At 39.6% G+C, this 115075-nt stretch overlaps 1 protein-coding gene, 1 long non-coding RNA gene and 2 pseudogenes across 9 annotated transcripts; 3 read left to right on the forward strand and 1 right to left on the reverse strand.

Annotated features, from left to right (window-relative positions):
- Window positions 1–229: 229 nt before the first annotated feature.
- On the forward strand, window positions 230–103197 carry TMEM150C (transmembrane protein 150C). Of its 8 annotated transcripts, none has more exons than XM_036027459.1 (9): window positions 230–467; window positions 1080–1246; window positions 83209–83298; window positions 84699–84752; window positions 84884–84916; window positions 85357–85424; window positions 94124–94251; window positions 97991–98168; window positions 100980–103197. In XM_036027459.1, the coding sequence occupies exons 3-9, from the start codon at window positions 83219–83221 to the stop codon at window positions 101186–101188; spliced, it is 750 nt and encodes a 249-aa protein (XP_035883352.1). In that variant the 5' UTR covers window positions 230–467; window positions 1080–1246; window positions 83209–83218; the 3' UTR covers window positions 101189–103197. The 8 variants fall into 8 exon arrangements, with proteins under 8 accessions (XP_035883352.1, XP_035883360.1, XP_035883356.1 ...); XM_036027444.1 differs by lacking the exons at window positions 230–467; window positions 1080–1246 and adding exons at window positions 621–699; window positions 36765–36832; XM_036027441.1 differs by lacking the exon at window positions 230–467 and adding an exon at window positions 36765–36832 and having other exon boundaries at window positions 853–1246.
- Window positions 64492–66150, forward strand: LOC114492787 (annotated as a pseudogene).
- On the forward strand, window positions 93143–94117 carry LOC114492786 (annotated as a pseudogene).
- LOC118500940 lies at window positions 95572–96552 on the reverse strand. The gene is made up of 2 exons (XR_004903525.1): window positions 96132–96552; window positions 95572–96097 (listed from the first exon to the last, which is right to left on the reverse strand). It is a non-coding gene; the product is annotated as an uncharacterized LOC118500940 (long non-coding RNA).
- Window positions 103198–115075: the final 11878 nt, after the last annotated feature.

A 115075-nucleotide genomic window follows, 5' to 3' on the forward strand; every position in this document is an offset into this window, starting at 1 on the left:
GTGGGGAAGCTATTAAAATGCTGATGAATACAGTTTTGAAACAGATCCGGAGGAGTCTCCGGGAGGAAGACAGCAAGCTATTATGGGGAGGGGGAGCGGGGGGAGGGAGCGGGGGCGGGGATTGGAGGTAGTAGGCTTGGAGTCTGCTCTTTATTGCCAGGGTCATAAGTTGGCCCTGTGTTTGTTCTTTACGATGAGAGAAAATCGCGGGAGAGTGCTGAGTGACAGAGAGCTACATCTGCCGGTGGGCATAAAGATTAATCTTAGCTGCTGTGTGCAAAACCCCTAGGTGTGTGGACAGAGGGAACCAGTCAGAAGGTTACCACTATTCGGGAATAAATAATCACCAGGAGGAGAATCCCTCAGATTCCGTCCTTTCTTTTGTCGGATGAGGTGCGCCAGGCAAACGCGTCCATAAAGGCTTTAGAAAGAAGCGGTTCGATTGTCTGCACTGGGATCCAGCCCCGGTAACTATTAGGGACCCTAAGGGGTGGTAGAAACTGAGGCCCGGAGGGCTCAGCTCTCTCCTGGAGGCCTCGCAGCAGGGACCCCAGAATAAGTCGGGGGCGGGCCGCGGTTTGGCAGGCGGGCAAATCCCACCCCTTCCTGAAAGAAGCGCTCTGCGCGCCAAGACTGCAGCCGCCACCACCGCAGGTCAGGGCCCCGCGAGGCGACTGCGGCGCAGCCACCCCGGAACAGGTAGGCGCAATGCTCGCGGCGTCCGGTTCTCTGCCCCTGCCCGCCGGGCAGCCAGGGGGCGTCGGGCCCAGCTCCGCGCCCAGCCCGGAGGCGGAGACCCAGGGCTGCGGGCGCGGCAGCTGGGTTCGGGCACCGGGGTCCTCCGGGCAGCGGGGCCCTGCCGGGTTCCTGCTTCCTCCCTATAGAGCCCCGGGTGCTGGGCCTCCCACCCGAGCCACTGTGAGCAAACGCCCAGAGCCAGGCGCAGGTACCGGGCGGCGTCCCAGAGTCCCTGCGGACGCTCCACCTCGGACTCAGCGCCGGGCGGGCGACGCCGCATTGGCGGCAGCCGATCCCCTGCGCCGCCCGCCGGCTGTAGCTCCAGTCCTGTCCTTTGACAGGTGCCCTCACCCGCCGCCCCAGCCAGATACCCAGGCCTTTTGTTGTCGCGTGGACTCTGGTCAGAAGCGACCCCAAGTTTGGCCTCCCAGCCTCACTGCCTATTCACGGTTCACTTTACCGTTAGCCAAGTCAGGCTGGCTCAAGGAGCAGGGATCTCGGGAAGGAGGTACCCAACTTGCCTTGCCCTGTCCACCGCCCTCCACTCTAAATGCACAGTCTTGCTTTTTTTGCTTTTTATTTTCCCCCTTGGGTGCGCACTGGGAAAGAAACGGGATTTTCGGTTTCCCTGGGGAGACGGCGGTGTGGGGGTTACCGCGGCTGTTTTGGGGCATCCGTTACAATAAAAAAAAGTGATTACCTTGGATTATGGAGAGAGCCCTTGTTTAGTGGTTTTTCTCTTCAAATAAATCAGTAGAGGATGAGAGGGTTTCCCCACTTTTAATTCATATTCCTTTTCTCTCTACTCACCCACTCTCGTCCGTCCACCCCTACCTCCACTGCACTTTATTATATCGCCAAACACTTCACTGGTTTTTTTGGTCAGGTTTATTCTGTCCAGATCTTCTTTCACAGCTGAGCCAGGATTGTGACTATGAATATGAATGAGAACATAGCCCAGTTGGGATGGAAGCCCCCCTTGTTGAGTGAACCCATTCTGACATGCAGTCCTGTTCGGGAACCAAATATATCAAATAATATGTTTTGCTTTGCTTTTTAAAGTTCTTGGATCTATCTTGCACCTCACTTTTCACTTTAAATATATTTGGAGAATTTCCCATGTTAATGCTTAAAGAGTTTCCTAACTGTTTATATAGATGCTTATTACTCAGTTGATAATAAATTACTATAAATGCTTCAAAAACAAGTTATTGGGCCTATTACAATAACAAACCTAAAGGGTAATGTTAGTTTGTGCTCTTCATTTCTCTGCTTGAATCAAAGGCAGATTTTTAATAATGCAGGGCTGTGACTCCATTCTGGGCTGGAGTTCATCAAAAGGCTAGGCAAATGTGGATGTATAAACTCCATGGTAACAGTTAATAAGTCGACCTACTTAAAATTTTCAAAGAAAAATTGTTAGGTTCATATATGTGATATTTGCAGGTCAAAGAATCTTGGAGTCTCAGCTCTTGTGCATTAAATCCCAAACTTTTTCTTCTATGTGTCCCTAAAGACATCATGTTTCCAAGATTAACTATAGTTGTCATCTCTTAATGAGCTGGAAATGTGATCTTCAAGGCATACAAGCATAGGAATTTTAGTGGTGTGTCCTTTGCTTATACACATTTAATAGATGTCTTGCAAGCTCCCCAAGTTGGAACTAAAAAAACTGCACATGGAAATAAAAAACTGAGTAAGTTTTGCTAACAATAATGACTAGATGGCAGATGTTATGACACTGAACAAAAATAAAATACTTGGAAAATGCACAGTAGCCAAAGCCAATCTGTTTGAATTATTTACATCAACATTAAAGTGTCTTTATAATAATTGGTTAATTCAGATATTTCACATCAAATGCCTTTCACAGGTTGCTTTGCAGACAAGATTTGCTCTGTGGCATAATTTTTTTTGCATGAACATAATAATGCCTAGTGGCCTGATGGCCTGATGTTAGGCTTTGTTGTAGACCAGTAATTTTCAGCCAGTGTGCTGCAAGGATTTTTAAAACATGCAGTACCTGACTATTTAGACAGGGGCACTGACCTCTTTTCCCATAGATTATCAAATTAAAAAATGACAACAGCCAACACAACAATAGCTGTCTGGTGTGAATGAATCAAAACTATACCTATTTTCTTTGTCTGATTGGCAAAAAAACATAATATAACTTCTGGTGTGCTGCAGAATTTTAGTAGTTTATGTGTGCCATGAAATGAAAAAGCTTGAAAAATTGTTGTTGTAGAACTATCACAGTTGTTCTTACAACATGTTTGGGGGGGTGGGGTTTACACTCTTGTCTGTCCTCCTGCTTTGTTTCCCCTGTGACCTAGGCACAGCACTGCAGTACAGTGGCCAGATTTGCAGGGCACCTGGAATCATGACAGAGGGAAAACTAGTTGGCCTATATCTTAGGTACATGGTTTCTCTATAATCTGGCCACTTGTGATCAGTTCAGTAACCAGAGAAGCAAGACAGACAGAGACAAGATACTATATTCCCTCTCAGTCTTCCCCTTCACGAGAAGGATCTACAGCACTAAGAATCCACGTGATAGTGGTGATTAGGTTCTCTGCGGCTCAAATGAGATATGTACTCAAGTTCTCAAAATGTGATACAAAGACCAGACATTGTTCAATCTGAGTCTAAGTTTATGAAAAGGTTAGGGACAGGCCTAGGTGTGTAATATTTTCTTTATCCTAATGATAACAGAAAAGGGTCCCTATTTATTTTAACTGTAAACTTTTATTCTTGAAGCTGATGATTCCACATATTTTTATGTTTTTTGATAAATTGCTCTAAGCACTTTCAAATTAAGTTAGTAGAACTTTAACAAGTTATTGTGATCATCCAATAATCATTTCCTTGGCATGCTTGGATTTTGAAAGACAACATGTGGCAATGGAAAGTTGAAGCAAAGAGATTTTTAGACAGGTTGGTCAGAATGATATTTTGAGATAACAATGGAATCTTTGGCAGTAACCTTTAAATTCAACTATACAGTATTCAAAATCAAGCCAGTTCTGCTAGATAGGGCTTGGAACTCTTTTACCAAATGAGACATGGACAGTTTTGGTTTTAGCATCTGTAAATGTCCTTTCTCTAGGTCAGCGCTCTCCAATACACTTTCTGCAATGATGGAAATGTTCTATAATTGGCCCAGCATGGCAGCCAAGAGCCACGTGCGGCTGGCCATTAAGCACTTGAAAATGTCTAGTGCAGTTGAAGAACTGACTTTTCATTTTTTTATTTAATTTTAATTAATTTAAATAGCCACGAGAGCCAGTGGCTACTGTACTGAACAATGCAACTCTAAATTCTCTCCACCATCTCCTGCAGAGATAACACACTTGATTGCAATATTCCTTAGAAGAAAGTGGAACTTGACATTGATAGAATCAGGAATGAGGAAAATTTGACTCTGTAATCCTGTTGTTATAAAAAGAAATGCCAAAAAACCCCATCCCACTTGTGTGTGTGTATGTGTGTAAATTTACAATGCATAATAGCATGGTAAAAGAGATACATAGACCTAATTAACTTTTCTATCATTAAATGTTTTCTAATTTTTTTTATAAAACAGTATTTTTCAAACTACGTGTCTTGGGTCATGAAGTCAATTTAACAGGTTAGGATTAGCATTTTTAAAATTAAATTTATTGGGGTGACATGTTTAATAAGGTTATATAGGTTTCGAGTGCACATTTCTGTGATATATCATCTGTATATTGTACTGTGTGCCCACTACTCAAAGTCAAATTGTCTTCTGTCACCATGTATTTAGCTCCCTTTACCCTTTACTACCCTCCACCCCCCTTGCCTCTGGAAACTACCACACTGTTGTCTGTGCCTATGAGTTGTTTGTTTTTCTTGATTATTCATTTCTTGCTTTCAGTTTTATATCCCACATAGGAATGAAATCATACAATTTTTGACTTTTTCTGTCTGATTTAATTTTCCTTACCATGATAATCTCAAGATTCACCCATGTTGTCATGAATGGCAGTATTTCATCTTTTCATATGACTGAGTAGTATTTCATATATGTACCACAGATGGCAACAGATATATGAAAAGATGCTCAACTTCACTAGCTATTAGGGAAATGCAAATCAAAATTACAAGGAGATATTACTTCACACCTGTTAGAATGCTTGTCATCAGCAAGACAAGTAATAACAAGTGTTGAAGAGGTTGCAGAGAAAAAGGAACCCTCATTCTCTGCTGGTGGGAATATAAACTAGAATAGCCACTGTGGGAAACAATATAGAGGCTCCTCAAAAAATTAAGAATAGTTATTATGTGACCCAGCAACCCCTCGTCTGGGTATCTGCCTGAAAATTTTGAAAACATTTTTTGCAAAGATATATGCAGCCTGTGTTCATAGGAGTATTATTTACACTGGCTAAGACATGGAAACAACTGAAGTGTCTTTATAGTAAGCACTATATAAGCATGGTCATTATTTGTATTATTATTATTATTATTATTATTAAATGTATGTGTGTTTTTAATAGATCATGATGTAAAGTACTGCCCCTGAAACTAAGCTTGGGACCCTCTTTAGGAAGTACTGATCTAAGATGTATGTAAGAGATCATAACAACATGTAGGCATTATTGAGTACTTACCCCAAGGCTCCATGCTGAATGCTTCACATGCATTACTTTGTTTCTCACAGCAGTCCTTTAATGTCGGCATGCTATAATCCCACGGTACCTACATCCCAATAAGTCATAGAGGCAGAATCTGAACCCTGGGCAGCCTGGTGACAGAGTCCATGAGTTCAACCACCTCACCTCCCACATTGCAATGTGATGTTGATACACAGATGGACATCTGCAGACCCGCGAGACTCAAATGTTGTATAGCATTGCACAAGAGCAGAAATCAACAAACAACAGTTGTTTTCTGTGTAATGTGAGGTTTGATGGGTGAGAGGGGAGGCATCGCATATTTAGGCTGGAAGCAGCCTCACTGCTGCCAGCCTGTGGCCTCTGAAAGGTAATGCCCTTGGTCAGGCAACCTGGTGCCCAAGGAAACCCAGATTTCCCAACAGACCGTGTGTCCAGAGCTCAGCCTTTCTGTCCTAACCACTTCCAGATAATGACAAATGGTCTTAATAGGTATGCCCATCCCATCCATAAATTCCGCACTTTTTACTACATTCTAAATGTTTTTTCAAAATCACTGCTTGCTTGGAAGTGCTTCATTTTATATGTATATTTGACAATATAACATCATATTAGGTTCAGGTATACAACATAGTGATTTGATATTTGAATATATTATAAAACGATCACAATAAGTGTAGTTAACACCCCTCACCACACAGTTACAATTCTTTTCCTCAGGATGAGAACTTTTAAGATCTACTCTCTTAGCAACTTTAAAAGACAGTATTGTTAACTGTAGTTACCAAGCTGTACACTGTATCCCTAGGACTTATTTATTTTATAACAGGACATTTATACCTTTTGATTTAATTTTAATGTAATGCATGGGAAACAATGTTTTAAGAATTTCACACAACAGTTGTCTTTAAATGAGGCTGGAAATCTTTTATTTCCAGTGCAATCTAGAAAGTAAAACTAATTTCATTTTGGAAATAGATCTGTTTTTCTTAAAGGCCAAATTACAATAAGCACAAGTGATCACTTGTCCATAAACTTTGTGAGGTAGAATAGAAGAGGCAGCAGCTTATCATCATGGCAACTTTTCTTCTTTAAAAAGTACATAGATTATGTCTACCATACTAAAGATCCTCAAGACATTCAGATTTTTTGTTCAAGGCTGTGGAATCCATCTCCAGGGACAGTGATGCAGACCATCTGTAGAATACAAAGGAGTGACATGAAGTGTCTTTGAAAAAACATTGAGTCTAGTGATACTTCTAGGCAAGTGTAAACAAAGCTTAAGAAGTAATTGTGATTAATCATGGCCATAGAGGAAATTAGCCTGTAGTTTAAATTGTGTTATGGTATTTTGCAGACCATAAGATGCACTCCTGGCCCTCAAATTTTGGAGGAATAATGGTTGTTAATGCTGCTGTTGAGTTCTGTTTACATTTACATTAGTGAAATATTATGTTATTTATGTTATTAAATATTTTACCACATTTTTTGCTTCAAAATTTTTTTTCCTATTTTCTTCCTCTAAAACCTAGGTGCATCTCATGGTCCGAAAAATACAGTATTTAACTCTAAAGTAATTATAATGAATTATAATAGTTTTCAACTGAATGTAAACATAAATGTCTCCAAAAGTAGCATAGCCTTATTGTTCATCAAATGTTTCATTTATGAACAAAGTGGACTTCTTCCTAGTTTTTATCTTTACGATGTGATTTAATTGCCAAGGAAATACTTTTAAATGTTAGTAATTGAAAGTTTTAAAGCATAAATGAAAACTGACTCTACATGGCTAAAATGTTTTTTTGTGTTTTTTTTACTGGGCTGCTTAATGAAGTGGTCTTTCAAATTATTTTTCATTCCATTGATCCATGAAGAAAAGGTATTAAGAAATGTTGATACCATTGTAAGGCAGTTGATAGAGAAATACATATTTTTTTACTGAATTTGGAATGTATAAATAGAATTAGAATTCTATAAAGTAATTATCCTGAAATTTCTAATGGAAATATATCTCCTGGAATTTCTAAATTCTACTTTTTGTTAAAACTTAAAGTATATTTGCATAGAAGCACTAGGCTTCAAAAATGTGTCAGTTTGAAATTTTTTTCCAGTCTTGTCAGTGAAAGCACAGTGTTCAGATTTATCTCTCTTAATTTTAGCAGCTAATGGAATTTTTCTTGAGAAAGCTGATTATCTTGTCTGACATTTTGATTAGTGTTTTTCCATTTTAATTGGAGCTTGTATGTGGCATAAAAATTGATTTATATGAAAAAGAGTGGGTCGCCATTTGTATACCAAAACTTTGATTGTATGTATATGGTATAAAAATAAAGACAAGAATTTCCCATTAGTTGATTTGGTGAAAGGACACCATTGTGATCAAATAGTAGCCTTTGAACCAAGTGAATGTTGAGTTATAATGCCACATGTTTGACAATTAAGAAATTGTGTTCTTTATTAGCTATTGGACAATATTTGTGAAATCCTTAGCATGGTCCCTGGCTGGAATAAATTCTTTTTTCCTTTTTTATAGCATAGGCTTGTTTTTTATTTTTAACACAGATTTTTAACTCATTTTGTCACATGGGAAATTAAAGAGGATTGTTCTGGATAATAGTTGCTCCACAATTGAGCATCTAAGGCTAGAAAAAAAGCCTTTGGAAGTCACATAATTTACTTCTTAGAGTCTTGGCATGACCACAGTTATCACAGAGAGACTCCATCCCACTTGTAGTCTGTGAATATTTTACCTTAGTTCTTGACATACCATTTATCCAAGCTGACTTAACAGTGATCTGAAGTTAAACCTAGGCGCACTTTAGTTTCTTTTATCTTCTGGTTTGCTTGCTTGTTGCATATTTACCTTGTCTTTCCAATTAAATCATTGTTGGTTTGTGTGTAAAATTATGTAATTTTTTTGTATCCCACTAGTTTATCTGAGCACAGGGATCGGCAAACTATTTTGTAAGTACAGTTTTATTGGCACACAGCTATGCCTGTTAGGTACCTATTACCTATGACTGCCTCTGTACTACCACCACAAAGCTGAGTAGTTGAAACAGAGTACATCTGGCCCATAAAGCTGAAAATCTCTACTATATGGCCCTTCATAGGAAAAGTTTGTAGACCCCTGTTCATATGGTACTCTTCTTATAGGGTCCTTAGAAAAAAACATGGGAAAAATGGCTTATTATAAATTATATCTACCTAATTGCTTTCTGTAGGGACAGATTTCACATCTGAATAACTGACTGACAAATAACTTCTCTCTTCCTGTTGCACTGTCCATTGGCTGTTAAAGAAGGTGTCATCAGCATAGGCTTAGGTGTCATATAGACTTGGGATACTAGCTGTTTAACCTTGAATATGTTACTTAATCCTTTTTAAGTTATTGTTTCTTCATGTACAAAATGAGGGTAAGTAAATACAGTACCTACTGCTGGGAGACAGTTCTCCATGTATCCCATGGATTTTGTCAGATCTAACAAAGAGAGGCACTCACTGCCTTTTTGTTCTGGATTGTCTTTTCAAGGATGTAGTGAACAGTCTTGGATGGTAGAGATAGTGTTGCCCTCAGAAGCAAAGGGCAGGTGTGCTCATATCTGGTAGACTTGTGTTTCCCCAGGTCAGAGTTCCTCTCCAGTAAGGCTACTCACTGCGTGTGTAGGTGTCACATGGTCTTCTTGGTGACCCCCTATGGAATTGGAGCCATGGAGCTACAAGGAAATGCTGATATGAATGTGATTGCTGTTGCTGCGAGTAATAAAGTCCTTTGTCTCTGACCTAGGAGTCTTGTGTCTTCTGCTAGCATCCATGAACTGTGGCAGGCCTCCTTGCACATATAGAATAAAATCTCAGCCCTCCCTAGTGTTTGGGTACCTGTTGTATGGGGTTATTATGAGACTTGAATAAAGTGACATAGCTTGGCATATAGTAAGTGCCCCCAAAACGTTAGCTATTAATTATTGTCTAGCTGGCTATTAACCCTGCAGTGTGAAGTTGAGTTCCAGTTTTATGTGGAAACATATCTTCTGACAGTAGTTTTTCAAACTGTAGGTCACTAGGACTGTGAAAACAGTTAAGCAACTTAATTCTTTTAATGAAACAGAAAGCAGAATATAATAATAAAGAAAAATCAAGTGCAAAGTATGTAATAAGGATAAATATTGATTTATAAAATGTTTTGCTTCAGCCCTGGCTGATAGGGCTCAGTCGGTTGGAGCATCATCCTATAACCCAAGCATTGCAGGTTTGATTCCCAGTCAGGGAACATACCTGAGTTGTGGTTTTGTTCCCCAGTTCCCCCAGCACATCTGGAAGGCAAACGGTTGATGCTTCTCTCTCGAATCAGTGTTTCTCTTCCTTCCTCTCTCTAAAAGAAAAGCAATGGAAAAATATCCTTGGGTAAGGAGTAAAAGAAACTTTTAGCTTCAGTTATATGAGGTATACATATATATGTGTATAGTGGGCTGTGATATGTGTTTTTATTGTTGGTCATGGTCAAAAAAGTTGGAAAGCTACTACTGCCCTCATACGTATATAGAACTGTTCAGAAAGCTTTTGTTCCTCATTCCCACAAAGGGATATGAAGAGCCACCCTCACTCATCTAGGTGTGGCTACTGAGAAGAAATGATCAGAGATTCAATTTATCCTCTGCATACTTCATGGCTCAATTTTTCCATTATTAGCAGAAAATGAATATAATCAGATTATTTTCTGAAGAAAGTTTTTTTTTTATTTTAGTGCTGTCCAACAGGACTTTCTGTGGTGATGGAAATGTTCTATTTCTGCACTGTCTAATGCAGTAGCCACTATACAACTGAGGAACTGAATTTTTAACTTACATTTTTTTAATTTGGATTAACTTAAACTTAAATACTCTTTGTGGACAGCACAATTTTAGATTGAATACAAAGGCATGGTTTACTACAGTACAAGTAACTGTATGGTTTGGCTTCTGGTATGGTCCTGAGGAGCAATGTCCTCCGTGGGGTTGTTCCAGCAACCATGGACCCTTGCCCAGGATTGGCTTTGGCAGACATTGGGATGTAAAAGTGCTTGACAAGATGCTGCTTTGGACAATGCCACAGCCAGGAGGAAATGGCAAGGAGCCAAGGGGCTAAAGTTCTCAACCCTGGCTGTACAATAGAATCACCTGAAGAGCTATAAAAATCCAAGCTGCATTTCAGACCAATAAAATCTGAATTTTTTAAAAGCTCCCAGGTGCTTTTATCATGCTCTGTAAGTTGGTCAGCATCTCAGGTGGGCAGGGAAACCCATGTCCTTCACTACTCCATCATGACATCATAGATGGGCAGTGGAGTGGGGGAATGGGCACATGAAAGACAGTGGACCCCTCTTGTATCTTAAATAGAAAGGCTCCAACTTACCTTCCATGTTGGGAGCTGAGCTGATTTCTCACCCACATGCCTTGGCAGCAGGGGTTCCCTTGCTCAGTGCGGCCAAAGTGTGAGTCTGTGTATAGCAGATTTGAGCTTCAAAGAAGGAAAAATAGAGGCCCTTATTGACCATCTCACATGACTGTCATACTTTCTGCTAAGTGATTTCCATTTATATCTTTAGCAGACATTTATGGAGTCCCTACTGTGTGTTCCAGATATTTTATTCTTGCTCAGTCTAGTAGGGGAGACCAACATGTAAGCAGTTATACTGTTGACTTAAGAATGTCCAAACTGACTTCCAGCCAAGATGGAGGCATAGGTAGGCATACTGTGCCTCCTTGCACAACCAAGATAGGGACAACAATGATTTAGAAACAGAATAACACCAGAACTGACAGAAAATTGAATTGTATGGAAGTTGGACTACCAAGGAGTTAAAATAGACATGTTCATCCAGACCAGTAGGAGGGGTAGAGTCAGGCAGTGAGGCAGAGAAGGGTCTTGGAACAAAGAGCGTTGGGACCAACGTGAGGCTTCCTGGGCACGTGAAGCTTCCCGGGCACGTGAGTCTTCCCGAGGAACGCAAGGCTTCTGGGGCACACAAGACCACAGTGGGCAGACGCTGGGCATGCAAGCGGTGACTGGCAGACCCCAGCCGGGGGTGGCAACTGGAAGACCCAGCGACATGACAATTGTGAAGCAAGGCACTGTGCACAGGGCGGCTAGCTGACCCGGTGGTCCCATGGTCCCAGCACTGGGAAATGGAGCCTCTCAGCACTTACTGAAAACACCTATGGGGGTTGAGGTGCAGGGAGATACTCCCAGACTCACAGGAGAGGTCATTGGAAAGACCCAGGGGATGCACAAGCCCACCCACATGGGAATTGGCACCAGAAAGGCCCAGTTTGCTTGGGGGAAGCACCAGAAAGGACTGAAGTCTGACGGAAAGCCGAGCAACCGCCATTGTTCCCTCTCAGACGCCACCTCCACATAAGGTGTCACAACCCAGCAACTGGGTTGCCTCGCCCCGGTAAACACCTAAGCCTCCGCCCCTCATAAGTAACAGATGAGATAAGACAAAAAAAAAAGATGGCTCAAACAGAAGAACAAATGAAAGCCTCAGAGTCATTAATTTTAAGCGACTCAGAGATAGCCAACCTGTCAGATGCACAGTTCAAAACACTGGTGATCAGGATGCTCACAGAATTGGTTGAATTTGGTTGCAAATTAGATCAAAATATAAAGACTATGCTAAGGGAAATAAAGGAAAATGCACAGGTAACCAATAGTGATGGGAAGGAAACTGGGACTCAAATCAATGGTGTGGACTAGAAGGAAGAAAACAACATACAATCAGAAAAGAATGAAGAAATAAGAATTCCAAAAAATGAGGAGAGGCTTAGGAACCTCCAGGGCATCTTTAAATGATCCAACATCCAAATTATAGGGGTACCAGAAGGAGAAGAGGAAGAGCAATGAGTGGAAAAGTTATTTGAACAAATAATAAAGGAGAACTTCCCCAATCTGGCAAAGGAAATAGACTTCCAGGAAGTCCAGGAAGTTCAGAGAGTCCCAAAGAAGTTGGACCCAAGGAGGAACACACCAAAGCACATCATAATTACATTACCCAAGGTTAAAATGAAGGAGAGAATCCTAGAAGCAGCAAGAGATAAGGAGACAGTTACCTACAAAGGAGTTCCCATCAGACTGTCAGCTGATTTCTCAACAGAGACCTCGCAGGCAAGAAGGGGCTGGAAAGAAGTATCCCAAATCATGAAAGGCAAGGACCTACATCCAAGATTGCTTTGTCCAGCAAAGCTTTCATTTAGAATGGAAGGGCAGATAAAGTGCTTCTCAGATAAGGTCAAGTTAAAGGAATTCATCATCACTAAGCCCTTATTACATGAAATGTTAAAGGGACTTATCTAAGAAAAAGAAGATAAAAAACATGTATAGTAAAATGACAGCAAACTCACAATTATTAACTACTATTCCTAAAACAAAATCAAAAACAAAAACAAAATAAACAAGCAACTAGAACAGGAACAGGACCACAGAAATGGAGATCACTTGGAGGGTTAGCAACAGGGGAATGGGAGGAGGAGAGAGGGGGAAAAGGTACGGAGAATAAGTAGCATAGATGGTAGGTAGAAAATAGACAGGGGGAGGGTAATAATAGTATTGGAAGTGTAGAAGCTAAAGAACTTATGACACATAGACATGAACTAAAGGTGGGGAATGTGGGTGGTAGAGGGTGTTCAGGGTGGAGGGACATGAAGGGGGGTAATGGGACAACTGTTATAGCATAATCAATAAAATATATTTTAAAAAAAGAATGCCCAAACCTATATAGAATTTTTATGAGTTTCTTTGAGTCAAATAACTACATATGCCAGGGAGCAAGTTCTCAAATGTCCCAGAGAATAACAGTTTTGCAGCTTATTTTATGCATTTGTAATTAAAGAGGGAACATAAGGAAGATTGCATGGGATGAGAAGCAAAATGGAGACTGGATTATAGGGCAGTTAATGATATTATGTGCTTTCTTGGGGGTGCTTATTTCAAAGGTCTATTAACCTAGATACACAAAAATAATGCACAGGGCTTGCTTAATGCAAAAATAAACCTTTTACTAAAAAGTCATATGCCTGTGATGTGACTGTCCACTATGACATGCCCAATTAGGAATTTATCATCAGCTCTCCAGGTGAAGTTACTTTCCATAAAACCCTTTTTTATTTCATCTACAATACAGTAGGATAAGCATAATAATAGAAGAATCATCAAGTGCCTTGAAAGCACCCAGAAGGGAGCAGCTTTCTGGGATGGTGGAGAGACTTCAGGAGGGCTTCCTGGAGCTGGTAACACTGAAGTTGAGTCCTCTAGGGTCAGAAGTAGTCATGTGAAGAGCAGATACAATCTGGGAGGAGGCTGACATTTTCTGTCCAAGACAAACACCCTAAGATAGCTTCCTTTGGGGAAGACCCTATCTGCTATTTTAGCAAACCTCATGGGATATCCTTATCCTAACTGGCCTTTATCATTTGCTCATTTACTCATTTATTCATTCAACAAATGTGTTTTATTGAGGCATTACTATATGCATATGTGGTCTAGGTGCAGGTGATAGAGCAATGAACAAAACACATGGTGTTCCTGCCCTCAGTGGATTTTACATTCTAGTAGGGAATACCAATCAGAAATAAAGAAGGAACTAGTATAGTATATGGCTGATGTGCTGTGGAGAAAAAGCAATCATGGCAAAGAATTTGGAGGTACTAGAAAATGTCCTCTGAGAACTAGAAGTCTCATTGCTGTCTCTTGCAAACTTAATAGTGATTCTTACCACTTTTTGGAGACAACCTCAGTCCTGCAGTCATGTTCTTTGTTGAAGCCTGGCCATCCCTCTTTATCCATAACCCCATGTCCTCCTGTGTCCTACAGCACAACCTCTCATGCCCATCTCCCTACTCCATTATATCTCGTATTTTCACTCCCTCTTAACTCTTTCACTTCTAGTCCTCTTCGATTTCCCCCCAGCTCGTTTCCTCTTCACCCTAGAGAATGCATGGTTAAAGTTCTCAACTTTTTTGCTGATTGTTTTCTCAACCTTTTTGCGCCACTGCATGAAAGGTTTGTCACCCCCAACTTTGAGGCTAAATGTGGTAACTGCCTGTCACCCATTCTCATCACTGCTGTTCTTCCAGCTTCCAGTCACTTCCATTCATTTCTTGGGCAACTGAAGCCCTGGTACTATGTGTCTTCTCAGACCTCCCTTTCCTCCCCAACTCCAGTTGTAACCTTGGCAGTGGCACCATCCTAGATGATCTGACCACAAACCTGGCCTCAAAATCTATTGAACCTTCTTAATTAATGAGTTCACCTTCACTAAACCACAGCTACTCACTCCTAGCCCTCTACCCGAATTCTGGTCTAGGTGGTATTTTTTCATCTCAGAATATTTAACCCCATTCTCTGAACAAAGTTGTGTATCCTTCCAACTCTTTCATTCATACCTCACTTCCTCTACCTCTTTGATTTCACTGGGATGTCCAGTCTCCCAACTTCCTTCAACTACCCAACCTCTCCTTTACACATGCAAATATATTCATATCCAATTTCATCTCCTTTCATCAGAGGATGTGGTATCCATCTTTCCCCATATTTAAGGTTGGCCCATTACTTAAACCCCAAATGCCATCTTCTTGTGCCTCCTTCAGAATCGTCTCTCTATTAATATTTCTCTCTTTTCTGTGGTCTTATATCTCTCTCTGTTCTTTACAGGTTTCTCCTCACCAACCAAGCATTCATAATTCTCCTCCATCCTAAAAAATAATTCTCCTAGGTTAAATAAATTCAAGTGGATCTTTGCAATAGAATACTATGCAGTCATCTGAAATATTGATGGAGGTGTATATGTCTCATATGGAAATATGATCACAAAAATAAGTGAAAAGAGTATTAAAACAGTTTTATTAATTTTCTTATATTTTTGTTTTTAATTTTGGTAAAATACATATAATATAAAATATACCATCTTAACCGTTTTTAAGTGTATAGCTCAGTGGTATTAAGTATATTGAATCCAAACTCCAAAACTCATCTTGCAAAACTGAAACTCTATACTCTTTAAACAATAGCTCCCCATTTCTCCCTCCTCCTCCAGCCACCATTCTACTTTCTCTGTGAATTTAACTATTCTAGGTACCTCATATAAGTGGAATCATATAGTATTTGTCTTTTTCCAATTGCCTTATTTCACGTGGCACAGTGTCCTAAAGGTTTACCCATGCTGTAATGAGTTTCAGAATTTCCTTTTGTGAGGTTGAATAATATTCCATTGTATGTATGTACCACATTTGGAATGATTTCATTTTTGAAGAAAAATATATTTGTTAGTATATGTAAACATGGATATATATAAACACATATATACTGGGGTGGGCAAAAGTAGGTTTGCAGTTGTTCCTATGGAAAATACAATAATAAATAATATAAGAATAAACTCTGTTTTGTGTACTCACAACCGTGTCCCTACTTTTGCCCACCTGTGTATAAAAGATTATACATCAAAATGTTTAGGGTGGTTATCTCTAAATTGTGGAATTCTGAATGCTTTTCATCTTTTTCCTGATTTGTCCTTCTGAAGTATTTACAAGGAGCACATTTCCCTCTTGTAAAGCAGAAGGAGACAAACCTTCAATGGCTTCTCCTCAGCTACAGTCTAGTAAGCCCTGTCATCGGGCACCTGCCCTCCTCTCTTGCTTATCCTTCCCCACTCTATTCCTTACATATGGTGCTCTGGGCACCACAAAATTCTGGTTCTTGCATACACAGTGGCTGGATGCCGGGTAAACCCTGCCCATGCCACATCCACAGCTGCATGGGAAGCCTCCACATCCCTGAAGACTCAACTCAGGGTCATTTCCTTCTTGCGTGCCCTCCCCACCACCCTCCCGGCCTTCAGTGCTTGTTCAGTTTCCTCCCTTTGGAGCTCCTTATTCCCTGTACCCATCTCTGCTGCTGCATTTGTCTCCTCATTATCTATGAGCTGCTTGGGGTCAGGGACTGTGCTTACATCTTTGCATTTGCAGCACTTAGAACAGAACCTAGCATACAAACTGGGTGGCTTGGGGAGCCACTGGTCATTCAGAGAGGCTGGGTCACTAGAGGCCCAGGAAAGAGGCTGCAAGAGTAGGCAGAGGAGTTGCCCCATGCCATTCATTGTACCCTGCTGCCCCTTGCATGAACCATGTTTAAAAGTAAAAACATTTTACATTATACTAAAAATGAATTAGGTATTAAAATTATTGAAAACTATATGAAAATTATTGAAATTATCTTAATGGTACTGGTGAGCTCTGGTCCCTATCTTTGATCAGGGTCTTTTTGTAGATGTTTGACTAGACTAGATAGTCCTAGTTATGATACTGTTTTGTTTTCTTGTGGTTTTGCCCAATAGGCCATAAAGGGAAGTAACAAAATCACTTGGAATAAGCATTAGACCTGGAGGTGTAACCGTTAACATTTAAGTCCTGGACTAATCACCTTCTATATTGGCTGTGTGCTTAGATAAGTTATTTCATATATGGAAGCTTAGAGTTTTTGTTGTTCATCAGTAAAACGTGGATTTATTTTTCTGTCTTGCTCACTAGACTATAGGCTTCTCCAGAGTAGGGTTTGTAGCTCATCCATTGCTGAAAACTCAATACATGAGATGGGGCCTGGCAGGTAAGAACTCTGGAACTATTTGTCAAACAAATCTGACTCATCTTGCTACTTCATAGGTTGTTTTGAAAAGCAGCTATAGAGTGTAGTGTTCAGAGCAGAGGCCCCGGAGTTAGCCCCCTGGGTCCTAATCCTGGCTCCAGCATTCCCAACATGACATTGGCAGGTAACTAGCCTCTGTGCATCTGTGGAAGTGGATGACTGTCCCTACATCCCAAGGTTGTGAGTATTAGATCTGCCTGGCACACAGTAAGTGCTGTATACATACAAGTTATTAATTAATAAGTCATTAATATAATGTGAAAGGGCTTTGCACAGTGCTAGTCACATAAAGATATTTATTTGATGAAATCTTGCCATGTACTGGACACACTCTGAAATCTTTTCAGTACTGTGTTTTTCCCTATCTTAAGCAGTGGTAATTCTGTTCCATCCCACATTTCCTAAAGCCCAATTAGGGTGTCTTTCACACTTTTAATGATATCTGTGACCACCTTGATGCAAAGTATAAATTCAAATAGCTGACCTTGGGCTGCCTGACCTGGAACTGCAACTTGCTCTCTTTCTCCACAGTTTGCTGTGTAGAAATAACTCTGGTCAATTCCCAGGCTACACAGATTTTTAAGATTATGTTAAATAATAATGATTTCATATGTGAAAACACTGCAATAGTTTCCACACTGGTTTCCCTGCTTCTTGCCTCTTGGTCACTTGAGTGCACAGTGCTATCTGCTCATCTCCCCATCATTTCACTTTTATTCAATATAAGGTCTCCCCTTTCCAGGAACACTCTCGAGATAGTATCTTATTTATAGGACCAAATCCTAGCTACTGGTGTTGGCATTGAAGGCGATGCATAATCTGAACTCATTTTATCTCCCCATGTTTTTCTTCCATTTCCCCTCAAATGTAGACTTTCACTGCCCACTCACCTGGATCTAGTCTTGTCTTCTTATTTTTGTTATCATGGTTCCCATACTAAAATGCCTTCCCTGGTCCATTCTATTTATTGACATTTGCCCTCAGATTTAAAGCCTACCTTCTTCACAAACCGTGCCTCTTCATGAACATTGATTGGCTTCTTTCTATATTTTTGCACAAGACTATATTTAATTTAGAACTTTATTAGGTACTATTTTTAAAATCAGTATCTTCTCATGAATGACTCAGATTGTTAATTTGGTAATATTAATATTATTATAAGCTTACTAGTTATGCATTCAGGAAAATTATACTGGTTTATATGATTAAGTAAAAAAATAATAATATTGTCCTCTTGGCAGCTGTCATTCCACCCCATGGTATATAAATGAGGCCCTGGAGTCAATAACATATGCAATAAAACAAAATAATATTGTAGAGCAAGGTTGGGCTGCTATTGCTATTATGAGACTCGAAAGTCTTTATTTTTGACTTGTATGATACATGAAATTTCAACTGCTTCCATATATCAACATTTCTTAACCATTAAACCTTGGATAGATTGAATGATTAAGAGCCTGACCCTGAAATTATTTAAATACATAGCGGGAGTTCAATAAATGTGTTGGATAGATCAGTTTCTAGTATATTTTTATCTCCTCATTGATATAGTCAGATTTCTACATGTCAGTTCACCTCTTTATACTATTTTAGCACTCTCCTAAAATACTAAGATTTTATTGAACTTAAGGTAAAATGAAATAGTGGGTTGGCCAAAAAGTTCATTTGGAACTTCCAGTCAAGATGGAGGTATAGGTAGACACGCTTGCCTCCTCACACAACAACAGAAAGAATTACAACTAGACCTCAAAACAAATAAAGCCCAGAACTATCCGGAAAATTGAGCTGTATGGAAGTCCAACAACCAAGGATTTAAAGAAACCACATTCATCCAGACAGGTAGGTGGGGCAGAGATGCGATGTGGCACAGAGAGGTGGCGGCAGAATAGTCAGTCCCAAATACAGGTGTGGTGGATAAAAATCAGGAGGGATATGTTGGGAGAAAGCAATCCCAGCCTCAGCCAGATCGCACAGCCAGGGTTCTAGCACTAGGAAGGTAAATCCCCATAACTTTTGGCTCTAAAAACAATTGGGGATTAGGGTGGGGGAAGAAACTGCCAAATTTTCAGGAAACTCCACTTAAAGGGCCTGCATGGTCTTAAATGTACACAAACCCACCCACTCTGGATTCAGCACCAGGGCAACAACTGGAAAGGTGCCAGTCGCATATGGACAGTGAGTGAGGTGACTGGAAGTGGGGCAAGTGCCAGGCAAACCTCCAGAAGCCAGGCAGGAATACTGACCCTCTCTAAGTCCTCCCCCACCACAGAGCCACAAAGCAGTGAAACAGGTTGTGCTGCCCTGGCAATTACCTAAGACCGCCCCACACAATTTACTGGTGTCTTTTCAACAACAGGCCACGTTACTAAGACAGGGAGTCTAAACAGCTCTACTTAATACACAGAAACAAACACAGGGAGGCTACCAAACTGAAGAGACAGAGAAATATGGTCTAAATGAAAGAACAGAACAAAACCTCAGAAAAAGAACTAAATGAAACAGATAACCAATATATCAGATGAACTAATCTATCAGATGCAGAGTTCAACACACTGGTGATCAGGATGCCCAAAGAACTCAGTTGACTATGGCAACAACATAAAGAAGAAATAAAGGTTACACTAAATGAGATAAGTGAAAATCTAGGGAACCAGCAATGGATGGGAGAAAGCCAGGATTCAAATCAGTGATTTGGAATACAAGGAAGAAATAAGCATTCAACCAGAACAGCAAGAAAAAAAGAATTAAAAAAAAATGAGGGTAGTATAAGGAGCTTCTCAGACATCTCCAAATATACCAACATCTGAATCATAGGGATGCCAGAAGAAGAGGAAGAACAAGAAATTGAAAACTTATTTGAAAAAGCAATGAAGGCAAACTTCCCTAATTTGGTGAAGGAAATAGACATATAAGTCCAGAAATCACAGAGAGTCCCAAGTAAGTTGGACCCAAATAGGACCACACCAACATACATCATCATTAAAATGCCAAAGGTTAAAAAGAAAGAGGGAATCTCAAAAGCAGCAAGAGAAAAGCAGAGTTACCTACAAAGGAGTGCCCATCAGACTGTCAGCTGATTTCTCAAAAGAGACCTTACAGGCAAGAAGGGGCTGGAAAGAAGTATCCCAAGTCATGAAAGGCAAGGACCTACATCCAAGATTGCTCTGTCCAGCAAAGATTTCATTTAGAATGGAAGGGCAGATAAAGTGCTTCTCAAATAAGGTCAAGTTAAAGGAGTTCATCATCACCAAGCCCTTATTTTATGAAATGTTAAAGGGACTTATCTAAGAAAAAGAAGATAAAAAACATGTATAGTAAAATGACAGCAAACTCACAATTATTAGCAACCACACCTAAAACAAAAACAAACTAAGCAATCAACTAGAACAGGAACAGAACCACAGAAATGAAGATCACATGGAGGGTTAGCAACAGGGGAGTGGGAGGAGGAGAGAGGGTGAAGAGGTACAGAGAATAAGTAGCATAGATGGTAGGTAGAAAATAGACAGGGGGAGGGTAATAATAGTATGGGAAATGTAGAAGCTAAAGAACTTACGACACATGGACATGAACTAAAGGTGGGGAATGTGGGTGGTAGAGGGTGTTCAGGGTGGAGGGGAATGAAGGGGGGGTAATGGGACAACCGTTATAGCATAATCAATCAAATATATTTTTTAAAAAAGAAAGATTTTTCAGCCCTGGCTGGTGTGGCTCAGTGGATTGAGTGTCAGCCTGTGAACCAAGAGGTCCTGGATTTGTTTCCTAGTCAGGGAGCATGCCTGGGTTACACTCCAGGTCCCCAATAGGGGACATGTAAGAGGCAACCACACGTTAATGTTTTCCTCTTTCTTCCTCCCTTCCCCTCTCTCTGAAAATAACTAAATAAAATCTTTTAAAAAAAATAAATAAATGGAGATCACATGGAGGGTTATCAGCTGGGAGGGGGAAGGGTGAGAATGGGAGGAAAAGGTACAGGGATTAAGAAGCATAATTGGTAGGTACAAAATAGACAGGGTGATATAAGAATGGTATAGAAAATGGAGATGTTACACAGCAGAGAGAAAAAAGGAGCTTATATGCTTTGCGACAGCATGGATGGAACTGGAGAGCATTATGCTAAGTGAAATAAGCCAAGCGCTGAGGGACAAATACCATATGATCTCATCTTTAACTGGAACATAATCAACAAAAGAAAAAAGCAAACAAAATATAACCAGAGTCATTGAAATTAAGAACAATCTAACAATAGCCAGAGGGGAGGGGGGAGGGGACAGTGGGGAGAAGGGTTTTCAGGAACTACCATAAAGGACACATGGACAAAACCAAGGGGGAGTGTGGAAGCAAGGGAAGGAGGTGGGTTTGGAGGGGGTGTGGGGAGGGGTGGGAGAAAATACAGATAACTGTAATTGAACAACAATAAAACATTTTTAAAAAAATGGAGAAGCTGGCCCATGGACATGAACTAAGGAGCGGATTGCTGGAGGGAAAGGGATACCGGGTGGAGAGGGGCAAAGGGAGAAAAATTGGGACAACCATAATAACATAATCAATAAAATAAAATTAAAAAAAAAAAGGTTTTTTCCATAAGATGTCTCTAGTAGTGCTTAGTTGTCTATTCAATCAAAACAATTTTGTTAGATTGTATTGTGACAACTGTCATAACAACATGCATTTTAAAAAACTAATCAAAATTGGTGAATTTTGTGTAGCCATTTTAATATTGAAGATGGGAGAAAATATGCAACATTTTTGGTATGCTTTATTATTTTAAGAAAGTAAAAACACCACTGAAATGCAAAAAAATAGGTTTCTCCAGTGTATGGAGAAGGTGCTGTGACTGATCAAACATGTCAAAAGTAGTTTGCAAAGTTTCATGCTGAAGATTTCTCGCTGGATTATGCTCCATGGTTGGGTAGACCAGTTGAAGTTGATAGTGAGCAAATATTAATTGAGAACAATCAGTGTTATACCACATGGGAGATAGCTGACATATTCAAAATATCCTAATCAATAAAGTTATTGATAAAAATGAAAAATATGTCTTATTTTATGGAAAAAAATCGGCTTTTTGGCCCACCCAGCACAATTTTATTGCAAGTGTACACACATAACAAACATATACACGTATCATGAGAATCAACATCATTTTCTTTTCCTTTCCCCTCCTTCTCTTACTTCTTTTTCTTCTTTTCTTTCACCTGAGGGGCATCCAAAATGTGGAAAGCACTGGATTAGGAGCTGTGTGGACTTGAAGATGAGTAAAACATTTCCTTCTGTAGGAAATCACAGCCTAGCACAGGAGACACCCATATGAACAACTTCTATGTTCTAACCATAATACAAGAAGAAATTAAAACAGAGTAAATAGTTACATAAGTAAACTGGGAATATAAAGAGAAAGAAGGATACACTTGGAAAATATGGAACTTAAAATAATACTGAGTTTCCAATATATGTCAACACTTTGTATTAGGAATCAAGTGACTGTTCTCACAACAAATATTTGAGGTAGCTACAGTAATCTACTTTTCAAAAAAAATGTAACACTCTGGGAAAGAGGCAGAACTGGATTCAATTCTTGACCACTCTTTTATACCAACCTGTCTTTATGCCAGTATAAAAATAAAGTTTAATATGTAAATAAAAGGTTAACAATGGGTACTTTTAAATAACCACAGAGCTTTGCAGGGGTTCGCATGTCCCTAGAGGAAATTAGTCAGGATAAAAAGTAATAAAGTGCAAAAGAAATAATACATAGGGGGGAAAATACTTTTTAAGAAAACACCCATTAGTTTTGAAGCTTCCCGAGTAATAAATTCTAATCTCATTAACTTAACTGTTAAAATAACAGGTAGAAGTGTCTCAGGTTCGATTCCCAGTCAGTGTACATGCCTGGGTTGCAGGCCATGACCCCCAGCAACCGCACGTGGATGTTTCTCTCTCTCTCTATCTCCCTCCCTTCCCTCTCTAAAAATAAATAAATAAAATCTTTAAAAAAAAAGAACAGGTAGAGACATTAAATGACTTATTTTGTGAATTTCCAAATAAAACTCTGCAGAATTATTAACTAGATTGTAAAGAGGGACTTAGACACAAATTTTTATATGTAGTTGTGTGTTTCATCAGTTATTCCAGATGAATGTTAGGAACATTATCCAGTCCCAGATTAATCCCTTTAAAGTTTTTTAATTGAAATATTTGATATTTCTAAATATATTTGACAAGGGTGTCTTGTCAAATATTCTTGAATCAGGAATACTGATCCAAGTTTTTGTGTCTCTCAGAGCTCTGTGGGTTTGTTTTTAATGTACATTTCATATTACAGAGAACTCTAGATATTTTATGGGTTTTGTTGTTATTGTAAATCTTTTATGTTTCCATTTTCTGCATAATTAAAAACTGAATTCCGTCTCTCATCCAACCCTTCACATGAAGGCTCATGTATTTCAATTAAGACCCGAGGATTAAATCAGTCCTCAAGTTTTATTGTTACAGATAATGAATCTGTTTCTGTATTTATTTATTTTTTATGCTATATTTCATTGATTATGCTAATACAGTTGTCCCATGTGTTCCTCCCCTTTAACCCCCTCCATCCTGTATCCCCCTCCCCTCCAGAATCCCTCCCCTTAGTTCATGTCCATGGGTCATACATGTAAGTTTTTTGGTTTCTCCATTTACCATACTATTCTTAACTTCCCCCTGTCTATTTTGTACCCACCAATTATGCTTCTTATTCCCTGTTCCTTTTTCTCCATTCTCCCCCTTCCTCCTCCCTGCTGATAACCCTCCATGTGATCTCCATTTCTGTGAATCTGTTCCTGATCTAGTTGTTTGCTTAGTTTGTTTTTGTTTTTGTTTTTCAAGTTCAGTTGTTAATAGTTGTGAGTTTGTGGTCATTTTAGTGTTCATAGTTTTGATCTTCTTCTTTTCCTTAGATAAGGCCCTTTAACATTTCATATAATAAGGGCTTGGTGATGATGAACTCCTTTAACTTGACCTTCTCTGGGAAGCACTTTATCTGCCCTTCCATTCTAAATGAAAGCTTTGCTGGATAGAGTAATCTGGGATATAGGTCCTTGCCTTTCATGATTTTGAACACTTCGTTCCAGCCCCTTCTTGCTTGCAAGGTTTCTTTTGAGAAATCAGCTGATAATCTCATGGGAAGATAATCTCACCTCCTTTGTAGGTCACTGTCTTCTTTTCTCCTACTGCTTTTAAGATTCTCTCCTTGTCTTTAATCTTGGGTAATTTAGTTATGATGTGCCTTAATGTGTGTTTCCTTGGGCCCAACTTCTTTGGGATTCTCTGAGCTTCCTGGACTCCCTGGAAGTCTGTTTCCTTTGCCAGATTAGGTAAATTCTCCTTCATTATGTTTTTCAAATAAGTTTTCAATTTCTTGCTCTTCTCCTTCTGGCACCCTTATGATTTGGATGTTGGAACGTTTAAAGTTGTCCCAGAGGTTCCAAAATCTCTCCTCATATTTTTGAAATCTTGTTTCTTCATTCTGTTGCAGTTGAATGTTTATTTCTTCCTTCTGTTCCATATTGTTGATTTAAGCCCCAGTTTTCTTCCCTTCACTGTTGATTCCCTGTGTAGTTTCCTCTATTTCACTTTGTATAGCCTTCTCTTCTTCCTTGATTTTTCATCCATAATCAATCATTTCTGTGAGCATCCTGATTACCAGTGTTTTGAACTCTGCCTCTGATTGGTTGGCTGTCCCCTTGTCACTTAGTTTTTTTCTGGAATTTGGATCTGTTCTTTCATTTGGGCCATATTTCTTTGTCTTGATGCACCTGTTAAAGTTGTAAGGGGCAGAACATTAGGTATTCGCCAGGGCAGAGCAACCCACCCACTGCATTGTGGCACTATATGTGGGGGAGGGGCCCTAGGGAGAACAATGCCACTTGCTCCACTCAGGCCCCACTTTCAGTCACTTCCCCCACTACCTACAAGCAAATTGGGGCCTTCTGGGGCTCTTCCCAGGTGGGTGGGTTTGTGTACATTCTAGGACCCTGTGGGTCCCTGCAATGGACTCTCTTGTGAGACTGGGAGTTTATTCTGCCACTGCAACGTCTGTAGATTTTTACAGCCAGAGGTTTTGAGGCTTTATTTCCTACACTGAAACCCTGGGTTATGTGGTCTGTTTCACTCCCCACTTGTTCTTCCTGGTTGGTCCACATGCAAATGTGGGACTGCCCCATCCACCAGCCACTAATCACCCACCTGATCTACCAGCTGCTGCCTTGCCACACATCCTCTCTTGCCTGTCTGCCCTTCTCTGCCCCTGCTACCAGTCTGGATGAATGTTTCTTCTTTACCTCTTTGATTGTCGGACTTCCATACAGTTTGATTTTCTGGCAGTTCTGATTGCTTTTTGTTTTTAAGTTGGTTTTAAATTGTTGTTGTTCTTTTGGTTGTATTCTTCTGGTTGTGTGAGGAAGCAAAGCATATCTATCTATGAATCCATCTTGGCCAAAAGTAGTCTGTTTCTGTGTTTCTTTTTTTGTTAAGATTTTATTTTTTTTATTTTTAGAGGGATGGAAGGGAGGGAGAACGAGATGGAGAGAAACATCAATGCATGGTTGCCTCTCACGTGGCCCCCACTGGGGACCTGGCTGGCAACCCAGGCATGTTCCCTGACTGGGAATCAAACCAGTGACCTTTTGGTTCTCTTCCCATGCTCAATCCACTGAGCTACACCAGCCAGGGCTGTTTCTGTATTTCTTATAAATAGACCCCTTATATCTGTTGTCTCATTGAATTGGTAAAAACTGCCAGAACAGTGGTAATCATGGTGATAGTATTTATTCTTTCATCTTAGTTGTGGTTAATAGGAAAACTGCCTTTTCACACTAAAAAATGATATTGGCGTATGGTTTGCAGGAAATGCTCATGATAGAACCTTCTATTCCTAGTCTTCATATATATTTTGTAAGTTATGAGCGCTGAATTTTATCAAATGTCTTTTCAACATTTTCTTAGAGTTTGTGTTCATAATAATTATTATATATTTCCTGAGATAAACTCTCCTAAGTCATGGTTTATTTTTCTTTTAGTGTACTCTTGACTTTATTTGCTGTTTTCTATTTGGGACTTTTTACTCATGTTATTCCTCAGAGTATTAAGTGTCTGTATTACGTATAGCTGCATTTGGGGATCACATTGTACATATATGTATTTGTATCCTGAAGTTTCTATTTTCTATACTGTAAGCATTATCCTATGGCATTATCTTCAAAATGTATTTTAATGGCTACACAATATATTATGTATATATTATAACAACCCTTCTCCTAGTTTTATTTTCTTTTAAGTTTTCCCTAATTTTTTGTTGTCACAAATAATGCAAAGGTGAACATCTTTATATGTTTTTTATTCATATCACTGATTGTTCCCACAGTGTATTAGTTTCCAAAGGCCACCACAACCTTAATGGCTTAAAACAACAGAAATTTATTCTGTCACTGTTCTGGAGGTCAGAAACCCAAAACCAAGGTGTCATTAGGGCCGAGCCTTTGTAAGGCTCTAAGAAGAGAATCTTTCCTTGCCTCTTCCAGATTCTGGTGGCTCCTGACATTTCATGGCTTGAGGCAGCTTAATTCTAATCTCTACATCTGTCTTCACATGGTATTCTTCTCTATGTACATTTTCCTGTATCCTCTCCTTTTTTTATAAAAGCATCAATCATATTCATGGTGATATCTTCCCAAATACTTAACTAATTATATCTGCAAAGGCCTATTTCCAAGTAAGGTCACATTCACAGGTAATGAGGGTTAGGACTTGAACATATATTTTTTGAAGGGAGCAAAATTCAACTCACTACATGTTCTGTGACTAAAAATACAAAGTCCAAGTTTAGGAGCTTTCTTAAGCCTCTTGATACTTAATACTAAATTGTTTTCCAAAATGTGTGATAGGGCCCGGCTCATTTATCACCAGTGATATAGAGAGTACCCATTATCCACGTCTTCACCCACAATTAACTATTAACCATTTAAAATAAATATTTGCCTCTTAAATAGTGCAAAACTAGAAATTCATTATTTTTAAAATTTCATTTCATTCATTGTTGGTGAAGTTAACAAAAATGTTATGTATTTAATATGGACATTTGTATTTATTCTACTGTAAAATCTTTGTTCACATCTTTTGCCCATTTTTCTTTTGAGGTGTTAGTCATTTCCTTATTGATACTGTCATTCTATATGAAGAATATTAGGTCTTTGTCATATTGGTTATAAATGTTTTCCCAATTTGTCACTTACCTTTTAATTTTACAGAAGTTTGGCTTTATGTGGTCAAAGCTATCAACAGATCCTTTGTGGTTTCTTCCTTTGTTTCTAAACTTCAGAAAATGCTTCCCTATCCAGACATTAGCTAAATATTTACCTAAATTTCCTACACATGTCATAGTTTCAAGTTGTACATTTTACTCTTTAGTAACCTGAAATTTATTTATGTACATGATATGAGATAAAGATCTAAATAGATGGTCCCCCCCATTTTAAATTTTATTTCCCCTGCACACTTATTATATAATTTCTATATTCCTCACTGATTCCCTTAAAGCAGTGGTCTTACTGAAGGTGACTTTTGCCACCTGGGGACATTTGACAATGTTGGGATAACTTTTTGGTTGTCATAACAGGGACAGGAATGCCATGGGCATCTAATGGTTATCCAATGGGTAGAGGCAAAGATGATGTAAACATTTTACATGCATGGGTCAGCCCTCACAACAAAGAATTGTTTAGCTCAAAATGTTAGTAGTGCTGCTGTGGAGAAATCTATTTTAAAATTTATCTTAGACTAGCAGACCTTCTCCATATTAGGTATTAGGTGTTGTTAAATATGTAAGCCAGTTGCTGCTACTCACTTGAGAACCAACTACCTAGAGTTGTCCCTGTGAGAAACAGCCCAGGTCAGTGTCTACACTTCCTTGGACCTTCCTTCCCCACCCCTGCCCCCAAGTTTGAGGCCCTTGTGGATGTTACGTTACATCTTTTTACATCTGGAATGCATCTCCTGACTGGGAATAGCATGGCCTCACCTTGTTCTCATTCTCATGGTACCTCTAGGTGTACTGTATTGTAATACTTTAAATCTTCATATTTTCCTGCTTCCTCAATATCCCCACAAATAGGCTGTATCACTTACTGCTGTCCCTTTTCTTGTCCCCAAGTCCATGGGGGTATCCTGGATCCCATTCATACAGTTTGGTGCCTTAAGATTTTTTTAAAAAGTTGGGGGAGTGCAAAGGAAGGAACATTTTTTCTTTTTAAATATTTTAAAATATTTTATTGTTTACACTATTACAGTTGTCTCAATATTTCCCCTTTGTTCCCTCCACCGAGCCTGCTCCCCACTCCTATAGTCAGTCCCCAGTCCATTGTCCATGTCCATGGGTAATTCATATATTAGCATAATTCATATGCTAATCCCTTACCTTTTTTCAACCAGTCCGCACCTTCCACCTCCCCTCCTATACCTGTCAGTCTGTTCCATATTTCTGTGCCTCTGATTCTGTTTTGCTCGTTAGTTTATTTTGTTCATTACATTCCACTTAAAAATGAGTCTTATGGTATTTGTGTTTCATTGACTGGCTTATTTCATGTAGCATAATATCTTCCAGTTCCATTAATGAATGCTGTTGCAAAAGGTAAGAAATCCTTCTTTTTTACTGCTGTGTGATATTCCAATGTGTAAATGTACCACAGTGTTTTTTATCCACTCATCTACTGATTGGCACTTAGGCTATTTCTAATCTTGTCTGTTGTAAATAACACTGCTATGAACATATGGGGTGCATACATTCGTTGGAATTGGTGTTTCAGTATTCTTATGATATATTCCCAGAAGTGGAATTGCTGGGTCAATAGGCAGGTCCATTTTTAATTTTTTTGAGGAAACTCTATACTGTTTTCCAGAGTGGTTGTACCAGTCTATGTTCCCACCAACAGTGTAAACGGATTCCCCTTTCTCCATATCCTCACCAGAACTTGTTGTTGGTTGAGTTATTTTGGCAGGTATGAGTTGATATGGCATTGTGGTGCCAATTAAAAATTTGCATCTCTCTGATGGCAAGTGATGTTGAGCATTGTTTCGTATGTTTATGGGTCCTCTGTATTTCTTCCTTGGAAAAGTGTCTATTAAGTTCCTTTGCCAATTTTTTAACTGGATTGTTTGTCTTCCTGGTGTTGAGTCATGTGAGTTCTTTATATGTTTTGGAGATTAAACTCTTGTCCGATGTATCATTGGCAAATATCTTCTCCCATACAATGGGTTCCCTTTTCATTTCAATGAAGGTTTCTTTAGCTGTACGAAATCTTTTTAACTTGATGTACTCCCACTTGTTTATTTTTTCCTTTGTTTCTCTTGCCCTAGGAGAGACTCTTGTATATTGACAAAAATATTGCTATGTGAGATAGCTAATATTTTACTGCCTGTGTTTTCCTCTGAGATTTTTATGGTGCTGCAACTTATATTTAAGTCTTTTATCTATTATGAATTTATTTTGGTGTATGGTATAAATTGGTGGTCTAGTTTTATTTTATTTTTTTGCAAGTACTAGGGCAGTTCTCCCAATACCATTTATTAAAGAGACTGTCTTTTTTCTTTGTAAAGATCTTATTTATTTATTTAGAGGAATGGGAAGGGAGGGAGAAGAGAGGTAGCAAAACATTGATGTGAGAGAGAAATAACTAATGGTTACTTCTCACATGCCCCCAAATGGAGATCAGGCCTGCAACTCAGGCATGTGCCCTGATCGGGAATTGAACCAACAACCATTTTCTTTGCAGTATGATGCCCAACCAACTGAGCTACACTGGTCATGGCTGAAGAGGCTGCCTTTACTCCATTGTATACTCTTGACTCTTTTGTCAAATATTAATTGACTTAAAGGCATGGGTTTATTTCTAGGGCTCTGTTCTGTTCCACTGATGTATGTGCCTGTTCTTATGCTAGTACCAGACTGTTTTGATTAAAGTGACTTTATAGTATAGTTTGATATCAGACATTGTGACCCTCCCAACTTTCTTCTCTTTTCTCAAGCATGCTGAGGATACTTGGAATCATTTTGGTTCCACATAAATTTTTGGAGTACTTTTTTAAGATCTGTGAAATAAGCCATTGGTATTTTAATAGGAATTACATTGAGTCTGTATATTGCCTTGGGTAGTATAGACATTTTAATAATGCTAACTCTTACAATATATTAATCTATACTTCCACTTATTTGTATCTTCCCTAGTTTCTTCAGTGTCCTATAGTGTTTTGATTACAGGTCTTTTACCTCCTTGGTTAAATTTATTCCTAGGTACTTTATTTTTTGTTGTTGTTGCAATAATAAATGGGGTTGTTTTCTTAGTTTCTCTTTCTGATAGTTCCTTATGGGTATATAAAAATGCCAACAATATCTGAGTATTGATTTTGTATCCCACTACTTTGCAAAATTCATTTATTAGGTCTGCTTGTTTTTCTTGGAATGTTTAGGGTTCTTTGCATATATTATCATGTTAGCTGCAAGTAATGCCAGTTTGACTTCCTCCTTTCCAATTTGGATGCTATTCTTCTTCTTGTCTTATTGCTGTGGCTAGGACTTCCAGTATTATGTTGCATAAGAGTAGTGAAAGTGGATACCCCTGTCTTTTTCCTGGTCTTAAGGGAAATGCTTTTAGTTATTGTCCATTGAATATAAGGTTGGCCGTAAGTTTTTCATATATAGCATTTATCATGTTGAGTTATGATCCATCTGTTCCCACTTTACTGAGAGTTTTTATCATAAATGGGTGCTAGATTTTATTAAATGCTTTTCCTGTATCTATTAATATGATCATGTGATTTTTATCTTTCATTTTGTTTATGTGATGTATCACATTTATTGATTTGAGAATATCATACCAACCTTGCATCCTCGGGATAAATCCACTTGATCATGTTGTATGATCTTTTTAATGTATTACTGGATCCAGTTTGTTAATATTTTGTTGAAGATGGTAGCATCTCTGATCATCAGGGATATTGGCCTATAATTTTCTTTCTTTGTTGTATCTTTATCTGGTTTTGGAATTAGGATAATACTGGCCTTGTAAAAAGAGCTTGGAAATCTTCCCTCTTCTTGAATATTTTGAAATAGTTTGAGAAGGATAGGTGTTAGCTCTTCTTTGAATGATTGCTAAAATTTGCCTGTGAAGCAGTCTGCTCCAGGACTTTCATTTGCTGGAAGTTTTTTGATTACTGCTTCAATTTCACTAGTTGTTATTGGTCTATTCAAGTTTTGTGCTTCTTCCTGATTCAGTTTTGGAATATTGTATGTTTCTAGAACTGTATCCATTTAACCTAGGTTGTCCAATTTCTTGGCATGTAGTTGTTCACAGCATTTTTTTTTACAGTCCTTTATATTTCTGTGGTATCAGTTGTTACTTCCCCTCTTTCATTTCTGATTTTATTCAGTTGGGCCTCTCTATTTTTTACTTGATGAGTTACTTAAAGATTTGTCAATTTTGTTTATCTTTTCAAAGAACCAGCTCCTGGACTCATTGATCTTTTGAATTGTTTTTTAGTCTCTATGTCATTTATTTCTGCTCTGATCTTGATTATTTCTTTCCTTCTACTTGCTCTAGCCTTATTTGTTTTTTTTCTAGTTCTTTTGGGTATAGGGTTAGATTGTTATTTGAGATTTTTCTATCTTCTTGAGGTAGGCCTGTAATGCTATAAATGTCCCTCTCAGTCCTACTTTCACTGTGACCCATAGGCTTTAGGTTGTTGTGTGTTCATTTTCATTTGTTTCCAAGTACTTTTTTACTTCTTCCTTGATCTCATTGATGATCCATTTGTTATTTAAAAACATGCTGTTTAGCCTCCATGTTTTTTAATGTTTTTGAGCGTTTTTTAATTGAGGTTGATTTTTAGTTTCATACCATTGTGATGTTAGAAGAGGCTTGATAGAATTAGAATTTTCTTGAATTTATTAAGGTTTATTTTGTGCCCTATCATGTGGTTTATCTTTGAGAATGATCCATGTCCACTTGAGAAGAATGTGTTTTTTGTTGCTTTGGGAGGAAATGTTCTGTAAATATCAATTAAATCCATTCAATGAAATGTGCTATTTAAGGCTGCTATTTCCCTTGTTGATTTTTTTTTGTCTGGAAGATCTATCCATTGATGATAATGGGCTGTTAAAATCCTCTACAATGAATGTATTGCTGTCAACATCTTCCTTAAAGTCCACCAAGATTTTCCTTACTATGTAGGTGTTCCTACATTGGGTGCATATGTCTTTCCAAGGGTTATATCCTCTTGTTGAATTGTTCATTTTAGTATTATGTAGTGACTTTCTTTGTTTCTTTTTACAGCCTTTGTTTTGAAGTCTACTTTGTCAGATGTAAGTATTGCTCCTCACCCCAGTTTTTGTTGTTGTTGTTGTTGTTGTTGTTATTGTTTGTCTCTATTTGTATGGAATACTTTTTTCCATCCCTTCACTTTCAGCCTGTGTAAATCTTTTGTTCTGAAGTGGGTCTCTTGTGGACAGCATATATATGGGTCAGGTTTTCTTATCCATTCTGCTACCCTGTGTCTTTTGATTGCAGCATTTAATCCACTTACAATTAAGGTGATTATTGATAGGTACTTATTCACTGCAATTTTATTCCTTTATAATTATGTCCCCTCTCTATATATTTTTCCTTCTTCTTCAAACAATCCCTTTAACATCTCTTGCCATGCTGGTTTGGTGTAAATGAACTCCTTTAGTCATTTTCTTTTCTCAGAAGTTCTTTATTTCACCTTCCATTTTAATGATAGCCTCTCTAGATAGAGTAGTCTTGGTTGCAAATCCTTGTTTTCCATTACTTTGAATACTTCATGCCAATCCCTTCTGGCCTGAAGTGTTTCCGTTGAGAAATCAGCTGATAGTCATATTGGAACTTCCTTGTAGATAACTGTCTGTTTTTCTCTTGCTAACTTTAAGATTCTCTTTGTCTTTAAACTTTGACATTTTAATTTTGATGTGTCTTGGTATGGGTCTGTTTGGATTCCTCTTGAGTGGGACACTCTGTGCTTCCTTAATTTGTGTCACTTTTTCTTTCACCAGGTTAGGGAAATTTTCTGTCATTAATTCTTCAGACAGGCTTTCTATCCCTTGCTCACATTCTTCTCCTTCTGGTATCCATATAATATGGATATTGTTATGTTTCATGCTGCCCCAAATTTCTTTAAACCATCCTCATCATTTTAAGTCATTTTTCTCTTTGTTGCCTTGACTGGATATTTTTTCTATCTTGTCTTCCAAATCATTGATTCAATCCTTTCCTTCATCTTCCCTGCTTTTGTTTCCTTCTATTGCATTCTCCATTTCAGATATTTCATTCTTCATTTCCAACTGATTCTTATTCATAGTTTCTATGTCCTTTTTCATGCTAATGTAGTTCCCACTAAGTTCCTTGAAGTTCTCACTAAGTTCCTTAAGCATCCTATAACCATTACTTTGAACTCTATGTTTGATAAATTGCTTGCCTCGATTTCATTTAGCTCTTTTTCTGGGGATTCCTCCTTTTCTTTCATTTGGAGATTATTTCTTTGTCTCACCATTTTAGCTGACTCTGTGTGTTTCCATGTATTCGATAGACCTGGTTTGACTCCCTATCTTTGTAGGAGTCCTATAGGACTCAATGGTGCAGTACCCTTGACCTCCTGAGCTGGATGGTCTAGGAGTGTCCCTTGTGTAGTTATCTGGGCTCTCATATTGTACTTGGGTCTTGATTGTTCTTGGCCCATTGGTGTGATTCCTCCTCCAGCTGGTTGACTGCACGGTTCAACTGTTGTACACTGTTGTATAAGTTCTGACAGAACAAAGCAAACAATACAAAAACAGAACTGAAACAAGAAAAAATAAAAAAGATCCCAGAAACAGCAAAATCAATGAAAAAGGGCAAACAATAATAAAACTGGAAATATAAATACAATAGTGAAAGAAAAAAGAATACAAAAACACCAAAGAAAAGAAAAATTATTATGAGAGAAGGGAAGGAAGAGAAACAATAAGAGAGGAAATAGAAAAAGACAATAAGGAATAGAAAAAGGAAATTGCTGAAAAAAGACATTGACAATAAAGAACAATGAAAGGGAAATAATTTAAAAAATAAGAAAAAGAAAAAAAGAGGAAAATGGTTTACAAAAAAGGAAGAGCAAAATAGGAGATTTGAAAGAAAAAAATTGAAAAAAGAGACTTCTGGAGATAGAGGCATAGGTAGATACACTTTGCTTCCTCACACAACCAAAAGAAAGACAACAAGGAATTTAAAAAGAAAAAAACAGAACTGCTAGAATCAAACTGTATGGAAGTTTGACAACTGAGGAGTTAAAGAAGAAATACTCATCCAGACGGCACCACAATGCAGCAAAGTGGGTTGCTCTGCCCTGGCAAATATCTAAGGCTCCGCCCCTTACAATGTAACAGGTGCATCAAGACAAAGAAATATGGCCCAAATGAAAGAACAGATCCAAATTCCAGAAAAAAACTAAGTGACAAGGAGACAGCCAACCAATCAGAGTCAGAGTTCAAAACACTGGTAATCAGGATGCTCACAGAAATGATTGATTATGGATGAAAAATCAAGGAAGAAGAGAAGGCTATACAAAGTGAAATAGAGGAAACTACACAGGGAATCAACAGTGAAGGGAAGAAAACTGGGGCTTAAATCAACAATATGGAACAGAAGGAAGAAATAAACATTCAACTGCAACAGAATGAAGAAACAAGATTTCAAAAATATGAGGAGAGATTTTGGAACCTCTGGGACAACTTTAAACGTTCCAACATCCAAATCATAAGGGTGCCAGAAGGAGAAGAGCAAGAAATTGAAAACTTATTTGAAAAACATAATGAAGGAGAATTTACCTAATCTGGCAAAGGAAACAGACTTCCAGGAAGTCCAGGAAGCTCAGAGAGTCCCAAAGAAGTTGGGCCCAAGGAAACACACATTAAGGCACATCATAACTAAATTACCCAAGATTAAAGACAAGGAGAGAATCTTAAAAGCAGTAGGAGAAAAGAAGACAGTGACCTACAAAGGAGGTGAGATTATCTTCCCATGAGATTATCAGCTGATTTCTCAAAAGAAACCTTGCAAGCAAGAAGGGGCTGGAAAGAAGTGTTCAAAATCATGAAAGGCAAGGACCTATATCCCAGATTACTCTATCCAGCAAAGCTTTCATTTAGAATGGAAGGGCAGATAAAGTGCTTCCCAGATAAGGTCAAGTTAAAGGAGTTCATCATCACCAAGCCCTTATTATATGAAATGTTAAAGGGCCTTATCTAAGGAAAAGAAGAAGATCAAAACTATGAACACTAAAATGATCACAAACTCACAACTATTAACTGAACCTGACAAATAAAAACAAAAATAAACTAAGCAAACAACTAGAACAGGAACAGAATCACAGAAATGAACATCACATGGAGGGTTATCAGCAGGGAGGAGGAAGGGGGAGAATGGAGAAAAAGGAACAGGGAATAAGAAGCATAACTGGTGGGTACAAAATAGACAGGGGGAGGTTAAGAATAGTATAGGAAATGGGGAAGCCAAATAATTTATATGTATGATCCACATACATGAATTAAGTGAGGGTAATGCTGGAGGGAGGTGGGCTGCAGGGCAGAGGTGGTCAAAGGGGAGAAAAAAACTGGAACAACTGTAATAGCATAATCAGTAAAATACACTTTAAAAATAACATAAAAATAAAAATACAAAAAATTGAAAAAAGAAAGGGTAAAAAGGCTATGCAAAAAATAATGTAAAAGAACAGAACAGATTTTGTGTCACCAGAGGTTTGTGCTTGCCTGCTGGGTTCTCCCTTTGGATATGGCTCTGATGTTGTCTGAAGCTGGTGTAAGTCAATGTCAGATGCTTCCCATGTCTAGCCCTTGGGAACCTGTTCAAATTACAAGCAATCCACAGTTTGTATCTGTCTCCTCTGGGCTTGACTCTGTCACCAATGGGTGTCACTGGTGCTGCCAGGCTGGCTTTTATTAGCACAGGGTCCAGAGGTGGGTCAGCAAGGTCGGAGGGCACCAAAGGAGCCACCTCCACTTACCTCTACCTGCTGGTCTGCTGTCAGCCTTAGTGTAGCTGCTGACCTGTTTCTGGGAGGGCTTCTGGCAGAATTGGGAGGGTGGGACCTCTATATCTCACATACAAGGTGCTGTTCAGACCTCAGGGAAGATGGTGAGTATTCTCCTAAGTCTGTACAGAATTATTTCCCTGAACTTGGGGGAAGGCAGCACCCCTAGTAGGCTAGTGATGGTGCCTCCAGAGCCCAGAGTGTGGGTCTGCTGGAAACCAGGAGGGTATATCTGGCTCTCCCATGGGGTGGAAGCACCTCTCTGGTTCCCCAGAGTCATGTATGGAATAGCTGTGCCCTTAAGCCACTCTCTGACACCCCATGAGTCTGCCTGTTACTTTCTCCTTAGCAGAGGTTAAGATGTAGGGTAGGGCAAAGTAAGGGGGGAAAAGATGCAGGGGGAGTGTGGGATTCCAGAGGAGGAGCGAGCAGGATTCCAAAGGGTGTGGCCAGCAGTTCCCCACAGGGTGGGTTACTTGTTTTTCCCCTGGGAGGGACTTGCTTTTCTCAAGAAAAATTGCTGTTGTGGTATCGAGTTATGTCCCAGCACTGGGAGCCCAGCAGCCAATCCCCATTGTCTCTCCGCAGTGCCTTCCACTCCGGACTCTCCTTGTGTGACTCCAGTCTGTGGCACATTACCTTCTCCTGAGCCCAAGGTGAGTGGCAGCGAATGAGAAACCTGTGCTGTGGCCCATTGGCAGGGTGGGAGCTGGGGGGTGGTCCAGAAATAGTGGCTTTGTTTCCAGGAGGCTCCATCTCTCCCCAGCAGACGAAAATACTGCAGCCTTTCACCACTGGATGCTACCTAGGTGGCGGACCCCGGCACAGGTGCTCTCTGCTTGGGTGCCTGGTCTGGGATCCAGGCTTCACTCCTCTCAGGGAAGCTCCGACAGCTGAGCTGTACCTTGGCCTGCCACCCAAAGGAGAAGTGCTGACCCTTTTCGCATCTCTGTCCTTCCTACTGGTCTTGAGGTGGTTTCTACCCATCCTTGGTTACAAGTCCCCTGTTCAGGTAGTCTTTTGTTGTTTATTCCTTGTGGCTGGTCCCCTCTTTTAATTTTATTTCCATTTTGGTTCTGGGAGGTGGTGCAAGATAGATCCTCCTACTCTGCCGGCATCTTGGCCAGCCCATCCTGGAAGGAGCACTTTGGTCCTGCTCCACTAAAATACCTGAGGAGGTTTCTCAGCTCATTTGAGATCACTAACCTCCTATTCCACCTGCCTGGGCACTTTTAAGTGCTGCTACCAATTGACATGCTAAGAGTGTCTTTAGAATTAAATTGTCACGAAACAAAAAATTTAAAAGACAAAGTTGAGGCCCTTATTACTCTAGTACTTGTAGATCCTAGCCCCTGGAAGGTTGATTGGGACCAGTGGAGAGACCTCCCCCACCAAACACAGCAGGGATCATTCAGGAACTTGTCAGGTAGACATCCAAAGAGAGAGAAGAAATTTAACTGCCTGGAGATACAAAGCACTCTAAAAGATTTTTGTTTAACAAAACAAAGAAAAGGGGTGGAGTGCTGATTATCCCGTAGTTGGTGGGGGGCTGTTCCAGAGAGAAGCTACAGCCTGGAGACACCAGGTGCCTTCCTCCTTCCTCTTTCCCCCTTTCATCTTATCAACCAGAAACAGAAATAAAGTTCTTGCTTTCAGGTAGCTAAAAGCCTAGGGAAAAAAGCAGGGGTATATGGGTGTATTGCCACTTCAGGCAGCTACAACCCCAATGAGGGAAAAAGAAACCTAATGCCTTATAACAAACTCAGGTCTAGCTAACACAAAGCTAGTCCTGGATTATTTATTGATTAAAAAAAAAAACAACAAGAACAACAAAAACCCTAAATATAGGAAAAAGTAAATAAAGTAATTAAATACATTATGTATAATGTGTCTGTGCATAACTTAGTTAAAGCATGGCTCCATAATTTAATCTACTTGGAAATCCAGAATGAACATATAACTTTTAGATATTGAAGAATTTCTATAACACAAAGATTAAAAGGGTACTGATTGGGTTCTGTGCCTCCGCAACCTGGGTTCTACATTAATGTTTGCTAAAATGTACCAATTAATAAAACATCTGGGACTTAATACTAGTACTCAAATTAGAGTTGTATGAGTGCATCCCACTAAATTTAAACATGTGCCCTGTATGATCTTGGAAAGGTAATTAAATATAAAATGAGGAAAAAATTGGTATGCCTCATTTTAACTGTAGCCTTGCCTAAATTTCTCATAGTCACAGTACTCATTGTCCTAAAATTTCATATTAGACATAGATGCTCTAATGTAATGAATAATAAGTTTAAATGAATGTAAATTTTTGGCACTTACAAATTGACTTGATAAGTGCAACCCTAGTTAAAATAGTTAATATGGCCCAAAGTAAATTAAAATAGAACCTTCAAAGATTAAAACTTACTATATAAAACCTAGTAAGTAAAGGAGCAATTGTCTCCACTGCATCTCCATATGACAGCCTAATTTTGCCTGTTCTTAAATCTGAAAAGCAAATAAATAAATGGCACCTCAAATGGATTACTGCAACCTGAGTGCTATGGTCCCATCCATCAAGGCCCCCATACCCAATATTATTGAAATTACTGGGTTCTCCTGGGTTCTGTTCAAAGAACAAGGAATAAATGCTTTCCTCTTGTAGATTTGACTAACATGTTCTATTCAGTGCCTATTTCATTTTCTTAAAGATTTCATTTATTTATTTTTAGACAGAGGAGGAGAGAGAAAGTGAGGGAGAGAAACATCAATGTGTGGTTGCCTCTCACACGCCCGCTACTGGGGACTTGGCCCGTAATCCAGGCATGTGCCCTGACTGGGAATCACACTGGTGATCCTTTAGTTTGCAGGCTGGCACTCAGTCCACTGAGCCACACCAGCCAGGGCTTCAGTAGCTATTTCAGTAGTCAGCTGCAGTTTGCCTCCACCTTCAAAGAGACACAACATACCTTTCCAGGTTACCCACAGGGTACCTTAACAGCTTTACTATCATACAGTTTTTGCACACAAGACCTTCACTACATCCATCTTTCTCCAGGAGCACACATGTGACATTATGTTGATAGCATCCTTCTCCAAGAAGGATGAAACATTTGCTAATGACACATAAATCCAACATCATTCAATCATTTGGGGGTTCTGGTGACAACATAGTCCTCATTTAAAAATTTTACTTACAAATTTAAAATCAACAGGCATTCCTGTTAGTACCTTCAAAAATTCCTTCACTGTAGAGCCTTTGGCAACCTCTTCTCATGCCTCCTGGAGTCTCCAAACCACTTCTGATGACCATTGGTTGCCTCAGGGCTTCTGTTGCAAGGACTTGCACCTGTTGGTCTCTCCATAAAAACAACAAATGACTAGCTACCTATTGGGCTGCCCTCGAAATAGAGGCTCACATAGACCCTGAGCCTGTGAACCTCCATATCCATAGGCGCTTATTCTTAGAATCATAAAAACTATACTCCACAAGCTCAACATAGCTAGCAAGGCCTCATCCGGACAGGTTAGAGCCAAATCTTAGCCTTGTGACATATTCTACCTGCAGGAGAGGGTTACTTTCCTTGTTCTCAGTCTCTGGCCAGATGCCCGACGATGTACTAAAGGAAGTCACTTCTCCCCCAGACCCCTTACCTCCCTGGGGAGCTTCTTGGAACTAACGGAACAACAATGTCAGTGGCACTGCTACCCATCATACATGATGGATCTCTGTGGAACATTCCTGCTTTTCATCCCTTAGCCAGCACATCCCTGGTAAAGACGGACCCAAGAAACAACATACTTAACCAAACTTCAGGTAGTCATCTTAGTGCCTGGATGCCCTGGCCAACAATGTCCCCATCTTCACATTTATTTTAAACTGTTGGGCCATTCCCTAAAAATTATCCCCTTCAGGGTAAAATATTTTAGAAATCTCTTTTCTCACAGATACCCAAAATGAAAACCAAAATTACACATGCCTCTGCATATACTAAGGCCACAACACAAGGCTTTGCCAGGACATTCCTTATTCTTTTCAGAGTTACAGACATTATGGGTAGTAACCAAAGCACACAGCTTCACTTTTCAAAATACACAACACTGGGCTTTTGGAAGAGGTACTCCGTAGAACTTTCATGTCCCTGGTAAGTCCCACATAGACACATATGGTCTTCTCAAACAACTCCTTTTCAAATTCTAGTATAAAAAACTCTAAAATTCTCTACTTGCCCCAGGTCTTAATTTATTTTTATAAATTTTCAACTTACCCCCCAAGCATATGGCGGGAGGCCAAATCAAAGGCACATATTGTACTCTCTTAGAACTCATTAAACTTAGGTTGTCCCACAGGCCAAGCAATTTCTCACCTGATAAGGAACCCATTTGAACCTTGACTGCCACCAAAACCTAAAACAAAACCGTACATCATTCTGTTGATTGTTGCTGTTATTAATACTGGTCTGGGTGCTTTCATTGGTTGACAGTCTGGACGCTCACAGCAACTAAGTGAGCACCCTCTTGGAAAGGATGCTCTAGTCCCACGTCCCAGACAACATTGTCCTGACCCAAAATCTTATGGCTGGAGTTGACATCGCCCCAGAAGACAACACTTCAACCCAAGACCTTGTCATTGGAGATGAGTCCACCTCTTACACTAAAATCTACACCCCAGGGACACCCATGGACTGCCTCTCCTGTGGCACAAAGTGGACACAGGACATTTTTGCGTTTATTCCTGTGTTTGCTATCTGCTTAGTCCATGATTCCAGTTTACACCTTGTTCTCTGAGAAAACGTATACCCTACACTTCCATGCCTAAAGGGATATCTGGTAGAAGTTACTGATATTAATGGAGATTATTGCTTTGCCCTGGAGGCATTCACCTTTTATCAGTCAAGCCCTTAATTCTGTGGGGAGAGGGCTACCCATTCCCTGGTGCCTCTTCCCAAATCCCTGTCCCCAGTTTTCACCATCACCTCTTTCTTTGTGTCTGTTACTATGACTACCACAACCACTCTTTCCCCTTGGCTAAACACCACCACCTTCTCACAGATTCATTATGCCCTAAGTAGTGGCATCTTCAGGTACTATTGTGGCCCAAATTCATAGGCACAGCACCTTATGTAGTTCTTGTTGAATCCCCAACAGGTTTTTCCTAATGAAACCATTGCCCAGTGTGCAACAGTTATACTGGGGATTCCCATAGTTGTTTATCCGCCAGATACTTCCCTGTTTCCATCAACCCAAGAATGATACAGAGAGATATGATCAGATCACTAAGGAGAAATAGGGAGGGGCCGTAGGAGAATTTTGCCAAGGCAATGGTAAATAGGACGGGATTGGCTGAGAAGCTCAATGCCTCCAGAATACATGGAATTCTGGGCCAGAAGATTTGAAATAAAAGAAGAGCTCTTGGGCTGTTGGATTGGCTGGCTCTGGCTCTCGGGCTCTCTACTCTTTCTCAAGGATGTCTGGGTGATCATGCTGCAGCTTCCTGCATTTCCCAGTGGACGGTATTTTGTATGGGAAGGAACTTTGGGCAAATTGTAGGATCAGGCTGGCCAGGCAGAGGGTGGCAGGGTTATTCTTCTTTGGGTGTTCTAGAGGGGACAAGCTCTGAGGCAGAAGCTTGCCGTTCTTCCAAAATTGTATAGATTTTTGTGTCTTATGTTGTTTTAGTTTGTAAACTAACCCTATAAAATAAGATAATTAAAAACTAACAGGAGGAATGATAGAACTCAGGTATTAAAGAGTTTAGCCTTAATTGATAGGCTTAAGTGACTAATGCATGTGGAAAGCTGTTATTCCAAAATTGTATAATTTTTGAGTAAAGACTCCTTTCCTTTATTATCAAACCTTTGCCTTTGGAATTTTGCCTAGAGGGTGGTGGTAGGCAGCAGGACCCCACTTGCTGTTCAGTAACAAGGATGCCAGGCAAAACAGATAATATTTATTCCTTTTATGATAAAACTTGCTATAACCACAGGAGCGGCCAGTATTGGCACCAATATAGTGTTCCTTTTCCAACAAGACCAAATCATAACTGCCAACCAGCACCTTTTCATGGCCCTTAGAGGTCATTCACAAGCTGCACAAGACAGTCCCTTACGCAATAAACCTTTGAGTCTCTAGTCCAAATAGTAATGGATAACAGATTATTTTTTTATTACTTACAAGCCAGGGAGGGATGGGCCATGGCTACTTACAAGTCCATACAGGGTGCCTCCTGCTGTATGAAATTAGTAGCTCTGGAAAGGTACAGGCCAAACTATGAGAAATGGGCCAAGAAATAAGGATCTCTCATAACATAGCCAGCAGATCCCCTTAAAATCAGAGATGTCTTGTCTGTTCTCTTGGTCATCACCCACAAAGTAGAATGCCTAGTTGTGCATATTCCTGTCATAGTCCTACTAAGATTCCTCAGCTATCACCTTCATCAAAATTTGCCTTCCAGCGACCAAGTCAAGCTGTACCACTCACCTTTAACATTTCCATAAACCAGGTGGCAAGTCCTAATTAGTGTTGTTTTTGATGATAACACATCACAGGGTTGATTGTATTATAAATTTTTAAAACTTTACATTTTTCTATTGCCTCAATATCCCCATAAGCAGGCTGTGAGTACCCTGAAACCCTCTCACACCTTCTGATTGTATCCTTCTGATTTGTGTGTTACTATGACTACCACAACCACTCTTTCCCCTTGGCTAAACACCACCACCTTCCCCCTAAAGGCACTTGCCTATGGATTCTCTCTCCTGTTCCTTCTCCCCCCTTCTTTCTCCTCCCCACCTGCTTGATTGAGCCCACCCCATGGGCATCCTTCCCCGTGACCTCCTGAGTGGTGTGCCATGTCTCCCTCTTCTAGAACCTGGGAGTAAGATCAGTCTCTCACTTTCATGTACTTCTCTGTGGTATTTTTATTAGGCCATGTTCTCACCTGACTGATCACCCAAAAATATATACATATAAGTAACAGAATTATTCCTTACACCACATGTACCTGTGGCCTCCCCAGACAAACTACTTCAACTGCATGTAGCACTGGGTCTTTCCAGAAAAACCCTCCAAATCAGGTAAGAAAGATGCAGTGGGACTTCCAGCCAAGATGGAGGCATAGATAGACACACTGTGCCTCCTCACACAACCAAAATAAGGACAACAAAATTTTAGAAACAAAAAAACAACCAGTACTGACAGAAATTTGAACTGTATGGAAGTCCGACATCCAAGGAGTTAAAATAGACACATTCATCCAGAACAGTAGAAGAGGCGGAGTCTGGCAGCCAGGTGGAAAGGGGTTGCGGCAAAAAAAAAGCAGTGGCTGGCAGACCCCAGACGTGGGGTGACAGCGGGCAAACCCAGCAATGAGACAGATTGTGGAAGGGTGTGGTGTGCAAGGCGGCTGACAGACCAGGCGGTTCTACATTTGTGCGCAGATAAACCAGGCGAAACTGGGGAGTGAGACAGACTGCACAACCCAGGGCTCCAGGATGGGGAAATAAAGCCTCAAAACACTGATTGAAAACACCTGTGGGGGTTGAGGTGCCAGGAGGAACTCCTGGCCTCACAGGACAGTTCCTTAGAGAGATCCACAGGGTCCTGGAATGTACACAAGCTACCCACACAGGAATCAGCACCAGAAGGGCCCAGCTTGCTTGGGGGAAGCAGCAGAAGGGACTGAAATCCAGCAGAAAGTGGAGCAAGTGCCATTGTTCCCTCTCGGACCCCTGCCCCACAAACAGCATTATGATGCAGCCCTGGTGAATACCTAAGGTTCCGCCCCTCACTACGTAACAGGTGTGTCTAGAAAAAAAAATGGCCAAATGAAAGAACATATCAAAGCTCCAGAACAAATATAACTAAATGATGAAGAGATAGCCAACCTATCAGATACACAGTTCAAAACACTGGTAATCAGGATGCTCACAGAATTGGTTGAATTTGGTCTCCAATTAGATGAAAAAATGAAGGCTACATTAAGTGAAATGAAGATAAATGCACAGGAAACCAATAGTGATGGGAAGGAAACTGGGACTCAAATCAATGGTGTGGACCAGAAGGTAAAAGAAACAAACAGAAAACAATGAAGAAACAAGAACTCAAAAAAATGAGAAGAGGCTTAGGAATTTCCAGGACATTTTTAAACATTCCAACATCTGAATTATAGAGGTACCAGAAAGGGAAGAGGAAGAGCAACAAGTGAAAAAGTTATTTGAACAAATAATAAAGGAGAACTTCCTCAATCTGGCAAAGGAAACAGACTTCCAGGAAGTCCAGGAAACTCAGAGAGTCCCAAAGAAGTTGGACTCAAGGAGGAACACACCAAGGCACATCATAATTACATTACCCAAGGTTAAAACGAAGGAGAGAATCCTAGAAGCAGCAAGAGATAAGGAGGCAATTACCTACAAAGGAGTTCCCATCAGACTGTCGGCTGACTTCTCAAAAGAGACCTTGCAGGCAAGAAGGGCTGGAAAGAAATATTCCAAATCATGAAAGGCAAGGACCTACATCCAAGATTACTCTATCCAGCAAAGCTTTCATTTAGAATGGAAGGGCAGATAAAGTGCTTCCCAGAGAAGGTCAAGTTAAAGGAGTTCATCATCACCAAGCCCTTATTATATGAAATGTTAAAAGGACTTATCTAAGAAAAAGAAGATAAAAAACATGCATAGTAAAATGACAGCAAACTCACAATTATTAACAACCACACATAAAACAAAACAAACTAAGCAAACAACTAGAACAGGAACAGAACCACAGAAATGGAGGTCACATGGAGGGTTAGCAACAGGGGAGTGGGAGGAGGAGAGAGTGGGGAAAGGTACAGAGAATAAGTAGCATAGATGGTAGGGAGAAAATAGACAGGGGGAGGTAAGAATACTATGGAAAATGTAGAAGCCAAAGAACTTATAAGTATGACACATGGACATGAACAAAAGTGGAGGAATGTGGGTGGGAGAAGATCTGCAGAGTAGAGGGGAGTTAAGGGGGGAAAATGGGACAACTGTAATAGCATAATCAATAAAATATATTTTTTAAAAGTTGCAGCCGTTTTCTCGTGGTGCAGTAATGGACAGAAAAACAATTTTACTTCCATAACTTAATGTAGGAATTTGTCTTGAGACTGTTCCATTCAGTTGATTAGTTTGTTGTTTTTTTTAAAAGGTCACCTTATTTTTATTACTGAAGTTTATGATACACCTTATGTATATATGTTAAGTTTATGGTATTCTTTAACATATATCAGGGCAGCCCCCTTCATGGCTCTTATTCCAGATAAACTTGGAAACTTACTGACATTTTATGAAACCTACATAAAGCTCTGGTTGCTAAACGTTATTGTATATGTATTAGAATCACTTGGGGAGCTTGGTAAGAAGACAATTTTCTTGAAAACTTTCTCTACCCCTCTTGTGATGCTGTCAAGTTTGGACTCAGCCCAGGAATCTGAATTTTAACAGCCATCCAAGGGATTTGAGGCAGTAATCCCTAGACCTTCTTTAGAGATTCACACTGTGAGAAATTTGCACAGATTTGACAACTTATTTCTGTGTCTCTGTTTATTTAAGTCTTTATCTTTTAGCAGTTTCCCTCCAGATGTTACATCTTGTACATTGTGAGTGCTTTTTTCCCTATTTCATTGTAATTGTCATTGCTAGTACACAGGAAAGCTATTGATCTTTAGATGTTTGTTTTGTATACAGCCACTTTGCTATGTTCCCTTGTTAAATCTAATAATTTTTCAGTTAAACCTTTTGCCAAGTTGCAGTGAGAACCAGCCCAGCAATGGGAACACTTGATTTTTGCCTCCTCCCTTACAACATTTTACCTTTTATACTTTTATATTAATATCTAGTGTATGTGTCACTGCATTGTCCAAAGCTTCCAGGACATTGCTAAATAAACGCTTTTAGGATCCATCCTTCATTTGTTCCTGATTTTAAAGGAAATGCCTTTATTAAGGTTTCATGATTAAGAATGGTTGTGGCTATTGATTTTAGATAGACCTTTTAAAAATTATGTTAAGAAAATAGTTTTCTATTCCTAGTGTTAAAGCTGCCTTTAAAAAAAAAAGGAATGGACATGGGATCTGTAGGGAGGAAATTCTTTTTACCTTCTACCCTCCTAAGTTCTCCACTGGGGCCCTGTAAACTGGACTGACAAAAGGCAGATGAACCCAAGAAAGCAAACAAGTTTATTAGTATGTGCATCCCACTTACACATAGGAGCATCCAGAGATGAGTAACTCAAAAGCGTGTTTAGCATTTGGCATCTAATATAATGTTATATGTCAATTATATCTCAATTTTATAAAGAAATAATTTGGGGTCTATATACCTCACTTCCTATGGGAAATGGAGAAGGGGCGCTAGTGGAAAGCATATGACTTTTTGGAAAGATGAATAGGCCACTGGGAAAGTAGAGGGGAGGTATGCTAGTGCGTGACAATGTCTGTCAGGGTGGTGCTGACTTTCTTCTCTGAGCAAAGTTTAATTTGAGTTGCTCCTGGGGACGAGGTTTATCATAGTCGAATTCTTTGGGAGGCTATTCTTTCAGGCAGATAAGGGAATTGAGGAACTCCAATGCCTTCATCTCAAAATAATTCTTATGTCAAAAGGCATACCTTTACACCTTCCAATCTTAATGCCTTTTAAGTGCCTGTTGAAGGGGTAATATTTTCCTATTTTAAAATAAAAATGTACATGAATAAAATTCCTAATGCATTCTCGTCCTTCTAAAATAACTCATATGTACGTAGTTGTGGCTTCTTCTTTTCATGTGTTGTGAATTTTATGCCACAGGATAGCAATCTCTGAGCAACTGTGAGAGGTTTAGTTCTAAAAAGCAGCTTACCTGGCTAAATTAACAGGTGTCAAAACCAAGGTTTTAAAGAGGTTGGGGTAAGGCACTGACTTCAGTTTTGCATATGTAATTAAATTCAGTAAAGAGAACAGTCTAGGTGGTTCTAACCTCTTCCAAAACAAACCAGATCTGTTGATATTAAAACCTGTGGTAATAGGTAACTTTTTCCTGATTCACATTCTTTAATTGATTAGAAAACATTTCTGTGGTTTTATAATTTATTCAGAAACTGAATGTGCTTTGGACTGGAAACCTCCTTTGGGATTCCAAACCTCCCTTGTTTGTTTTTTTCCAAATTTGGCTTACTACTCCTTAAACTTTGGCCATTTAAGAAAATTATCAAAGTAGTTACTGCCATGTTTTGGGAGGCTTCCTGATGATTAATCCATGTACTGAAAAGATGGAGCTGAAAGAGATCTTTCTGAACTCTTAGTGGACTTTCCCTCAAGATATAAGGAAAACAATCATTGTTGTCTTTGTGTGTGTGTGTAAAGGAATGAACTGTAGATGTGTTTTTTAAAAACAAGAATTTATAATTTTGGGTAAGGAATTATAAAACTTCATCAATTCAAATCTGTGAGATTTGATATCTTTTATTTCTTTAATATTTTATTTATTTTCAGAGAGGGGAATGGAGGGAGAAAGAGGGGGAGAAACATCAATGTGTGGTTGCTTCTTGTGCACCTCCTACTGGGGACCTGGCCTGCAAGCCACACATATGCCCAGACTGGGATTTGAACTGGCAACCCTTTGGTTCACAGGCCACCACTCCATCCACTGAGCCACACCAGCCAGGGCTGATATCTTTACTTTTGGTCAGAAATAATTAGGACTTCCAGTCAAGATGGAGGTGTAGGTAGATACAGTATGCCTCCTCACACAACCAAAAGAAGAACAACAAATTTAAAAACAAAAAATAACCAGAACTGCCAGAAAATAGAACTGTATGGAAGTCTGACAACCAAGGAATTAAGAAGAAACATTCATCCAGACTGATAGGAGGGACAGAGATGGGCAGCCGGGGCAGAGCGGACACATAGCAAGGTGGCAGCTGTAGGACTAGGAGGACGAGATGGTGACTGGCAGTCCCACATTTGTCTGCAGATAAACTGGGGAGCGAGACACACTGCCCAACCCAGAGTTCCAGCCTGGAAAAAGGAAGCCACAAAAACCCCTGGCTGTAAAAACCTGTGAGGTTGTGGTGGTGGGGAAACTCTCAGCCTCATAGGAGAGTTCATTGGAGATGCCACCCATGGGGTCCTAGAATGTATGCAAACCCACTCACCCGTGAATCAGCACCAGAAGGGCCCAATTTGCTTGTAGCAGGGGAAGTGACTGAAAGCCCACTGAGAGCCGAGCAAGTGGTATTGGTCCCTCTCTGACCCTTCCCCCACATGCAGGGATGTGAGTTACCCTGCACTAGTGAATACCTAAGGCTCTGTCCCTTATAATGTAATGGGTGCAAGAGACAAAAATATGGCCCAAATGAAAGAATAGATCAAAGCTCCAAAAATAGAACTAAGTGATAAAGAGCCAATCTATCAGATTCAAAGTTCAAAACACTGGTAATCAGGATGCTTACAGAAATGGTTGAGTATGGTCTCAAAATAGAGGAAAAAGTGAAGGCTATGCAAGGTGGAATAAAGAAAAATATACAGGGAACCATCAGTGAAGAAAAGGAAACCAGGACTCAAATCAACGGTTTGGAGCAGAAGGAAGAAATAAACATTCAACCAGCACAGAATGAAGAAAGAATGAGGAGAGGGTTAGGAACCTCTGGGACAACTTTAAACATTCCAACATCTGAATCATAGGAATGCTGGAAGGAGAAGAAGAGCAAGAAATTACAGACTTATTTGAAAAAATAATAAAGGAGAACTTCCCCAATCTGGAAAAGGAAATAGACATGCAAGTCCAGGAAGCTCAGAGAGTCAAGAGGTTGGCCCAAGGAAGCACATACCAATGCACATCATAGCAACATTATCCAAGATTAAAGATAAGAAGAGAATCTTAAAAGCGGCAAGAGAGAAGGAGACAGTTATCTGGCTACAAAGAGGTATTCAAAGTCATGAAAGACAAGAACCTACATCCAAGATGACGATATCCAGCAAAGCTCTCCTTTAGAGTGGAAGGGCTGATAAAATGCTTCCCAGATAAGGTCAAGTTAAAGTAGTTCATCATTACCCAGCCCTTATTATATGAAATCTTAAAGGGACTTAGAAAAAGAAGATGATAAAAACTATGAACAGCAAAATGACAACAAATTCAACTACTAACAATGACTGAACCTAAAAAACAAAAACTAAGCTAACAACTAGAACAGGAACAGAATCACAGAAATAGAGATCACATGGAGGGTTATCAAAGGGGGAAAGGTACAGGGAATAAGAAGCATAAATTGTAGGTACAAAATAGATGGGGAGGTTGAGAATAGTATAGGAAATGGAGAAGCAGAAGAACTTATATGTATGACCCATGGACATGAAGTAAGGCAGGGAGCAGGGGGAATACTGGTGGGAGGGGGTGTGCAGGGTAGAGGGTAGTAAAGGGGAGGAAAAATGGGACAACTGTAGTAGCATAATCAATAAAGTATACTTAAAAAATAACTAGTATATGGTTTTTTTCCTGAAGATATGTTTATCAGTTTTTGGTAACAGAAATATTCCAATTTCAAAAAATTTTGGAGCTCCTATATTTTTCCATGTTCTAGTATAATATGTTTATCTTTAAAATTTATTTTTCCTTAAAAGTTTGTGATGGTTAAAGGATAATATTCAGAAAAAGGTAGATTTGTGACTCATACAGATATAAAAGTGAACATGTGTTATAGACTTTATTATATTCATTAATCAGTTAGAGCACCAAGCAGATGTTATAACCAGTTCAAAGAGAGGTTTTTTAATGGACAGATTTATAGATCAACAATATTGGATCATATGTAGGCAGTATTGAAATGAATGAATAAGTGGAAAAATGGAAGCAAAGGGGTTTTTTTTACAGGGAAGAAGGGGGAAACTTCAATTGAACTTCTACCAGACAAAACAGAATTTGTGTGTCTATAGACAAGAATTATTTTTCGTTGCTCTCAGTTACCTCTAACTTACGATCGTAAAATAACTCCTTGAGAACCAAATAACCTGGAGGGGCGGGCCGCTCTCTAGGTGACATATAGTTTCCATTGAACACAATTTTCCCCTACAAAAGTGTCACCTTAATAAAACTAAAGAAATAATTCATTCATGCAATGAAAGTTTGATTTCTGTTCATTGCCAACTAACTTCCCATTTCTTTCTGAGCTTGATCCATTCAGACTGTCTACATTTAGAGTCAAGTTTGGATATTCACATTTTTCCAGAATATAGTCCATTTCATTCAGATTTTCAAATGTGTTAGCATTCAGTTGATTGTAATACTCTGTTATGATTTTTAAAGCTTCTGTATTTTTTAGAACTTTCTTTTGAATTAGTTCTCAAATTTTATGATTCAAATATCAAAAATTATTTAAAGTTACTTAGTGAAATGAATGCATCTCTGATCTTTTTTAATCTGCCTAGTTCTTACTTCTAACAAGTAACTACTATTTGTCTTAGTTATAAGTGTGCATACACTCATATATATTATTTGTTTGTGTGTCTCTATATCCACACCAGTCAGTGTAAATAACAGAATGGTATTTTCCACTTACTTTTAAGTATTATAGGTATTTTAGTTATTTATATTATATTACAGGTATTTATACTATAGGTATTTTCTCACAGTATTTTTGCATATTTTTATTTTTAAGATATTTGATTTGTCAAATTTTCTTTAGTGGAAGTGGTTTGAGAACCAGCTTTTAAATTTCTTTAATTTGCTCTGTTTTTAATTCACTGATTGTTATTTTTAACTTCATTATTTCTTCCCTTTTAGTTTCCTTATATTTGTCTTTTTGCCCTAAATTCATGAAGAGAATGCTTTTTATCTTCCTTCCTCCCTTTCTTTATTATAATGAAAAATTTTAAGACCACTAATTTATAGGTAGGTTGCACCTTCCTACATATTTGACAAATCTCAAAAGATTATACCAATACGCATTATGATCTGCACTGAGTATTGTCATTTTTAGTAAAATTTTTGCTGACTTAATAAGCAAACATGTTATTGTTTTATTCACACTCTTTTAAAGATTCTCTACTGGCTTCTTATCAGCTGGTACAAACTACTATACTCAATTTCGTTATAGTTTCCAACCAAAAGGTCTTTCTTTCATTCTGACTCTTTGAACTATTGCTCCATCTATCGGTTTACAGCCAGATAGAGGCATTCTTGTAGAGTGCCTCTCATTCCTTTCTCAACCCAATTGAACTCTGGCTTCTAACCCAGGACTCTATGGAAACCAATATTCATACCAATGTCGACAATGACCTCCAAATAACCAAATCCAATGAGCTCATGGTGTTTCTGGTCTTTATAGCTCTCAGAACATTTGATGTTGTTGGCTATCCCTTTCATCTTGAAACTTTTTTTCCCCTTGGCTTTCATGACAATATTCTTTCCCCCATTACTTGGCCTCTGTGACCATTTTTTCAGCCTCCCTTCCTCTTTTCACCTCTAAACATGAGTATTCTGGCTATATTCTCTCCCTCCCTCCCTCTCCCTCTCTCTCTCTCTCTCTCTCTCTCTCTCTCTCTCTCTCTGTCTTGCTCTCTTCTTCTCTCTCTCCCTCTCACTTTGCTTACTTTCACAGAATAAATGGAGGTTATCAACCATGAACCGAGATTTTCACTTTCCTGACTCTGCCTCTTCTCCCGCTATTGTGGATAACCCTCACTGCACTTGGGAGCCACTTTCCCTGCCTCCTGCAGGATCTGGAACCATGTGTACTCCCTCCCTCTATCCATGTTTTCAGCCTCTAACCTCCTTCTCATTGGCTATAACATAGGCTTGAATCTCCATTTTTTTTTTGAAAAACAAACCTCTCTTGATCTTTATCTAGATCTCCCTTTACTTATGAGTGCATGTCTTTCCTTACTTTCATAGCCAAGCTTCTTGAAAGTGGTACACATTCAGTTTCTCTCCTCCCCACTTTTTCATTCTGCATCACTGCAGTGAGACCTCTCCCTCCACTGTTCTACTGAAATAGCTCTAATAAAGGCCACCACTGATATACTAGTTGGAAAATCCTTCAGCCTCTCTTCCACCTACACCTTGACCTCCCTGCAGCCTTTGAGGTAATTTACCACTCCCTTTATCTCAAAACCCTTCCCTGGTTTCCATAACAATACTGTCTTTTTCTCCTGTCTGGCTGATTATTTCTACTCACTCTCCTTTGCAGCATTCCCTTTGTCCTCTGACTCCTGGTGTTCCTTGTCTTCTGTCCTGCTAAGCTTTCTTCTACTTGCTCTCTTCCCCTCCCTCCTACTCACTCATCTCCTCCCTTTGCACATTCTCCTTAGGTGATGTCTCCACTGCACTTCCATGGCTCCCTCTGTCACTAGTTGGCCTAGACTCCCAAATCAATGTGCCCAGCCTGACTGTTTTCCTGAGCTCCAACCCTAGATTGTCTTCTGCCTGCTCAACATCACCACATTGGTGCCTCCTCCATCCAAGACACCATAAAACTTGAATCATTCAAGATGGTGGACAAAGAAGGCAAAGAAAGTAGCAATAGTAAGTAAGAAAGAAGAACGAGAGAGGGAGAGCTGTGGAAAGGGAGAAAACAATTGTAATAGTATTCTCATGTCTCTCTCGCTTTGCCCAGCTGTATCTAGGACACTGGCCATCCCCATCCCCAGTTTTCTTCACCAGAGCTGTGGTTCTCAGAGTGTGGTCCCCAGGCCAGTAGCATCGGCATCACCTGGGAACTTGTTAAGGATACAAATACTTGGGCCTGCTGAACCAGAAGCTAAGAGGTGGGGCCCAGCAATCCATGTTTTAATAAGCCCTCTAGGTGATTCTGTGCCTGCTGAAGTTTGAGAGTACCTATGCTAGGGAATTCCCTATTCATCCTTCATGGACCAGTGGTAGTGTTACCTCATCAGCAGAGCCCTCCCCAGCCTCCTCAGACAAAATTAATGACTTCCTCTTCTGTTTTCCCATAATACTTTATCCATGCCAATTATATAGCACTTATTCTATTATAGTTAACTCTTTAAGAGTCCTTCCTCCCCCATAGATTATAAGATCTAGGGTTATTATTGATCTTTTTATTTTCAGTGCCTGGAATGAGGTAGACATGTTACATTATCACAAATTACTTATATTTTTCTGCTCCCATAACCCCTTTTCACTCCTTGCTTACCCTTTCTTTTTCTCTCTTGAGCCTGGCTTCTGGGTATTAATAAATCATCAGAATGAGATCCTACTATCTGAAAGCAACATTTTCATTGGATTCAAGCTTTCAGCCTCTTCATATCTATCACTCAGGGTTCAAAGAGAAGTAGAACCACAAATGGAGATGTTTACATATACAGATACATGATTGGTTGCAGAGATTTGAACTTAGGCTGTTATAGAGCTGGTTAAACTGTGTGTGCAAAGCTGTTGTCTTCAATTTTATGCTGGAGCTTGAACTCCAGTGGACAAGCATTTGGGAAGGGAACAATAGAAGAAAAGTGGGCATGAGGGGCGCAAACAAGGGAAAACTGGGTTCACAAGCACACAGTGGGTCTCATGAGCGTGAACTGGAACCCACAGGGACAGACTGGAACCAAATCAGTTCTCCTGTCTCCAACCTTGATGAGACAGATGTTCCACCAGAAAAGCAGGTGCATCCATCCTGACCCAGCAGTCAGGGCTGCAGAAGGATGATTCGGGGAAGGGTAAGCAGCTGCAGGTCCCATGGCTGCCCCACACTAGGAAGGGAGGCAGGCAACAGATAGCCACGTGCGAGAGCTACAAAACATAAAGGAAAACCCTTCCTGGATTGGCTGGCAATGGAAATAGTTTCAGAAATAGGGGTAAGAATTACAGGTGGGAGACTAGGACTTCCCAGGGGAGGCAAAATCATGATTCTCAGCAGAAGACCCTCAGCCACCAGTGAAAGGCATAATTATACTGACTATATTGTCTTGACTGAGATAAGATAGATTTTAGAAAGATTATTTGGAAGAATGAAGAGCAAAGCTATCTGTATTTAATTAGAACATCATCCATGCATTACAATTAATTGAGGGGTTTTCTTTTGGTAAGTAGTGAGTGTAATAAAGAATAATGGTTTAGACTTCCAGCAAGATGGAGGAATAGGTGGATGCACCGTACCTCCTCACACAACCAAGATTAGAACAACAACAATTTACAGCCAGAACAACACCCAGAACTGACAGAGGATTTATCTGAATGGAAGTCGGACAGCCAAGAAGTTGAAGTAGACCCGTACGTCCAGACTGGTAGGAGACGACAAGCCGGGTGGGCGCGGGTCGGCAGCGCGCGTAGGTCGGGGAAAACATGGCACGAAATCGGCGCGAAAGCCATCTGGTTTGCAAGAACACAGTGGTGGTCCCTGAGTACGCAAGCTGTGGCTGGCAGACCCAGTGAGGCGGCGATTGTGGACCAGGGCAGAGCTCACAGCCCAGGATCCCAGAGAAGGGTCTGAGAGCCCAGGAGAACAGAACTACCGCCATTGTTTCCTCCTGTCCCCGCTCCCGCCCCGCCCCCACATATAATGTCACAATCTAGAGACTGGGGTGCCCAGCCCCGTGGAACACCTAAAGCTCCGCCCCCCACCTAACAAGAGCGACCAGACCGGGAAAAAAAGAAAAAAAAAGGAGAAACAGGGAGAGATATGATTCCAACAGAAGAACAGATCAGTCCCCCAGGACTCATCCTTTTGAGTGACTAAGAAATAGCCAATCTATCAGATGCACAGTTCAAAACACTGGTGATCAGAAAGCTCACGGAATTGGTTGATTTTAGGCGCAAATTAGATGAAAAGATGCAGGTTACCATAAAAGAGGTGCAGGAAGATACACGGAGGAGAGCCAATAGTGAAGGGAAGGAAACTGGGTCTCAAAACAATACAGTGGACCAGAAGGAAGATAGAATCAACCAAGCAGGAAAGCATGATGAAATAAGAATTCAAAAAAATGAGGAGAAGCTTAAGAGCATCCAGGACATCTTTAAACGTTCCAACATCCGAATTATAGGGGTACCAGAAGGGGAAGGGGAAAAGCAACAAATTGAGCACGTATTTGAACAAATAATAAAAGAGAACTTCCCCAATCTGGCAAAGGAAATAGTCTTCCAAGAAATCCAGGAAGCTCAGAGAGCCCCAAAGAAGTTGGACCCAAGAAGAAATACACCAAGGCACATCATAATTACATTAGCCAAGGTAAAAACGAAGGAGAGAATCCTAGAAGCAGCAAGAGATAAGGAGACAGTAACCTACAAAGGAGTTCCCATCAGACTGTCAGCTGATTTCTCCAAAGAGACCTTACAGGCAAGAAGGGGCTGGAAAGAAATATTCCAAGTCATGAAAGACAAGGACCTACATCCAAGATTGCTCTACTCAGCAAAGCTCTCATTTAGAATGGAAGGGCAGATAAAGTGCTTCCCAGGTAAGGTCAAGTTAAAGGAGTTCATCATCACCAAGCCCGTATTTTATGAAATGCTAAAGGGACTTATCTAAGAAAAGAAGATGCCCTGGCTGGCGTAGCTCAGTGGATTGAGCGCGGGCTGGGAACCAAAGTGTCCCAGGTTCGATTCCCAGCCAGGGTACATTCCTGGGTTGCAGGCCATAACTCCCAGCAACCGCACATTGATGTTTCTCTCTCTCTCTCTCTCTCTCTCTCTCTCTCTCTCTCTCTCTCTCTCTCTCTCTCTCCCCCTTCCCTCTCTAAAATATAAATAAATAAAAATCTTAAAAAAAAAAGAAAAGAAGATAAAGAAAAAACATGTATAGAAAAAGGACAGCAAACTCACAATTAGTAACAACCACACCTAAAGCAAAACCAAAAGAAACTAAGCAAACAACTAGAACAGGAACAGAACCACAGAAATGGAGGTCACATGGAGGGTTAGCAACAGGGGAGTGGGAGGAGGAGAGAGGGGAAAAAAGTATAGAGAATAAGTAGCATAGAATGTAGGTTGAAAATAGGTAGGGGGAGGGCAAGAATAGTACGGGAAATGTAGAAGCTAAAGAACTCATAAGTATGACACATCGACATGAACTAAAGGGGGGGAATGTGGGTGGGAGAGGGTGTGCAGGGTGGAGGGGAGAGAAGGGGGAAATGGGACAACTGTAATAGCATAATCAATAAAATATATTTTTAAAAAAAGGGGAAATTGAAATGAATGAATGTCCAATTTTAAGTCAATGATATTTAAATAAAGCTAAAAGTGTTATTAAAAAATAAAAAAATAAAAATGTATTTTCTCAAAAAAAAAGAATAATAGTTTAGTAGAATATAGTGGGCAAAGGCTTGGACTCAGCCACTTATTAGCTGTGTGGCCCTGTGCAAAATATTAAACCTCTGTAAGCCTTTGTATTCTCATTTATAAATTGGCAATTAATAACAGTCTTTATCTCATAGAGTTGTAAGGACTTAATAACAGAATTTGTTTAGAGTACTTGGCAGAATATTGGGCACAAAGTATATATATATTTTTTTCTTTAAATGCTGCCAATATCTCATCATTATTGTTATTGTTGTTATTTCCTGAAGACATACTTTTCAATCAGGTGGATTCCCAAGTCTCAATAATACTTTTGCCCACTCCAAATAAGTTGCAAGCCAATTTATCATATAGGATCCAGCATTGATTGTGAGAAGAACTTTGCTCTACTTATTTTTATGCTTTCTTTTGATTAAGATATGGTTGCCCTTGTCTTCTCAGCCCCAATCTCAAATGCATTCCTGCACTTTCCTGTAAAAATTCCCTTCCATTTATCTAATAAATGAGCTGTGCAGCTTTTTGCCACTACCTGCTCTCTCAGACCTTGAGCAAAGATGGTTTTAAAGCCCAGGGTGCAATATCTAGAGCCCCACCTACCTTGCCCATTTGTAAGGTAGCCTCCTGACCAACTCTCAGGTCCTAGCAGGAAGGAATGGGATGAGGTTAAAGTGAACATGTGGCTTTCCTGTAGCAGAGTTTAGGGACTTGTTTTATGGGGCCATGAAAAACCAGACTGATGTCCACCCACAGTCACAGGTGTCCTTCTATAACCAAAATTAGAAACTGTTAAGCATTTTACTCCTTGAGAGAAAGGACTGAATATCTTATCTTCAATAAATAATAAGAAAGAATGAAATGTTATCCTTTCATTAAAGAACCATTCTAATCTCTTTCTATATCCTGATTATCCTTGAGTTTTCTCTATTCTTTATCTCCTGTAAATCTTAAGTGTCTTGTTATTCCTTAGGTTTTCTGCTTTAATTAGGTTTTCTGCTTTGTGGCCACTTTAACTGGAGAAAAATTGTGAAGTAGAATTCAGAAATAATACAGTCCCTTCTGATTTTATTACTTAATTTCAATATTGAATCCCCAGAATGTACTTCCATTGACATATCCCTCTTTCAAAACAAAATATATATCGTATCAATGCACTGTTTTTTTTCCTGCTTTACCAAGTCCAAACTGACATTACTCCAAATACAAAATACCCTCATCAGAATAAGTTGAAGGGTTTCTAATGGAAGAATTTCTTAATGTAAGAATAATGAAAGAATAAAATGTTACTTCTGAGATAACTTTAGCTTTTGCAGACTAATTTTGAATTATGGTTATGTTTTAGTTGTGTTTTAATAAAGTAGATAATTTTGACCCAACCCACTCTTTCCTTTCATTCTTTTAACATTATGTAGAATCCTCAGGATCATACACTTGGCTATCTGATGCTCTCAGGACAGCACACATTTTGATTTCATGTATTAAGATGCCAAACTTTTTTTGTTTCTCAGGAAATAAAATTATGAGTACTGCTAACCCATAGCTGATTTCTGGAATATGTTCAGTGATGTTTTACTGCAACTTATCCTATCATGTGAAGCATTTCAAGGATCTCTGATACTGTGGCCTCTTTGCATTGCTTGCTTGGCCTTGGCCAGTTGTGGGTTTTGGTGACATAGCAAGAACAGGACACATCAGGCTCGTTTACCATTTGCAACCAGGAAACTCCTCTGGAAGAGACCTGTGTTTGGAACATGGGGATGACAGTCCTTCCTGTGACCACTCTGCCTATTTCTCATCCTCCCATGTCTATGTTCCTGCAGAATACTATAAACAAATAGCAAATTTAATCTTCCCAAGTGCCATCCATACCTTATCACTTATAAAGGAAGACTCAGTGCCCCCCAATACCCAAGAATGTAGTTCCCTCCAGGCCCTTTCCTGAGCATGCAGTCCAGGCTCCATGCAGGCTGGCTGAAGATACCTCCACAGCCTCACCTCCCCCCTCACATCTCTTCAACCAGATAAATGCCCCATGTATCAGTCCTGCTGCCTCACAAACTCATCTACATGAATATTTTCTCTTTCCTTTTTAGGCAGTTTTTCTTGCTTGATAGCCTGCCTTTGCCTTTCAACATCTTGCAATTCTATTCATCACCCAAGGCCCAGCTCCAATGCCACCCTCTCCACAGACCCAGTCCTGATCCCCATGGTCAGAATTAACCACTCTTACTGTAGTAGAGACATAGGACTTTGTTTTCATCATGTATATAACAATTATCAGGTTATTTCTTATACTGTAGTTTCTTATGTCCACATTACGTTCCCTTGAGCCAAGTTTCCTGCTTGGGTCTTGCTTTTTTAAGTCTGTATATCTCCCATATCCTAGCAGTGTCTTTTACTTATTCTTCACCAAATACTCATTGGGTGCCCTGCAGCGAGCCAGGCCTTGTTCTACACACTGGGGATAAAACGGAAACAAAAACAAAACTCTTTGCTGTCACTTCATGAAAGAACAAAGTCTGTTAATAAAATAAATAGATAAAATATACCAAGTACTAGGTATCATGGAGAAAAATCTCCAGAACTCCCTGAAGGGTGGTGCAGGGAATTCTGGAGATGATGAAGGACGAGGATGATTTAAAGTGGGTTTTCAGGGAAGGCCTCACCAAGTAGGCAACATTTTGGTGAAGATTTGTGGTGGTGAGAGAGGAATCATGTGCATTTCTGGGCTGTAGGCGTAAGCAAAGGGAGGGATCAGGAGTACACAAGGTCCACATGGACACCAGAGAGGCCATAGTCAGTGAAAGTGGGGGATGAAGTCAGAGAGGAGAGGGCACTCTGAGATAGGGACCTGGGAGATTACTCTTAGCAGGGAGTTGAGCTAAAGAATGCCATGATTTTATGTGTTATAAATGTTCTTCCTGGCCAATGTGGTGAGAAATGGCTAGGCTTAGGATCACTTTTGGATCAGGATTTCCTGGCACATTGAATGTGGAGTGTGTGAGAAATTGAGATATCTAAGGTGACTCTGAGGCTTTTGGCCTGAGAAACAGGGAGGATAGAGCTGCCATCAGTGAAGAAATAGAGACTGCAGGTTTAGGGGAACAAGACCAAAAGGATATCAGTGTCTACTGACGTTTAAAGTTGCCCACATATTGTTAAATTAAAAATGTCACACTTATGCCCTGGATGGTGTGGCTCAATGGATTGAGTGCCGGGCTGGGAACCAAAGGGTCACTGGTTCAATTCCCAGTCAGGGCACATGTCTGGGTTGCAGGCCAGATCCCAGTAGGGGGCACATAAGAAGCAACCACACATTGATGTTTCTCTCCCTCTTTTCCTCCCTTCCCCTCTCTCTATAAATAAATAAATAAATAATATTTTTTTTAAATGTCACACTTATACATCTGGGAGGATATACATTTAACTGTTAACTGTTTAGGGTGTGACATTAGTGGGGACATTGATTTTTCCACTTTCCAATTTTTAATTCCATATGTATACAATTCACAAGTCCAAGTGACATGAGGGAAACAAAAATGCTTAAGACTGGACCTAGCCTCAATGTGTGTAAGAAGAAGGCTGCAGGCCTTGTCCAGGTAACTCAGTTGTTAGAGCATCATCCCACCCTAACACCAAGGTTGTGAGTTTGATCCCTCACATACAAGAATCAACCAATGAATGCATAAATAAGTCGAACAACAAAGAGATGTTCTTTTCTCTCTCTCCCCCTCCCTCTCTATATCTCTAAAATCAATCAGTCAATCAATCAAAGAAGAAGACAGCAAATAGCAGACATGGTTATGATAGGGTGATTGTATCTAGTGAGTCTAGCCAAGTCCAAAGTCTAAGCTCTCAGCTTTGCAGGTTTCTTTCATCACTCACCTGGAGGAGCTCAAATGCTGAGGCCAACTCACAATAACAAAGTCATAAGACATTTCTAAACCAAAATAGAAATGTATTCACAATGGAATTAAAATAACATTAATTGTTTTGCTTAGGAAAATTCTTTCTTGCAAATAGCTTACTTCAGAAAACCATATTATAGGACTTCCAGCCAAGATGGAGGCATAGGTAGATACACTTTGTCTCTTCACACAACCAAAGGAAGGACAACAACAAATTTAAAAACAAAAAATAACTAGAACTGCCAGAAAATTGAACTGTATGGAAGTCCAACAACCAAGGAGTTAAAGAAGAAACATTCATCCAGACCAGTAGGAGAGGTGGAGATGGCCAGCCATGGTGGAGATGTCACACAGCAAGGTGGCAGCTGGAAGACCAGGGTGGGCAAGGCAGTGTTTGGTGGATGGGGTGGTTCCACATTTGCATGTGGATAAACCCGGAGGAACAACTGAGGAGCAAGACAGACAGCACAGCCCAGGATTCCAGTGTGGGGATATTAAGCCTCAAAACCTCTGGCTGTAAAACCTGTGGGGGTTAAGGAGACCTACAGAATCCTCGAATGTGCTCAAACCCACCCGCCCAGGAAACAGCACCAGAAGAGCCCAAGTTTCTTGTGGTTAAGTGACTGGAAGCTGGCCAAGAGCCCCGCAGGCAGCAGTGTTCCCACTAGGACCCCTCTTCCACATACAGAGCAACAACGCAGAAATGTGGGTTGCCTTGCCCTGATGAATACATAAATTTCTGCCCCTTACAATGTAATAGGAGTGCCAAGACAAAAAAAAAAATATGGCTCAAATGAATGAACAGATCAAAGCCTCACAAAAAAACACAGCTAAGCAATGAAGAGATAGCCAACTTATCAGATGCAGAGTTGAAAACACTGGTAATCAGGATGCTCACAGAAATGGTTGAGTATGGTTGCAAAATAGAGGAAAAAGTGAAGGCTATAAAAAGTGAAATAAAGGAAAATATACAGGGAACCAACAGTGAAGGGAAGGAAACCAGGACTCATCAATGATTTGAAGGAGAAGGAAGAAATAAATATTCATCCGGCACAGAATGAAGAAACAAGAATTCAGAAAAATGAGGAGAGGGTTAGGAACCTCCAGAACAATTGTAAATGTCCCAACATCTGAATCATAGGGGTGCCAAAAGGAGAAGAGGAAGAGCAAGAAATTGAAAACTTATTTGAAAAAATAATAACAGGAGAACTTCCCCAATCTGGCAAAGGAAATAGAGTTCCAGGAAGTCCAGTAAGCTCAGAGAGACCCCAAGAAGTTGGATCCTAGGAAGCATACACCAAGGCACATCATAATTACATTACTCAAGATTAAATATACAGAGAGAATCCTAAAAACAGCAAGAGAAAAGGAGAGAGTTACTTACAAAGGAGTTCCCATAAAACTATCAGCTGATTTCTCAAAAAAAAACCTTACAGGCAAGAAGGTCAAGTTAAAGGAGTTCGTCATCACCAAGCCTTTATTATATGAAATGTTAAAGGAACTTATCTAAGAAAAAAGAAGATGATCAAAACTATGAACAGCAAAATGACAACAAATTCACAACTATCGATAATTGAACCTGAAACAAAAAACAAAACAAACTAAGCAAACAACTAGAACAGGAACAGAATCACCAAAATGGAGATCACACAGAGAGTAATCAGTGGGGGCAGAGGGAAGAAAATGGGGGAAAAGGTACAGGGAATAAGAGGCAAAATAGACAGAGGAGGTTAAGAATAGTACAGGAAATGGAGAAGTCCAAGAACTTATAAGTGTAACCCATGGACATGAACTGAATGGGGGTGGGGAGGCGGGCAGTGCAAGGCAGAGGAGAATAAAGGAATAAGGAGGAATAAAGAGGAGAAAAAAATGAGACAACTGTAACAGCATAATCAATAAAATAATATTTTTAAAAAGTAAAGAAAACCATGTTATAGGCCAAAAGTAATTTGGTAAATATAGGTTTAGAACAATAGGAGAGAGGATATTTCTATCAAGCAATATTAGTTTGGTGAACTGTTTATTCTTTACTGTTGAGATGTTTTTTCCAGAAAACTGATAGCCTCGAAATTGAAGCAAATTTTTTCCTTGTCCAGCACTATTCAGACACACTTAAGAATTCTAATGGTGTGTTAGCTGGTGTGGCTCAGTGTAATGAGTGCCAGCCTGCAAACCAAAGGGTTGCCGGTTTGATTCCAGTCAGGGCACATGCCTGGGTTGAGGGCCAGGTCTGCCAGTCAGGGGTGTATACGAGGCAACCACACATCGATGTTTCTCTTCCTTTTTCTTTCTCCCTTCCCCTCTCTAAAAAATAAATAAATAAAATATTTTTTAAAACACTTAAAAAAAGAATTCTAATGGTTCAACTTCCTCAGTTTAAGAATCTGCCCTTAATTCATACCAGGCAAGGAAAAATTTAAGATACTAGGGGGAGTGTAACTGATTTGAGACTTTGACTAATGTGATATAAATTTGTTATCTGCAGAAAGCTAACACATTATCTATTTTCTGATGAACTATTTCTAAGAGAGAACCATTTCTCAGTTCATTCTTTGTAAAGGGAGGTATTTAGAGCTGTAAAAGGGGAATTATGGGTACCAGAGCTGGGATAGGAGAAGGAACAAAGACAGGTGACAAGTCCTGAAAGGTAGAAAGGTGCTAATTGTGCAGAAACCAAGTAGTTCAAGTCCACTGGAGAAGAGACTGTTAGTCTAAGTGTGGTAGCAGGAATGAAAGGGAGGAACTTGGGAGAGACGGTATGTGTGTCATGGGAGACAATTCTCCCACCTCCACCCTGCCCTCCCTCTCACCCTTGGGAACTGGGTGTCAGCGTTTGATCCATCTTCACAGGGAAGTAGAGATGGGCCATAGAAGGGAGCTGGCATCTGAGCTCTGAAAGGGACAGTTGGAAAAGCAGAGCCCTGAAGAGATGACCTGGGGCCAAAACCTGGTGAAAGACACTGGAGCCTTTGGGGAGCCACCTACAGGCCAACGGGGACCAGCTCACTGAACAGTTCAGAGTTCCAGTTTCTCACCAGTACATTCTGAGACTTGTGAAACATGTGAAACCACTTAGCAGCACACTTGGAAGTTGTGCAGATGTATTACAGATCCACATGCTCAATATTATTGGTTAACTAGAGCTACCTTTATTGACTTTCCTAATTTTGTTCTTAATTCTGCAGGCAACCCTTGTTTATACCCTGTAGCCTTCTAAGTGCTTAAAATGGACACCTAGTGACATCATCTGTGGGACTGAGGGACTGAGGAAGTTAGAGAAGGTTGAGAATTTACTAGGTCTGTCCCAGGTGGTTTTTTTGTACAGGGTACTGTGTGAAATGAGAAATGCATTATATCACCTTTCACCAGGTGTGTGGGAGGCAGTTAACTACATTTACAAGTCCCTGGTTTTGGTGGTTTTCATTTCAGTAATGTAGTGGTTCTGAGTGTTCAGGGGAGTTCAGGTTCTCAGGTGTTGATTAGTTCTCCTGGCCCTGGGAAGAATACGGTAATATCCAATCTTCTTCAGCACCAGTCTGGACTCCACGAAGCAACCTCTGGTCTGATATATTTCACACATGCATACGTGTGTGTATGTGTTGTCTTTCCAAAGAAATCATCAGCATAATTTCTAAGATACTGAAGCATTTTTGTACAAGGTCATATCCTACTTCATGGCGAGAACATTAGAAGTCTAGCCTAGCTCTGACCAGTGTGGCACAGTTGGTTGGGTGTCATCAAGAAAAGTGAAAGGTTGCAAGTTCGATTCCCAGCCAGGGCACATGACTGGGTTGCAGGTTCAGTCCCCAGTTGGGGTGCATACGAGAGGCTACCAATTGATGTTTCTGACATTGATGTTTCTGTCCCTCTCTTTCTTCCTCCCTTTCCTTCTCTCTAAAAACCAATAAATAAAGTTCTGTGTGTGTGTGTGTGTGTGTGTGTGTGTGTGTTTTAAAAAGCAGCCTACATTCTCTTTCAAGTTCCTCACTGAATTCCTAAACAGTCATCATTAAGCTGGAATAAATCCCCAGGTCTACTTTCTTTTTTGAGAACACAAATGGGTTGAGCACCAGGGATATTAAGACAGCTTTTTATGGTCGGTGCACAGACTACCTGCTTCCTGGCCTTCAGTTTTATTTTTCTCTACATCCTGGCCCAAGCCCTCTACCACAACCATGCTCTGCTAGATCTTCGGCCAGGCCAAAAATAATTCATGCCTGATCACCTCTTTGTATTTACTGGAGCCATAGGTACTCAAGCAGCACTTTATATCTTACTCCTGGCATTGTTCAATCCAGATATCTGTTGGGACAGAAAGATAACCCCGAACCCTGGAACAAACTGTGTCCCAATGATCAATACAAGTTCTACTCAGTGAATATAGATTATGCCAAAATGAAGAAAGAAGGTCCAGATTTCTAAATGTAATATTTCACTATAAAGCTGCTTAGAATAAAGATCTTCCAGAAGTCATCCACACAGTTTTCCACTTAACCAGGAAATATTTCTCCTCCCAATGTGTTGGGGTTTACACTGATTATTAATTATCTGAAACTTAAAAAAATAAGACAGCCATTCATAATAATAGGCTTCCAATTATTGAGTGCTTATCAAAGAGCCTTTTGTGTTACCTTCCTTAATCCTCATGGAAGTCCCATAAGTAGGCACTATTATGGTCCCCATATTATAGATGAAAAAATTGAGGCTTGGAGAGGTTAAGCAATTTGTATAGCTTCATCCAGCAACTAAGTGGCAGAGCCTGGATGTTAAACCAGAGACTCTGGATCCAGGACATGTGCTCATGGTTCCAGTTCTGTTTTGTGTTCCTACAATAATGAGAATGAAAAAAATTACCATTTTTGCCATCACCTTTGGTGTAGCATAGCCACTAAGCAGCTGCCAGTTTGTTGAATGAGGAGATCCAAGTTCAAGGTTTGATGTTTAATGGTCTTATGCATTAGCCTAGCATCTCTCAGCCTTAGTGCCCTACCACATAAGATTCTACCTGAATTTCCTTCTCAGATCCCCATTTCCTGAACTTACTGAATTTATCTGTCCCTTGGGGATTTCTTGTTTGCTCTGGTTGGTTTCATGTTTGGCTATTTTCTCTTCATGGAACCGTGCCTGCGGTGTTGGTGGCAGAGTCTAGCAAGAGACATCCAGCACCATGATGAGTCATTGTGTGTTTTGGCACTGAGAGCTGGGACTGTAGGCCAAAAAAGGTTTTTGTGATGTGATTTCAAAGCTGTAGACAAGGGACTTCCAGGCACAAAGATTTCATTTTCAGTGAGCTTGTGGTCAGACTGCCTTGTGGCTTTTTTCTGTGTTTATTTTCTGCCTTAGGGCCAAGAAAGCACATGAAATAATTGCTATAGCAAAGGATCTAAAAAAGATTCTTTAGAACTGCTGAATCAGGCATGTTGGGAGTAATCTTGTCATTGTCATCTACAAAATAAAATTAGTCATGCTACCTAACTTTTTTATACCTTCCAGAATGCTGGGTTTTTTTCCCTGTGAGTATTCATTTGATTTCAAATCTATAAAATACAGGTAGCTCTTTAGTAAAAAGTTTTGTGTATGTATTTGTAAAATCTTTGTAAAAATTATATGTAGAAGATTGGTCACTGCTAAGTGAGCAAATCATTTCCTGGCCTTAATTCTTCTGTGCACTTGGAAAAACCACCTTGTCACTTGGCACTCTTGGGTATCATATGACTCACCAGGGCAAGATTGTGTAAATTATTACCACCTATAGATACAGAGAACAAATTAATGGTTTTCAGATGGGAGGGGGTTTAAGTGGCTGGGTGAAAAAGATGAAGAGATTGAGACTTCCGGCCAAGATGGAGGCATAGGTAAATACACTTTGCTTCCTCAAACAACCAAAAGAAGGACAACAACAAATTTAAAAGCAAAAAATAACCAGAACTGCCAGAAAATCAAGCTATATGAAAGTCCAGCAATCATAGAGTTAAAGAAGAAACATTCATCCAGACTGATAGGAGGGGCAGAGATTGGAAGCCGAGGTGGGGAGGATGTGCAGCAAGGTGGCAGCTGGAGGACCAGGTGGGCAAGGCAACCTCTCATGGATGGGGTGGCCCCATATTTGTGTGCAGATAAACCAGGAGGAACAACTGGGGAGCGAGACAGACTGTGTAACCCAGGGTTCCAGCTCAGGGAAATGAAACCTCAAAAACCTTTTGCTTTAAAAACCAGTGAGGGTTGGGGCGGCAGGAGAAACTCTCAGCCCCATAGGAGAGTTCATTGGAGAGACCTACAGGGTCCTGGAACATACACAAACCCACCTGTCTGGGAATCAGCACCAGAAAGGACCAATTTGCTTGTAGGTAGTGGAGGAAATGACTGAAAGCACACTGAGAGCCAAGCAAGTGGCATTGTTCCTTCTTGGGCTCCTTTCCCACATATAGTACAACAACAGCAACATGGGTTGCCCCACCCTGGAGAATAACTAAGGCTGCACCACTTACAATACAACAGGTGCGCCAAGACAAAGAAATATGGTCCAAATGAAAGAAGAGATCAAAGCTCCAGAAAAACAACCAAGTGACAAAGATAGCCAATCTATCAGATGCAGAGTTGAAAACACTGGTAATCAGGATGCTCACAGAAATGGTTGAGTATGGTAAAAAATTAGAGGAAAAAGTGAAGGCTATGCAAAGTGAAATACAGAAAAATATACAAGGAACCAACAGGGAAGGGAAGGAAACCAGGACTCATATCAACAATTTGGAGCAGAAGGAAGAAATATACATTCAACCAGCACAGAATTAAGAAAAAAGAATTTTAAAAAATGAGAGGAGGCTTAGGAACCTCTAGGACAATTTTAAACATTCCTACATCTGAATCATATGGGTGCCAGAAGGAGAAGAGGAAGAGCAAGAAATTGAAAACTTATTTGAAAAAATAATAAAGGAGAACTTCCCCAATCTGGCAAAGAAAGTAGACTTCCAGGAAGTCCAGTAAGCTCAGAGAGTTCCCAAGAAGTTGGACCCAAGAAAGCACACACAAGGCACATCATAATTACATTACTCAAGATTAAAGATAAGGAGAGAAACTTAAAAGCAGCAAGAGAAAAGGAGACAGTTACCTGGCTACAAAGAAGTATTCAAAGTCATGAAAGACAAGGACCTACATCCAAGATGCTGATATCCAGCAAAGCTGTCCTTTAGAATGGAAGGGCAGATAAAATGCTTCCCAGATAAGGTCAAGTTAAAGGAGTTCATTATCACCAAGCCTTTATTATATGAAATGTTAAGGGGACTTATCTAAGAAAAAGAAGAAGATCGAAACTATGAACAGCAAAATGACATCAAACTTACAAGTATCAACAACTGACCCTTAAAAAAAGCAAACACCAAAACAAACTAAGCAAACAACTAGAACAGGAACAGAATCACAGAAATGGAGATCACATGGAGGGTTATCAGTGAGGAGTGCAAGGGGAGAGAATGGGGTAAAAGATCAGGGAATAAGAAGCATAATTGCTAGGTACAAAATTGAGAGGGGGAGGTGAAGAATAGTACAGGAAATGGAGAAGCCAAAGAGCTTACATGTATGATCCATGGACATGAACTAAGGCAGGGATCAGGGGGAGTACTGGTAGGAGGGGTGGTGCAGGGAAGAAGGGAAAAAAGGGGAGAAAAAATGGGACAATTGTAATAGCATAAACAATAAAGCATACTTTTAAAAAGATGAAAGGTGGATGACCCATGGACATGAACAAGGGTGGGGGGATGCCTGAGGCAGTGGGGGATGCTGGGTGGAGGAGGGCAAAGGGGGAAAATCAGGATGACTGTAATAGCATAATCAATAAAATATAATCTTTTAAAAAAAGATGAAAGGATTGAGAAGTACAAATTGGTATTTACAAAATAGCCATGGGGATGTAAAGTACAGCATAGGAAATATAGTCAGTAATATTGCCCTAACTAATGGCGTCAGGTGGGTACTAGACTTGGGGGGATCACTCCATAAGTTATATAAATGTCTAACCACTATGCTCTGTACCTAAAACTATTATAAAATAATATTGAATGTCAACTATAATTGAAATTTTTTAAGAAATTAATCTGTGTAACTCACGTAGCCCATGGACAGAGTAGCTTTGTCATTTTTATAGGAAATAATGGGAGGTACCAGATTAAGATTTTTGAGCTGCAGCTAACAGAGTATCTGAATCTATTAGCTAGAGTAATAGTTCAGCTGCTGTAGGAGAAACCCAATAATAGTGTGGCTTAAAAATGGTTATTTTTTCCTCATGTAACAGTCCAGGGTGGGTGCCTCATATTAGTGGGGGAGGAGGGCCTGCTGAGCCGGGCCCTGCTCAGCATAGCTCCTTTCTTCTGATCATCGCCATCTCAGCCATAGGAAATGAGTGAGAGGTGCATGTGCTAGGCCAGGCAGTGACACACATCCACTCACATTCCTTTTGCTCACATTCCATTGGCAGGAACCTATGGCTGCTTCACAGTGCAGCCGAGGCTGAGGAAACAAATGCCTCCCTATTATACTTCTAACACACTGGAAGGAGGAGAGAATGGATTTTCACAGTCTTGCTGCAGTCAGTCCTTCTGGGTACCAAGAGTCACTGAATACCATATTTCCAACATGTAGAACACACTCACTTCATCCCAAGGGAGACAGACAAAAAAGCCCATGCAACAAATGTACCACCTGAAAGGCCATGGTCCCTGGGTAATGCCCAGGCCTTTCCATCAGGTTTGGATGTGGTTCCTAATGGTCTGGCAATCTGTGAACTAAAAAGCAAATTATCTCTCTTTCTATCCTCATACGCACATTCCATGTACAATGATGGGACAGGCAGTAGGAAACCACATTTAAAACTCCCATTCAAAAAGGAAGAGAAAGAAATGCACACAGCAGCCCCTGACTCATAGGAATGCTGGGATCCTGGAAGAATGGGAAGGCCACCTGCCCTGGCAGAGAAAGAGGTTCCCTGCTTAGCCCCTGGTTCTGCTCTTTAGGAGCACCCTCTTGTTCATGCATCTGTGTGTCCCTTGGATCTGCCCTTGGGAATGGTGGTTCTTCCTGTTCAGTTTCCTCTTTAGTTAAATGGGATAAATTTGGAAATCTGAGAGACAGCAGTCAGAAGGTTTTATTGGCTTGGCTTTACTAAGTATACAATTCCCTCAGAAACTCAGCTGGCTTCAGATCTATTAACTTCCAAGCAGGTCACATGCTAACAGTCTCTCCCCAAATTCTTTCCAAGACAGAGATCTTGAGACTGCTTTTTTCCTTGGCTTCTGCGCCATCCATACTCCTCCCTCTCAATGTAATGGGGCTGTATTGAGGCCTCTGAAACCAAGACTTTGGAGGGAAGGCAACATGCTTTTTCTCATCACTAATCCTGTGCTATCTGAGGTGTAGAAGCCATAGGCTTGTCCACCCCTCCAAGGCCCCAAATTTCTAAACTCTTCCTCTTCTTTTGCAACTCTCTGCACCCCTCAGTCTATTCTGTCCTAATCTGGGCTAGTCGCTTTTTTAAAACACCTTGATCAACAGCAAAGAACAGCCAATTCATACTAATATACTGGCTCTTTTCGATCATATTCATATCATATTCCTAAAATTAATAAGCTCAATAAGAATGTAGTCTTCCAAGTCACACCTATCAGGTGACTATTTTGGGGTTTTTTTGTTTGTTTGTTTTAAAGAATCAAGAGACTTGGCACAAACCAGATTTTTCTAAGATAATATTTTTTGTGTTTATTATTTTTTAATTGTGCTAAAATATTATAACATAAACTTTACCATATTCATTATTTTAAGTGTGTAAGTAATTCTCACATTGTTGTGCAGCCATCACGGCCAGCCATCTCCAGAACTCTCTTCATCTTGCAAAACTGAAACTCTGTACCCATTAAATAATAACTCCATATTTCTCCACCTCCTGGGCCCTGGCAACCACCATTCTATTTTCTTTCTCTGTAAATTTGGCTTCTCTGAGTACCCCATATGAATGGAACTATTCAGTATTTGTTCCTCATGACTGGCCTACTTCATTTATCATAATGTCCTCAAAGGTGTCCTGTTGTGTCACGTATCAGAATTTCCTTCCTTTTTAAGGCTGAATAATATTCCATGTATGTATAGACTACATTTTGTTTATCCATTCATCCATCAGTGGATACTTGGGTTGTTCCACCTTTTGGCTATTGTGAAAAATGCTGCTCTGAGTCTCTGCTGTCAATTTTTATGGGTACATAGCCAGAAATAGAATTACTGGATCATAAGGGAATTCTGTGTTAAATTTTTTCAGGAAACATCATACTTTTTTCCACAGCAACTGCACCATTTTGCATTCCCAGCCACAGAGCACAAGGGTTTCAATTTCTCTACATCATCACCAGCACTTGTTATTTTCTGGATTTATTGGTTTTGTTTTTGATAATAGACATCCTCATGGGTATGATGTGGTACTTGTTTTTGATTATGTGTTTATTTATTTTATAGTGAAATATATATCATAAAATTGGCTATTTTAACCTTTTTAAATGTACAATCCACTGGCATTAATTATATTAATGATGTTGTGAAATCATGACCACTATATTTCTAACTTATTCATTCCATTGGTAAAGTTTTTAAAAGTAAATTTTAGATATTGTGACAGTGAGCCCTAAGTACTTCAGTATTCATCTTTGGAAAATAGAGAACTTTTCCTATATAAGACACAATACTATTATTATATGAGCCTTCATTCACATTCCACTGGAGAGGACTTACTCACAGGGCCACATTTACCTGAAAGGGAGGCTGCTAATTATAGATAGTTGAGTAGCCACTTGCTCAGCTATAATGGAAGAAGAGAGAATGGATTTTGGTGCTATACTAACCTACAGTAATAAAGCAGCAAAGACGTAATTGATTCGCCTTATAAGAAGTTTGGGGCTCATGAGATTGGACATTTGGGTATAACTCCTCAGTTTTGTTATCAAGGAGTCACTTCTTTCCTTCTGCATTGCCATCCTTAGTATGTTGGCTTCAGGTTCGTGTGTTTGCTGTATCATGGTTATGTTTTCACAACAGCATCCCAAGTTGAAAAGGAGGAGAGTGGGAGGAAAAGAAGTTTTCCATTATGAGAGATGTAAACTCTTCCCTTGCTACTCAGTAGACTTCCCCTTGCATCTTATTGGCGAGGCACAAAGGAGTCTTGAAAGATACTCAGCAAAGGAAAATGAGATAGCTACAATTGGTTTAGACTAGCTATGACATACCCTTTGGCTAAACACATTGCTGTCCTGAATAAAACTAGATTCTGTTAGCTAAGAAGAAGAAAAATGGCTGTTGGATTGGCAATTAGAGCTGCCACATATGGAGAATATTTTTAAATATTATTGAAGATATAAGCATCTTGGCATAGAAACTCTAAGAAGATAACATCAAATCGAAGTACTAGTAGAAAGGATTTTCCTTTGAGATTACTCCATGAATGGTGTAAGGACAGTGTATTCCATCTATTTCTAAGAAAAAGAATCCTTTGTGCCACTAGCTTGAAAGTATCCCTGTAAGTCACCTGCCAGTAGAATGAAGGTGATTGATTTTAGAAATCAGAAAAGCATTGGGGAAAAACAGTTACCATTGGTTCTACTTAGAAATAATCATATTCTTTTGGTCCTGGCTGGTGTGGCTCAGTAGATTGAGTGCTGGCCTACAAACTGAAGGGTTGCTGGTTCAATTCCCAGGCAGGACACATGCCTGGGTTGCTGCCTGGGTTCCCAGTTGAGGGCGTGCGAGAGTTAACCGATCGATGTATCTCTTGCACATCAATGTCTCTTTCCCTCTCTCCCTTCCCCTCTCTCTAAAGGTAAATAAATAAAATATTATTTAAAATATAATCATATTCTTTTGGTATGGTAATATTTTACAGAAATCCTTCATTAATTAATATACTGTAACTTGCCAGTGCTCATGAAAATTATTTTGGGGCAAAGTTGGTCTCATAGGTTACATAATATTATTTATATCTGTCTGGTCAGAGAAGATCATATAGTCTTAGGGTGACACCAGGTCACTCAAACTATCAGCTTTCCCAAATTTAGGGATCAATGAAAGCAACATATTAACCATCAGCATAATGATTTGGTTGCATTGCAGATCTCTCCATGTTGATTTATACCTGAGAGCCTATAAACATGTTAGAACAAAACAAAACAAACAGTCCTTGTGATTACCACTTACAATTGTAAATGAATTATGAAATAATACAAACCCTTCATATTTGCTCATGACACACATGGAAAATAACAAGATTACCAGAAAGTTAAAAAGAAATCAAGGATGCTGTTGGTCCACAGACACTGTGACAATCAATCATTAGTGGGTGATCTTGAGTCTTTCCTGTTCTATTCCATCTGGCCCTGAAAGAATAAAAAAATACTGTGGCAGAGAGCTCATTTTCTGATAAATTACAAAATGAACAAAAGATAACTAAAGACTCCAAATATCACTTACAGTGGAATATAGTTAACATTTATTGAAAAGCAATAAAATGCTAGGCACTATCAGCATTTTAAATGTATTTTACTCTCCTAAAAATCCAATGAGGTAGGTAGCATTATTATTTCCACTTTACTGATGAAGGAACTGAGGCACAGAGAGGACCTAACCAAGGTCACATAACTAGTAACTGGCAGAGCTGGTGTTCCAAGCCCTGGTAACCTTGGCTCCAGAGTCCCTGAACGATTGCTGCCTCTCACCATTAATTACACTAGGAAGTACAAACTCCTTCTAGTTCCTACCAAGAAAATGCTTTCCAGCTCCATAAAATATCTTAGCTTTTGTGACATTTCACAGTCATTATTATAAGTGGTTTCTCACTAATAAAAATTTAAAAGCTGTAAAAGAAGGTGACCAATGGACTTTGCTTTTCCGTTTGTAAACTGGAGGAGTTTTACCATGGCCTGATAGGAAAGAAAGTTTGTCTTTAGGGATTATCATCGATAACAGTATGCTATATTATTTGACTTCAGCAGCTTCATTAGCTTATACTGTAAGAACCATCTGTTTGGAATTCGATGATAAAATTTTGAATAATTGTATGACCTCTATTTTATCACAGCCCCCTTTTCAAGTCAGTTAAAGTAATTGGAGTTGTAGGTGCTGAGCTAATGTGGGCTAATAGTAATACTTTGTTTGCTTCCATGAGACTGTAAATTTTCAAGTGGACAGGTATTCTCTTGGGCATTTGCAGCTAGAAGACTTCCAGAGGAACTAATTATCAACAGTGGGGCCACCACAAAACCTTCAATACAGTTCTTTTTGTCTCTGAGGAAGAATGAGAGCCTCAGAGATGTAGGTCAGAAGGGGAACAGGGAGTGGACTGGGATTTTCAGCCTCTTACTCTGTGTCAAAGAGTTCCCACTATTTGATCTTACACCTACCACAGATTTGGATGAAAGAAAGTAAAAATCACTCAAACTTTGATATTTACTGGAAGAAAAGAACACACAGTAGGAGTGTACAAAGAGTTAGCTGTATTGCCACTCTGGAAGTATTTGACCATCTGTATATCATTTGGATAAATGATACCATCTGCAGGAGAGTCTTCCGAACCGCAAATGCCAGAATCCTTTCCAGAAGGTTTATCCAGCTCTGGCTCTTTTCCTTCTTTTGTCAGAAAGTCATTAGGTGACATTGTTCCAGATATAATTTACCATTTGATATGTGGGAACAATTATCCTGCATATTTTACTGTGAGATGTTATTGGGAGATTAACATCAATGGAATAATATTAGAATAAAAAAGAAACATAACTCAGAATGCAAGGATCAAACTATCTTAGAAGTGTGGAGTACGTCTTTGTTCTCCCCTTCTTTCCTCAAAAAGGCAAGGAAAGATGTTCTCTGCTCACTGGGAGGTACCATGCTGGTGTAGCTTAAGGAAACAGTAGAATTTGTCCTTGCTAAGAAGTGTAAGTAGAGTTTGGATGACACTTTCTAATGTGACTGGAAGCAATGGACCCATTTATTTTAATGGTATCTGGAAGGGTGGAAGAGAGAAAACCATCTCCCAGTTTTAATTTTTAATTCTCAGAAAATACTGAGGCAGTGGAGAGTGTTAGTTTAGTAAATTAACTTATTCTTTGCAGTACTTCCAGTCAAATGTCTCAACTTGTCAAGCCAGAAAACTCAGAGAGTCATAACACCAATCTAATTCAAAGTTCATCTCCTGGTACCTCCAGGAACCCTCTTCCAGGACCCAGTAGAAAGCACATCAGTGTTTCTCTCCTGAGGGTTCTTTGCTCACATTGTAAGACAAATGTGGGCAAAAGAAGGATAGATTATTTTGGACAAGAAAAGTATATGTAACAGTCCTGGCCAGGTTGCTCAGTTGATTGGAGCATCGTCCCATACACCAAAAGGTTGCGGGTTCAATTCTTGGTTAGGGTACATACCTAGGTTGTAGGTTCAACCCCCAGTCCAGGCATGTACTGGGAACCTATTGATGTTTCTCTCTCGCATCAGTGCTCCTCTCTCTCTCTTTCTCTCCCTTCCCCTCTCTCTAGAATCAATAAATGTATTCTTGGGTGAGGATTAACAAAAAAATTATATATTTTCCTGGCTGGTGTAGCTCAGTGGATTGAGCGTGGGCTGTGAACCAAAGTGTTGCAGGTTTGATTCCCAGCCAGGGTACATGCCTGGGTTGCGGGCCATAACCCCCAGCAACCGTACATTGATGTTTCTCTCTCTCTCTCTCTCTCTCTCTCTCTCTCTCTCTATCTCCCTCTCTTCCCTCTCTAAAAATAAATAAATAAAATCTTTTTAAAAATTATATATTTTATATATGTATATGAATATATACATGTATATAGAGTGCCCTTCTTTGGTTAATACAGTCCCTCCAGGGAGGAAGAAAGAAGTAAAAAGACCAAGATATGTCAGGTGGGGCATTGGTAGGTTAACATACCAGAAACTTGACCTGAAAGAACTTTTTATTTTGATCTTCTGGTCTTCATTACAGCTCAGAGGTGGGTGGGGAGATGAAGTAAGTACAGGAGCTCTCCCCATCTACACACACATGCATGCACCCATACCCCCCTCATTGTTCTGTTCTTAGGCTCATAATGGTCGGATACCAAAAGAACCTGTCATGCTAGGATATAGTGTGGCTAAGGTATATGTTATTCATTATAAGAATATTCCTTTACTGCTAGAGAAGACTGACAGAGTGTCGCATATTTCCTTATCCTTGTCAAAATCATTTCTAAATTTCCTAGGGTCTAACCCAATTCAATAAGACGACAGAGACATATAGTTTAAAAAGAAATAACTAGATCACAAATTTAAATGTAAAATGTAATACTATAACTTTTAGAAAATATATAGGAGAAAATCTCCAAGATCAAGGACAAGGCAAAGAGTTCTTAGGCTTGCCATCAAAAAACACAGTTCATAAAAAGAAAACGATCAGTTGGACCTTATCAAAAATAAAAATCATTTGCTCTGCAAAAGACCCTGTTAAGTACTAAGACCATTCTATGGGGAAAAGATAGTCTTTTAAAGAAATGGTTCTGGATATTACGTGCAAACAAAGTTACCTTGCACTATCTATAAAAAATAACTCAAAATGGATCAAAAACCTAAATGGGAGGAACTAAAACTATAAGACATTTAGGATAAAATATAGAGGGTAAGTCTCATGATGGTGGATTTGGCAATGATTTATTTTGGCTAGAACACAAAAGCATGGGGAACAACAACAACAACAAAAAGGTAAATTGGACTTCATCAAAATTTAAAACTTTTGTGCTCCAAAGGACACTATCAACAGAGTGAAAAGACATTCACCTAACAGAAGAAAATTTGTAAGTCATATATATCATAATGGATTTATATCCAGAATATATAAAGAACTACAACTCAACAACAACAACAAAAACAATTTTAAAATGTGCAAAATGCATGAGTAGACATTTCTCCAAAGATGTGAAAATGGCCAATAAGCACAAATGCAAATCAAACCCACAATGAGATACCACTTTATACTCATTAGGATAAAAAAAAGTTATTTAAAAAAACAATAAAACAGAAAACAGCAAGTGTTTGTGAGGATGTGGAGAAATTGGGATCCTTGTGCATTGCTGGTGGGCACGTAAGATGCTGCAGCTGCCGTCATGGTTCCTTAAAATATTAAACATAAAATCACCTATGACCACCAAGTACTGACAAGTGCACTCCTGGGTATAGACCCAAGAGAATTGAAAGCAGGAACTTGAATTGATATTTGTACACCTATTAGTGTACAGGTGTTTGTGGGAGCATAGTTTTTATTTCTCTGGAATAAATGCCCAAGATTGCAATTGTTGGGTAGTATGATAACTGCACCCATAGTTTTTAAAGAATCAATCAAGCTGTTTTCCTGAATACCCTACACCATTTTACATTCCTACCAGCAAGGTAGGATTGATTCAATGTCTTCACATCTTTATCACTGTTGGTGATATCACTATTTGGTGTTATCACTAAATAATTGGTGTTAATTGGTGATAATTTGTGTTTTCACTATTTGCTATGTTAGCTATTCTGGGAGGTATGTAGTGATACCTCATAGTGGGTTTTTTAAATATATTATCTTTATTATTATATTTTTCCATCACCATTTAGTCCCCTTATACCCCTGTCCCCCAGCAATCACCACTCTGTTGTCCATGTCCATGAGATCTTTTTGTTTTTGCTCAATCCCTCCACCCCTAAAACCTACACCCATAGCTGTCATCCTGCTCTCTACCTATGAGTCTATCTCTGTTTTACTTGTTAGTTCAGTTTGTTCATTCGATTCCACATATGAGTGAAATCATATGGTATTTGTCTTTCTCTGACTGGCTTCTTTCACTTAGCATAATGTTCTCCAGGTCCATCCATGCTCTCCCAAAGGGTAAAATTTTCTTTTTTTATGGCTGAGTAGAATTCCATTGTGTGGATGTCCCACAGTTGTTTTATCCACTGATCTATTGATGAGCACTTGGGCTGCTTCCATATCTTAGCAATTGTAAATAATGCTGCAATGAACATAGGGGCACTTATGTTCTTTCGAATTAGTGTTTTGGGTTCTTTCTGATATAGTCCCAGAAGTGGGATTGCTGGGTCAAAAGGCAAATTCATTTCTAAATTTTTAAGGTCTCTCCATACTGCTTTCCACAGTGACTGCACCAGCCTGCATTCCTATCAGCAGTGCAAAAGTGTTTCCCTTTTTCCACATCCTCACCAGCACTTGTTATTTTCTGATTTATTGATAATGGCCATTCTGACAGGTGTGAGATGATATCTTATTGTGGTTTTTATTTGCATTTCTCTGATGATTACTGACATTGAGCATCTTTTCATATGTCTCTTGGCCATCTATATGTCCTCTTTGGAAAAAATGTCTATTCAGGTCCTTTGCCTATTTTTTTAATTGGGTTGTTTGTGTTTTTGTCACTGAGTTTTGTTCTTTATAAATTTTGAATATTAACCCTTTATCAGATGTTTCAGCAAATATGTTCTCCCATTCTGTGGGTTGTCTTTTTATTTTGTTGATGATTTTCTTTGCTGTGCAAAAACTTTTTAGTTTGATGAAGTGCCATTTGTTTATTTTTGTTCTTGTTGTTGTTGTTGTTGTTGTTTCCCTTGCTGGGGAGATATATCCGATAATCATTGTGGTTTTAATTAGCATTTCCCTGCTGGCTAGTGATGTCAAATATCTTTTCATGTGCTTATGTGCCATCTGTATATCCTCTTCTGTGAAATGTCTGAAAATGTCTTATACCCATTTTCAGCTGGATTTTTTTTATGGTTGAGAATAAAAAACAATTTGAGAGTGCTTCATATATCCTACATACTAGTAGTCCTTTATTGGACATGCAGTTTGCAAATACTTCTCTAAGTCTGTAGCTTATTTCTTCATTCTCTTAACAGGGTCTTTTTTAAGCAAAATTTTATGTATGTATGCATGTATGTATGTTTATTGTGAGTTAAATATACATAGCAAAATTCTTATCATTTTAAGTATATAATTCAGTGACATTAAATACCTTCATACAACCATCACCACTATCCATTTCCAGAACTTTTCATCATTCCAAACTACAACTATATTCATTAAATAGTAACTCTCCATCCCCTCCTCTCTCCAGCCCCTGGCAACAGCCATTTGTCTCTGTGAATTTGACTACACTAAGTACCTTTCATAAGTGGAAGCATATAGTATGTCTTTTTATGTCTGGCTTATTTCACTCAGCATATCCACAAAGTTCATCCATCATGTAGCATGTGTCAGAATTTCATTCCTTTTTAAGGCTGAATAATATTTCATTGTATAGGTACACCACATTTTATTTATCCATTCATGGATGATGATCTGGGATGTTTACACCTTTTGGCTACCATGAATAATGCCATGAAAATAGATGTGCACAAAATTTTAAAAATTGTGTGCTTAATTTTATTTTTTAATTTTATTTCTCAATTCTAGTTTACATTAAATACTATTTTGTATTAGTTTCAGGTGTACAACATAGTGATCAGACAGTCATATACCATACCTTACAAAGTGTCCTTCCAGATACTCCTAGTACCCAGCTGGCACCATGCATTGTTATTAAATATCACTGAGTATACTCCCTATGCTGTACTTTACAACTCCATGACATAGCATCTTTATTTGCAATAGCCAGAAACTTGAAACAACCCAGGTATGCTATAATCGATGAATAAACAAACTGGGTGCTCCACACCATGGAATCTACCAAAGATTAAAAGTACCAAACTATTGATGAGCATAAACCTTAGATGAATCTTCAGGACATTCTCAGATGAAGGCTCAATGAAAACAAAGTCAATCCCAAAGGTCACATGCTCTATGATTGCATTTGTATAACACTCTTGAGATGATAAAATTATAGAAGTGAAGAAAGGATCAGTGGCTGCCAGAGATTAGAAAGGAGGGTTTGGGGAGGGAAGTAGTATAGTTATAAAAGGCCAACACAAGGGATCTTGGGCTCCCCTTGTAGGAACATGTGTATGTTCTAACCTTGACTGTGCCGGTGACCATACAAATCTATACATGTGGTGAATTGTATAAAACCAAACACACACACACAGAAAGGAGTGCATGTAAAACTGGTGCAATCTGAATGAAGTCAAACAATTGTATCAATGTCAGTATCCTGGCAGTTGATATTGTACTATGGTTGTGTACAGATGTTACTATTGGGGAGACAGAGTGAAGGATATATAGGATCTCTCTGTACAATTTCTCACATGTGAATTTGCAATTATTTCCAAAATAAAAGGGGGGTATAACCAATGTAAATGTCCTAAAGAATCACCCAAGTAGGAAGCTACAATATTAATACAACTATTCATAGACTTACACTTTCCACCTCTCAGGGAATCCCTTTTAGTTAAAAAAAAATGCAATTTCAACTATCATTAGACAAAGGATATAGTATGATTTTCCCAAAACTTGGAGATGAGGTTGCTATATGAGAATTAAACTAATAAAAATAAAATAATTAAGGAGAGTAGCTATTAGCCACCTTAAATACTACAGAACAAAATGAAAAAACCAATGCATGGTGAAAGATAACCAAAGAGTAGACTCTGAGGAAGCTGGGCCTCCAATATGTGTGTATGGTTAGGGTATTGATTTGTCTTTTGGAAAACCATCTGAAGAAAGAACTGTTATTATTACAATCAGGAAGGGTGTCTGCATGCTTCTAGAAAAACAAGAGCCCAAAGAAGAAGCAAGCGTTCAGGTGTCCCGAGCCCTGCTTTGCAGGAAGAGTACTTTATCCTAACATTTATCTTGGCAGTTAGAGTTGGCAGAGCTGCCACTTATGGAACATGTGTGATGTGTGGTGTTACCTGCTTTGTCATTAATCCTCAGCACATCCCTATGAAATAGAAGTTATCTCCTGCATTAAACTAAGGTTTAAGAGATGACATAACTTGGTAGAGATCAGACAGCTAGTGAATGGCAGAACTGGGTTTGAGTCCTGTTGGTTGCCATACCATTTCCATTTAACCATATTGCCTTTCTTTAAAGGAAATTAGCATATAAAGCTATTGTAGCTATTGTAGCTTGATGCCATAGTCTCAGAATTAGCTTGTTAACTCTCTCCACTCTACTTTCCTGCCTCCAAATTTTTTTTCTTTTTTTTTTTCTTTTAATCATTGTTCAAGTACATTTTTCTCCCCCCTACTCCCATTCCAGCCCACACACCCAACCCTCCCCCCTTCCCCCCATTACCCCCCACCCCTAGTTTTTGTCCATGTGTCCTCCAAATTTGTTCCTGTAATCCCTACCCATTCCCCCCTGGAATTCCCTCTTCTCTCCCCTCTGGTCACTGTCAGGCTATCCCCTATTTCAGTGTCTTTGGTTATATTTTGCTAGTTTTTTGTTTTGTTTTGTTTTGTTTTGTTGTTTAGATTCCTGTTAAAGGTGATATCATGTGGTATTTGTCTTTCACTGCCTGGCTTGTTTCACTTAGCATGATGCTTTCCAGCTCCATCCATGCTGTTGCAAAGGGTATGAGCTCCTTCTTTCTTTCTGCTGCATAGAATTCCATTGTGTAAATGTACCATAGTTTTTTGATCCATTCATTTACTGATGGGCATCTAGGTTGCTTCCAGCACCTAGCTATTGTAAATTGTGCTGCTATGAACATCGGGGTGCAAAGGTTCTTTTGTATTGGTGTTTTGGTGTTCTTAGCCTGCCTCCAAATTTTGATTTTCTGTATAGATGTTCCTAAAAGGAGAACCAATGTTCAAGAGTATTTGTGCACTTGGCAGTTGTGTTTCTCAGTGTACATAAATAAGTTCGCATTATGATTTATTTGCCAGTCTATTTTTAAAATGATTAACAGGCATGAACCCTTCTGGTGCTGATAATTCTGGGCAAATTGAAGCATCCTGCTACTAACAGGGTACCATCACCCTGTGAGGCCTCAGTCTTTGATGTCCTCTCCCTGCCTTCAAATTCCACAATCTTCATGTAGCAAGACAGGAAAATGGTGTTACAGATTTAAGTAACTGGCTCAGGCCCATGGAGTCAGTTATTGGCAAAACTAAGGCTGAGGACTTGGTGTCCTAACTCTTACTTCAGTGTAACCATTTCAACTGTACTCATCCTGTCCAAGCAGCCTGTTTCAGGGACAGATCTAGAATAATTTATTTACATGCTCAGTCAACATCCCTACTTTCTGTACTCCCTCTGCAACTTAGAAAACTGATAGAATTATGTTTGTTAGCATAACTGATAGCCTTACTATGAGCCCACAATTTTCTGGACACAAATAAATAAATATACACCAACTAACCAAATTCTGTATGCTTAGAATATTCATCATTCTTCTACACTATATAAATAGAACAATAATGTACCACTGGTTCATACACTAGCTTTTATATATGGCATAAGCTGTCCCATAAAAATAGTTATATTCATTAGAGCTCACCTCTGTATTTCTACCACCCACTATAGTGCCTGGCACAAGTGGATGTCAATACTTCTCAGTTGGATTGGATTGGATTGGTTTGGATTGGATTGGATTGGATTAAATTGATTGCAAGCGTTTCTAATGTCTTTCAATAAATTCTGTCATTAATTTAACACCCCTACCCAGATAGGTGTTTAGACTACAGCACAATCATTCAAGGACATATTTTAGGTCCAGGTGTGTGTCCCCTTGCCTGGAAGATCTACCTACTCAGGTAAGTCAGTTAGGTCAACCAAGACCTCCCTGACACCTTAGGCTACTATGCTAAATGGAGGGACCATGTTCTCTGTCTATTCTCAATACTTGGACAGTCCAAAGAATGTCACTATTAAGAAAGTAAATATCAGGGAGATGCTCAGAAATGTGACAGTGTTGGTTCAAACTCAGTAAATAACTTTCTTCAGTTAATTATAAAACCCAAAGCAACGAGTAGCAGTTTCTCCCTAGAGGTGCCATTTAACCCCATATCCTTCTGCTTGTTTGATCCCCTGTGGAGGTCACTTAGAGTACCTTATTTTCTTGGAACCGGTGTTTTTTGCCTTAAAGATTGTTGGCATCCAGCGTCTCAAATAGATTTTGTCTGATGGTTTTGAGCAAGGAAGTAAATTGATAGTTATTTCTTTCTGTTCTATATCAATAATTTTTCACAGACATTCTGAAGCTCCTGTTTTCTACTTTATTTTGGTGGAGAATTTTATTTATATATTTTTGCTTTAAAATATAACATCCAAAATGCCTGGCATCTATTTTTTCCCATTGTTTTTTTAGGAGCTAATTTAAAGTTACACACAACACATTTTTCCAGAGTGTTCATTTTAGAGTCTTCTGAGATAGTTATTCAAAACACGTCATGAGAAAAATTCAGATTTGCAAAGCATTTGCCAATTCCTCTTGTGTTGCTAATTTATTTAGTACCCACTTGTTTCTAACATTCTTGCTAGCTAAGCTGCAGACATAGGTACATACTGGATCCATGGATTCAAAAGCCCATAAATGTTAAAGCATTAAAAGTAAGTTGGACTTTGCCTTCGGGGCCTAGTCCTAACCTCCTCCTCTAAAACCTCCTCTTCCGAGTCCTAACCCAAACCCTTTTGTACTTTCTTAAATGCTTCAAAGCTTGTATGAGGATGAATGTTGTTATGAGAAGTATCCATCAGTTCTTAACTAAGACTCTGAAATATTTGAGCTAATGCTAGATAACAATCATCCATGTTCCCTGTTCAAACATTTCCCACATGTATAGGTGGCCATATGATACTGATTTGAACCATGATTTCATAAAATGCATTATTTTCCCGTTAAACTTCCTGTCTTGAAAGAGTAAAGGTAAGTTTTTGTGTCAGTTATGAATACCTGTTCATTGTATTTCAGTATAACAGGTATGGATGGGAAGAAATGCAGCGTATGGATGTTTTTACCTCTTGTGTTTACTTTGTTTACTTCAGCTGGATTGTGGATAGTGTGAGTATTCTCTTATTTAATTACTAAGGTCTGAGGTGCAATGTCTTGGGTTGGCCAAAAAGTCTGTGTAGTTTTTTCTGTAAAATAAAAAAAACACATTTTTCATTTTCTCCAATAACTTTATTGATTTGGGTATTTTGAGTATGTTGGCTATCTCCTATGTGGTATAACGTTAGTTATTCTCAGTTAATGTCTCCCTTTGATCGCTATCAATTTCAACTGATCTACCTGACCATGGAGCATCATCCAGAGAGAAATTTCCAGCATAAAACTTCACAAACCACTTTTGACATGTTCCATCAGTCACAGCACCTTCTCCATACACTGCACAAATCTTTTTTAGTGTTTCAGTTGTGCTTTTACCTTTCTTGAAATAATAAAGCATAATATGCTGAACATGTTGCATATTTTCTTCCATCTTCAATATTAAAATGGCTACACAAAAATTCACCAATTTTGATACATTTTTTAAATCTATGCTGAAATGACAGCTGTCACCATACAGTCTAACAAAATTGTTTTGAATGAAGTTAAGGCCAACTAAGCACTACTAGAGCCATCTAATGGGGAGAAAACCAAACAAACTTTTTGGCCAACCCAATATATAAAAATGTGGTTTTGATAGCACATGGTGTATCTATATGAATGCATTTATAAATACTTTAAAATAATTCAACCTTGCTAAAGTCCCCATTTCTCTTTCCTTTTTCTGTTACTCAAAGTAAATAACAAGAGTGAGTAATAAATTATTCAAAGCATGTAGAAAAGAATACTAGACTTATTTTTGTGTGCCTGTGTTTTTCCAGTAATGAACACTCTATAAACTGGTGATATGGATTCATTTTTTGCAAAATTTGCTAATTCGACACTAACATCTTAAGAATTCCACTGCAGTCTAGTTCATAGCCCGGGGGGGTTTGTGACAAGGTCTGGTATGTTTATAAAATGGGTTTTGTTACATTGGAAGTCTTGGCTTATCACAAAATGCTCTCACTCTTGCTTATTTCAAGTACTATTCACTTGTAGAACATTAATTTAGTTCCTTGCAGTGAAAAAAAGTGGACTGAGAAATTCCTGAGAAATGGAAAATTTGAATTCAAGTTTTAGTCTGCCCAAAGTTGTAAGGTCTTATTTCTTTGTTTTCCAGTTTTCAGATTATAATGATTTCCATTATTTGGGGGGATGTTTTAAAAATTAAAGAAACATTATTAGTAATAACTTTTGAGCTTCAAAGAGCAAGATGATCCACAGGTAGAACATTATAATAAAAGAGCGTTTTCCCAGTTAGGATATAAAATGAATATGATTTAATGTGGTTAGTCTAATAAAACTGGGAAACAATGATTCTTGTTTTCTAAAATTTCTTTATTTTGTAAACTTTTATTGTTTTTTCTTCATAGATACTTTATAGCTGTAGAAGATGACAAAATTTTCCCATTAAATTCAGCTGAAAGGTAAAGTGTGTCTCTGGGTAATTAATTCATTGTTCATCCATAGACCTAACAAAAACATTGCTGCTGGTAAGGTTAAACTGTACGCAAAAGAATGTGCTTTAACCTGAGTTTCTTTGTTTTCTGTTATCCAGGAAACCTGGTGTGAAGCATGCGCCATATATAAGGTAATTTGATAATTCTCTTCTGATCTGCTGGATCTTAGAAAAAGTTAGGGGTGTGGTCTTACATTGGGCTACCATAACAACATAGCACAGGCTGGGTGGCTTATAAACAACAGAAATTTATTTCACACAGTCTGGAGGTTAGAAGTCCAAGATCAGGGTACCAGCATGGTCAGGTTCTGATGAGAGCTCCCTTCTGGGTTACCGACTGCCATCTGCTCATGGTATCCTCACGTGGTGGAAAGAGGAAAAGAGGTCCCTAATCCCATTCATCAGGGCTCCACCTTCATAACCTAATTACCTTCAAAAGTACTGCCTCCTGATACTATCATATTGAGGGTTAGGATTTCAACATGTGAATTTTGAGGGTACACAAACATTCACTGCTTTGAATGGTTATAGATTTTAATATAGTAATAATAAAACATTTCATATATTCCAAGTATTGCAGGTGACGCACCTCCTGCAAGCTGTGTGTTTAGTCAAGTTATGAACATGGCAGCATTCCTAGGTAAGCAGATAATAAAGAATGCTTTATGTGCATTGATACATTTCTGTTATGTTCAGTTCTCCCAAACCCATACTGAAAGCATGGTGGGCTTAGTTGATAACTTGGGATCCTGTTGTGGTGAAGCTAGTTTTTTGTTTTAAGGGTCTTTTTTCTCTTATAACAGGATATAAATCTTGTTATATTTGCCCTGCTTACCTTACATTTTCTCTTCCCTTTACCATCTTTATCATGTCAGTGTACTCTTGACTTTATTTCTTTTGCTGCATAAAATAATATATTTCACATACCATTAAATCCTGCATGAGAATGGAATGTTGTACAATATGTTTACTGTAAAAAGAATGCCTTTTTTATTTCTTCACTGGCAAAGATAAAGAATGCCTTGGCTCGGTGACAAATATTGATGTGTGTAGATACTGCTTTTTACATCTAAAGGTTATGCTCTCTCCTGTGTCTATCCTATATATAAATCACACTGGCAAATGGAGACATAGGTTAAGAAAAGAAAGAAAGAACTTGCATACTCATGTCCAGCCCCAGTCTTCCACTTTTTCTTCAGGGCCCAAGACCCTCATTTAATATCCTGGCCCCTTTGCACTGTGAGTGCTTCGAGGATCAGGTGGTCCTCTAGGGACCATGGGAACCAGCTGTGCTCTCTGTCCTTTTCCAATGGGCCTGATGTACCCCCTCCTCAAGGCCAGGCCTTTCCAGTTTCTTTCAAAGGGTCAACCATCATCATTAGCATGCTGTGGGGGATGAGCCAATGACAATGAAATATTTCAACAGTGGTTTTCTGGAAATGATGCTTCTGAAAGGTGAGACTTTTTACTCCAAGAGATAAAGATGATGTTAGTATTGAGGGAGTATTTGGCCTTTATGTCTTCCTAAGAGGTGACCTGTTATTTCATCTATGTATAATTCTCTCCCCCAAAAAAAAAAATTTCTACTCACTCTTAATATGTTCTTTTTTAATGTTTGCTATAGGAAAAGGGAAGACCCATAGACCTAATTGGAAAATCAAGGGAGATGATTGGTCCAACATGCAACATAGGCAAAATCTTAGTTGAGAGGGTTCAAATAGTGAGAAACATGGGGAATGTTCCCTGTGAGGCTCCAGAGGCCCCTCTTGCAGCTGTGAGGTTCAAAGAGAAGTACACTGGGGTCTTCTCTACAGTTAATTAGATTGGTCTCTGCCCAGGCTTCCCAAAGCATATTCCATTTGTGTAAGCAGGAAGTGTCTGGAAGGCATGGATTGCTACGCTAGCACTAAGGAGAAGGTTAGATATATCCTGACGCTGGGGTTGCTGAACCTTTAAGGAAACTTTTCTCTTCATGCCCTTAGCAGGCAGTTTTCATGTCTGAGATATTCCCAAGTTCTGAGAAAAGTAGAATTTTCAGCAGCTGGTGCCCATGTGGACACCAGGGCCTGTCCTTGTCACTCAGGCTTTGTCTTCAGTGCCTTCAGCCTTCAAGCTGCCAGGAGCTTTATACTTGACTTTTTTCTACTCTTGATACCACTCTTCTGAAAAGATCTAGCAAGTTTAGCCACACAAAGGCATACATGACTGCTAAGGAGATATTTGCTTTTAATAGAGCACAACGCCCCGAGAGTGACTCTTCAGTTGCAGGATCAGGGACCTTTCCCAACCCCTCTGCAATCACACCCCGTGGTAGGCCTGCAGATTGCTACCTACTCATAGGATCATCCCCACAGGGTGCAATGATAACAACAATTAATGACAGTCATTTATATTAAAGGCACAATGTTAAGAGCTTTGCAAACACTGCCTCATCTAATCACAGTCCAGAGGAGAGCACCCTTATAAAAAAGTTGTCACAAGCTGTCTGTCCTCCAATGGGCTTTAAAGAAACAAATGAACATGTTGGAAGCCATGTATTGTTTTCTTCATATTTTTAAGAAAAATTGATATTTCCCAGTAGTCCTCATTGTATAATCTAAAAAATACCAGTTTTCACAGCTCAAGTTTATCTGGTTATAAAGCTTATGAGGAACTAATTACTAAAGCATTCCCAAAAACCAAGCAAAGAAAACAAGTCCCCTCTTCCAGCTGGCACTCGTCATTGTCTAGTCCTTCCCTGCTCCACAAAGAAGCAAAAAGTTTTCACTAGCTTTCCTGCTCTAAAGTATTGCAGTATCCAGTGTTTATTCTTTATTATCTTTCATCATTTTTAGTGCCATTTGGTAGATACAAAGTGATTAAGATTAGTGTTTAGTGGGAGTTAACCAGCAATTATTTATTTATCAACTCTAGGAGTGAAAGTCAGTTTACTAATGATTCTTGCTCTGAACTGTGGATGCCTTCGTCTCCCCAGGTTCATCCTGTTCAACCTCAACTATTACTTTAGATGACATACTGACTTTAAAAAACAGCCTACTCTGCCTATAAATCTTTGCTTCTTGGTAGATGTGTGGATTATAATTTACAGCTTACAAATGAGGTGGTATGACATTGATTAAAATTAGTTGCCAAAGACCTTTTATCTTTTTAATGGACTAATCGAAGATCAACTGCTCAATTATTCTCTTAACAGAATTAGTTACACTCTTTGTCGTGAGTCCACCCACACTTTATGTCTTCTGTGGGGGTAAAAGACCTGAGACAAATTTCTTAAAGGGAATATTATTTTCTGCTCTGGAGAGGTTGTAAGGACAAAGCTGATTGCTGAATGATTTCAGTCACCTGAAAGCAGCCCCTCTCCCTCCTTCATCCAAAACACACTGATTGTCATGTTCTACTGCAGCCATAAATAGGAATTATCGGTGCATAAACAACAAAACTAAACAAAACAAAAAAGAATTCGGCCAGGCACCAGTTTAGAACTGCAGTGAAGAGTTGCTATTTTGAGTTGGACTTTAAAAACCAATCAGCCTCAAAGTAAAAATATTTAATAAAGAAAATAAGCAATTTTTTTACATTTGTGACTTTTTAAATAGACAAATTAAATAGAGGGCATCTGTAAAGCAAAGGACTATTCTAAATACAAAAAAAAAGAAAAAAGAAAACTACAGGAGGGTGAGTTTTAAAAATCCTGTCTAAAACTCTTGATAAAACCTAACATTTTTAATGGAACTAAAAATTTGTTAGCTTGTATAAAAATGGCCTTAAAATTGCCCTACCACCCAGAAGTCTCTTTTAAGAAGGTATAATTAAACCACTGTTTGGTTGAAAATGGACTTCATAACTGATAGTCTAATTCTGCCTCTATTTAAACCCAACTGTTAATAAAATTGTTAAAGGACTAGGATCCTTATTATTTCTACCACCCTAAAAATTTAGTTAGAATCTACTTTGAAAGGAAAGTATGCCTAGTCTGAGTGGATTAATAATGTAATTAATAGGTCAAAAGGGCAAAGTGTGGGTTGAGAATGCAGTTCTGAAAATTAGGAGTGTTGTGTTGAATTCCTGTCTGCAAGTAGGTTTCTGTTTCCTGCTTAATTTCACCATCTGTTCATGGTAGAATGATTTGTACCATCCCTATTACAAATGAGGAGGCTAGCAATGCTGGAAGAGACTGACTGATACATGTCTCATTTTTATTGGGGAGAAATGGATAATGTAGAGAACGTCTATCAACTCTCTTCTTTTGGACACAGTTGAACAAACTGACTGGACATGTGGATATCAAGAACAATTTCAGTGTCTGCTTCAGCAGTGGTTTAGCGCTTAGGCCAAAGTTCCAACATGATCCTGTCCTTCCAAACTGCATGACAACCAGGAAGTTCCCAGAGTAATACTTTTCACTTGTCATTTTTAGAAGAAATGATAGGTGCTTAGTATTTTGTCATTATGTCACACCCATTTGTGACTAATGCCCACACATGATTAGTTAGCACACATCTCCCAGGGCACCCTGTGGTTGGGTTTCTGGATTTAATCTAATGGCTCCTTTATCTGATGATCACTTTGTGTCAGAGTTCTTGTGTTGAATTTCTTCTCTCCCCACTTCCTCCTCTTACTCCCATCCTAAAAAGTTATAAGTTGTACTGATTTTTTCATCCTCTAGGTTAGTTACTATCATTATTAATACACTTCTAATACATTATAACTCCTAAGTAGGTTTCTTCAACAAGTAGGTTGGAAGCTATTGTCAACTCAAGTATAATTTATTAATTTTATGGTCAACGGTAGGCATTAGCTGAAACATAAATATACTAAAAGCTCAATCAGAACAGAACTTTGAGATTTCATAAGTTATGGTTTATTTCTATTTTGTTTCCAAATCCAAATATTAACCAAGTTAAATACCACTTTTTGATCAGAGGTACTTGAAATTGAGTGTCAACTCAGTGAGCTTAACTTTGTAGCTTGAAACTATGAAGGTTAGCATACTTGGAAATGCAAATTTTTAATAGGTTTTCTTTATTAATGGCTACTTATAATGGCCTGTGATCAAGGTGAAATTACCTACACATAATTACCTACTTAACTGCTGTACAAATAAGGGTAATTCTTGAATTTCTAATTGTTTTCCCTGCTAAACCTTGATGTCAAAATAAATTGTCTTCGGGAATATTAAGTGCATTTCCTTTTATGTAGATATAATTTACATTAATTGCGAGTGTCTTTTTTAAGTATATTTTATTGATTATGCTATTACAGTTGTCCCATATTTTTTCTCCCCTTCATTCCCCTCCCCCTCACACCTCTCCTCCCACAAGCATTACCCCCTCCCTTAGTTCCTGTCCATGGGTCGTAAATACAAGTTCTTTGACTTCTCCCTTTCCTATACCATTCTTAACTTGTACCTTCCAATTACGCTTCTTATTGCCTGGACTTCTCCCCCCACCGATTAGCCCCCATTCCACTCCCGGCTGATAACCCTCCATGTGATCTCAATTTCTGATTCTGTTCCTATTCTAGTTGTTTGCTTAGTTTTTTTGTTTGTTTGTTTTTTTAGGTTCAGTTGTTGATAGTTGTAAGCGTCATTTTACTGCTTATATCTTCTTCTTTTTCTTAGATAAGTCCCTTTAACATTTCATAAAATAAGGGCTTGGTGATGATGAACTCCTTTAACTTGACCTTATCACTTGACTGGGAGGCACTTTATCCGCCCATTCTTTTTTTAAAGATTTTTATTTATTTTTAGAGAGAGGGGAAGGTAAGGGAAGGTAGGGAGAGAGGGAGAGAAATATCAATGTTTGGTTGCCTCTTCTGCACCCCCTACTGGGTACTAGGCCAGCAACCCAGGCACGTGCCCTGACTGGGAATCAAACTGATGACCCTTTGCTTCACAGTCCAGTGCTCAATCCACTAAGCCACACCAGTCAGCACTACCATTCTATTCTAAATGAGAGCTTTGCTGGATAGATAATCTTGGATTATCTATCCAGCAGGTCCTTGCCTTTCATGACTTCAAATACTTCTTTACAGCCCCTTCTTGCCTACAGTATTTCTTTTGAGAAATTAGCTAATGGTCTCATGGGAACTCCTTTGTAGGTAAGTCTTTCCTTTTCTCTTGCTGCTTTTAAGATTCTCTCCTTATCTTTAATCATGGGTAATGTGATTATGATGTGCCTTGATGTGTGCTTCCTTGAGTCCAACTTCTTGGGGACTCTCTGAGCTTCCTGGACTTCCTGGAAGTCTATTTCCTTTTACAGATTGGGAAAGTTCTCCTTCGTTATTTTTTCAAATAAGTTTTCAATTTCGTGCTCTTCCTCTTCTCCTTCTGGCACCCCTATGATTCAGATGTTGGGACATTTACAGTTGTCCTGGAGGTTCCTAAGCCTCTCCTCATTTTTCTGGATTCTTGCTCCTTCATTCTGTTCTGGTTGAATGTTTGTTTCTTCCTTCTGCTCCAAACTGTTGATTTGAGTCCCAGTTTCCTTCCTTTCGCTGTTGGTTCCCTGTATATTTTTCTTTATTTCACTTTGCATTGCCTTCACTTTTTCCTCTATTTTGCAACCACACTCAACCATTTCTGTGAGCATCCTGATTACCAGTGGTTTAAACTCTGCATCCGATAGGTTAGCTATCTCTTCATCAATTAGTTCTGTTTTTGGGTCTTTGATCTGTTGTTTTTTAAAAAGATTTTATTTATTTATTTTTACAGAGGTAAAGGGAAGGAGAAAGAGAGGGAGAGAAATATCAATGTGTGGTTGCCTCTTGAGTGTGCCCCCACTGGGGATGTGGCCCACAACCCAGATATGTGCCCAGACCAGGAATTGAACTGGCAACCCTTTAGTTCACAGGCTGACACTCAATCTCCTTAGCCATACCAGCCAGGGCCATTGCTTTTTTAGAGAGAGAGTGAGAGATAGAGAAAAACAGATAGAGAGATAGTGTGAGAGAGAAACATCAATTAGTTGTTTCTTGTACATGCCTGGACTGGGGATCATATGTACCCAGATCAGGAATCGAATTTCCAACCCACTGAGCCACACCAGTCAGGTCTTTCTTTCAGCGTTTTTATATAAATATGAAAATATCCCTGCACTAAGTAGTTAATGAAAGGGGATTCTTAGATTAGTGGTTTGAGTCTGGGCCATCCTCAAAGTTACTGTTAGAAGTCAGATATGAAATCTGAGTTACTTCATTCTCTCTTCTGGTATTCCAATGACAATTTGCTTCAAAAGATAGAATGGTCTTTTAAAATAAGTAATTAACGTCATTTGGAAGAATTGGGCTTTCTTAATATAGTCAGTGTGATCTTTGATATATACCAATCACCCAATTTGCTATGTTAAAAATCCATATTTCATAATTTGGCTACTGTAGCTGCTCTCCTTTGACAATGAACACCTCCAGGTGGAATCAGAGGAACATAGGAGAAAATCATCAATTAAAGGGATTTGTACATTTGCCTCTATCTTCCTTCCTATCCCCAGGAGTGAGTTCTGGCACAGGGGCCAGTGTGTGTGTGTAGATAGGGAACCTCATTTCTTTCCCCACGTTTTCCTGTCTACTCTAACACTGTTCCAAACTAAAGAATGATTGAGTCGGTGGATTTTTGTGCCACAGGCTGTCTTTATCCCCATCTTACTTGTGTGTCAAGCTTCTGCCAGGTTTTCTCCCCTAAGACAGTCTGTCCTGTGCTGACCTCATTTTTGAAAACTATGAGAACACTATTAGGAGTTCTATCATCCTTGCATCACCCAAATAACATAGAGCACTGCTGCTTCAACTCCTCTCTGTTTCCCTCAGGTTAGGTATAATAAAACACTGAAATAATTATAAGTCATGCAGGAAAAATTTCTTTTAAAAATTGTCATTTCACACCAGTGGTTTGAGGGTCTCAGTGAAAGCCACCGTGGCAGTTTACAGAGGGCACGAGGTTGACCGCAGTGGCCATGGGACTGCTTATACTTGAGAAGGACCACCATGCACCCAAGGTAGTAGTCCAGGTCAAACATAGGAGGACAGCCTCTCTTGAGCAACCAAGAGTGTCAGCTGTACCCAAGGCGATCCCAGCAGCAGCAGCAGCAAGTACCTGTAGTGGATTTCCAGGTGGATCTGAGGCAGGCTTTCCTAGCGGATACACCCAGAGGTGGTTAAAACAGCCTTGGGACATCCCACGGAGTTGATTCCAAACAAACAAACAAAAAAACAAAAAAACAGGCTCCACCTACAGTTAGAAGCTTCTGCCCCACCTTGCATTGTTTGCAGCAGAACCTGCATCATACCTTTATCTGTAGCCTCCCCTTAGGTCTTAAGGATCCTGAAACTACTGTGGACATTGGATTTGGTGGAACAGTAATCATGACTGTGTGAAAGAGCAGCAAGATGCTGCAGCACATCAACTATAGGATGAGGTGCATCCTTCAAGCCAGCCAGATCTTTGTCGGCACCTTTAAGCCTTTTGACTAGAACATGAACTTGATCCTCTGTAATTGTGATGAGTTCAGGAAAATTAAACCAAAGAATGTGAAGCAGCCAGAGCATGGAGAGAAGTGGGTCTTAGGTCTGGTACTGCTGCATGAGGAGAACTTGGTTTCCATGACTGTGCAAGTAGACTGAGCAGGGACCTCCCCCCAAAGATACTGGCATTGCTTGCGTACCATTGGCGGGAGCTGCAGGAGGCCTTGGGGTTGGCAGGGCTGCAGACAGGGGAGTCCCAGCTGGTGGGCCCAGTCCGAGAGGTAAGGGTCCCTCCCAGAAGGCAATGACTCCACAGGGATGAGGTACTGTCACAGCTGCCACTGTGGCAGCCACTGCCAGCATTGCTAAAGCCCCAGCTCAGTACCAATCAGGTTGGGGGAGCCCCCACACCTGTGAGCCAGGCAGCCCCACCTCCAGGCATATGGCTCCTCCACTTCGTATGAGAACACCCATGGGACCACCAACTGGGCTTACCCCTGCTCAGACAACACCAATAGGCATGCCCCCTCCAGTAATGAGACCCTCTTCCACCAGAAATCAGAAGCCCACCTCCCCCAGGAATGCATCCACCAAAACCCTAGGATTCTGTTGGTCCTTAGTCATGCTTTGCCTACACTGTGTCATGTGAAACTGTGTAGAGTGCCTGTGAGCTTCTGTCCCCTCTTTGCAGTATTAATATTCACTAATAAATGCATAGAGCAATTAAACTGTGAAAAATATCATAAAAATTGTCATTTCAGAGATTTAAAAACATACTGTGGTGAAAAGTTCAATTTTGCACATTGTGACTTTAGAACACTTCCTCATAGTCTGAGTATATGATTTCAGTTTTTCAATTTTAACACTTTGTTTTATCCCCAGCTCTTGTGGTAGCTGTTCTGCGCTTCATACAACTGAAACCAAAGGTTTTAAATCCGTGGCTGAATATTAGTGGATTGGTGGCATTGTGTCTGGCTTCCTTTGGAATGACCTTACTTGGTAATTTTCAGGTACTTCATTTGGCCTTTTTCACCTCTATCTCACACTTCCTCTATATGATTATAGCCACTGAGGGGCAGTCACTATATGGCCCATATCATTCTTCATGAATCTTTAAAAACATTGCTAATAGTGGTTCCTAATATGCACAGGTTCTACAGCAGTCAGCCCCTATGGTCTCTTGGCCTGCCCTACCTAAGTGTGCAGTGCACACCTGAGAGTGCTCACTGTGCATTGGAGATACAGCACAACTACTGGGAAACGCAGCTACAAAAATAGTTGTATATTTTCTACAAAGGATTTCAAAGTGCTTTATACTTTTATTTTTATAACAAATTGTATCCAGTGTACCTTTCTAGAAAACTAATAGGATTAGCAAACTCAATTTGAAAACCCAGAACTTCTCCAGAATACTATGACCTGTAACAAAATACATAAATCATCTTCCCAGAAATTTAGAAGCCCAAGGTGACAACATTAAAGAATAATTTCCCTCGCCAATACCATCACCCAACTCCTGTCCAAATGACATCATTTGTAGAACAGACAAGGAGACCCCTGCAGTTACAGCAGTTGTCTGATTTCCCTGCCTCCATTCCCAGCATCCTCCAGCCTATGCTGTACACTACTCCTAGAAATTTCTCTCTTGTAATCAAGCACCTGATCCTGGATACTCCTTTCCTTTCTATTGAGTGAAGTCCAAATGGCATAGACTTCCAAGAAAATCTGGTAGTGGATTCTCAGAGTGTCTCTTGTCCTAACCCTCAGTCCTGATCACTCATGAAACCAGGGCTGTTTGGCAGAGAGGCAATCCCACCAATTCCTCTAACTCTTCTAGGTCTCATCCCGTAACAAGCTCGACTGCAAGAAAGCTGCATTCATAGAACGTGTTGACTAGGATAATGAATTACCAAGAGAATTTTTGAGTATTTATCCTGTTAAACTAAAAAATGTAGAACACAGAAATTTTTATGGAGATTACGGTGGGAGTCTGCCCCTCACATGCTGCAGGTGCCAGCCTGTTGTAAAGTGCTCAGTAACTCTCATGTCTGTCAACCAGAATTTGCATGAAAGTTAGTGAGTAGACATTTTGCTCTTTACTAAGGTCCTAGGAGAAACCCACAGATCAGCTTGTTTTAGTGAACCACAAATAGGCAAAACCATGAATGATGACATATGAAAACCACTTTCTGTATTATCTACACAGCATACACAGGAAACCACAAACTAATTGCCTGTGGAGAAACTAGGTAGCTAATGTATGGACAGGATGGGAAACAGACTTTTTTTTTAACTGAGTATAGTCTTTTTATTTTTTTAAGTTCTGGTCCAGTATTTCCAAATTTCTCTCCAGGAAGCAGCATTTTACAGTGCCAGTAGTCTATTTTTCCACGACATATTTTAAAAATGCATTTTTGACACATGAAAGTGGCTGACTTGTTAAAATCTTTTTGCTTAGTCGTCCTGGCCTGTGAGCATCTCCTCCTGGGTGCACAGCCTGTCTGGGCCTCTGACCAAGTGAGATATCTTGATCGCTACATCTATGGAAGCTCAGCTCTACTCCGTGTTTTTCTCATCTTACTGGTTTTTTAAATCCTCATCATTCTTTGCTGTGTATACATTTCAAATTTTTATATAATTGAATCTGCCCACTTGACATTTGCCCTGTCGCTTCAATAAACAAGCAATAACCTCTCCCAGAAAAAGGATTTTCTTTTCCCCACCCCTAATGCCCTGCGCTTTCTGTCTGGCCTTGTCCAAAATTACTCTGGTTCTCATGAACACTCCATTGTCCACAATCCCCACGTTACGATTCCCTTAGGTCTTCTCTCGACAGCCTCAGCTAAACACGTCCGCCTCAGTTCCAGCGCCGCCTCAGTTCCAGCGCCACCTCAGTTCCAGTGCCGTGATGGCCTGTGCAAAGGACCAGGGTGGTGACTCACCTCCAGCTAGATCCTTCCCTTCGGTTTCAACTCCTTCACCTTCCCAGCCCCACTACCAACTTCTTAGGTTTCCCAACTGTTTTGTCTCCCAATCCCTTACTGGCCTCCAGGGTGAGGCTGTTTTCCCCAGCAGCGATGGCCTACCGAAGGACACTTTCCTTCACCCCTTAGTTCAGCCAAATGAGAGCCAAAATTGCTCAACAGGAACTCTGTTGGAAAACTTAGAGGAGACTAAAAATAGACTCCAGGAAATGTAAAGATATCAATACAGAAAAGATTTTACAACCTACATAGGTCTTGGCTTAGAGGTGGTGGGGCTCCTGGGGGTGCCCCTTCTCTCATAGGGAGACAGACTTTTCAATCTATACTTTTTTTAAGTTTGAACCATCTAACTATATTATCTGTTTGAAAAAAATTAGGTTAAAATAATAAGTCAATAGTTTAGAAAACCAGTTTTCTAGAAGTAAAATTTGACTTGAAGCATTACTTAAAATGAATTTTGAAAATATGTCTTTTGAACTGTGAGAGAAGAAAGTGGCTTCTTCCAAAGAAGAGGGGGAAATTCTTTATAACAAAAAGAAAAAAGAAAAAATGTAAAAGGAGCCCTGGCTGGTATGGCTCAGTGGACTGAGCACCAGCCTGCAAACTGAAAGGTCGCTCATTCAATTCCCAGTCAGGGCACATACTTGGGCTGCAGCCAGGTCCCCAGTTGGGGACCTGCGACAGACAACTGATTGATGTTTCTACCACACATCCATGTTTCTTTCCCTCTCTCCCTCCCTTTCCCTCTCTCTGAAAATAAATAAGTCTTTAAAAAAGAAACTTGTATTTTAAAAAATATATAAAAGGAAAGTAATATTGATTTGATATGAACATTATTCACAGCAATGTCAAACAATAAAACATCTGAAGGCAATGGCAATCAAAAAAATGTTTTCACCATGTTTTAAAAGCCACCTCTTCAAAATAAATTTTATTTTCCTAAATGTGTATTTTTAAATGTATGTGATTAGTAAAGGTGTTTTAAGTTATAGATAATTTTTTTAAATTAGTGGGTAATGATTTGAGAATTTACATCTCAAATGCCCAATTGAAATAACCCAAATGGGTCTCCTTTAACTCCTTAACTCTGTAAACTCTGTAATCAGGAATTTTCAAACACTGTTGTCCTTTAATGGGTCTAGGGATACTGCAAGAGCTCATAGGTGGCAGTTTTATTAAAATAAGAAAACAAAACAAAATCACATTAACAGTGGATTGGTCATATTCTATGGACAGCTCAGTTTTGTAGGAATAATAAACAGCCCAAGTGTTATTAGTTGCCTGTGCCAATGAAATATTGACCTGTTTAGAACTGGTCTTTGTCAATAGGCAAATACACAGCCAGATCCCAGGTCTCATTTCCTACTGGAAAACAAAGTTTGGGATGTATGTTTGTAGAAACTTCGACATTACTCTTTTGTGTGTGTGTAATTTTCCTGTTTTTTTTTTTATTTTACTTTTCCACAAAGCTTTTCTAGAAAAGAAATTCAAGGAATAGATTATCACTGCCTTTTACAGTTTTTCTAAACAAATGTTTTGAAGTTTGGCTGTACTATTTATTTCCCTTCTTCCGTCAGAATTCAGACCAACTGAGAACTGACGCAAGGAGCCATTGTGGAGATAAAGGCCCCTAATCTTTCTAAAATTCATCATTTCATTATTGAGATGACACTTTGCCCATTTTTTTTTCTCCCTCACATATTCCGTGGGCTTTTATGTCTTTTCTAAATGGGCCCCCACACGTCATTATCTGTTCATCCCTTAGCTCACCAACGATGAAGAAATCCATAACGTTGGAACCTCCTTGACCTTTGGGTTTGGTACGTTGACATGCTGGATCCAGGCTGCACTGACTCTGAAAGTCAACATCAAGAATGAAGGACGGAAAGTTGGAATTCCACGAGTTATTCTCTCAGCATCTGTCACTCTCTGTGTGGTCCTCTGTATCCTTTGAATGTGAAAAGGTTCTTTGCCAATAAGATTAAAATACATGTAACTTGTCTACGTAGGAAATGAGAAAATTGTGATTCCAGATTGATTAGGATATAGACAGATCACTTCAGAGTCTTCGATAAAATGGAAAAGTAAATGAATATAAAAACAAAAACTCTCAGACTATTTTTCATGCCAAAGTGGAGAACTAAAAATAAAACAAGCTCTGCCTTGCCAAGGATTGTTTCAATCTGTAGAAATAGTGTCATACATTCTCCTAATTACTAATGATATAAAAGTGTCCCTTTATGAAAAACATAGAGTGCATAACCAAGAGAATTGTCATTTCTCCCCTCCATCTTAAAAAGATCATTTGTGACTTTATTAATAGCCCCATTATTTAATTTCTTAACACTAATATGTACTTCAAGGGACAAATACATTTGTATCTTTCAGGAAAATAAGCTTTTCTGAAAAACAAATTCAAGAATAGATTACCAAGAAAATATCAGGATTTCACTCATATGTGGAATCTAATGAACAAACTGAACTAACAAGCAAAACAAAGACAGACTCATAGATGGAGAGCAGATGACAGCTAGTAGGGGGGTGGGCAGGAAGACGGAGGGACTGAGCAGCAAGGAGAAAGGACTCATGGGCATGGACAACAGTGTAGTGACTGTGGGAGAAGGGGGTATAAGGGAACTAAATGGTAATGGGAAAAATACAATAAAGATTAACTTTTAAAAAGAAAAACATTAGATTGCCACTGAATGTATAGTTGTGCTAAAAAACATTTTTGAGGTTGTAAGGTGCTATTTATTTCCCTTCCTCCCTCAGAGTTTAAACCAATGGAGAACAGATAGGAGCCAGATGGAAATGAAGAAATCAGCCTTTACTCCTGGTAAATCTGGAAGGGATAAGGAAGCAGGCCTCCTATCTCACACCCTGGAATTCAACTTATCCACCCAGTAACAAGTAGAGAAACCAGGGAAAGGAAGAGGAGAGTGCTTCACTCAACCTCGACAGATCCCTGAGAGAGAGGCCAGTCTACGATAGAGCACAGTGACTCCAGCTATTGGTGGCATGGCCCAATAGAAGCTGGCCGATTTCAATCCAACCAGTCAGATTGCCCACTCACTCTGCGGGGCGGAGTGATCATAAATGTTCACTTCCACAAGACCCCTAAGGAAACCAGTGAAGGATCAGGGTTCCCAGTTAGTAGACTTATTGGTAACACAATTACACATCTTTAGTCATTTAATAGCCAATATTTATTAGACACTTATATTGTGCTGTGTGTTATCCTAAACACTTTAGATGTATCACTTCACAGGTAAGATCAGTGAAGAACCAAGGTTACTTTATCCAAGATGACACACGGTATGTAGCGCTCTTCATTTAATGTCAGGCCCAGTTCTTGCACTCTTAACCAAGTCATGATCTTACCTTAGATAATGTGGCTTTAAAATGTAAAGATATTTAGCACTTAATGGTGTTCTCTAGTTAGTGGAGTCTTGTTTCTTTCTTCACAAATTGCCATTAAGTCACTTACTGGTTTGTTTTGTTTCAGGGTTTTTGGTTTTTGGTTTTTTTTTTTTGAAGTTCTGTAGTGGCATTAGAGAGCATTTAAAGACTTGAAAATCAAGCCAAAAAACTTTATTGCTAGCAACCTGATAAAATATTTTGAGTGAAAAGGTCAGAACTCTGCCAATGTGAGATTTTAAGATTTATCCCTTCCTCATTAACTTAATAATATTGCTTTGGCAATATTTTGAACCCTCAGAAGAGTATGTACAGATTTTAAATTATTATGAGTTTTGAGTTTACACCAAGCAATTTTAATCCGCATTATCCCCAAACACTTGAGCCATTTCTTTGTTCCCAGGTGAATGGATCCAGATCTAATCTGTACAGTAAAGTTTAGCTGAAGTAGTTTCACATATTCTGTAAAAATTTCCCAAGATCTTATGTCTAAGTTCTGAAGACAGAACTAATTCTAAGGGACATTTTTTATTTTACTAAATAAATGTATTTAGTCTTTGCTCTCCCATCCTTTCACTAAAGCATGCTATGAATCTTTCTCAACACACACTCCCTAAATATTCATGCATAGGAGTGTTACCTGTTTGTTTTTTTAACTGCATGTTTTCATTTAGGCACAAGTGTAAGTATGACACTAGGAGTGAAACTAACCTATGCAGTACTGCCTGAAGGACTAGTGAAAACTAGACAGAAGAGGTGGAGGGGCCGCTCAGACACTGTTGGTGGTGCTGCAGGGACAAAGGCAGTTTATATGGAGGTGGTGAGCGCTTTCATATGTTCAAAATGGTTTCTGCAGATAGAGTGGTGACTGTGAATCTATAGTCATTTGCAGTGATTTTTAAAAAGATAACTTTATTTTTCTGGCTGACTACTTACTTTGGAATTGTGACTCTTGCTAATCTCACAGTTTATTAGGTGGCCATGTAGTGGTTGAATGCAAGGCCTGGGAGTCAGAGTGCTTGTGTTGGAATCCCAGATCCACCAGTTTACACTGGTGAGACCTCAAGCAAGTTACTTAATCATTTGGCCTCGGTTTCCCTATTTTTAAATGAACTGATGATGATAATATAACTGTCATGAGGATTAAGTTAGATTTTCCATGAAAGCACCTAGAATCATGTTTGGCACAAAGTAAGAGCTTGATAACGTTATCAAGTATTATTCATGTAGATGTTCATGTTCAGCAAGCTCTGTCAAACAAATTCTTGTTAGTGAGGGGCAGAGCCAGACTTTTCATGTGACTGATGGGGATATTTTCCTTGACTGCTCCTCCCCAGACTTCATCCTCATGTCCCAAGGCATCCATATGTATGCGGCCAGGGTCCAGTGGGGCCTGGTCATGTGCTTCCTGTCTTATTTTGGCACCTTTGCTGTGGAGTTCCGGCATTACCGTTACGAGATTATTTGTTCTGAGTACCAGGAGAATTTCCTAAGCTTCTCAGAAAACCTGTCTGAAGCTTCTGAATATCAAACTGACCAGGTGTAACCTATCAGCTTTTCCTTGCTGGTGAGGTGGGTGTGGCAGTGGGGGAGGGGCCAGGAGGACACACCCACTGGACTTGACACATAACCTCATGACACATTTTTTACACACACACACACACACATACACATTTGTGGCCACATTTGCCAAATGAGCTTTTCAGGGTGAGTTATTTCTTTAATTAAAAAAGCACAAGCCCTCATGTGTCTAAATACACGCTGTTACACTGAAATATATGCACGACAGAGCGAAAAGCTTGTGCATGACCACCTCTCTGCTCCCACTCTACCAGTATTCCCCTGCTCTTCTCATCCTCTTCACATATGTCAGACATTGCAATCACCCTACCATGGGGTAGAGCAGGCAAATGTACCATGGGGATAATGCTAACTCCCAAAGTTGCCTTCAGACCCAGAGGGCTTGGAACCAGCTCATGAGGAAGTTCTGATAGGCACTAATACTCTTGAATGTATAGGTATCATCTAACTGTATAGAAATGTGACCCTGCATAACCTGTGAAAAGACATGGGATCAAGGATAGAACTTTCCCTCGAAAATGCCATCATTGTTCAGTGGTTGGCCGTGAGGATTCAGTGAAAGAAGAACATGCTACACACTGTGAGAGTGAAGCCCACCACCCTTCACTGTGACTGGGAAATGTCTCCAAATGTGAATGGTTGTGGTCTCCTAGGCATGGAAGAAGATGGGGCAGTGAGGGTGTGGTTTCATTGTTGCTTTTATACTATGCTATGTACAGTTTTTGTTTTATATTTTATAGCTTGCCTTCTGTTTCAAAAGTAACTACCAAGGGTCTTTGGAGGCTTTATGGACACAGACGTAGGCCAAATGCAATAGATGAGCTTGTTTTTGGTTCAATCATGATAAAAGAAAAAGAAAAAAGGTGACCTCCAGGCTTAATTTGCTGCTTTTATGTTTGAAGCTAAGGAAATGTTCACAGGGCAGCACAAAGAAACGTGTGGAAGTAATAAAAAGAGCTCATGCTGGACATTTATTAAAGATAGGAGTTTTCGAGCATCTTTTTGCAAGTCCAAGTCAGGGGAGAGTTTCTTAATATGTGTCTATAGCTCAGAGTAGTATTGGGGTGGGCAGGGTTAAGGGCTTTTCATATTTGAAATTTGAAGAAGCCAATGAAAAGATTACCATCTCCCAAAAACAAATTGGCACAGCTGTCACCTGCTGCCTCTCATGTAGTCCCACTTGCTGAGCACCTAGAACTCAAACTGCAGGCCTGGGCTTTGAGGCTGTGCTTCATAGAGAAGAGCAGAATTCTAAATTCAACATGTTTCGGAGCAGGCCATGTTGACAGACCCTCTATGAGTGTACTTTGCTTCAAGAATCCCCAAATTTACTTTATAGGAGCTGGGGGTTTCATGGAATATAATGTGAAAAACATTGTTTTTTAATTCAACCCAAAGTCAGCTTCTTGAGGAGTGGGGGATGTCAATGACTTTTCATCTCTGTACCTCCACTTCCTACACAGTGCCTGGCACATAATAGGTGCTCAACAAACATCTTTTGAATGGAATTATTGGTAATTTAAGAGTAGGAAAAAGGAGTACTGGAGAAAGAGCCAAAGTCAAGAGAGAATGGAAAAATGACTGTTTCAAGGAAGACGCATGGATGGAAGAAATCATGAATGAGGGTCAGATGGGGGAGTGAAAATACTTATAAGTAACTTTGTGAGGAAAATAATCAAGCAGAGAGTGTTCTATTAAAAAGGTATCTTACTGTAAATAGTCCAAGGTGACATTTATTATTTTAGAATACTGCTTTTGGGTTTTTCTCATTTTTATATTTTAAATTTTTTATCAGAGAACAAAGATTTATGAAGTTCTCTGTTACTCTATACAATCCAAATTAAACAGCTTTTGGTGATGCACTGTACACTTTCTTAAGAGTTTATCTTATAATAGCGCATTTTAGCAGAATCAAGCAATGACTGGCATTATTCATTGGGATCTGACCACTAAATAAAAATTTTTTATGCAGAATTGTGATTTGTTTTTCACACTAACATTTCTAATATTGAAGCACATGTAAACTCAACAAGACAATATGTTGAAAATGAACTTCAGTGTTATGTTGGTAACCTATTTCTAGGGTGTTTTCCACCAGCAACAACCAATTCTCCAACTTTCTAGACACCAGTTGGCTGTCCTACAGTTCACTTCAGTTCTGACACTAACTACCCAGGGTTATTATTGTCAGACCTCACAACTTTAAGGGAGTCCCACAGGACTGCCCTCACGTCAGATGCCTGCTACAAGTGTTAGGTCCCAGGTTACCCACACACCTGTCTAACTTGGCTATAAAACTGGGGAGTTCCCACCACTCCCTTCATTTTATTTGCTAGAATGGCTTACAGAACTAAAGAAAACACTTTACTTCCATTCACCTGTGTATTATAAAGGATATAACTTGAGAACAACCAAATGGAAGAGATGCATAGAGCATGGAAGGGGAAGGAGGGATGCAGGAGCATGCCATCCTCCTAGCATTTCAGTGTGTTCAGCAACCCAGAAGCTCTCCGGATCTCACCGTCCAAGAGTTCATAGATCTCAGTCTCCAACACCCTCCCAGACCCCCTTCCTGCAGGGCTGGTCAGGAGGTCTAATCACTTGGCTTTTCTGTTGACCAGCTCCATCCTAGGGCTATCGAGGAGCCCCACCCCAAGAGACCATATTAGCATAAACTCAGGGGCTCATTATGAATAACAAAATACAGTGCTATCAGGAAATTCCAAGTCTTAGCCACTCTGTAGCAGGAATGGAAGACAAAGACCAAATATATTTTTTAACTATACCATACATATAAACAAAGAACAAGATTACAGAACCACCAGGGAGTTAAGAGCCACAGCTGTCTTCTAAGAGGCCAAGACCAGGGGATCTGCATTTGGAATGAGCAACCCCGGAGGACCTAATGCAGGTGGCCCAGAGAACCAAGTCTGAAATACACTATTTTTAATGTTAACATTTTAAAGCTTCGATCATTTTTCATTTAAGGGAGAACTGACAGTGAGGTAAAGTTTTATTATCTGTGTTATTTATTCAATTTTCTTTGCCCTGGTATGGGAAAATAAGACCTTTGTATCCTGAAATGTGTAGTCTATTGGAGCTGGAACACCACTGTTAATTTAATTTTTCTCCTTAGGCATTGTGTCAGGATAGATTAGGTTTTGCCATCCCAAGGTATCTATCCAGGGTTTGCCAGGGAACACTGCTCATTGCTATGACTCAGGCCCTGGCTGACAGAGGCTTCATCTCAACACATGTTTCCATAATCACTGACAGCCAGGAAGATGTGGCAGGCTGCTCACTGGTTCATACAGTTTCTGCTGGGAAATGACATCACTTAGCTTACATTTCATTGGCTAGGGCAGATCACATGCCACATCTGAGTGTGGTAGTGCTACCATCTGCATGGAATGGGAGAAACATTTGTGAACCACAGGCTTCACAGGAAGTTTTTCAGACTCCTTTGGTCATTGTCATTTCTGCATAATGGGAGTTCCAAAGAATCGGTGAAGAGCCCATCATCAAACAGAAATTGAGAAAAGTAGCTATCTGAGGGGTTGGGACAGAGCACCAAATTACAACTATGAAGAGACACACAAATAGTAATTAAAGAAATGTAATTCCGCTGAGCCTAAGGACTCTTTGGTCGCATCTAAAAATGTGTTCTTTTCCCCAAGGTGGTGGGAACCCACAGTTTGGGGAAAGATAAGAGTTCCACATATGAAATAAGTTTATTTTAACAATCCTCAGTGCCATATGTGTTCAGATTTCCTATTAACCCTCCTCAAAGTCAGGGTTCCAAGAAACAGCAAATATCCAGATTTGAAGTCCAAAGGCCGGACTGTGGGTGAGAAAAGGCTAGGTCCCTCGCTGTAAAAAGGATCTTTTTATCAGCATAAAATGTACTTTGGTTTCATCATCTTTTTTTTTTTAACAATTTTTTAAAGATTTTATTTATTTATTTTTAGAGAGGGAAGGGAGGGAGATAGAGAGAGAGAAACATCAATGTGCGGTTGCTGGGGGTTCTGGCCTGCAACCCAGGAATGTACCCTGGCTGGGAATCGAACCTGGGACACTTTGGTTCCCAGCCCGCGCTCAATCCACTGAGCTACGCCAGCCAGGGCTAGATTTCGTCATCTTTAAAAAAGAAAAAGTCCATATTTGCTGTTTCCCATCCCTGTCTCCCAATTCTCTCTTGACCCCACTCCAATCGTGCTCTTGCTCCCACAACTTCTCTGGAGCTGCTTTGCTCAAGTTCTCCAAAGATCTTGTAACATTATATCCAGCCATTAGTTCTTTTAGTACCTCATATATATCCACAAGGAACACTTCGTAATTCAATCACCCCCTCCCCACTACCCTGCTTAAAACATTTTTTTACTTGGTTTCCAGACTATCATGCCCTCTTAATTTGCCTCCTGTTCCACTGTCCACTCCTTAGTCTCCCTTGCTGGGCCGTCTCTCTGACATTCTAATATTGGAGTGTCGATGACTCAGTCCTTGGAGCTCTTCCTTCCTGTTTACACTTACTCTCTTCATGGCCTCATCCAGTCTCCTAGTTTTAAATATTGCCATATGCTGACCTCTCAACATGTCCAGCTCAGACTTCTTTCCTAAATGCCAGACCTGTGCATTCAGCTACCTTTGTGACATCTCCACTTAATGCGCGTGTGAGGTTTAACACCTCCTAATCATACTCCTTTAAAGTCAGTCTTCCCATGTAAGTTAAGGCCAACTCATCTCTCTCAGATGCATAGACTAAAGCCTTGAAATGATCCTTATCTCTTTTTTTTCTTTCTCTCATACCCCACATTTGTCAGCAAATGTGATTTGCTCTATTTTCAAGTACTAGAATTTGTCTACTGCTACCACCTGCTCCAAGCCACTTCCATCTCTTCTGGACTTTTACAATAGCCTACAAATACTGATCCACTTCCGTTATTTGTGCCCTTTGGTTTCCTCAACACAACAGTCAAAATGATCTTGTTAAAAGCTAAGTTAAATCGCCATCATTCCTCTGTTAAAACTCTCCAATGGCTACTCTTGTACCCAGACTAAAAACCCCAGTCACTGAAACAGCCTGTGAAGCCCAACCAGATGTGCCTCTCCATCGCTTGTCTCTGCGTTCCAGCCCCTCTGCTTCCCTGTCTTCCTCCAACAGCCAGGCGTAATCTAGCCTCAGGACCTTTGCACTTGCTGAAACCTCTGGCCTGGACCATCTTCACCCAGACATTTTAATTGTCACTTTCACCTATGCAGATGTTACTTTCTCACAGAGGTTTCACTGACCTCTAAAATTTAGCCCCCTCAAGCCCACCTTAGTATATTATTCCAGTATTTTACTGGAACAGCTCTCTCTTATCAGCTTTATTTTGCTCTATAGCATTTTTAAAACATGGTTCTGTGATTAGTTAAAATTCTAACATGCATAACAGTCTAACACATTTTACTTTACTTACATTATCTCCTTGTCACCCCTAAGATGTACACTCCGTGAGGGAGGGGGTTTTTGTTGGCTGTGTGCGTGGCACGGAGAGCAGTTCCTGACACGTAGTTAAGTGTTTAATTTTTTAAATAAATGAATAACAAGTAGGTGACCCCCCCCTTTTTTTAAAGATCTGGTCTCCTAAGTATGAGCTGTTCAAAAGCATCTAGGAAACAATGGTAATATTAGATTTCAGATGATGCAATTGTGCTTCAGCTCTCGCAGCAAACAGCTTTCTGTGATTTAAGGAGTAAGTTCTAGATTATAAAGTCAGTGACTTCTCATGGTGTCCGCAGCAACTATCACACAGTAAGTACCCAAGTTCTAACTAGGACCTGAAGTAACCCTTATGCAAACTGTGTCAGTGCCTGATTTGCTCCAACGTAGCTTCAATAATAAAACAGTGGGGATAACTCGGTCCTTATACAAGGAAAACCACATGTATTTCATGTTTTTAGAAAGCTGAGCTGATCATGTAGCTTATACTCAGATTTTTAAATCTAACTCATCAAAAACTCTCCCTACAGTAAATGCTGTTCGGGTAAGGGTAAAGAAAAGATTATAACCTGTTGAGTGAATATTTCTGTAGAAAGCAGAGCTAGGGGATTTATTCAACAGTCAATAGTAGGATAACATCTAATACCTGTAGATTTTTGTAAACCAAATTTAGATTTGTAACCAGGTAGAGTTAAGAGGAGATGGAGGAAAGGGCTATGACTAAACACAGAACAGTTGATTCAGGGACTTGAAGTGCTCCAGGGACTATCCAGTGATATGCTGTTTGCATTGCCCTAGTAGGAGAGAGATAGTTTTCCCAAAATAAGGTGGACTTCTACATCTTATCTATAAACATTATCATGACTTGCCCTTGGAAAGCTTTCAGTATACCCTTTTCTAGTATAAAATCTGAAAAACTACACCCATTACTGGTAGTCTTTTTCTATTCCGTTGCCTTTTGTTCTGTAGGTAACAATAAATTCTAGGAGTCTCAAACACAGGCTGTTAGGAATGGGAAGGAAATAACGGATTTGTGAGGCTCTACAAGAAAGGCAAGGGGTATCAGTTGTTGCCTATATAAGGAAGGTGCAGTTGGGGGGAGGAATCCGACACTGAGGCTTCAGGACTGGAAGATTGGAAAAATGGGTACATTTGCAAAATCCGGAAAAACAGATGTCATTGTTTGCAGCGACAGAGGAATAATGAGACAATCTTGTTGGCTCCAAACTACAAACTCCAGCACAGGCTGTTTAAAAGCCTAGCTCTGCTGAAAGGGTTAAAAATTCAATGCACTGCTTGGTAGCATTTGATACACTCAGTGACTATTCTGGTTACTGAGGTGCCCTAACAAATTACCACAAAATGTAGTGGCCTAAAACTATTATGTTCACCGATTCTAAGGGTCAAGAATTCAAGCAGGGCACAGCAGAGATAGATTTTTTCTGCTCCTTGATGTCTGAGATCTCAGCTACAAGATTTGAGGGCTGGAAGCTGGAAGCAGCTGATGGCAAGTGTATTCATGTGTCTGGGGACTGAGGCTGGTGGTCAGTTTGGGGCCTTGGTTCCTCTTCACATAGGCCTCTTCACCTGGGCTAATCTGTACTCCTTCACAGCATGATAGATGGCTTCCTCAGAACCAGTGTCCAATCCCAGGTCCTGAAAGAAGGTAGAGGTTATATCCTTTTCATAACCTAGCCTGGAAAACCACAAAGCATCACCTCTGCTGCCCTCTTCTGGTTGGAGCAGTCATAATCCGTACCCAGAACCTCAAAATAAGCCTTTATTTGGAAATGGAATAATCGCAGATGTATTAGTTAAGATGAGGCCGTACAGGAGTGGACTAGGCCTCTAATCCAATACTACTGGTGTACTTCTAAGAAGACAGTCAGGTGAAGACAGAGATACACAGGGGAAATGCCTTGTGAAGACAGAGGTAGAAACTGGAGTAATGCCTCTACAGGTCAAGTAACATTCAGTATTGTTAGCTGTCACCAGAAGCCAGGAAGCTTGGAATAGATTCTCCTTCAGTGACTCCAGAAGGAACCAACTCTGCTAACACCTTGATTTCAGACTTTTGGCATCCAGAACTGTGAGAGAATACATTTCTGTTGCTATAAGCTACCCAGTTTGTGGTACCCTGCAGGAAACTAATACAATGAGTAAATATTGAAATAAATATAAGTATATTTTTTGTTTCTAACTCCTTTATTCCTTCTATCTGATTTAAAAAAAAAACAATTGTATAAGGCAATAATTAACCCTGGATGGTGTGGCTCAGTAAACTGAGTGCCAAAGGGTTGCTGGTTCAATTCCCAGTCACGGCATATGCCTGGGTTGCTGGCCAGAACCCCAGTAGGGGGCACATGAAAGACAACCACAGGTTGATGTTTCTCTCCCTCTCTCACTTTCTCCCTCACTTCCTCCGTCTAAAAATAAACAAATAAAACCTTTAAAAACACAAAATAATAGTTATTAACCTATGTTGATGGGTACACAATGTATAAAGATGAAATTTGCGACAACATAAGTGGAAGAAGCAAAGTTTTATGTTCTATTAAAACCAAGGTAGTATTATTTATAACTAGACTATAAGAAATTAAGATGTTAATTATAAACCCAAGAGAAACCAGTAGAAAAATACCCAAGAATACATAGTAAAATAAGCAACAAAAGAATTAAAATAGTTTGCTAGAAAATATCTAACTTAAAAGAAGGTAGTAATGGAGAACCAAGAAACAAAAATATATAATGTATAAATCAGTTTTTGAAGTATATAATACAGTATTAGACACATTCACTATGTTGTGCATTAGATCTCCAGAACTTATCTTCTAGTTGCAAATTGTGCCCAACAGCAAAATGACAGAAGAAAATCCTGATAAATAATTACATTAAATGTAATAGATTAAACTCTTCAGTTAAAAGGCAGAGACAGCAGAATGGATTTAAAAACATAGTCTACTCGAGACTTCCAGCCAAGATGAGGCATATGTAGATACACTTTGCCTCTTCACACAACCAAAGGACAACAATGAATTTAAAAACAAAAAATAACCAGAACTGCCTGCAAATCAAACTGTATAGAAGTCTGACAACCAAGGAGTTAAAGAGAAAACATTCATCCAGACAGGTAGGAGAAGTGGAGATGGGCAGCAAGAGTGGAGAGGACTTGGGGCAAGGTGGTGGTGGCTGGAGGATGAGGACAGGCAAGGCAGTGGCTGGCAGAGCAGATGGTCTCACATTTGCGTGCAGATAAACCAGGAGGAACAGCTGGGGAGCAAGACAGACCACACAATCCAGAGTTCCAGCCCTTCTAGTACAAGAAAACAAAGCCTCAAAATCTCTGAAAAAAAACATGGGGGTTGAGGTGGCAGGAGAAACTCTCTGCCTCACTGGAGAGTTCGTTGGAGTGACCCACGGGGTCCTAGAATGTTTCTTGGTACACAAACCCACCCACCCAGGAAACAGCACCAGAAGGACCCAATTTGCTTGTGGGTAATGGACGAAGTGACTGAAATCCTGCCAAGAGCCAAGCAAGTGACATTGTTCCTTATCAGACCCCTGCCCCACATACAGTGCCACAATGCAGCCATGTGTGTTGCACCATCCTGGTGAAAACCTAAGGCTCTACCCTTTACAATGTATAGGTGCAACCAGATAAAAAATTGGCCCAAATAAAAAAAGCTCCAGATCAAAGCTCCAGGAAAAATACAACTAAGTGATGAAGAGATAGCCAACCTATCAGATGCAGAGTTCAAAACACTGGTAATCAGGATGCTCATAGAAATAGTCAAGTATAGTCACAAGATAGAAGAAAAAGTGAAGGCTATGAAACGTGAAATAAAGTAAAATGTACAGGGAACCAACAGTGAAGGGAAGGAAACTGGGACTCAAATCAATGGTTTGGAGCAGAAGAAATAAATATTCAACTAGAGCAGCATGAAGAAACAAGAATTCAGAAAAATGAGGAAAAGCTCAGGAACCTCTGGAACAACTTTAAAAGTTCCAACATCCTAATCATAGGGGTGCCAGAAGGAGAAGAGGAAGAGCAAGAAATTGAAAACTTATTTGAAAAAATAATGAAGGAGAACTTCCCCAATCTGTAAAAGGAAATAGACTTCCAGGAAGTCCAGGAAGCTCAGAGAGTCCCCAAGAAGTTGGACCCAATGAAGCACACACCAAGGCACATCATAATTACATTACCCAAAATTAAAGATAAGAAGAGAATCTTAAAAGCAGTAAGAGGAAAGGGGAGAGTTACCTACAAAGGAATTCCCATGAGACCATTAGCTGATTTCTCAAAAGAAACCTTGCAGGCAAGAAAGGGCTGGAAAGAAGTATTCCAAGTAATGAAAGACAATGACCTACATCCAAGATTACTCTATCCAGCAAAGCTATCATTTAGAATGGAAGGGCAGATAAAGTGCTTCCCAGATAAGGTCAAGTTAAAGGGGTTCATCATCACCAAGCCCTTAGTATATGAAATGTTAAAGGGCTTTATCTAAGGAAAAGAAAAAGATAAAAATATAAACAGTAAAATGACAACAAACTCACAACTATCAACAACTGAACCTAAAAAAAAATACCACTAAGCAACAAACTAGAACAGGAACAGAATCACAGAAATAGAGGTCACATGGAGTGCTATCAGCAGGGAGGGCAAGGGGAGAGAATGGGGAAAAGTGAAGAGAATTAAAAGCATAAATAGTAGATACAAAATAGACAGGGGGAGGTAAAGAATAGTACAGTAAATGGAGAAGCCCACGAACTTATATGTGTGACTCATGGACATGGACTAAGGTGGGGGAATGTTGGTAGGAGGGGAGTGCAAGGGGAGGGGAATAAGGGGGGGGGGGGAACGGGACAACTGTAATACATAATCAACAAAGTATATTTAAAAAAGAACATTATATGGGACAGACCATGCATGTAGTAGGTCACAAAACAAGTCTCAATAAATTTTAAAATATCAAAGTCATATAAACTATGTTCTCCAAGTAAAATAGAATGAAATTAGAAATCAATAACAGAAGGAAATTTATTTTTAATATATTTTATTGATTATGCTATTACAGTTCTTCCACTTTTCCCCCTTTCCCCCCTTCACCAAGGACCCCCCCCCATTCCCTCTGATAATCACCCCATTTAGTTAATGTCCATGGGTCATGCATATAAGTTCTTTGGCTTCTCCATTTCCTATACTGTTCTTAACATGCCCTTGTCTATTCTGTACCTACCAATTTGTACTTCTTAATCTCTACACCTTTTCCCCCATTCTCCCTCTTCCCCCACCCATCTGATAACCCTCCAAATTATCTCCATCTCTGTGATTCTGTTTCTGTTTGGCTTGTTTGCTTAATTTGTTTTTTTGACTCAATTGTTGATAGTTGTGAGTTTATTGCCATTTTAATGTTCATAGTTTTGACCTCTTTTTTCTTAACTAAGTCCCTTTAACATTTCATATAATAATGGCTTGGTGATGGTAAACTCCTTTAGATTTACGTTGGCTGGGAAGCACTTTATCTTCCTTCCAATTATAAATGATAGCTTTGCTGGATAGAGTAATCTACGTTGTGGGTCCTTGCTTTTCATCACTTTGAATACTTCTTGCCAGTTCTTTCTAGCCTGAAAAGTTTCTTTTGAGAAATCAGCTGACCATCTTATGGGAACTCCTTTGTAGGTAACTCTCTCCTTTTCTCTTGCTGCTTTTAGGATTCTTCTATCTTTAATCTTTGGCATTTTAATTATGATGGGTTTTGGTGTGGTCCTCCTTGTGTACACCTTATTGCAGGGACTCTGTGCTTCTTGGGCTTGTATGTCTATATCCTTTACCAAATTAAGAAAGCTATCTTTCATTTTTTTCAAATGTTTCCATTTTCGGTCTTTCTATTCTCCTTCTGGCACCCCTATGATTCAGATGTTGGTATATGTGATGTTGTCCTGAGGCTCCTTCACCTATCCTTGTTGTTTTTTTTTATTCTTTTTTCTTTTTGCTGTTCTTATTGAATGCTATTTCTTCCTTATGTTCCAAATCATTGATTTGATTTTTGACTTCATCCAGTCCACTGTTGATTCCTTGTAAATGTTTCTTTATTTCACTTCATGTAACCTTCATTTCTGCCTTTTTTATGTAGTTGAAAGACTCAATGAGTTCCTTGAGCATCCTAATAACCAGTGTTTTGAACTCTGCATCTGATAGATTGCTTATCTCCATTTTGTTTTGTTCTTTTTCTGGAGTTTTATTCAGTTCTTTCATTGGGGCTATATTTCTTTGTCTCCTCACTTTGGCAGCTTTCCTGTGTTTGTTTCTATGTATTAGGTAGAGCTGCTTTGACTCCCTGTCTTGGTAGCATGGTCTATTATAGAAAAGTGCACTGGTAAGTTGGGTGGGGCAGAGCCTTAGGTAATCAACAGGGTGGGATAACCCATGGTAACCAGGTTAATGGAGTCTCAGATATGGTGTTGCTGCTCTGTGGCTGTGTGTGTGGGAAGGCATAGGAAAGGGACAATACTGGTGCCTGGCCTCTGGAGTTTTGTCCTGAAGGAAGCTATACCCCACCACTCACCTTGATGCCAGACACTTCAGTTTCTCCCTATAGGCCACTAGTACCTTTCAACTGCTGCCCCAGTGATGGAGCCCAGAGTGAATGAGTCTGCACAAGTCCTAAGTCTGTTGCAGGCCCTTTAAGAGGCAATGCCTGAGAATCCCACAGTTTTTTTCCAGCACCCCAACCCCCAATGGTTTTTATAACCAGAAATTATGGGGACTTATCTTCCTGGTGCTAGAATCCTGTGCTGGGTGGTCTGGTGTGGGGCTGGGATCCCTTGCTCCCGAGGTATCCCTCCTGATTTTTATCCACCACATGTGGGTGTGGAACAGCCTGTTCTGTGTCTCCATCTCACCACACTTCCTACCCATCTAGATGAATGTGAATTTTTTAATTCCTTGGTTGTCAGACTTCCACACAGCTTGATTTTCTGATGATTCTGGGTGACAGTTGTTTTGTAATTTAGTTGTAATTTTTGCTGTGGTTGTGTGAGGAGTTGAGCCATATTTACCTATACTTCCATATTGACTGGAACAGAAGAAAATTTAGAAGATTCACAAATATGTGGAAACTAAAGAACACACTCCTAGACAACAAATGGGTCAAAGAAGAAATCACAAGGGAAATTAGAAAATACTTTGAGATGAATTAAAACAAAAACACACAGTACCAAAACCACTGGGATGCAGTGAAAGCAGAGCTCAGATGGAAATTTGGAACATAAATGACTATATTAAAAAAAGATTTCATGGAGACAATTGTACTTGAACAACAATAAAAAAAGAGAGGGAGAAAATGAAAAAAAGAAAAGAAAAAGAATAACATTTTTAAGCAAAAAAAAAATCTCAAAGCAAAAACCTAAACTTCTACCTCAATGAACTAGAAATAAAGGTCAAACTAAACCCAAAGCAAGATTAAAGAAATAACGAAGATTATAGTGGAGATAAATAAAATGGAGAATCATAAAAAAATGTTGAGCCTTGGCTGGTATAGCTCAGTGGGTTGTGTGCCGGTCTGCAAACCAAGGGGTTGCCAGTTCAAGTCCCAGTTGGGGCACATGCCTGGGTTGTGGGCCAGGTCCCCAGTTGGGGGTGTGTGAAAGGCAGCTGATCAATATCTCTCTCACACATTGTTGTTTCTCTCCCTCCTTTCCTCTCTCTCTAGAAGTAAATAAATAAAATCTTTAAAAAAAAAAAAAAGTTGATGCTTTGAAAAAATCAACAGTAAACCCCGGCTGGCATAGCTCAGTGGATTGAATGTGGGCTGTGAACCAAGTGTCAAAGGTTCGATCCCCAGTGAGGGCACATGCCTGGGTTGCAGGCCACGGCCCCCAGCAACCGCACATTGATGTTTCTCTCTCTCTCTCTCTCTCACCTCTCTCTCTCTCTCTCTCTTTCTCCCTCCCTTCCCTCTCTAAAAATAAATAAATAAAATCTTTTTTAAAAAAGAAAAGATCAACAATATTTATGTACCTTTACTTAGACCTCATGTTTACTCCTCAACTTCAAATAATCTTACTTCTGTTCCTACCACTCTACTGAGCCTGCACTTGTCCAATCCAAGGGCCACTGCTATTCTCAACTTACCTGAATTCTTAACAGCTCTTGACCTATTAGAGCACTACCTTATTTGGCTCTTTTGCCACCCTCCTGGTTTTCCTTCCCCAATGCCCAGTCCTTTTCCATCTCCTTTGCTGGACTGTCTTCTTAGCTTGCTCTTTAATATTGGACCTCAGGACCCTGCATAGGCTATCAACAGACTCTTCTTATGTGACCACATCCCATGACTTTTAATAGCATTTGTAGGCCAATGAACTCCCATA

Source organism: Phyllostomus discolor, chromosome 1 (genome assembly GCF_004126475.2).
Source record: "Phyllostomus discolor isolate MPI-MPIP mPhyDis1 chromosome 1, mPhyDis1.pri.v3, whole genome shotgun sequence".
Taxonomy (NCBI): Eukaryota; Metazoa; Chordata; class Mammalia; order Chiroptera; family Phyllostomidae; genus Phyllostomus; species Phyllostomus discolor.

Excerpts from the sequence above, each read along its gene's own strand:
- TMEM150C (XM_036027459.1), top strand. The coding sequence starts at position 83,219 with ATGGATGGGAAGAAATGCAGCGTATGGATGTTTTTACCTCTTGTGTTT. Across the intron at positions 84,753-84,883 it reads CCATTAAATTCAGCTGAAAG|GAAACCTGGTGTGAAGCATG; the intron begins GTAAAGTGTGTC and ends TCTGTTATCCAG. Across the intron at positions 85,425-94,123 it reads GAACATGGCAGCATTCCTAG|CTCTTGTGGTAGCTGTTCTG; the intron begins GTAAGCAGATAA and ends TTTTATCCCCAG.